We start from the raw sequence: 116165 nt of genomic DNA on the forward strand, positions 1-116165 counted from the left end.
CGACTGCTACCCCGAGGGTAAATCGAGCAGGGAACGAGATGAAGAGAAAGGGCCGGAGAGGAATATACATGTATACTAAAGTACAGAAAAATGTATACCGTGGCATAGAACTTGAGTGAGCTCAACTGCTATGCTTTAATGGAGAAACGCGGAGTTTCACAGCAGCTGAAACATCTCTTGATGGTCTATAATGCCAGCCGATGTAGCGTTATTAGGGATACTTTCGTTGTGAGGCACAATTTCAAAACAAATCGACGGATTCCGGGCTAACGTCATTGATGATCAAACCTATGAATATATTCGCTCGTTCTCACGGCTGCAAATGACCTGTTGCCTGATGCATTGATCACTATTTTTTTCGAACACTCCTCTTCGGTATCGCGAAATTCGCGGAAAAAAATCTCACGAAAGACTTGACTTTGTCCAAATATTTCAGCGTCTCTCGTCAGATTGACTCATGACAATTAAAAATTTACAACATTCAAATCTCAATTGCATACCGGGTTTAAGTTGAAACAAACTTGCTCGTGTACGCTAAATCTCTTTCGAACGAATTATGAAATAAGCTTTGGGCTACCCGCTGAAAGCTCCATCAGCGATAAAAAACGGGAGTTCGCGAACTATTCGCGCACCAAGCTTTTCACATTTATCGACTTGGGCCGCGGTGACTTAAGCACAACTGATCCCATGATTTATTCTGTAAAGCATAGTAATGCATACGTAACTTTTTTGCAGAACGATGATCAGCCGGATAGTAATTATTTCTACATCGTTGAAGTTTGTTCTAATTCAGTCGATAAATTCAGCGTAATTTGATTGGACCGAAATGCACCTGCGATCGTTGTGGCCGAAATCTCTTCCTTTGGCCGAAATATCTTTATATTTAATGCTTCGTAAAATGAGCTCCGGTTAAAAGATCTCGGAAGGCTTACTGAAACGAAATTTGTCAAGCAGATGTTGGAGGCGAGGAGACTTTCGTTATACCAAAATCACATCTCGGGTGTAAAAGTCGAGAGATACGTTGGACGAGGACAAAAAAACGGCACGCGAAGGGCAGTTGTATGCAAGGTTCTCGGGGTTTTGGAGCAGCTCCCCGTATTAAGGTGTTTTGCGAGCTCTTTGCTGAATCGGGAGACGGTTAAAGCGGATTACGCGGAGAATTGAAGGGTGGCAAAGGGGATGGGAGGAAAAGCGAGGGACGCCTTTTTACAGTTAGTTCTTCGTTAGTAGGTTGCACACGCTTCTTCCAGCCACCATTCACAGTGGCCAAAGGCCTGTATTCGTATAAAGCAGTTTATCCATATATGGGACTTTTAGTGTGTGACAGGCCGCGCGGTATTTGAATAACAGCTTTATTAATGAAAATTCTTGTTGAATCAAGATGATGGCTGGAACTACTTTTCGACAAGGAATTCCTAGTTTCATTCAATTTTTGACGGAAATTGAATTTCACTTGAGAAAATTGAGATTCTAAAACGGCCGAATAGAAGAGAGTGATCTTAGATCGATTTGAGAGTAAATTGCCCATATACATGACACGTATATTAGTATACATCGAGGCATTCAACGTCTTTCCTTCCTGAGCGCCCTCTGCGAGAGGGTAAACGTTTACTTAAAAGATATCATCGCTGGCAGTACTCGCCGGAGGTGAAAACCTCCTCCTCCTCGTCCTCCTCCTCTCTCATTCTCGGTTCTCACCGAGACGGAAACAAGCTCTTCTTTTAAAAACCCCCTCTCCTCGCTCCTATCATTTTCCTTTCCTCAAAAACCTCGAGTCTTTTCCGTCCCGTCGCTTGGAACAAGAGATCGACCTACTCTATTCCGCGCGGGAGTTAATCAAGGGAATTGCCGTATATATGTGAACGCCGATTATGCCTAATCTCCTCGCGTACATCTAATCTCGACGGGATTACTTTTTCTTTTAAATCGTTTTTCAACACAACATATATCTGCCAAAATGTCTCCATTCCTAAGGCCCGTTATTCAAATTGGATCCTCATCGGTATATAATTCAGTTTTGCGATGATTTCGTCACTTTTCGTTCTTAAATTCTTCGCTAATTCATTGATTTGCGATCATATAATCATTTTTTTAGCAACAGACAACCGGTTACTCGAATCATTAAACGAAGAATGATTCTGGAAAAAATATCTCTTGTCTTGCTTCGAGATTAAGGAGTTTCGGTACAGGCGATACAATGTTGCCATGCTAAATCATGCTAAAAACATTAAAAAATTCAAAAAGTTCAGAATTTTATAAAATTCGGTGATCATATTCTTTAGTGCCAAATTTGACAACACAAATTTTTTAAGATTTTTCTTCTACACAGTTATCGAGTAATTGATCACTAAAGTTCACGTGTATAAGCATAGCGTTTCCATATATATAGGTATACATTCCGGGTATAAGAAATCTGCTTTAATGCGTAATTACTCGATAACTAAGTAGAAGAAAATTTTGAAAAAAATTGTGTTGTCGCAGCTGATGTTGAAGAACATTATCACCAAATTTGATCAATTTCTTAATATTTAAACTTCTGTACCGAAACTCCTTAACTGCAACCTTTCGAATGTTCCAATTATGCGTTATTCGGCTGCGACTCATTTCAATCGGAAAGCCAATGAATTCATGATATTCATGAGAGAAATAATGATATTTTTTCCTCACGGTTCAGTAGCAGGCAAGCGTGGTTTAGCATTTATTGCATCGTCGTCCAAAGATTGGTCCATATGTGGGCATGTAAAGAAGCTCGGTTCTCTGCTTTGCCTCGACGACTCGCTTCCATCCTGATATTGATCGAAGAGACTCGTGCAGAGTAAAAGATGCATATTCGCCTAGTGGATTCTAAATCTTTCCATGAAAATTCAACGAACTTAATGCCCGAAATATCTTACTCCAATCACGCTAGGTAGAATCAATCGAGCAGAGTTTAATCCGTGCCTCTTATCGTGCGATAAATCCAAATCTTATTCCCTAAAATGATGTATTCACTTACAGCTTTGCCGAGAATCTCACGAAATAGTCTTTTGTAACAAAATTTATTCGCATTCCATACGAAACTCTCTGGAGATTGTGTGCTGGTTCTAGATAAAACAATATCTTCAGCAACCGTATACTATACTCGAATTTACAAACAACAATTGAAATCCATTTTTTTGAAGATTCACATCTTCCTAATTCCAGTTCGGCGTATGAATGAACTTATATTTCTATTTTATCGATCAGTGAGCATTTGATAGAACGAAATAGGAGCGACGAGACGACAACGGTGTCATAGAACTGGTTCTCATTCGTCATATACCATTCAATCTCGAGAGCGCAATTCTCCCAGCACACAATTTCATACAGTCATATCTTACGACGAGAAATATTGCGCGATGATAGATTCTTGGTGGAAAAAAATAAATAAATAAAAAATAAAAATAAAAAAAACCATTCAGGAAACACGACCTCAGAAACTGATCGGAAATATCAATCGTAGAGAATTATATAGGATAAAAATATATAAACCGATACGACTTCGTTTTTAGCGTAATATCTTCAATCTCTTTGCAACGTTTACATTTTTATGAAGCATTTGTAAATATACCGATTAGAAAACGAATGATCTATTATTGAATAATAAATAATCGAAAGGAAAGAGAGAGAGAGAGAGAGAGGAAGAGAGGATGATAGAAATTATATGGACCATTAAAAATGGAGTGGAGATAACTTCCTGTCCCGATTGGCATATAAAGAATCGAGTGTATAAGTTCATTCGACAAGACAAGAATGGAGAAAGCAAGCGGTTTGAAAGTTCGGAAAAATGAAATTCAAAATTAGCTGCCCTACTCTCATGCCGGCCATAAAAACGATAAGGGTTGGTTAATTTGACTAGCATATTAAGCGGAGATCTCGGTAGAGTCTCTCGCAATAAGTTTTTCAAAGGTTAACTTGCCTCATTTAAGTACGCTGTACGTGGAAAGAAAGAGACTAAGAGAGGAGAAGCGAGAGATCGCAACGATATAGAAGAAAAAGCAAAACTTGGAGGCAATAAAATCCGATTTAAGTTTTCCGAAAGAAGGTACAAGATACTTGAAAATGTTCCGAGCCAATTATTAGCAGTGCATGTATTAATATACATCTTGATAAACGAGAGCAAAAAGTCGGGTGACTTTGGTGTACAACTGCCAATTCACCCTTTGTGAGAAAAGTGATCTTAAGATATTATTTCCTCCACCCCTGTTTTTGCCCCGCTCGTTTTCTCTTTATCCTCTCATCTCGGAAAAAGCTTGAAGTAATTAACCCACGAGGCGGTCTTGCAATTGCAGTTCACCATTTTCATTACTTCTTTTAAACTCTGCCTCCTCTTTCTTCCCTCGTTATAATTGATTTTCTCCTAGGATTCGCCTTCAATCTTGGCATATTCGTACTCCTCCGTTATAACTATTTTATACATCGATGCCGTGCAGACGGAACAATTGAAATCAACGATCTGGAGTAATTGAATGGATGTTGAAATTGAGTTTACAATGGAGAGGTGAGTCAATTGACTCGATCGAAAAACATTTATCAACGGAATAGATAAATATTATATAAACTCGATCTTCGTTCCCTCCGAAGTACTTGTACTATTGGCCAATGGTGTGATTCAGACGTGTCGGTGCGTTCAACTTTTATCTCTGATTTTGATGAAAGCCACTTAATCCAGAGCTCCAGGATCGGCCGCAATTAAGAACGATTGAGGATAATAAAACGAATAGTAGAAATCTCGCAAATTCAAAATATAGAACTATGCTTTAGTTTTCTAATTTCTCAGCGAACGAGATTCTTCGAACTTTATTTTCTGTTATTCACATTCAAAACGACGGGGCATCGCTTCGTTATCCGTCGAAGATGCACCCAGGTGTCTTTTCGAGAAAAAATAATGTAAAGAGGGCGGCGCTGGGCCTCGCGCGTGGGAAAAAAAAGAAAAATATAATAAACTGGGGATGAAAAGATCGACGGTAACAGCAGCAAGTGTGATACGGAAGTTGGAGAAATGGATCTCAAACGATGCTCTCGAAGGAGGGTCAGAAGATTCGGAGAAGAAAAAAGATTAGAAAAAAGGTAACACCGCGTATTTATGGCTTTCATAATATCTGGCAACGCTCATATATAGGTATACGAAATAATATCGAGTCTCGGTTAACCGGCTTCGTCTTCGTATTATTAAGTAAATAAGGCATCGACGCCTATATCGAACTGGCCGAGAGCGATGCACACAAACAGACGGACTCGCACACGTGAACGTGTATCCGTATAAAAGTGAAACGAGAAAGGTTTCCATCTCATCTTCTTTCCTCACGGGCAGGTGTACTTTCGTACATACTCCGATGCGTCTGAATCTCGAGAGTTTTAGTCAGCGATTCAGAGAGAGAGAGAGAGAGAGAGAGAGAGAGAGAGAGAGAGAGAGAGAGAGAGAGAGAGAGAGAGAGAGAGAGAGAGAGAGAGAGAGAGAGAGAGAGAGAGAGAGAGAGAGAGAGAGAGAGAGAAAGAGAGAGAGCTCCCTGGCTTTCACGAAATCAGGTCTGGTCTGCTTGTGGTTTGGGCATATACGAAACCACAAAGATTCTCTCGTTGAACCTCTTCGCAGAGATAACCTGCCCACACTCCTGGATACACACCAGCACCCAAGTATTATAATGTACTCAGAGAATTACTGCGTCGGGGTTGTAACAGGGCAAGTGTACATATTTGTAATGTAAAAGCGCCATAACTCTCCAAAATTTTCTCGCCATATTTTTATGTGATTTTTTCCTCTCTCGCTCTCTCTCTCTCTCTCTCTCTCTCTCTCTCTCTCTCTCTCTCTCTCTTTCTCTCTCTCTCTCTTTAGAGCTTTGCAGTAGGAAAATTTTCGACCGGGCCGCACTCGAGATTACTATTTTCCGCACCTGGAGATTATACACGAAACGGTAGCAGTTTCCGTACAAACAACTTGTTCAATCTTTGTGGATGTAAATGCTGCGAATATTCTTCTCGCTCATTACCGCCGGAAGATGCTCTTCGACGAAAGCAAACTTCAAAAAATTTTAGTAAAATCTGCTAAGAGATTAAATTTTACTACACATTCTGGTATTTCATCGAAATTTTCGAACATATAAAAAGTCTGGATGCTGACCGTCCGAGGCTAGAGTTATAGCTGGCGTCTTCTCTCTGCCTTATAAAAACAACGTATTATAGACCGCGCGGGCACTGCAATTAGCGCTCCAAACGATCAGATAAGCCGAGATATTATTGAAATATTTAAGGACCGAGGAGAGTCGAATAATGCACCGTGAAAGTTGAAAATTACACGAGAGCTCCGATTACGGTTTTTTCCTTTAATATTTTCATAGGACCCAAAGAATTTGGGAGGCCCTGAAGTGAATGACGTCGACGGGGAGCATCAATCAGTAGATTTCTTTATACCACCTGAATAACTATTGAGATATAAAGATTAGGGTGATGCAAAAAAAATTGATATTTTTTTTCTTGGAGCTCCAACGGGAATCATTAGTACATAAAAAAAAGTAATTTTCCCAAAATTTCAGATTTTTAGAAAATTTTTTGATAGTGCTCAAGCCACTTTTCGATTTTTTCCTGTTTTTTTTTTTCACAAAAATCGCGAAGCAGAATTTTTTTTTGCTCTCATATCAGAAAATATTGGTCCTTCATGGACTCACAAATCTAATGAAATTTTGTTATTCTCAAAAAAATTTTAAGGTTACCTCGCATAATTTTTTTTTTCTGTATATTTAGCTATAAATTATGAGATTAAAAAACGCGTGGCTACAGATGGCAGTTTTTGTCGTCCTTCCAAAAGAAAAGGTGAATGTACTTTGCAAAAACATAGTTTTTCAAAATTACATGTTATAACAATGATTTTTATCGATTTTTCTGTATTTTTCATAGACATAATTATTTTTATGCACGAAAATTTGCTAGGACATCGTACCAAATGACAACGTGCCAAATAAAGTTGTGTTTTGCCAAATTCAAATTCTTTATTTCAAAGTCTCATATTTCCCCGCAGAAACCGATAAAATTTGGGAATTATGGCAAGAGTACGATTTCCGAGGCGCCAAGTTTTGACCATGCAGTTTTCATAATTAGCCCAAAATAAGATGTTTTTCAAGAGTAAAAAAAATCGAAATTTGGGAATTATCAAGTTTTCTCGTTCCTTATAGAAATTAGTAAAATTATTTAGTAATTTGGTCATTAATTAAGTTGATTAATTAGTAAAATAGTACCGAATTCTGTTAGAAAAAAATAGAGACCAACGGATGCAAACCTAAAAATATCTTTCATCAAACTTCCAAAATTGGTCTCGTAATTTTTGCAAATTAAAAAAAAAATTGAATTAACAAGATCGAAATAGGTCTATTGTACAAAGTTGCCTTCCTGTATGAACTCAAATAGTTTTTGATTGTAAACAAACAGTTGGGAACTAAATTTTTTTGCGATTTTGCATTCATAACCCTACATTTCTTTTTCTTTTTCGTTAAAATTCAGTCAAAATATTTTATTAATTTTTATAATAAATGGGCAAACTAGAAAATTCCCAAATTATAACGTCTTCTGCGGTGAAATACCAGACTTTGAAGTAGAGAATTTTAATTCGACAAAGTTTTGAAAAACTGTTTTTGCAAAATACCTTCACCCCTTCTTTTGAAAGAACGACAAGAATAGTTATTTGTAGCTACACATTTTTAATCATATAATTTATAGCTAAATATACAAAAAAGAAGAAATAAATAATTTTTGAGAAAAAAAAACAGAAAAATATCGAAAAACGCTTTGAGCACCCTCTAAAAAATTTTCTAAAAATCTGAAGTTTCGGGAAAATTACTTTTTTTTTGTGTACTAACTATTTCCGTTGGAGCTCCAAGAAAAAAAATATCGATTTTTTTGCATCACCCTAATAAAGATGTATAATGCGTTTCGATGGAACACATACGAATGAAATATAGCGAAACAAGTGAAGTGAGAGATCCACCGAGAGTTTGCTCCGATCGTATATACAGACCGATAAATACCGAGGGTCATTATTTCGTTGCGTTCGCCACTGGCACCTGTCGTGTGGGGCTTCGAGTAAACAGATACACAGCCAAGGATTGCCACACTCTTCTCTCGTTGTTTCTCCCTCCCCTCGTTCCTTCTTTCTCAGGGTGCTCGCTTAAGCTCGATTTCGTCTCGAAGTGATGGCGGTCGCGGGAGGAGTCGTCGATATAGAAAAGATCGAGATATAAGCCTACGGGCCATGTACAAGAGAGGCCTTTTCGTACGGACATAAGTGCGACGAGGATGACGATTATGTACGTGACTTAGCATGCTTCAAGTGGGGACCTGTGGTGAGAGTACCTGTAGCCGGTTCAAGAGCCAGAGAGAGAGAGAGAGAGAGCGAGAGCAAGAACGGCCGAGGGGGAGGAGGAAGAAGGACGCTGATGATGGTAGATCCAAGTGGTGCGGTCGGGAGTCCGAGTAAGAAGAAGGATGTACGGGGAGTGAAGAGTGAAAGAGAGGACGAATTAGATCGCCACCACTGTGGATGCCGCAACGGGCTCTCGTACACACCGACTGGTATACAGTGAAGGACTTGTGGACTGGCAAGTGGTGCAGGTACCAGAGAAAGAGAAAGAGAGAGGTGGGGGGAGGAGATGAGAGGAAAAAAGGTCTGAAGGAGTGAACAGAGCAGGGGAAACCGGTGGCTGCTGCCTACCTAACCGGTCCAGGAATCCGGGGCCACGCTTACGAAGCAGTGACTATCAACCCTCTCGGGTGTACCGATTCCCAACGATCTCTTGGAACAGCTTCTGTAACATGTGTTTTTCATTCGACATTTATATCCAATGCTTGTATACAGCCGTACCTTTATCGAACGATCATTCCGATCGAGGCAAATTTTCTATGAGTTTTCTATCCTCATGTTATGGGACTTTTATTGCCAGTGATAAAATACGAGTGAACTTCGATTATTCAACGTATTTATTGTGCGATTATATTACTGTATCAATAACTGGTCACGTACTTAAGTCAGAGAACGACGATCCAATCGTTTCCACGCCCATTTGTCTTCAAATCATCATTCCCGATGAGTTCTACAAAGCGAGTCAATTGAACGGAACTGCTGTCATACGTTTAGCGACTGCATCACCCGTTAATCCTCCGCCTCATTCTCACTGTTTCCCAGCATTCATCTCCGCAAGCCCGATCGATTTTAAGCGGATTTTCATCATGCTTCTTTCCATACAATCCATCGAATTTCGAAGTTTCCAGTACAAATAGTCGAGAGTACGGGTTTTTAGTCTGCTAATTCTCGTTTCCGAACTCCACCCGATCTAGTACGTTTGCGGATGTGTGCGGATTATTTAGTGGACCGAACCCACCGTGAGCCGCATAAGAGCAATGGGATTTCAATGAGCCGCAGCATCGACGTGGATACGTGCAAAAGTCTTTGTATGACTCCTCCATCTCATAGCCATATTCCGAACGAGTCGGAGAAGAACATCTGGACTCTTGAGATACGCTATCATTTATATGTCTATATACAAAGAAGTTATATTTGCCGAGATACACATGCCTATAGACGTGATGTATATACGCACCGAGGCGGTATATAGGTATAGGTTGGTATATGTGGTAGTAATGGACCGTGAGTAGGTACACTGGCAAAGACGTATGAAGCCAAGTTGCCCTCCAGACCTCGCAATTAGTTGGCTCAACGCCAATTTCGCCCTCTGTCTGCCTTTCTGCCTTTTCCTTTCGCTGTAATCTCTCTCTCTCTATCTTTCTCTCTCTCAGGTACAAACCACGTACTTCTTTAGTACGTACATTCGATTCACGCTACGAATGTATTTCTTAGTACATGTATTTATGTGAAAAGCTAGAGAAACGTCAGATTTTTAGTGGGCTTCATTATAAAAACGTTTTTTCGTACTTAACTCTCTTGACAATGACATCTAATTGGGAGAAACCGAGGCTCGTGCTTCGAATAGATTCCACTCGAGCCTCCTCTCGATACATTCTCCAGAGAGTCTTCTTTTTCGTTGGTCAATTCAACGTCCATTGCTCCTCCAATAATGATCGAACGCGAACCTCATTTAATAGTTCGATCAAGATGTTCGCTCTAGAGTGACGTATAATTCTTTAAGGAGCACTGAAAACTTGCTGGTTATAAGCCTTTCTCATTTGGAAAAGTCAGTCGAGGTACGTATTGATGCTTGTATAAACATTAACATTTTTCGTAAAAATCAGTCCATTTGCATATTGTATGATCTATCAATGCATGGTATTTGCATAAAAAGCTTCGAGATATCTGCACCATTTTGATCTCTCGTCGATTATGCAAATCGAATTGAAAAAAATAATAAAAATTGAAAAAAAACAAAAAAAAAAACAAAACAAGAATAAATGGACCATATAAAAGAAAAAACTAACGCGACGTGAGATAGCTCGTTTGTTCCCAATAGCCTATGAATACTCTCCCTATACAATATGTATTTTCCGTTGCGATAATATTCATGAAGGTTTTACTAGCAGAACCGACCGATATATCGATAACGATCATTTGTGCAGCACATATTATTCCTCTTGTACCCTTCCTTTTCTTCGTCGTGTTACAAAGTATTTCCAATAGTCAAACAAAAAACGTGTACATTTTTAATACAGTATATGCAAACGAAGCTTGTGCTTTGGAAACATTGTTTTCGACCGAAAAATTCAAAGGTCGATGAAGCGAATGAACACAGAGATGAGAAATTAGTGTTGATTTGACGTAAAAAATTTTCTTCATTTCGGCGAGGCTAAATTTTTTCAATGTTCCAGCTTTCAAATTGATTTGTTGGATCGAAATTGTCGATTAAGCCTTAAAGGGTGTATCGAATCTTACAGAATTCGAAAATAGCAAACGAAGAATTTATTTTCGATCGGAATAAACGCTCATATATAACACCTCAATAAGTCCGTTGAATAAAATTGACATGTTTGTCGACGTTGGGCAGATACGTAAACCTCGCACTCATCGGACCAGTTTCAATTCCAATTGTGATGGTTATATCGAAAGTTTGACTCGTCGAAAAAAAAAAAATAATAATCAAATAAAGTTATGACGTTCAATGTATGGTTACGAAACCGATTTTTTCACCCGAGCAGGAGATCCGTCGTAAATTTTAGCCATTTTTATGACCCTTTTCGATCGCACTATCCATGTATTGATTTCTGTTTCTGTTTCATTCCCACTAAAAACTCTCGGAATTTTTCATCGTTGACAGCACCTCGATAATCTTCTGAACGGGTCAACGATGTAAAAAGAAAGAGATAAAAAACAAAATACGAAAACGGTGCTCGAACGTGTTTTTACTGTTGATAAATTATTCGTCGACTCACGAGAATCTGATTCCCTACACAAAATTTAACGAATATCCCAGAACTGAAATGAATAACATGAAACATAAACTAATGTCGTATGGAAAACAATAACTTATTTACTATTTTATACGAATAAGTTCATTCGTTTCTATGACATCCGAAATCTCCACTCCAAAAGTTTTGAAACAAACGAAACTCCATTTTCTTCTTCTAAACAGACGAAAATCCTAGATCCGTCGTAAGAATAATTTTCTACTTCACTTGAAATGCGCTCCGAAATAATCGTACACTCCTCTCGTACGGGAAATGTTTATTGATCTGATAACCAATTTCAAAAGTCTCATTTTTTTTTTGGACTTGGAATAATTTCATACAATTCAAATGGATTTTCTAATTACTGTGATTAAAAACTTAATAAAAAAAAATGAAATAACTTCGTCTGGCTCATGCTCATTTGCAAAAAAGCGATATTTATTTTTATTTTCAGGCTTTTATGATTAATCGTTTTGTCACGTCGAACAAGTTCAAAAGGATTTCCGCTTGAATAGATTTTGGCCAAGTCGTGAGCGATATACACGTGTGTATCGTCAAATATTCATCAGTTAGAAAAACAAGCGAGTCTTCTCTTTTCCATACGACAAGGAACCTTTTTCCGGATTTCTACATGCGTACATATCCACGCGCCCGTTGGGAATTTTTCAAGGATAGAATGAGAGGTACAACTTCCACAAGTTGTTATTGCATTCCGCGGGTAAAAAGTTCTTGCTGTGAAAAAAGTTTGCTTGCAAGGGGTGGATCGCTCCGTGTTACGGTTTCCTTGAGAGGAAGTTTCATGGAACACGGATGGACAACATTGGAATGAAATAATCTATCCAAATTAATTCTCAGTAAATCACTTGCGAATAATTCAAAAAAAGATAACAATTTAGCGGAATTTTCGCCTGGAAAAGAACAGACGCGGAAATATTAATGAAATATCTTAGGAAACTTTTTCAAAAACCATTTTATTCATCTGCACTCGATAAATATTTCACATGAATGTAATGTAAAATTACTTTTAGTGAAATGTAATATGTCAAAAGTTCGTATATCAAAAGTTTCAAATTCAACGCAAGCGAATTTCCGATTGAATATTTCGACTATAATATTTGCGCGGTATCGACAAAAATACTGCAGTTATTGATATTTTCATGAGTAAAAGGCTAAAAAAACAAAATTTTGCGTTTGATATGCGAGAACAGTGCTCGAACTCGAGGTAAATTTTATTATTTGCGTTCTCCAGGCAAGCAGTGTTAGCTATAAAATAAAAACAACAAAATGATGACCCGCTCTCGACCATTGCTTTAACGTTTATTCAATTCCTTTTAGGTTATCCCCCATCAATTACTTTTCACTGAAAAGTTCGGTGTTATAGGGAAAAAGGGGAAAAAAACGTTACATAAGCTTACGCAGCGTCGCCACGTTGATGAGCCATCGAAACATCGAAAACTGTCGATAACCGATCGTTGTTGTTATATTCATTGAAAATTAAACCGTCGCAATTTTTTTTGGCTCTCCCTTAAAAATGTTTGGGGAACAGGGGCGACAAGCTAAGCTATATGCTGATCGGTTCTCAAACTGAATGCTAATTTTGAAACTAGTTTACTGGCAGAACATAATAGATAGAGTGCTACGAGATGGTTGCACTTATTATCTATCGATAGTGATAAACATTTATTTTCTACGCCTAACCGATAAAGCCATAAACTCGCATACAATACTGAAATTAAGGAAGATCACGCGTTATTTGTGATTCAAAAAAGCAACTGAACTTTTTAAATGAAATGAAAAGCTCTTTTCAAGATCAATGAAACGATTAAAATTTATTCTCGCAATTATTAAAATTATGTGTAACTTATTTGCTTAGATTGATAAATTTTTAACGTAATGATGGAGATTAAAATACTTTCGTAGTAAAATCGTCAAGCAAAATGTGACAACAGCCATTTCCTATTTATATGCGTATGCGTATCTATATTTTAAAGAGGGTGGATCACGAAATGAAAATAATCAGAATTTGATCAAATTTGGTGATAACATTCTATGGCACCAAGTATTCAAATACAATTTTTTTACCACATGGATATCGAATAATTGAGCGTTAAATCGAAATTCTCATGCACGAGATGTATAATTGTATATATGTAAACTCTATGCTTATACACGTGAACTTTAGTGTTCAACTAGGTGAGTCACAGACGCGCGCTCCGCGCCCGTCATCTTGTTGCAAAGCGTAACTTTTTATTTATTTTTACCAGAATTCATTTACGTTTAATAATTCAACTCATTAATAATATTGAATAACTATTGAAAGAATGTCCAATTCGAAGAATTTTCGAGAAATCGAGTCGAGCGAAACGATATCGACAAAATGTCAAAGATGGTTTGAATTCCAAGCTGTCATTTTGACAGGACGAGGGAATGTTGTTTTTTCCGAATTAATTTAGCCCCACAATGGTCGTGTTTCAAGAACCAATCAGAATCGCGGAAAAGCGATGACAATAATGAACAGCTAATTCACGCGTCACAACCTTAATTTATAAAAAGGGATTACTCGAGAGCTATGTGGTAGAAAAATCTAAAAAAATTTATGTTGTCTTATATATTTTTAAAGAATACATTTACCAAATTTTATTAAATTCTAATCGTTTTGAAATTCTTCATATTTTTAACATGGTTTAGCATGGCAATATTGTATCGTCGCAATCCACCCTCCTTCAGCCAAATGGCTCATATTAAAAGGGTTGATAATTGGTTCGGATCGTAATTAATAACTTTGTAAAGACCTTATATACGTACTCGGTGCCAGCAGATATAGTACACAAATATCATTTGCTTTCGTAAAATTTATTCTAAAAATATTTTTGATCTGACATCGCGAGTAAATTTTTTGACGGAACTATCCGGGCTACGCTTCAACACACAGAAAAGGTTGCCTATACAGACGACATTCGCTTGATCGCTTGCAAAATATATCGTATGCAGCCTAAACCTTCGTACTTCTTGAAATTATATCGTTCAAACTAGATGGTTAATCACCTTGATTTTTTTCACAATATCTGTGATATCCTGCTCTAGCTCCTCGTTTTTTATAAACTCCCTAATTTTAGTTCTAACGGTAGAATTAATAATGTACTGTTTGCCTATGCATGGTCCATATGTTACGTGTTAATTGAGTCAACTTCAATTACATATATCTCAGGTTCAGGATGGTGAAACTTGTTAAAATTTTATATAGGTGTTGTTCATATGTTAAACAATACGTATGCCAAATTTAAATAATTTCCTAATTTAACTGTCTCGTGGAGGAACCACCTTAACGGCACGTGTACACGCGACAGTTCTATGAGCACTATAGTATTTTAGATTATTTTTATTACTTCGTGTGTTCGTATTAAAAAGAGAACGTGTCAAAGAAAGAGCAGTTAAACTTTTATCTTTAAAAATCTCAAACGAAGCACTGATAAAGTTGATTTGTATCAAAATCGTATTCGTGGTGAATCTAATTGTAGAAGAAAATATATTGGAAAACGCTGCCCCGTAATGCGTTCTCGGGTCAGCAATGATGGGGGTTCAGATCGGATCTTGTAACGAAAATCGATGAAAGTCCGACAGTACCGGGAACAGTTCCGACGCGAATTCTCACGCTCCCGAAGATAAAATGTAAACGAAGGATTCTCGAATTTTCGTAATCTGTTAAGTCAGATTTAGGGTATCGGAGACGAAAGTTTTAGCCTGCATTGACTTGACGAAATTCTCGGGTCCGAGTATATATAAGAAAATTTTTCTCCCTCGTCTCTCTGCCTCTCTTCCGATAGAGTACGATTTAATTATGAGATAATTCGGGATTAAAGGCACATGGCAGGATAACTGTAGGGATATTTTCTCTACTATCCCAAACGTTATATCCAGTCAGCTTAAATTTGCGCGTCGTGCATGGATAAAATATGCATGAGCAGGCCTTGCCAAAAGTCTAGTTAGAGGATATCTGCATACGTTCGCTGCTGGATCCCTCTACGAAAAGCTATGAACCATTAAATCCTGGATTTCCCTACATTCTATTAAGACCCTCGGACGTTCCCAAAGTGCATGATCATAGGAAAAAAACGAATTTCATTAAAGAAATATGTCCTTAAAAAAAAAGTCAAAATTAATTCTTTCGATTGGACGAAAAAATAACACACTTGATCTGAGGCCGAGTATAATGAACATTTCGTATAATAAATTACTCTTATTCGTTAATTAATATGGTAATGTGACAAAAATTTCATACTACTATGCTTCTACTTTTGATTGGAGAGGTAACCTTAAAATTTAGATGAACGCGAAGAAACATTCGTTAAACTTATTTTATGATTTTTATAATATTTTTATAGTCATAAAAAAAAGGCTCGTAACCAATTTTTATCTACCGCAGTATACAGAGCTGTAAATAATTTGAATACAGCCCGCTGTGTGTAGAGTTTTACTGTGAAAATAAAGAGAGAGAGAGAGAGAGAGAGAGAGAGAGAGAGAGAGAGAAAGAGAGATTTCATGCCGCGCAAAAGCACAGATATGACTCGGTAAATGAATATAACAGTCGCTGGGAGCGAAGGAGCTATGCTCACCTCGACTGTTGCACACCTGTCTGAATCTTGGGTAACGAGCCAAGAAAAACACAAGCGAACCACACGAATTCTCACCCACCCTCTTGTAAGAATCAAAGAAATGAGAATGAAAGAGAGTGAAGGAGAAGGAAGAGTTACGGAAGAATAAGGAAAGGACAAAGGAAGGGATAAAGAAAAGAAACAGAAAGAGAAAGAGAAAGAGCGATTTCACAATGGGTGGGTAAAGTCAGAAAACCGGTTCATCGTACGCATTCGAACGCAGCATCTGAAGCAGCAGCGGCGGTAAGTGAGAGAGAAAAGAGACGGGGAAAGAGAAAAGTAAAAAACGCTGGAAAGAGAAGAAGAGATGAACAGAGGAAATGAGAGAGTGAGAGAGAGGAAAGATAAAAAAGAGATGGAAAAGAGTAAGAGAAAACAAAAATATAGAAACCTCCTTCTCTTCCTTTCGTATCGTATTTTCACGTACAGAAGTTCATTCTATGGTAAAGCCACGGAGCTTCTTTACTTGGTAAAACATCATTTATACTCCAAGACGTTTCATTCCTCGTACATTCGTGATATTGTCACCTAAGAAACAAAAAAGAAGCAAATGCTTTCATTTGTTGCTACAAAATAAAGTATACGATGTACGAACAAATTTCTTTCAATTACGATCACTGTCATATGGCAGAAGTGAATCATTTCACATCTTCGTGAAAAAGTTCCAGAAATATCGATCTCACAATGGTTCACAAAACGCCAATAGTAATTTGATTTGCGTGCTATTTTGATACGAGAGTTCAACCAGTTCCGACGAAGAATGAATGAAATCGAGTTCAATTTGTGAATATTTCTTTCCGCTTTTACCGTGGACAGTAAATGAGTTGACCTTTCATTTTCCTTTTTTAAAAGTTCCAGTAATTATTCGTCGGAAGTGCAGATGAATTGAAATGCAAATGAAGAACAGATTGTTAGATGAAGGATCAACGTCGTTTCCGTCATCTAAATAAAAACAAACATTTTTATTCAAAATTATACAATACTTAACTGCATTTACAAATCTCAATTGTACGCTTCTTTTTCCTCATAGAATCGTTCGTATGTACAAATAATATGGATGATTCTACAAAGCAGTCAATTCATACTACAATTAATACGTAAAAAAAAGCTTCACATATGTTCAATTTGGAGATCGTGCTCCAAGAACTCTTCGATGGAATGTTTCGATCCAAAATATTACTAATCGATGTGTAATGAGTCGAAAATAATTTGTAAAGAATATTTCTTGTCTACCGAAATGCTGCCTCTCAACCTTCGGTATCGCTTATACGCTCATAATCTGCACCAAATTCTTGTATGTATCGAGGTTCGTTTGATGGATTCGAAGATTTCGTTGATTCATCTTTTGATTTACTCGCCTCCATTAGCGATGTATCTTCCAACGAAGACGAGTCCAGCGAAACTATACATCATTTTCGATAATCAGGATCATTGTTAAAATTAATTCAAGTCCTCCATCATTCAAAATGAAAAATAACATTTTTTCAATTAATTAAAATTCATGAAACTGCAATAGAGCGATAAAATGATATATTGGAACGTTAAAAAATGGGAAAATGAATTGACAGTGCTGAAAATGATCAAATCAAAGCCTCATACTCACAATCACTGTCCGATTTAGGATCCTTCTCTATGTTGTCACCCTTCTCATATTCAAATCCCGCATCACCTGCTGTTTCCTCATAGGCGAAGTGCAAATACGAAAGTATGCATACAAGTGCTATGAAAAACAGGTTCGTACCAATGCCAACAATGGCAGATAAAATGGGCCAATGAAACATCAGATAACGAAGACCTGAGAGATGAGCGTTTATTCCTAACGTTGCGGAGTAAAACTCAATGTGCCGTGATTGAATTTCTACATGAACGACTGTCACCGGATGACTCTGATAAAAATATGAACGAGAAACGAAAACGTATAAGTTAATTTGTCAATTGAAATTGAAGTCTCTATTATAATTTCCAACGTTTTAATCTGAACTCTCATCACAAACAATTCATGTTTTATGATATAATAAATTCGTGATTTGTGCTAATTCATTTGCGGAAATAAATCATATTTTGTAGGTAAACAAACAGATTATCGAAAATAAATAAGGTTTGTACACAGAGTGCATGCTTTGTTTACAATTTTTTTATAAAAAGAAAAATTGACTTACTTGATCCTCTTCAAAGTTACCAAATAATTCAAGAGTGACATACTGTTTCTCTTCGGCAGATCCGAATATCAGCATTGGCGAAAATGTAAAAGTTGTCAGCAAGTGGAGTAAAGTGCTACGATAATGTAACATCGCTGACCTGCAGGATTTGTCCACTAGGACACCATCCCGACTTTTCAACTGGGCACATACCATGAACATTCCTATAAATACAAAAAAGTGTTGAAAAACAGTTTTTGTATTTTGTTCCTTTCTGCATAATTGTTTCTGAACATACTACTTTCGTATGAACGTACAACAAATATTTCTCAGTTGCCTTCATGTTAGGCAATGAATATTTCTTTTTTCTTTGAATTAAATTTTTCATTAGTTTACCAAGAAAAATATTCACCAAGTTCTTTGTTGGCTGGAGATTCTGGCATTTCAAGATTTAAATTAACTTTATAGGGCTGCCCAACCATTAAAATTTGTTGCTTCTTTGTTAATTGCACATGAGCCGAAGGATAACTGCAGATGCCTTTATTTTTATCACAGGCTCTGTGGAAAAAAGTTGTCAGTTCATAAAAGAAACATGCTAGTTCCTTTTATATTTATTTTTCAATTTATTATTTTTAAACCAGATGTAAATGATTGAAAACATGATTTTCGTATGGTTGTGATTAGGAAAGGTTTGCTTCGAGAGTTGTTCTTAAATCTGCTCAAATTATAATTAAATCTTCTTCTCAATGTATAGTACTGAATTATTGATGTATTTCTTAATAAATACATTTTTCAAGTTGCCATTCAGATGTAACTGAACTTCTATTTCTGTGTATTCTATAGGATTATATTTGGTACAAAGATTTGAATAATTTCAAAAATATTGGGAGGAAATATATTTTACTATGTTCAGATTACTGAAATGCATATTGTCATGTTCCAAAAATTTGCTCATTTGTGCGTCAATGTTTTTTCAATTATTTAACATTTAAGCGATAAAAGTACGATGACCAATATTTTAGGAAAAATGTGATTCGTTAAATTTTGTACATATATACAGTAAGCGACAAAAGTATTTGTGCAGAGGATATGTTAAAACAAATGCCCTCTGTAAAAATGCTTTCGTCGCTCACTGTATATCTCAATTTTCTAAATAAATTTTAGCGTCCAAAAAACGTGCCAAGTTCAAAGGTGTTCGTAATTTTGATAAAACATTGAAAAGCGATATTGGAGCTCACTTGAATTGAAGATGAACCGGTCGTACGTATGACATGCTGGGCATGTAAGCATAGTAAAATGCTGTGTAGAGAAATATTGAAATCCAGACGACAACGACAGCGCTTATTACAATAATTCCACCTCGCATAAGAGCATCACGTGCCGATTGGACACTTTGAGACGTTTGTTCTTGCATTTTGAACCATTTTTCATTAATTTGACGGATTAACCTCGAAAACATGACTGTAACTAATGTCAACAACGTACATTCGGTTACACTGTAGATAGAGAACAAACGTTGTAAGCTTAGTAATCATCGGTACGAAGCAGCGTTTCGGCGCAAATCAGTTTGATAATTTTTTTGCTTCCAATTGATAAGAGGGTTATAATCGCAAATTATATATCAACAAATTTGTTTGGCCTGATAAACTGTGCCAAAGTACAAGACATAGAATTTTGAATAAAGTAATAAGAGAATGTTGTGATTTCGACATTTACTGTAGAGGTCAGTACTAGTCAATGTGATTTTAGAGAGATAACCGAGATAACTGAAGGTGCCGTTGTTGTCGGTGTGACCACTGTGACCAGCAGACGACAGAGCTGTCATTGACTACGTTACGTTTATGGCCTCTGCACACTGCACGCGATGAGCAATGAGCGACGAGCGATAGCCAATGAGAGCTCTGCTTTTCTGGCCATCGTCCGGAACATCAGAGCTCTCATTGGCTATCGCTCGTCGCTCATCACTCATCGCGCGCAGTCTGCAGAAGCCATTACACGGCACTTTTATTCCGGTTTTGTATATACAGACGAGTATATTTATATATATCAATAAATATGTATTTTGTATATCTACATTGATATAGCAAAACTGGAATAAGGCCCGCTACACACGGTAATAAGTTTGTATGGTGTGTAGTGCGCCATAAATTTAAGATAGCTCAAACTTCTGTTCAATGATTGCGCTATGTTTCAATACTACATCTACACGTTCAATAATATTGTGCAATCACCTATATTGCGCAATATTATTGACCGTGTGTAGCAGGCCTAAGAGCGCCGTGTAAACGTATAGTCAAAATTAATGAGTGCAGCTAATTCAGGACAGCATTATATTAGATATTTTGTATTCCAAATGAGCTTCCTTTTCTTTACTTCATCGGACATCGTACTTATGATTACGCCGAGACCGTGGCCGTGTTCCGATATCGATTGTGAGTACTGTAAGTTCTATACCAAAGCACGTATTCGCAGCTCGCAGTATTCACAGTCAATATCGGAACACGGCCCGTATCGTAGCAGAGGCAAGATGGTTACGCAGTCGGTAAAAGAAATCCCTACGCTAAGCGTCTAAGGGATATAGGGATCTTCAAGTTTTTACAAATCAAAACGCTGTTTGGTTTTTTGATCTCAGATTTGTCCAATCCCCCGGAATCGTGAAGACCATAGAGAAATATATATGGGTCGTTGAAGAGTAGCTTTACACCGAATTTACCCATGATATCATAGTAAAAGAATTCTTTCACATAGTTGAAATGCCAATGAATAAACCCTTCAAATTACAAAAGTCGTTTTTTTTCCTCACCGCAAAAAAATCGCGAAAAAACCCAGAATAAATTAGGCTACCACACGGGGTGATCCCCTTATATATATTTACTATTATAAATCGTAGAATGGATCACTATTTTAGAGAATTTTTTAGAAAAAATAAAAAATGGCATTCACCTTTATAAAAGTTTTTTGTACTTTAGAAGCAACTTCAAAAAAACGTTGACATTGTCAATTTACAATTTTTTTCATATTTTTAAGTGAAAGTGCTCTTCAAAACACAAAAAAATGATATTGTGATATTTGTTGCTATCTCAGTTAGTTCACGAATTGTCCGGGTTTAAATGCTTTCAAAACTTCCAAAACCCACGTTTTTTTCGAAAATTATAACGCTCGATAGAGAAGAGATAAAAATCTAACAATTGGTGTGGATACTCCTTTCATGGAATAATATTTTATATAATAAAAATAAGAAAAATAAAAAATAATTGGAGTCACGGCCTAGGTGAAATGGCTCTTATGTATACTAAGAAATATATGTTCCCTCCGATACAAAAGTACTAAATGTATAAGAAGAGAGTAAAAGAAAGAGAAAAGGGTTAAGGGAAACACTGAGAAAATAGATAAAAAATAAAACATATGAATAGAAGACTGTAATTTAGTCTCATGGAAGATCCAAGATAAATGTTAAATAGGAATATTAATATTCCTTAATTGCTCCCAATTTTCATAATTGCTCCCCCCTAGCAATAATGCATCCAATAATACTCTGAGATTCTGGGAACTTTTACAAAATAACTTTATTAATGGTTTAATTTTTGGCTTTATTAATGGCGTCATCAGAATCATGATTGGAATTGGTGGAAATAGTTAGAGATAAGGGTCTAGGTCGATAGCAAATTAGCGGAATTTGGATGGATAAAACCATGAGGACGAGGACTTTGATTAAATTTGAGTTAAACCCGGAAAGAAGCAGCCGAAGCACTTAGCCCACTAAACTTGGGGCTTTCGTAAGTTCGAAAGCAGAGATTGTTGTTTTTATAATTTATAGGAGTTTTAGATAATTGTGAGAGGATAATTAAGTTTTTCTTTGTTCTAGTTTCTTAGAACTCAAGATGAAGTACTGGACTTCGGTTGAGGATGAGAATTAGATTTAAAAGTTGATGGATATCGAAAGTCTGGGAAGCAATATTAGCCTTTTTACTATTGTGAAACTGACGTTTAGCTTCTTTGAAAGAAAGTTTATTAACTAATTAGAAACTATTACTCTTTTTATAAGAGAAGAATGCCGGAAATGGCTTGAACAGAGGAGCGTGGTCCTGGAGACAATTTGAACAAAAATTGAGTGTTGTGATATTTTTTCTTTTATTTTCTTTAAACTTCTTTAAACTTAAAGAACAATTTTAGTCCCCTATTTTTATAGGCAATCAACCTATGATGACACCTATTTCTTCATAATTCTAATTATTTTCGTAAACGAGCTTTATAAAACAAAATTAGATCGAGAATACGCAAACAAATCTTCGGTTGGAGAAACAATCGTTTTTCAATTTTCGATGGAGATATAAACTTAATCTATATATAGGGTAATATGGGGCAAAATGGAGACATGGAGCAAAACGGACTTTCCCGAAACTGAAATTTCATAAAATGCATAAATTTTTTTTTTCGGTTCCAAATCATGTCCTGACCATAAATCATGGTAAATTGTTGAATTCCATGGTGGCATCCCTAAACAATTCAAGTTTCAGAGCAAAATAGATCCCAAACTACTTTCCCACTATGCATTCGCTTTTTTGACTTATTTTTAAAATCCACAATAGTAATCAAAGTACGAATAAGGAAAAAAGGTTTTTTATTCATTTTTTACAAAAAATCGCACTCATAGCTGACATCTTCGTCTTCAACACCTGTACACAAAGTGTGTGCCCATTTTTTGCATGTTACACAGTAAATCCAATCTTCGGAGGACGACGAATAAAATGCCTTCGCAAAAAATGCAAGACACATCTTCAGAAGACGAGGATTCGGCTGTCTTGGTGAGCTTTTTTTCTGTCTGCTAAACTGCTACATTTCGAAAAATTTCGATATTTCGATTTTTATGCCTCTTGGAGGCTGTGTCCGTTGTGCCCTAGAAAATTTTTTTGAAGAAATTCCGGAAACTAGGACCATGAATCGATGGTGGGAGTCCGATATAGTGCGAACACTAAATATACCCCAGCACGATGGACCCAAAGTTGATTTTTTGCATTCCTCAAAAACATGACAGAAATGGGATATAAGATTTGACTCATTTTTTTTCATTTACATCCAAGGAATGGAGCCTGAGTGGTCCCATTTCTTTTCCCATATTACCGAGTTGAGAATCTATTCGGGAACAGTCCCTCAGAGCGGCTGTATTTCGAAAAATGTCGGTTTTTCGATTTTTATGCCTCTGAGGGGCTGTGTTCTTTTTGCCCCGAAATTTTTTTTTACGAAATTCGGGAAACAAGGACTGGGGATCAATTTTGGGACTCAAAAATAGTTGAAAAACCATATGCTCATCAATGGAACTTGTTTAAATCCTTAAGTGTCCATTTTGCCCAATAATACCCAATAATATTTATCGATACGTATCTTTAATTCATCTCTTGATGCGTCGGAGAGTCTCTTCTTTCTTTGGAATTTCCCACCTGATGTCGTGCCTCTGGCTTTACCCGGCCGGGATTTTGTCGACGAAGAGAATAAGGACGCCAGCCGTCACGACGGTGAGGAATTCTTCGATGATTTTTGATTGATTCGTATCGACGACTCATCGACTTCTGACGGGGAAGCGGTCGATGGAGATTGCAGCGCTTGACTGAGATCCCCCCACTCTCTCACTCTTCTTCTAACGAAGAAGGCGCAAAATTGAAATGGAAAACGCTCATTACATCATCCCCCGAATTTCTTAGACGGTACATAATATTACCGGAGTAGAAATGATAAAACGTATTTTCATTCATGCTACAAAGCACACATCCCGACTCCATCCCTCGAAGGATCTCGTCCTAACAATTGATTGGACATTCACTCGGTCTCACACTCCCTTGCTCGCAAAGATTGACCTTTTTTTTTACAATGCATAACAACATAATCAATATATTAATTTATTACAAATTTCTCATCTATAACAGAGGTCACTTAAAACTAAGATTTCAACAAAATTACGTTTCGTCCAATAACAATATTAATGAGGACTAATTTGAGTCCTGCGATTGTTCTGCTGTTCGAAGACAGTCGGAGAACAGAGAGAAATGAGCAAAATGGAAAATGCGAACAAATAGGGTGATAAAATTCAATTTAAACCACCACTATCAACGGCGGCCAGGGGTTCACTGTTCTGGACATAATATTTACGTAAGCTCGTTCGATTATTAGTACCAATTATTTTTTGAGTCTCTGGATTTTCAAGAACGAAAGCGTTAGAGCCCATGACCCTCTTAATCTTATACGGGCCCTCATATAAATGGAAAAATTTATAAACTACACGATCGTTCAGACTAAAAAGGTGTAGCACTCGCAACAAGACTAAATCCCCCACATTCAATTCAACCACTTGTGATTTACCAGTCTGCTGTTCCTTTCGTGATTCAAACTTCTTTTTCAATTGCTCTTTGGCGAAAAGAATCATTCGTTCGTGCGAAATTTCGTGATCAGGTGGAAAGAAAACGAGGTCCGATATCTCATCGCGGATTTTCTTACCGTAATGCAACTCGAAGGGAATCATTCCAGTACTCGTATGGGTTGTGTAATTCAAAAGTTCTTCGATTTTATTGAGGTAACGAGCCCATCTGGTGTGTTGATCGGAACAAAATGTACGAAAGAATCTCTCTAATTCCCGCATAATCCTTTCAGTGGGGTTAGATTGGGGATGACGAATAGAGGAATGTATGACCTGAATGTTAGTCTTTTAAAATTCATTTTTCCAAAGAGCGGAGGTGAACTGGGATCCGTGGTCGGCCAAAATTCTCTTAGGCTTGCCAATGCTTGGAACATAATCTTCAAGAATTTTTTTCAAAACTATGCGAGTTGTTACTCGTTTAATTGCACACAATTTTACAAGTTTAGAAAACACATCCAGAACCACGAATATGTATTGAACTCCGTCAGACGATTTTGGTAACGGACCATAGAAGTCGATCGTTACCAAATCATTAGGGTGTTCCGATTGAACGAAACAAAATTTACCAACAACAAATCGCACCTTAAAACATACCGTTTTATATCTCTGTTCATTCCGCGCCAATAAAAGAATCATCTGAATGCTCACGCTTCACGTTCTTGAATCTCAGATATCTATCAATATCCTCAAAAAACTCGAGAGGATTATTATTTTGACAAAACTGAGGAGTTTTTATATTAATATGAAGATATTGTATGTGGTTTACCAAACCGTGAGCCAGCTGATCGCCGATGACGGGCTCCGCTTGTGTTTGAACATTGCCGGGATTTTCTGGCCTCTGTGTATTTGTAATCTGTGTAGCTTGTAATCTCTCGAATAACTGCCTCTCTTTCTCTAATTTCTTTCGCTCTAGTTTCAAGCATTCCCATTCTTCGCTGATTTCTCGCTGTTGATCGATACAATTATCCATTCTCGTTGATCTATCTTGGGAATTCAAAGGACGGTTAAATATATCGACAATATCTGTTATTTCTAAATTTTGTTTTCGTGTTACTTTTAATTTCTTATGACTAGGCGATGCTTCGTGTGTTGTGTACCGCTTGAGTGATGCTCTGGTGAGCTTCGGTTCAATAACAACTTTTTTCTTCTTGGTTGACATAAGCACGTTAATTCGTACCACTAGTTGGGCGCCATTGTAATATTTTTTCTTTTATTTTCTTTAAACTTACAAGGAAAGGTACTTTAGTGTTCCCCTCCAATTTTGATAATTTTTTTATATGTTATAGTCCATCGAAAAATAAGAGACACGTATTTTTTTTTATCGGCGGAAAAACGTTTCTAGGGGGTGAAATCATCCCTTGAAGTTGAGACCTCCGAGGGGTACTTTTCAGGTTTCACCTATTTCCACTTGAGATAATCGAATGCACCCAAATGGATAATTACCTTAATGATAAACGATGAAAAATGCAACTGGTTTCACATCGGGGGGTTGCATAAGAAAAAAGTTATAGGGGTTGAAATTCACAAAATCGTTATAACAAAAAAACTATTGCACCTATCTCGATGAATTCAATTGCATTTTGAAGAGGGTAAAAAAATAGTAGATACGGGTTTTTGCGTTTTCCTCGCAAATCAAGTTAAGGGGGTGAACTACCCCTATGTATGTTTACGCTTAATCTCAATCAAACGGCAGTAATTCTTTTTTTTCTTGTTTCCTCTCCTCGTAATACGTTTTTTCTTCAAATTTACAACATCCACATATCAACAGATGGATGGATTTTTCCTGCAATTACATTTTCCTAACTGGTGAAAGTGATAGAACCCAAAGTATGCGTCCAATCTTAATGGTTTGTTTTTTATTTGAAGGCATTTTGAGACTCTTCTAGTTATACTTAAAAGATTCTATTCAAAATTTATTTAAACAATGGATTTGATCTACTTGAGCAAGGAAAATTGGAAAAAATCGAATTTTTCCGTTGAAAATTCTACCATTTTATGAATTCTTTATTTTTTGTAACTTTTTACGGTATTCATACGAATTACATCCATAGTTTAAAAGAATTCACTTATTTATTTTTTCCGCGAAAAATTATAGATTGGATAACTTTTACGAATAACAATTTTTTTTATTAGTTAATAATGAATAAACCACAAGATAAATTTAAAAATATGTATTTCTTATACTTTTCACAAAAATTTCGTAAATACTGACGTATTTTCATAGTTATCATATCTCCCCCCTCTACTTGACGGTGTTATTTCGGAGTCACCTCTGTCCGGTCTGTGACTCGCTCCCAAAATTAGATTTGAAATACGACGCAGAAGCAGTGATAAAACTGCGATCGCGGAATGTATTCACCACAGTCGGTTATTTTTATTTTACACAAAAGAAGTGCCTTACAATTCGAGACTATTTAAAACGAAGTTGCAAGTATTAATCAAAATGAAGATAAATCCTTTGAACGTTATTAGAATGCTTCTCGCAACTTTTGAAGTTATGCGTTTACCGGATTCGCCAGTGAATAACGATGAAATACAGTTGAAAGAAAACTTTGAAAATATTTTGTTGACTGCAATGAACGAATACAGTGGTTTTGAAGTGGTAGAAGAAAATTCTTTGGATTTTGAAGAACCGTTCAAGGATTGGGAAATGGAAATTGTTGAAGATAAGGAGTGGGCAAACGCCTTGCATGAACCAGAACTTCCGCCTGATACATGCACTCGTGATGACGAAGATTTATCTTACGAATACAAATTAAGGGCCGTTCAGTATTGGCGCAGCGGGAAGAAAGGAAATTTAAGTCTGGGCAGTGTTAAATAAAAGTTCAAGAAAGTGCAATCTATACGACAGTTGCGGCGGTGGGCCCACAATTTGAACAAGGGGGGGACATACAAAGAAAAATTAGCACGAATTTGTGGATACACTTTGGAAAATTTCAAAGCTGCTGTGGATGCTGGTTTAATAGTGCACGATTCCGATTTAAAAAAATGGGCCTTGCATGCTCAAAAAGAAGTAGGGCATACTGATTTTCGTTTCAAAGCATCTCGTACGTGGATAAACTCATTCAAAGCAGCTCATCGTATCGTATCGAGAAAAATTAATAAATTCATTACATCCAAAACAATTGAAGATGGAAAAGTCTTGGAACAACAAAGTCAAAAATTTGTCTATGACGTAAAGCAAAATATGAGAACGTACGAATTGTCAAATACATTTAACGCAGATCAGAGTGGCTTCCAACTAGAAATGCATTCAGGAAGAACTTTAGCGATCGAAGGAGAAAAGCAAGTACAATGTCTTGTACAATCAGTCTCTTCTACGACTCACAGTTACACTATTCAGCCGACTATATCAGCTGAAGGCAAGCTGCTATCTCCTCTATTTTTAGTTTTAAAAGAACCAACTGGCAAGATTGGTCCATTAGTGGAGAAAACGCTTTTCAGACCCGATAATGTGTACATAGAAGTATCCAAGTCTGGGAAGCTTACTTCAGGTATAAATTACATCCACTGTTTTTGTGTAAACATTTTTTCGATTGAAAAAATAATACGTTTTTCTATTTTCAGATCATTTTAAAATTTGGTTGGAGCATGTATTTTTCCCGAAAGTTGGCCCAAAATCATTATTACTGATTGATTCTTGGACTGGACACTGTCCCCAAGCTGTACTTGATGTGAAACCTTCAAATAGAGATGTCAAAGTAATGATTATACCTAAAGGAACTACCGGAAAAATCCAACCCCTCGATGTTTTTGGATTCCGAATATGGAAAAATTTTGTTAGACATTTTTCTGATAATTGTCTTTTGATGAATTATGATATTAATTTGCATTTGAGAAACAATATCATAAAGCTGCAATCACTCGTTCATAACCAACTGTCGTCACCACGTTATATCGATCTTTTCAAATATTCTTGGTACAAAAGTGGTTACATAGAAGAAAAACCAGCCAATTTTGAAAATCCTGTAGACTTTGCATTTGGAGATTCTTGCAACTCACATTGTGAAGTTCCAGGATGTGAAAATGTTGCTATTGTTCGCTGTTCCTGGTGCAAAAAGTCGCTATGTTTTAAACACTTTTTCGATGATTATCATTACTGCAGTACTTACAACGGTTAATAGAGCACACCATTATATGTTCGCTTCTATTTATCGCTATGGTGATTATTTTGTTAGACTGTTGACATATTATTAATAAAAGATATAAGCATATTGTACACTTTTTTTTACTCGACTATGTAGTTTTTCTATACGTCATCCCAAAACTTGGTCTTATCAACCGGAACGAATATGAGTATATGTGTAAGCGCTTATCGTATGCCTATGTTATTATCTCATTGCCAAATATAAATCGGTCAGAATTATCGATAAGTCAGATATAAATACTTTTCCATCTGAAGATTCACCTATAAATAAGTTGGCATTTAGATAAAATCGTTCATTGAATGTTATATCCGCAACATTGTTGTTGTAAATTTGAAGAAAAAACGTATTACGAGGAGAGGAAACAAGAAAAAAAAGAATTACTGTCGTTTGATTGAGATTAAACGTAAACATACATAGGGGTAGTTCACCCCCTTAACTTGATTTGCGAGGAAAACGCAAAAACCCGTATCTACTATTTTTTTACCCCCTTCAAAATGCAATTGAATTCATCGAGATAGGTGCAATAGTTTTTTTGTTATAACGATTTTGTGAATTTCAACCCCTATAACTTTTTTCTTATGCAACCCCCCGATGTGAAACCAGTTGCATTTTTCATCGTTTATCATTAAGGTAATTATCCATTTGGGTGCATTCGATTATCTCAAGTGGAAATGGGTGAAACCTGAAAAGTACCCCTCGGAGGTCTCAACTTCAAGCGATGATTTCACCCCCTAGAAACATTTTTCCGCCGATAAAAAAAAATACGTGTCTCTTAGATTTTGATGTAGAATAACATATTCAAGTTTCATTAAAATCGGAGGGGGACAGCGGAAAGACTTTCCTTTGAGTGAAAAATGTAATACATCAAAATAGGCCGTCTATAAAACCAAATATCATATCAACGCATAAAAATTATCAGAGCAAGGGGAAAGAGTTGGCCGAACGCAATAATACTAGAGTCACTACACACTATTACTATAGGCCCCTCTTGCGCAGCCTTTGAAGCAACTGAGTCATACTATTATTATATTATGTATAATATTTTCAACTTCTTATGCACCCTTACTGCAGGGGGGTAAACCACCCCTGACATTCATAATTTTTTGGTATAAAAAAAATTGTCATTCGATTTCAATGGAACAAACAACATTTTGAAGAGCAAAAAATTAGAGATGACGTATCTTTGGATTTTTCCGATAATAAAAATTCTGGGGGTGAAACACCCCTTAAATCTCAAATTTCATATTGCGCGCCGCATTGCATATTGGTCTCATCATCATTACTTATCGACTTATATACTAAATAATATCTATCTCGCGTGTACATCGGCTGCCATCATAATCAGATAGAGAATTGAATATTCTGGTATGCTTCACCTTTATACAGAAGTGTTAATATCTCTTCTATTTATATAAGTTTCTATTTTGAACGCTTTACGAAGATAAAAAATCTCAAATATCAAGAGTCGCAATAGTGGATCGACGCCTATTATATTCTTGGAAAAGCCAGCTTGCTCAGGCTAATGCTTGAGGGGTATCCAAATAACAAAAAAATGCTGTTTTCGTGGTGATATCACATTAAGCCTCCCACTCAGGATAAAAAAGCAAAAACTGCCTTCATATCACTCCAGAAGTTAAGTTGCTGTTCGACTGTTGATCAGTCATTATCGTGTCCGCTATCGTGAATTTCATATCGTTATTATAATATCGATCAATCCAATGAACGTAATAAGACTGCTGTTTCTTATATTCGAAGTGATGAACATTCCTGACAATCCTGTTAATAATTATGAAGTGGAATTGAAAGAAAGTTTCGCGGCAATTCTGAAATCCTCTATGGCAGAGTTCAATCGGCTAGAAATCGTCGAAGATTGTTACCATCATGATCATGATCGACTGTTACCATCATGATCAGCACCCTTTGACTTAATAAATTTCTAAGCCCCAACGACAGTAACCTAACAATCGACGAAATAAACCAGATACAAAATAAAAGAAAATTTAATACACCAAAATAGGCCTTCCATAAAACCAAATACCATATCAAGTCATAAAAATTATCAGAGCAAGGGGAAAGAGTTGGCCTAACGCGATAACACTAGAGTCACTACACACTACTACTATAGGTCCCCCTTGCGCAGCCTTCGAAGCAACTGAGTCATACGCGCTGCGCGCATCACCAAAACCTTAGGGCAATCCTTATCACACAGTGTGGCACGTGCATAGCAAGACTAAAATTATGAACAAGAGACAAAAGGATGATTTCTGTGAAAAGTCATAAAAATGGCATTATTAAAGCCACGAGTATCTTCTTTTCAAGGCCCGCATAATAAGTCAACCTTGGAAACTCTTAGCTCACCCCTCAAGGCATAAGAAGTCACGCGAGCCGATGTAGCGAACCAATCAGAAGAACAAGTTGCAGATGGAAGAAAACTTATAAACACTCGGACGCTGGAAAGGCAGTGTCTTTGTCGAAATCTTTTACACCGTTACTATGCCCGATTAATTTGCGAAAAGAACAAAGGAAAAGGACTTAGTCAGAATTTCGATTAATTCTTTACTGAAATCGGGACATAGAAAGTTTTAAGAAATAAATTCAAGTTAATCTCACTGTATTAGACTGTTACCTCTTGATAATGCCCTCTGATCCGAAACTAAGCCGAAATAGAAGGGAAATAATAAACACAGAATAAGGCTCTATTGAACTCCGTAGAACATAAGAAGAAACGATTCTGTAAAGAAAGATTTCAGTGAAGTATGATGTAAGACAGTCAATGCGACAAATTCTATAACGTAAGAAAGGAATAAGTATGGGTTATACCACGCCAAAAAAAACGCACCGATTGACCTTATTCGCGGAACATAGCAGTACGTGTGTGTGCGCGCGCGGAATCATCTAAAGCCGCGTACACACTTGAGCGCGAATGCGAATGAGGCAGGCCGAAGCCGTAACGAACGTTTCGCGCCGAGGAATAATAATTTTGCCCGAAGACATACGCGGCAAACTGAGGCAACTGTTCGGAAACGCTCCAGTTCATTCGGGCCATTCGAAAATGGAGGACACAAACGTTGCAGTTGCTTGTGCAAGTTTTATCACAATTTATTCATTGTTGAAAAAAAATAAAAAAGTGAAAAATAAAAGACGTTGGTGGTCACTTCAGCTATATCTGAAAAGAAAAACAGAAATGACGACCTCGATGTTGAAAGATCTCCGAGTTGAAGAAAAAAGTGGTCAATTTAAAAACTTCACAAGAATGTCAAACAGTGATTTTAATTTTATTTTAAATTCCATCAAAGATAAGATATCAAAAAACGACACAGTTTTCCGTAAAGCAGTCTCACCTGAAGAAAGATTAGCTGTAACTTTACGATTTCTTGCAACAGGTGATTCCTTCACAAGTTTGCAATATCTATTTAAAATTTCCAAACAACTAATATCGAAAATAATACCAGACGTGTGCCGAGCAATAATTGATTGTCTGAAGGATTACATGAAGGTACGTGAAAATGTAACAAATATTAATAGCTGTCATGAACATTTTTATTGGTAGTATATTTATAAAATACAAGAATATCGATATAAAAATATTGTAGTGATTTCTTTATTGCGTATCATTGGATGAATCTGAAAGTTGTTGAAAATAATTACATAAAGAGGGCGAATTGTTTTTTTGGGGAGATGGATATGGTGAATTTAGCTGACTCATTGGAGTGGATGATCGAGAGCTATCAGTGTCAAATGTTTGTGGAGTAAGTGGACGTAATGTCTCCTGTTGAAAATTGGACAAATGCAGGGAGGGTTGATTATAATTTGTTGACATTGGTGCTCGATAAAATTGGTCGCTATAACCAAATTGCGCCTGACTTTGGTTATGTGGAGCAACTGATTGATAAGCATTTCTCTGAGAGGAATGGATCGGAAAAGAAGATTGCACGAGTGGAGTTTCCGGATGCTGAAATGCATTCATTTCCAATTCGAAAACAACATTGCTAATTCGATGTTGTGCAACGGCGCGACTACGGGCGTCAAACGTGCGCAATTTATCTGCAATGTATTCTCCAAAAAGACTATATTGATCTTTTTTTTGCTTCGCAGCTACAGTTGCTTCTTCGAGATACCCAAAAGCTTTTGCAATTCTTGGGTCTTCTTCATTCTTTTTCCGTTTTATTGCAAGCTTTTTTGGAGACTTGAACTCTTTTTTATCTTCTTTATCCGACATCTCGTTCTCGTTGCCTAGTGTATGTTCATCAAGTACTTCTTCAAAGTATTGATTTTGTCCAATTTCTGTTTCTTCTCTGAATGTCTCATTTCGTGATTCATTGCTAGAATCTTCTTCTTCGTTAAACGGTGTTGGTACATTCTGTGTAAAAAAAGAGTGACTGTATAAGTAAATGGATATTCTTAGTTTTCTGAAATTATTGAACATTTATGTAGAGCAAATGTGTTATAGCATGATTGGTAGTTATTTCATTATTATTTAAATATTTTTTTGCAGATGCCGTCAACTGCTGATGAATGGAAAAGCATTGCCGATACATTTGACGAAAAATGGAATTTTCCAAATTGTATGGGAGCTGTTGACGGAAAGCACATTATTTTACAAGCTCCAATAAATAGTGCAAGCGAATTCTATAACTATAAATCTCAATTCAGCATTGTTTTAATGGCGGTAGTAGATGCTGATTATAATTTTATATTCGTTAATGTTGGCGCTCAGGGACGTATTTCAGATGGAGGTGTTTTCAGAAATTGTGAATTATTCAAAGAATTAGAAAAAGGAAATTTAAATTTCCCTAAGCCTTCAGCTTTATATGGGAGAAAAATAAAAGTTCCCTGCGTCTTATTAGGAGATGCAGCCTTTCCTCTTCATGAGCATATAATGAAGCCCTACTCAGGCACTCATCCAATAGGATCTCCAAAACGAATCTTCAATTACCGTTTATCGAGAGCACGTCGTGTAGTAGAAAATGCCTTTGGCATTGCTGCTAGTGTGTTTAGAGTTTTGAGAAAACCAATGTTGTTACAGCCAGAAAAAGCGGAACTGATTGTGATGACAGTTGTCAGCTTACATAATTTTTTACGCAGAAGTCAAACCTCAAGAAATATCTATACACCCATTGGATTTACAGACATTATTCAGAATGGAGAAATAATAACTGGATGCTGGCGAAATGATCAACAGGGAATGTTATCTCTTCTTCCGATACAAAATGTACCTCGAAGAACAAAACGATTTCCACAACAAATACGAGAGGAGTTTACGGAATATTTTTGTACTTGTGGTAGTTTGCCATGGCAGAATAATTACACTTAAAATCGAATTAAATATTCGAAATTTTCTTAAACTTTTGAATTGTTTCTAACTTTACTACTTACGCTCAAAGTCTTCCGAACCTCGTCCTTATCTTCCAAAAAATGTAAATGTTCGAACCCAAACCATTTGGACATGTAAACCTCATTTCGTCCTGCAATTATAAATATACTTTACGAAATTATTCTCATTGTTTTGGAATTTCTCCTTCTTTCTTACCTTTTCCTGTTCCAACACTTTTCTTCATTCGTGTTTTCTCTCGTCTGTAGGAACCTTTCAGGCTCTCAATTTTTTTTTTCACCTCATTAATATCGTTTCCAAATTTTTCAGAAACTTCCCTCCAGGCGTCTTCTTTTCGTATTTTATTATAATGAAAAAGATTTCGAGGATTCCACAAAACTTCTCTATTTCTGTATTCGCCAATCAACTTTATACAAGTTTCTTGATCCCACTCCATTTCGAAGAAAGAAATAAGGCACTAAAAAAGTAGGTAAGTTGCACTTAAATATGGAAAGAAATGATTCAACTTTGTTACTATGTTACCCCATTATTAGTCAATTCGAAAGATTACAGTAAAACAGATTGAAATAGCCACATTTGTATACAAATAAGAATAACGCGCGATGCGAGTACAAGAAAAAAAAACTAATTAAATTTGTATGATAAAATGATTACGTACGAGTAAACGAGTAAATAAATACGTACAGTTTCTTATTGCTAAATTCCTTTTAGTATTTAGGAATTAGAAATACCGTAGTGTTTTTTGATGCTCCGTTCACGGACAATTAATGCGCGTATATAAACAAACACGTCCAGACTGAGCACGAATTTCTTTGTCCGATCCACGATGTTTGGCTCGGTCTGAGGCCCTGCGCCGCACGACTCAAGGCTGTTTGCCGCGCCTCGGATCGGCGTCTACACTTGCGCGCTCTTGCGGCCTCGGCCTGCCTCATTCGCATTCGCGCTCAAGTGTGTACGCGGCTTAAGAAGAAAGATGACATTCTCAAACCTTCTACGCCGCAAACGAATCAATTGTATATATGTAAGATCTTTAAAAGTATAAGTATGATTTTCAATAAGTATTAGCGTAAAAAAAGGAAATAACCACGCGAATCTTTGTCGGTTGCACGTGCAGATCGTCCCCCTCGTTGGGAGAAAACCGGAAATACCAAAGGACAAGTCAACTGCGCATACTGTCGGTTAGAAATACATCGAGAGGACAGTAGCCGATTGGGGCAAAACCTATTTAAACTGGGTCACAAAGAGCCCGGTGTGCCATTTATTCGCCGATCTTTGAAAAGCCGTCACTACGCCAGTTTATTTTAAACTAATTGAGAAAAGGACTTGAAGAATTTTTGTCTGAATCGGGACTTGGAAAATTTTTGGAAAGTAATCGCAAATTCAAACTCCAGTCTCAACCAAATACTTCGCGAGATCTAAAACGATTGTCTTAAATCAGAATCTAATGTTACATCATGATTAGTAACCCCTGACCTAATGAAAAACCTATTAGATACAAAGTAAGAGAAAATGTAGTACACAGAAAAATAAGTCTCCCTTTTTAAAACGAATATCATATCAATACATAAAAATTATCGAGGCAAGGAAAAAGAGGTTGCCCAACTTGATAAAATCACTGTACACCGTTAGTATACACTCATCCAGCTCATCATACTAAGACACTATGACACACGCTGACACACGCCACACAGATAGACTCATCTTTATCACATTCATAAGAGACGTGTATTGCAAGGCCAAAGAGTATGAGCAGAAACACGCGCCAGAAAAGACATAAAACTGTTGTTGAACTCATATGCAAGAGAGCCACGGGTACCCCCTCCTTTCATTATTTGCAACCATTGGCTATGGGCAAATGGGGCACATGCGCGACCCAGAAACTCCAAAGCTCATCCCTCAAGACGCAGAAATCATGCCATATTTTAGCGAACCAATCAGAAGAAAAGAAGTAGATGGGGGAAACCCTATAAAACGGGGGGGCAAGTGCCCAAAAGGAGCAGATCAAAAGATCAGATCAGTTGTCTCAAAAAGTCTTTGTTACCACGTCCACGAATAATTAAAGAAAAGGACTTAGTCAGAATTTCCATCAGCTCTTGTTCAAAATCGAACTTAGAAAATTTCAAGAAGTAATCTCACTCAATATCTCAGACTCAAACTAAACCAAAGCGGAATTCCAATAATAATTGCAATAAGATAAATATAATTATAAATATTGTAATCTATCTCGGAGCGAGCACTTGTAACTGCTCGAAACCTACGACGACGCTTCAACCCGGACCATTGTAAAGAAAATATAAGAGGGAACAACCAGTACCTTCCAATAAAGAGTAACACCAATTAACCAAGCAAGGCAAAAACCCTGTGAGTACTCTTTTATTCAAACAAACCACATCGTCACCCCCCAGACGGTTCATCTGCATGCCATCGGGGTCTAAATCAACCTAACTCGCAAAAAGGAAATATCATTCTTGCGCTCCCATACTCAATCGACGTGGCTCTCTCGTCCCCGGGTAAAGGACTTGAGTGTCCTGACCCAAAAGAAGAGTCAATACCGTGTTGCATATACCCCCTGCTAATTCAAAATCTTCTACGGGGACGTAACACAACATATAAAAATTTGGTGTCAGAAGTGGGATTTTAACGCAGTTGATATGGGAAAAATAGAATGACTCAAAGAACTCCTCTAAAAAAATCACTGGAAACTAATGTAATAGAGTCCGACACAGAAGCTGGAAGTGATAACGAAGAGAATAGTAACAAAAAAGAGATTGAACAAACAGCAAACACTCCTGATAAGGCATCAGAATCTTTCGGTGCAGCAAATCTACCAAGCTCAAGTGCTAGTAATCTCCTAAATTATTTTGACAACGACCAAAATCCTCTTGATGGGGAACAAAATCTTCTAGACGCACTAAAAATCTCTCGCAGCACTATCCGTTCCTTCGAAGAACGAGTAGAACAATTAAATCTACAACTGAGACAAGCAATTCAAGATTTAAACTCTAGCATGGCTAATATTCCTGTTTCAATCAAATATGCTCTCGAAGCCGTCCCAATTTTTGATGGGCACAATATTTCATTGGCTCATTTTATCGAAGGATGTGAAGAGGCACAGCAAATGATAACCGAAGATGCACGACCCAATCTTGCACGCGTTCTTCGTAATAAATTAAGGGGTGAAGCTAGACGCGCAGTTCACGGAGTAGAACTCGATACAATGGCTAAATTCACCACCTTTTTGAAAACCCTATATGCTCCAGCAAAAACGGTTAATCAACTCCTCGGAGACCTCGGAAGAATTTTTCAAAATGAAAACGAATCCGCCTTGTCGTACGCAAATCGCACTAAAGAACTAGGAAACAAAATTCATGAAGCATATAAAACGAAACTGGGAGTAGAATTAAATGGAGAGATGATAGCAAATTTAAACGAGGATTTAACGGAATGTTTTATTCGTGGTTTGGAAAGTAAATTGGAAGCTAGAATTAAAAAGGGACAAAATTTTGAAAAAACCATGAAAGAAGCAGTTGAACTCGAACGACAGTTGCAAGCAAAAGACGCATTGCGGAATTTTAGAATGACAAAACCCTCTAACTATTCGAAACCACAGTACCAATCAAGAGAACGTATTCATCATATTCAGTCAAATATGCCCATATGCCAATTGTGCTTACAAAAGAGACACGTCGCTAATCAATGTGCGGTATTTAAAAACCAAGAGCAATCCAACCCTTCCAACAACTATCAAAAACGTTTTTCATCGCAAAACAGAAATTTTAATAACGACCAGAGCCGTAATCAATACCAAAGAAGTTTCATGCAACCTAATACAAATTACAAGTCGAGCGATAAACCACCAGATAATCCTAAATTTGAACCAATTAACTCACACAGGACATTTGATAATAGACAAATAAATAATTCGGGATACAGTCCGTCAATTTTCTGCCGATATTGTAAAACTCCGGGACATCTAATTGAAAAATGTCGAAAAAGAGAATACGTGAGCGCCCATAAAAATCAAACACCGTTCCGTCAAAATACAGACGAAAGAAGTTTTTATCCTACGCAAAATGCTCAAAAACCCAATCTACGCAGTGAAAACGAACCGTTAAGAACTTCTTTTGTTCGAAGCATAAAACATGTAGAAACAAGCGAAGACCCAGCATGACTACAACGAGTAGCCGTCGTACTCCTAAATCGCACAAGTAACGTGCCAGTGATATCCGTTGAATCTCAAGATCTTGTGGGACCAACTTTATTAATGATAGATACGGGATCCGCATTAAATTTGATCAAAAAACGTCGAATAGCACCAGAAGTTGAAATCGACAAAAGTGATATCGTTAAAATTAGTGGAATTACGAAAAATTACGTCAATACGTTGGGAAGAGTAGAAATCCAGATTCTAAATTCAATAATCACTTTTCACTTGGTTGCGGATGATTTCCCTATCGAGGATGATGGTTTAATCGGGACTGAATTTTTTAACACGCAACACGCTGATGTTTCTTACTCCGAGAAATGTCTGAAATGGAAAAAACATAAAATCCCATTTGTTAAACTCGAAACCATAATTATTCCCGCACGAAGTAGAAAAATGTTCTACGTACGCGTGGCTAATTCAGAAGTAAAGGAGGGATACTTGCCTAAACTAAATATATCAGACGGTATATATTTAGGAAATGCGTTGGTAACTAATAACGAGGGGAAAGCACATTTATATCTAATCAACACCATGGAAGAAGAAATCGAAGTCGCAATACCCGTTTTAAAACTACAGCCGTATGAGCTCTTATCGGCCCCTTTGGAACGACAAATGAGGGAAAAAATTGATTCGTATCCGTCGGGAAATGAATCAATGCGCAACGCTAATAAATCTCAACAGCTACTACATCACGATAAGCACAAATCTGAACCTCAAGAAGGGTCATCAAACTCAACACAAATTCTTTCAATCAACACACGAATTCTCGACGAGAATCGTTCTACTATTTCAAATAAATCTACTATCTCATGTGAAGGTCGAGCACAGCAAATACTAAATCTATTACGTCTAAATGATCTGAATACGAAAGAACGGGAAAGTGTTATCAGTCATATAGAAGAATTTCAAGATCGCTATTATCTGCCAGGGGAAAAACTAATGGCTACAAATGCCATTCAACATCGCATTCCGACGGTAAATTATGTACCAATAACGACTCGACAATATCGTTATCCACCCGTCTTAAAAGAAAAAATTAATCGCCAAGTCAAGGAATTATTAGATGGAGGAATAATAGAACCATCTCAATCCCCGTACAATTCACCTGTATGGATTGTACCCAAAAAAGCAGATTCAAAAGGAAACAAACGTTGGCGCATGGTTCTGGATTATCGCGCCCTGAACGAAAAAACGATCACAGATGCATACCCATTACCACTTATCAACGAAATACTAGATCAATTGGGAGGAGCAATGTATTTCTCAACCTTTGATCTCGCTTCTGGATTCCATCAAATTCAGATGCATTCAGAAGATCAACATAAAACCGCTTTTTCAACACCCTATGGTCACTATGAGTTCGCCAGAATGCCATTTGGACTCAAAAATGCACCCGCAACATTTCAACGTCTCATGAATCAAGTTTTGACGGGAATACAGGGGTCTGATGCATTTGTATATTTAGATGATATAGTAATATACGCTTCAACTTTAGAAGAACACGAGTTAAAAATTGAACGATTAATGAAACGATTGCGAGCTGCGCAACTAAAACTCCAACCGGATAAGTGTGAATTTCTACGACCCGAAGTAGTGTACTTGGGACATATAATCAGTAAAGATGGAGTACGACCTGACCCATCAACATTAATTGCGGTCAAAGCATTTCCACAACCTAAAAATGTGAAAAACGTACGACAATTTCTTGGACTTGCTGGATATTACAGAAGGTTTATAAAAAACTTTGCTCAAATTGCGAAACCACTTACCACATTATTGAAAAAGGATGGCTCCTTCGGATGGGACGAGCCCCATCAAACAGCTTTTGAGACTTTGCGAGAATTACTCATTAAAGAACCAGTTTTACAATATCCTGACTTTACTCAACAATTCATCGTAACTACAGATGCTTCAGGATATGCAGTAGGAGGAATACTTAGTCAAGGAATATTGGGAAAGGATCGACCTATAGCATACACCTCACGCATGCTCAATGATGCTGAGCAAAAATACAGCACTTATGAGAAAGAAGCTGTCGCTATCTTACATGCAGTCACCCAATTTCGACCCTATCTATACGGTAGACTCTTTAAACTCGTAACGGACCATAAACCATTGGTTTGGTTACACACTTCAAAAGACCCTACATCGCATTTGACCCGTTGGCGTTTACGATTAGAAGAGTACGATTATGAAGTCGTATATAAGGCTGGAAAAACAAATATCAATGCTGACGCTTTATCACGAAACCCATACGTCGCTGAAGATCAAGTGCAACGAATTCATCCTATACACCGAGAGAAAGGTCAAGTTTCCGATACAGAAAAATCTCAGGGAGACACTGACGATTCCCCAATAGCTACAAGGTTAAGAAGTAAAAGAGCTCAAGAAGAAAATGAAAAGGAAAACAAAGCAAAAAGACTATTGCTCAACTAGGAAAGAGCGATGAACAACCGATAGCCAGAAGACTGAGAAGTGCAAAAGACAGCATTGGATCAAAAATCGCAGAACCAGTCAAGAGAGCTGCAAAACGAGTATTTAAATAATTAAAAAGTAAACCGACCAATAGTCAAAAGAACGAGCAAGAAGAAATAGTAAATGACGGGCAAGCTGAAACAGAAGAACCGACGGAAAATATAATATATGAAGAAGAAGACATGATTTTGTCAGGTGACGAATCCGATGAATACTATTTTGATCAAATCAACGAACCTATGGAATCAAGCTCCGACAACGATACAGAAGATGAAGATATTCAAGAAGAGCTATTACCTGTTCCCTCGGAAGGAAAAGGTTTACCGGCAGAAATAGGAGAACAATTATTCATGAGAAAGGACAATTACTTATATTTTATCTCGGAATCAGGGGAACCTCGCGACGATGGATCGACAGGACTCTTCGAGCGACGAGCATTACCAAAATTTCCAAAAGCAAAATTAGGTGAAATCAAAATACAAAAAAGTAATTCAAAACTTCATGTAGCAATCATAATCGAAGATAAAAATGGAGAAACATTAAATCAACGTTCAATGTTAAAGGTCTGTGGAAAAAATGGGAAAGATTTGAAGAAATTACGACTTTCTACAATCAGTATGGCTAAAACAAAAGAAATTAATGGCACTAGCTGGGAAAAAATGTTTAAATTTATCCGTAAAGGTATGGAACATCTCTCAACTAAGCTGACAATTTGTCGAGGAGACGTAAAATATCCGAACAAAGATATTCGTGAAGAAATAATGGAAGAAGCTCATAATTCTGCAATAGGAGGACACAAAGGAATAACTAAAACGTATAATCGAATTCGCCAACGATATTATTGGGAAAATATGAAAGAAGACGTGCAACAATTTATAAATCGATGATTAAAATGCCATTTAAAGAAATTAGTGCGCGTAAAAACAAAACAACCAATGATAATTACAGATACACCTGACTCCGCATTAGACAAAATAGCTATGGATATAGTGGGACCTTTAACTACAACAAAAAAGGGACGTGAATACATATTAACTATTCAAGATTTACTTACGAAATTTTGTCTTGCAATACCTTTGAGAAAAGCCACATCGACTAACATTGCTGATGCATTAATCAAAAATTTCATTTGCGTTTTCGGATCACCCAGGGTAATACTAACAGATCAAGGAGCAAACTTTTTGAGTAACCTAATGAAAGAAGTGGCAAAAAAATTTAAAATCAAACAATGTCGAACAACAGCATATCATCCTCAATCTAACGGGTCTCTAGAAAGATCGCATCACTCATTGGTGGAATATTTAAAACAATTCATTAATAAAGACAATGAATGGGACGAATGGCTTGAATTAGCAACATTCTCATATAACACTAGCGTCCATTAAGGAACAAAACACACCCCATACGAATTAGTATTCGGAAAATTTGCCTGACAACCATCATTTAGCCAAGAACCTGAAGAAGAACATCGAGCTTACGGAGATTATTTAACTGAACTAGCTACCAGACTACATAACGTTCAAAAAGTCGCAAAAGAAAATCTAATTGTGGCAAAAGAACGATCAAAAAAATATTATGACCGAAAATCAAAACCGCAAGAATTTAATCTAGGAGATGCGGTATTTCTACAAAAAGAGCAGAAGCAAGGAAAATTTGGAGATCATTACACTGGACCACACAAGGTTATCGAAGTGAAAAGAGATGGAAATATAAAAATTAAAGTGGGAAAAGAAACTCGAATTATACACCCGAACAGACTTCGCTTATCTCCCATAGACTTAAGTGATAGCAGCAGTGATGATTAGAATCGCTTCCTACTAAAGCACAACGTTTACTTCTCTGTTTTGTACAGAAAAAATGACTACGGGACAGCTATACGCAGTTGATGTAGGATACTACATAATCAATTCAAGGCATGTTGTTCTGAAAGAAATTGCAATAATGTCACTAACAGGGAATCATATGGATTGTTGGATGTTACAACCACCTGAAGAGTATCCACGAGCACCAGACGAATTGCGGGAATCTAACCACCCCCCATGGGTTGGGTTGGCAGGAGGGAAGTCTCACCTAGCGCCAGGGAGTCAACCAATTAAGGGTCTTAAGTAGGAGTGTCGGACGGATGTATACTTTTGGAAAAGAGCAGGGCACATTCTTACAAGGGATCGTGGAATGCCCATTGATAGATCTCAGCACAGGATTCTCCGCGCTCACTCCAAGCGTCACACCTAAGTGTTTTTGCATCCACCACGGAGTTTTCTTGAAGGAAAATTTCTCTTGCGCGTTAAACAACGTTATAAAAATAAAGAAATTTTTATGCGAGCAGTGGCAATCAGTCATAGAGCAAAAGCAGATAGAAGAGCAAATATTATTCGATATACTGACCTCTCCATCGACCTCCAACCAACTAACCATGGCGGAATCTGACTACCTGGACATATCAGGCCTATTCGGAAGCCAGACAAAAAAATTTGAGATGTCATGCTCAAAATTAACATCCACGTTAATCCCATTATACGGGGCACCACCTCCATCGGCCCCGGCACGCACTACAGCTCCGCCATCAGTAAACCTAGGAGCAGACACTGCAGACCATACTCAACCTTATAAGGACGAGTACGCGAACGAGCTTCCATAAACCTCAAAATTCAAGGTTAGAAGACTTAATTGGATTTCGAAGAAGGTAAAAAAATAGTAGATACGTGTTTTTGCGTTTTTCTCGCAAATCAAGTTAAGGGGGTGAGCTACCCCTATATATGTTTACATCAAATCTCAATAAAACGGCAGTAATTTTTTGTTTTCCTTATTTCTTCTGGTCGTGATACGTTTTCCCTTATTGATAATTCTGACTGATTTATATTTGGCAATGGGATAATAACATAGGCATACGATAAGCGCTTACACATATACTCATATTCGTTCCGGTTGATAAGACCAAGTTTTGGGATGACGCATAGAAAAATTGCGTAGTCAAGTAAAAAAAAGAGAGCGTACAATATGCTTATATCTTTTATTGATAATATGACAACAGCAATAAATAGAAGCGAACATATAATGGTGTGCTCTATTAACCGTTGTAAGTACTGCAGTAATGATAATCATCGAAAAAGTGTTTAAAACATAGCGACTTTTTGCACCAGGAACAGCGAACAATAGCAACATTTTCGCATCCTGGAACTTCACAATGTGAGTTGCAGGAATCTCCAAATGCAAAATCTACAGGATTCTCAAAATTCGCAGGTTTTTCTTCTATGTAACCACTTTTGTACCAAGAATATTTGAAAATATCGATATAACGTGGTGACGACAGTTGGTTATGAACGAGTGATTGCAGCTTTATGATATTGTTTCTCAAATGCAAATTAATATCATAATTCATCAAAAGACAATTATCAGAAAAATGTCTAACAAAATTTTTCCATATTCGGAATCCAAAAACATCGAGGGGTTGGATTTTTCCGGTAGTTCCTTTAGGTATAATCATTACTTTGACATCTCTATTTGAAGGTTTCACATCAAGTACAGCTTGGGGACAGTGTCCAGTCCAAGAATCAATCAGTAATAATGATTTTGGGCCAACTTTCGGGAAAAATACATGCTCCAACCAAATTTTAAAATGATCTGAAAATAGAAAAACGTATTATTTTTTCAATCGAAAAAATGTTTACACAAAAACAGTGGATGTAATTTATACCTGAAGTAAGCTTCCCAGACTTGGATACTTCTATGTACACATTATCGGGTCTGAAAAGCGTTTTCTCCACTAATGGACCAATCTTGCCAGTTGGTTCTTTTAAAACTAAAAATAGAGGAGATAGCAGCTTGCCGTCAGCTGATATAGTCGGCTGAATAGTGTAACTGTGAGTCGTAGAAGAGACTGATTGTACAAGACATTGTACTTGCTTTTCTCCTTCGATCGCTAAAGTTCTTCCTGAATGCATTTCTAGTTGGAAGCCAATCTGATCTGCGTTAAATGTATTTGACAATTCGTACGTTCTAATATTTTGCTTTACGTCATAGACAAATTTTTGACTTTGTTGTTCCAAGACTTTTCCATCTTCAATTGTTTTGGATGTAATGAATTTATTAATTTTTCTCGATACGATACGATGAGCTGCTTTGAATGAGTTTATCCACGTACGAGATGCTTTGAAACGAAAATCAGTATGCCCTACTTCTTTTTGAGCATGCAAGGCCCATTTTTTTAAATCGGAATCGTGCACTATTAAACCAGCATCCACAGCAGCTTTGAAATTTTCCAAAGTGTATCCACAAATTCGTGCTAATTTTTCTTTGTATGTCCCCCCCTTGTTCAAATTGTGGGCCCACCGCCGCAACTGTCGTATAGATTGCACTTTCTTGAACTTTTATTTAACACTGCCCAGACTTAAATTTCCTTTCTTCCCGCTGCGCCAATACTGAACGGCCCTTAATTTGTATTCGTAAGATAAATCTTCGTCATCACGAGTGCATGTATCAGGCGGAAGTTCTGGTTCATGCAAGGCGTTTGCCCACTCCTTATCTTCAACAATTTCCATTTCCCAATCCTTGAACGGTTCTTCAAAATCCAAAGAATTTTCTTCTACCACTTCAAAACCACTGTATTCGTTCATTGCAGTCAACAAAATATTTTCAAAGTTTTCTTTCAACTGTATTTCATCGTTATTCACTGGCGAATCCGGTAAACGCATAACTTCAAAAGTTGCGAGAAGCATTCTAATAACGTTCAAAGGATTTATCTTCATTTTGATTAATACTTGCAACTTCGTTTTAAATAGTCTCGAATTGTAAGGCACTTCTTTTGTGTAAAATAAAAATAACCGACTGTGGTGAATACATTCCGCGATCGCAGTTTTATCACTGCTTCTGCGTCGTATGTCAAATCTAATTTTGGGAGCGAGTCACAGACTGAACAGAGATGACTTCCAAATAACACCGTCAAGTAAAGGGGCGGGGGGGGGGGGGGGAGTTGATGATAACTTGAATTGATGATAACTATGGAAATGTGTCAATATTTACCGAATTTTTGTGAAAAACATAAGGAATAGATATTTTTGGAATTTGTATTGGGGGTTATTCAATATTAACTAATAAAAAAAATTGTTATCTGTAGAAGTTATCCCATCAGTAATTTTTGGCGGGAAAAAGTGAATTCTTTCATACTATGGATGTGATTCATATGAATACCATGGAAAGTTACAAAAAACGAAATGATGAAGTGGTAGAATTTTCAACCGAAAAATTTGATGTTCTCGCATTTTTCTTGCTCAATTAGGTAAAATCCATTGTTTAAATAAATTTTGAATAGAATCTTCTAAGTATAACTAGAAGAGTCAGATTGCCTTCAAATGAAATATAAACCATAAGGATTGGACGCATACTTTAGGTTCTATAACTTTCACTAGTTATGAAAATGTAATTTCGAGAAAAATCTATCCATCATTTAAGATGTAAATATTGAAAATGTGAAGGAAAAACGTACCACGACCAGAAGAAATAAGGACAACAAAAAATTACTGCCGTTTTATTGAGATTTGATGTAAACATATATAGGGGTAGTTCACCCCCTTAACTTGATTTGCGAGAAAAACGCAAAAACACGTATCTACTATTTTTTTACCTTCTTCGAAATCCAATTAAGTTCATCGAGATAGGTGCAATACTTTTTTTGTTATAACGATTTTGTGAATTTCAACCCCTATAACTTTTTTCCTATGCAACCCTCCGATATGAAACCAGTTGCATTTTTCATCGTTTATCATTAAGATAATTATCCATTTGGGTGCATTCTATTATCTCAGGTGAAAATAGGTGAAACCTGAAAAGTACCCCTCGGAGGTCTCAACTTTAAAGGGTGATTTCAACCCCTAGAAACGTATTTCCGCCGATAAAAAAAAATACGTGTCTTTTAGATTTTGATGTAGAATAACATATTTGAATTTCATCAAAATCGAAGGACGTCAGCAGAGAACCTTTCCTTGTCAGATCACATATAATTGTCGGCCGAGGCGAAGCCGAGAATAATATTCGTGACTTTCCAACTGACATATATAAAACTCTTTTTATACTATTTACAGAGAAAAAAGAATGGAAGCCATGCATATCAAGGAAAACAACGTAAACAAGAACAAAAAACTTGTAATAATGATTATATCAAACTTTTTGGCCCGACTCGAACGAGTCGGGGAAAAACCGAAATACCAAGAGTTGAAGTAGAAGAATTTATCGACACTTTAGCCCTTGCATTAGATTGTCTAGGACTCCTCATATATAACCCATTTACTTGTAGAAACAGAGGTACCTCGGAAATGTGTATCATTAACGCATCGCCTGTCATATGTCACACTGAGACTATATACAAAACACTGAACGCAGATGAAACACAGTTATCCGTATTAGTCAAAGCAGCGTACGAATTGTTGGTTAAGTATGAACAGGAAGAAAGAACTGTATACCGAAGGTTCACGGGAATCTATAAGACAACCCCATGATGATAACGAAAATGTTAACCTATCATATATATATACGCGCATCCCAAGAGAAAAGGAGAAAATTTTTAAGCAACCAACCAATTAAAAATATATGCCAGGCTCTATAATAAATACAGTCAAAACGCGAACTAAAATTTTTATGATCATAAAGTACCACATGTAACTTTCACAGCTGCGTATGGAAGACAGAAACGAACATTTAGAGTCCCAAACTACACCCCATGAAGATAATCATCTACACCTGCAAATACCTTTGGGACAAGACCCAACGGAGGAAGAACTTGACATGGCCCTGCAATGGATTAGTTCTGAAGAATTTCAAGACCCGAATTTTACACAAACTAACCCTACAGACATACAGGATCAATCACTAACAGAAGGCCTAGATCATTCTGATTCAATGAACTCCTCTCCAGAGGAGAAACATGACGAAGAACAAAAAGAAGATCTAGAGGATCTCACTCTCCGAGAAGTAACTCGAGATATTCGTAATCAATGGCACGACGAAATAAAATATGAGGGGCAAAAACGGACATTGGCTCGACCGTATAAATGTGCGAGCTGTTGGAAAAGGTATACCTACAAACGTGATGTTAGAAGACACGTCGTCCACCAGATCCTAAAAGAGCAATTTGAGGGTAAACGGACACATACAGAAGGATACAGGAAGAGAGAATTGAATCTTGCACGCAAATACAAAGATTTAGAAACGGCAATATGCGCTTTAATTGCAAATACGACACCTCAATAACTCCCTACAATATACATGAATAGAAAGAAAATATTATTTTCTTTCATTTCAAAACTTTTGTTTTTAACTTATATTTGCCACGTCATTATACCACAGGGGCCCAAGTTGAGCCCATAGGTGATCCTAGAACACAACCTCAACCAACCCTGGAAATGGACTTATAGAAAATAACCGCCGCAGCCCTAGAAGGTCGCCAGTTTCAACACTGCCAGATGACAGAAGGCTCGTCATCTTCTTACTTCATCTAGCCGAGGAACGGCCCATACATTTTCAATTGGACCATCGTAATCATCACGCTTTATTCTCTGGAACAACTAAACAAGTGGATATGTCACGTAACGTTAACTAAAAGAGTAACATATATATAACATTTAAAGTTAAGGAAACCATAATACTATATGAGTAAAATCCGCACCTTTATAATACGTAATATCGGGATTAGGATTTACCAAAGACCAGGTGCGTTTGTTGCCAGGCATAGTGGTTATATTAATCTAAAAAGAGAAATACGGTTAGAATAAAAAGGGGAGATACCTAAAACTCTTAGAGAAAAAAAAATATATATATTTTTTTTAATTTATATATATATCAAGAGATTGTAAACGACACTAAACTTTAAACGACTATTCACAATACACTTATTGCACATTGTTGTTAAAAAATACATAAATATATTTAGCTATAAGAAACCTCATAGAAGGAAATCCATAGAAACTTACCGTAAAAGCTACACCAAACACAGTTTGACGGAACATATATATTGACTAAGTGCTATACCAAAGAACACAAGTCAGAGGGAAATTAAGAAAAGGAAAAGTTCGGAAAAAAAAACAAAAACAACTTAAAACCAGAGTTAAAACACATGCGGACATGTGTGGGCATCGCTACGCATATGCCCTATTTTAAGGGGGGAGGTGTTACATCATGATCAGCACCCTTTGACTTAATAAATTTCTAAGCCCCAACGACAGTAACCTAACAATCGACGAAATAAACCAGATACAAAATAAAAGAAAATGTAATACACCAAAATAGGCCTTCCATAAAACCAAATACCATATCAAGTCATAAAAATTATCAGAGCAAGGGGAAAGAGTTGGCCTAACGCGATAACACTAGAGTCACTACACACTACTACTATAGGTCCCCCTTGCGCAGCCTTCGAAGCAACTGAGTCATACGCGCTGCGCGCATCACCAAAACCTTAGGGCAATCCTTATCACACAGTGTGGCACGTGCATAGCAAGACTAAAATTATGAACAAGAGACAAAAGAATGATTTCTGTGAAAAGTCATAAAAATGGCATTACTAAAGCCACGAATATCTTCTTTTCAAGGCCCGCATAATAAGTCAACCTTGGAAACTTTTAGCTCACCCCTCAAGGCATAGAAGTCACGCGAGCCGATGTAGCGAACCAATCAGAAGAACAAGTTGCAGATGGGAGAAAACTTATAAAATGGGACACTCGGACGCTGGAAAGGCAGTGTCTTCGTCGAAATCTTTTACACCGTTACTATGCCCGACTAATTTACGAAAAGAACAAAGGAAAAGGACTTAGTCAGAATTTCGATTAATTCTTTACTGAAATCGGGACATAGAAAGTTTTAAGAAATAAATTCAAGTTAATCTTACTGTATTAGACACAAACCAAAGCGGATTTCCAAATATTATCAAGCAATTAACCAAATAAAAAAATTATTATTTTTAATCTAACTCGGCGCGAGCATTTGTAATTGCTCTAAACCTACGACGACGCTTCGAACTCGGACCATTGTAACGGAACTCAAGAGGGAACAACCAGTACCTTCTAATAAAGAATCACAACAAGTAGCCTAGAAAGAGAAATCTAGTGAGTTTTTATTCAAACCAAATCTCTTCATTTCACCTCAAAAGGGGCTTATCTGCATGCCTTCGGGGTCTAAATCAACCTAACTCACAAAAAGAAACGTCATTCTTGCGCACCCATACTCAACAGACGTGGCTCTCGTCCCTGGGTAAAGGACTTGAGTGTCTTGACCCGAAAGAAGAGTCAATACTGTGTCGCGTACCCCCCTTACTAATCCAAAATCTTCTACGGGGACGTAACAATACGACATTAGATTTTCAAGAACCGTATAGAGATGACATAGTAGAACCTGTCGAAGATAATGACATCGAATGGGGTCTTGGAGAATCTCCATTAAGCCCTGAAACATGTACTGACGATGAAGAAGAATTGAACTACGACTACAAAAAAAGAGATTTTGAGTACTGGAGAAGTACAAAAACAAAACAAAATAGGAAAATAGAACAAGTCCAAAATCGATTTAAACTCGTTAAATCTGTGCAGCAATTAAGGCGCTGGGCTAAACAAATTAATAAAGGCGGAACTTACAAGGAAAAATTGTTGCGCATTTCTGAATATACAATTGATCATCTGAAAAGCGCCATAGAAGCAGGTCTCATCGTGCACGATATTGATCTTCGGAGATGAGCACTATAGGCCCAAAAATTAATTGGGCATGAGGATTTGCGTTTTAGGGCTTCGCTAACATGAATAAAAAAATTTTTTTAAATTCATCGAATAACAAGTAGAAAAATAAATAAATTCGTGACAAGAAAAACCCTCGAATTAAAGAACATATTACAAAACGATGCTAAAAAATTTGTCTCCGAAGTTCAATTGAAAATTAAAGAATATGGCTCGAAAAATATTTGTAATTCTGATCAAAGTGGTTTCCAATTAGAAATCCATTCAGGGCGAACGTTAACAGAAGAAGGTACAAAACAAGTAGAATGCCTTGTACAATCCGTTTCAGCGATAATTCATAGCTACACAATCCAGCCAACAGTATCAGCAGCAGGAAAATTGTTGTCACCTCTTTTGATAATTTTAAAAGAGCCATCCCGGCGGTTGGGGCCAATTGTAGAATGAACCATTTTTCGACCTCCTAATGTCGTTATAAGCGTTTCAAAATCTGGCAAGGCTACATCAGGTACGTTGGTATGTGATATTCAAATATAAAAAAAAAATGTGCCATTAACTTTCACGTATTGATTTATAGAACATTTCAAAGTATGGCTTCAAGAAGTGTTTTTCCCAAACGTCGGCGAGAAAAGTGTGCTTTTGATAGATTCATGGAGTGGACATTGTCCCAGTGTTGTCACGGAAATTACACCACGTACCAAAGAAATTGTTACAACGATCATACCAAAGGGAACGACAGGGAATATCCAGCCACTCGATGTCTTCGGATTTAGAATTTGGAAAAATTATGTCAAACATTTTTCAGACAGTGTCATATTACTTGATTATGATTTAAGTCTACATTTACGAAATAATATAATAAAGCTGCAATCTCTAGTACATAATCAATTATCATCTCCGAGGTACGAAAATTTATTTCGATATGCCTGATTCAAAAGTGGGTACATAGAAGAACGACCTGAGAATTTCGAAAATCCCGTTGAATTTGCTTTTGGTATATCATCTCAAACACGATGTGAAATTGAAGACTGCACAAATGTGGCTGTAGTAAAATGTTCGTGGTGTAAAAAATCACTTTGTTTCAAACATTTCTTCGAAGAACATCATTACTGTTCAAAATATAATCCATAAGTTCAGAAATGATCATTGAAACGAAAATCTGAATTGGAATTTATTTTTACTACATGAAGGATTTTAGCGCCTATGTATATCCTATATATATAGATATAAATATATATGTTTGTATACAGCTCATGTATTCACGAAAATAAAAAATTGTGAAGGTTGCGACCATGGAAGATGTAGGAGTACTCAATTTTTCATATAATTTAAAAAGCCGATGTATATGTAAATAACATATTATTTAGAATGTAAGTCGATACGCAATGATAATGAGACCAATTGAATTGAATTTAATCATTTCGGTGCGCAGAATGAAATTTGAGGTTTTAGGGGTGCTTTACCCCCTTGATTTTTTTCTCTTGGAAAAATTCAAAGACACGTCGACTTGAATTCTTTTCGCTCTTTGAAATGTTGTCTGTTCCATTGAAATCGAATGAAAAATTTTTTTTTATACAAAAAATTATAAATGCCAGGGGGTGAGTCATCCGCATGTAATAGGGATGCATAAGAAATTGAACATGTAATATAGGTTATTTGACGTGAAAAATATTTTGTAATTGGTTTCGTTTCGATCGGTTAAGTGCTTCTATATGAAACATCTGTTAAGATGCAAAACATACCCAAGTTTGGGGGTTGATTTCACCCCTTACAAATAATTTTGAGCTAATAAAAAAAATACGTGTCTCTTATTTTTTGACAAGCTACATTCTATAAAAAGAATACTGAAATCGGAAGGGGACAGTGCTCGAAATAAAATTTGACATTTTAAGGGTGTTTTACTACCTTCATTTTTTTTATTTGAGGAAAACCCAAAAACACGTCAATTTTATTTTCTCTTCTCTGCAAAATGGCGTTTGTTTTATTGGAATTTTTGCAGTAAGGGTGCATAAAAAGTTGAACATGTCATATAGCTTATTTGACATGCAGAACATTTTGCAATTGGTTTTGTTTCGATCGGTTGAGTGCTTCTATATGAAATAGTCTACCAGATGCAAAACATGCCCAACTTCGGGGGTCGATTTCACCCCTTGAAAAAAATTTTAAGCCGATAAAAATAAATACGTGTCTCTTATTTTTCGATGGACTATAACATATAAAAAAATTATCAAAATCGGAGGGGAACACTAAAGTACCTTTCCTTGTTAGTCAATTTCGTACCAGAACAATTTTAGTCGCCTATTTTTACAGGCAATCAACCTATGATGACACCTATTTCTTTATAATTCTAATTAATTTCGTAATCGAGTTTTATAAAACAAAATTAGATCGAGAATACGCAAACAAATGTTTGGTTGAAAAAACAATTCTTTTTCAATTTTCGATGGAGATATAAATTAAATCTATATATATATATATATATATATCGATACGTATCTTTAATTCATCTCTTGATGCGTCGGAGAGTCTCTTTCTTTGGAATTTCCCACCTGATGTCGTGCCTCTGGCTTAACCCGGCCGGGGTTTTGTCGACGAAGAGAATAAGGACGCCAGCCGTCACGACAGTGAGGAATTCTTCGATGATTTTTGGTTGATTCGTATCGACGACTCAACGACTTCTGACGGGGAAGCGGTCGATGGAGATCTCAGCGCTTGTGGCTTGACTGAGATCCCCCCACTCTCTCACTCTCCTTCTAACGAAGAAGGCGCAAAATTTAAATGGGAAACGCTCATTACAATGCATAATGTAATATTTAATTCTATCTTAAACAACATGTTGTGTTAACAAGATTGTTGAAGTAATTGTTTAAACATTATTTAATTACAGAGTATGACTCATATTGCGGAGACGGGTTCGTCGCTCGCGTCCATTTAGCTCGGAAATAGTTGAAACGTCAACGGCTGCTTGTGATTGTTCCAATATAGGGAACATGTAACGATATTTTACAATTGAAGATTTTTAATGAACAGACATTGGAAAAGCTGTTCATTCATCAAATTCGTAACTGATAAACGAGATAACGCTTTGATCAAGCTTCGGAAGCTGCATAATTACTTGCAATTTGAAAAAATCGGTTGTTACGGCATGAAATGATTTTTTTTTCATATTTTATTATTGAACAAACATTTTATCCGACAAACATTTTATGTTTCAAATTTGTGACCAACAAACGATTACGCTTCGATTGGGCGTTTAAGGATTTATGATACCTGAAAATTGAAATAAATTCGGCCAACTTTACACAGATTTTTGTTTTTGATTTTTCTAATGAACTAATTTTCGACAGACGTCAATTACTACCGCGACTTTAGATTCGACAAACCCCAACAGACGTCCGACTAACGATTATTAAAAAAAGTCAAGAATCTAAAAAATCGGCTGGCCAAGTTCACTGAGGTGTTCAAGTGCTCGTGTGCGACTACTGGAAAGCGCCGCGCACCACTTGTGGCTGACTTCAGTCATCGTTCTTACCGTCGGAGCGTGTTCGCGAATCACAAACGGCAAACGCTATGCCCCATCTAATGTAACGCATCAGCGTTAAACGTACCGAATTCAGAATTTACAATGTCAGTCCACGGACGTCACGGATCACGGACGAAAACGAAACCGCAGTAACCGCACAATGCGCAATAGCAGCGCGTCATAGGATCATAGCTCTACAATTTAGAGGTTAAGCCTGTTTCAAATTGCAACCAACTTTTAAATTGTTTATGCAACGTTTTTGGCAAAGTTCATAGGATAAATAATGACGGACGTGCGCGATATTTTGGACATTGAAGTTCCATGTGCAACAGAATTGACAAAGGAGTCTATATTGGGTAATGATAAGAAAAACAAACGTCGTTATGATTACAAAGTGCCGAAACGTCCCGAGGGTATGCACCGCGAAGTGTTTGCACTATTGTGCAAAGACAATAATGATGTGCCACCGATTTACCCAACTGACACGGGAACTGGATACAAACAAGTACGTGCCAAACTGGGCATGAAAAAAGTGCGACCCTGGAAATGGACGCCATTCACTAATCCAGCTAGAACCGATGGTGCAGTATTTCACCATTGGCGCAGAGTGACCGATGCTGGCAAAGAATATCCTTTTGCTAAATTCAATAAAAAAGTTCCGATTCCCAGTTATACCAATGCAGAATACGTACAATATTTGGTCAAAAGCAACTGGACTCGTGCAGAAACCGATCACCTTTTTGAATTGTGTAGACGGTTTGATCTTAGATTCATTATTATTAACGATCGGTGGGATCGCGCTAAATTTCCAGAAAGGTCGGTGGAAGAACTCAAAGAAAGGTAAATAAATTTTCCTTAAAATGTTTATCCTCGCTCAAAAGATATTTGAAATCAAATTCGAATCTTTGTTCAGCTTTTCGGTCAGAATTCTTTCAAGTAAAATTTGCAAGCTCATCAATTGACAAATGTAAAAAGCACATCATTGAATCCCTTAAAATAATCAATACAATTTTTTTGCAGATATTATCATGTTTGCGGAGCACTTACTAGAGCAAAATCTCACTCCGAAAAAATTTACTCATTCGACGCCGATCATGAAAAGCGTCGAAAAGAACAGCTGAAAAAGCTTTTCACCCGTACACCAGAGCAAGTAGAAGAGGAACAAACATTGCTAGCTGAGTTAAGAAAAATTGAGCAGAGAAAAAAAGAGAGAGATAGAAAAACTCAGGATCTACAAAAATTAATAACTGCTGCGGATCATCAAGCAGATCCTAGAAAGAGTGAAAGGAAATCGTCCAAAAAGAACAGTAGTTCATCCAGAAATAGACCTAATAAATCAGATTCTTCCCACGTAAGTTCAAACATTTTATCGTGGTTAACCTTTGCAGCAACAATACATACTATTTCGTTTTATTACATTATTTCAAAGTATCTTACAAATTTTTTCAAGCAAATTTACCTAAGCTCGTACTAGTTTTGGAATTGGCATAATTTTAAACTGATCTTTGAAAGTGAAATAATCAAAGAAACAAATTGGTTTTCTCTTCCTCACCTATTTTTATTCGCTCTACAGTTTTTTCTTTCTCATTTACTTCATTGCTTGCAAGCAAATAGCTTATTTTCCATTGGTCTCGTTGTTCAGACCGTAAAATTACAGGTCGTTGAGACAGCAGGGATCAAGTTTCCGGATTTGAAAAACAGTGGTGCAACACTCAGATCTCAGAGAATAAAACTACCAAGCAGTTTAGGTCAGAAAAAAATGAAGGGTATCGAGCAGATGTTGAACGAGTTACAGATTGGTACGAATAAAATGGAATACATTTTCTCAAGTTTCCCATTCGATTTATCGAAATTCTTTTGCTATATTTTTTTTCTTATGTTACAGAATTGAATCCACCACCTACGGAACAAATTTGCCAGCAATTCAATGATTTGAGAAGTGACATCGTTTTGCACTACGAACTTCGAGGTGCGCTAGCAACGTGTGATTACGAATTGCAATCGTTAAGACATCAGTACGAAGCGTTGGCACCCGGAAAGGTTCGTTTTTATATTTTGTTGGAGTTTTCAATCATCAACATGGTATTTTTGAAGTTATTGATTCAAAAAATCGAATCGAACGAGAAAAATTTTGTCTTGGTGTACTCTGCCATTGTAAACACAGAAAAAAATAATGACTAGAAGAAAAAATTTATCTAGAGCATTGAAAATTCACTATAATCTATTGATTGAATCATTTAACATCTTGAATGTTAAATAATCACTGAAAATAAGACGGATTCGAAATAATTTTCAGACACTGACAATCCCACCGGCTCTATTACCTAAAACGGATCCTGAAGTAAAGGCTGACATAATAGACGTTGTTGGGTCACCGAACACTCCCGCGATCAGCCAATAGAGTTCGTCGAATAACGTGTGAGCAATTATTCAAAATGTACAAAACCATCAAGTCTCAATGTCATGTTAATTTATGATTTGTAATAAATGTTACAGCTCGAAATCGAATGATGAAACGTTCAAATGTTGAAATTCAAATCCTTTCCCTATTATAGAAACATTTTTTTGTGTAAATCAAATATTTCCACATTTATTTTAATACCACAATTTGCCAGTTCGATGTAGTCTTCTCTTCCCATTCATAAAAAGGAAAAACGACGATTTAAAAACACTACGAACGTCGAAAATCGACGATGAATAAACAGAGAAACTATTTAATTACTTATATATTTGTGTATTTTATATTGTCGACAAAAAGTAACAATTTACGGTATACCGTATAATTTATCTACAACAATCTACAATAGATTACAATATGTTTTTGGTTGTTAGGCTGGTGGATAGATAGAAGAGGGGGGAGGAATATTAAGGGTGGATGGTCGACTCAGGCCTCCTTCGTTCATACGTTCCGTAATAACTTGTATGACATTTTTTTCCGGTTTTCGTTTTTTTTCGTTAGTTTTAACATCTACCGCGAATAAATTGATATCTACTCGTCCTCGTCGTTTTGTTATCAATTATCGTTTTTTTTTTCGTACGAAATAATGCATATATTAAGATATCGTGTATATTTATATTTATATATTGATATAAATATACATTTCTATACATTTATATCCATATACAATGAATGTGTGTTCAATGCAAGCTTTTGAGCGTGGCTTGAGTTTCTTTTTCTCGCACGAAAAACAAACTGCTTTCCATGATTTTTAGTTCGTGCAATGTTGTTTTTGTTTTAAAGCTGTGAGAGGCGAGTTCCGTTGGGGTGCATGTGCATCCTGATGACGGAGGCAAAGTTACTCTTGCGTTGTTTTCGTTATCTTTTCAACTCTTTTTGTCTCGTTTGTTTTTCATGCTTCATCCAACTTGTATCAACTTTTACTCACATCGGAAATGGCCATAGGTTACTACACTCAGGTGTGTGTGTGTGTGTGTGTGTGTGTATTGTTCTTTTTTTTCTGTTTCTCCGCCACGTAATCGAGTGAAATAGGATCGTACGTGATTTATAAACATCAAAAATATAATTCTCAAAAAATAAATGAATCAGGAACGGTTAAAATCGCGGGGGCGTCTCTGTACAACACACAAACCCAATCAACGCATCATTTGCACCCACATTGTAATATTTTTTTCCTCTTACGGATTTTTTACATATGAAAATTTCCTATTTGTTATACACACGCTATTTGTTATAAACGAACGGAAGTTCTGATGGTTGAGAAGTGCTGGAACGTCTTCATTCCTCCGACTATTTTTTTTTTTTTTTTTTTTTTTTCTCGTACTTTCCAAGAAACTATGACAATTCATTTTTTTTCTGATCGCGTATTAGTTATTATCGATTATCTTTTTCTTCATTAAATGCGCCGTTATACAGTGTTTCATTGAAAATGGAATGGCAAATTTACAACAGTTCAAGTTATTCTCAACCAATGTGTAAATTTAACTACTATTGCTGTAAGATTTTGCTTCGGTCATTTCCTTCCTTTAACCGCAAATATCATAAGCTTTTTTTACTGGTATATTCTCTCCCTAAGGTGTGGATACACATTCGCAATTTTTTAAAATTTTTAATTTTTTTCAAATTTAATTCATCATATGAAGAATTTGGAAACGTGCTCTTGAAGCCAATGTCAACACAAACGTTAGGTGGTTTTGAAAAAGTGAAGAAAATTGCTCTAACTTGGGTTCCAAATCTGCTGATCTTACAATTGTTCCTTTCGCACTTTTAGTTCTTTCACACGTTTTATTCGGGTTTTTCCCTACAATTCTAATATACCTCGCATTGCGGGTATGTGCCAATATTAAATTTTTAGTCGTTAATCTTAATACGGTTCGCGTAATTTTATTATTCATATTTATATAGATTTTTATTCTGTTTATTGATTTTTTTTTTCTTTTTTAAATTTTTTTGACATTTCCTTCTCGAGAAATTCGCACAACGTGTATCAATTCAACGAGACTCAGGATATTGTTTCAATATCCGTGAAAGAGCAATGTTCGATACAGGCGATATCGCTACAAATGTACGACGTGAGCCACAATTAATCGGGGCCTTATTTGTATTTTCAGTATCTTTGTTTTTATAAGTATGAATGGTGAGTCGTGTTAGATCCTTCGAAATTCGCAACCAGACTTTATATTTTGTTCTAATTAAGAGAGCGATTATTATTTGCGCAATTTTTCATATATATATATATTTATATGGAGCATTTCATGCCCAACTCAACCTACGGTGGAAATTCACATTGCTGATTCGGCTTAAACTCTTATCTCTTTATCTATTCTGAAATTTTCGAAATGTTCGACTATTTATTTTTACCTTACTTAGAACTTTAAGTATGATCTTGAAACGACAAGGAAGATGAAAAGCAGCATTCATTTACGAATAATAATTTCGATAAAAATGAAGATTCACTGTTTATAAAAGTCTATATTACTTTCATTCAGAATTATTTATTGATATTTCATTTAGAAAGATATGAACGTCACAACCAACGTTCTAAATCCAAAAACATAAATTCTATATTGTTGAAAATTCTAAAATAAATAGAAAGCATTGTTTCCCCACGAAATCATCAGGCTCAGAATTCATGAAATAAAAAGTAATATCTACGAGAACTATTTTTTTAAAATCGAGGGAATAACTCCATGATATTCTTTTGCATAGAATTCTTAGAGAGTTAAAAAACATTGAAAAACACACGATAAAAAAACATTCAATTTCATGTCTTTTCAAACAAGCTGTAAGCATTTGAAAAAAAAAAAAAAAAAGGATCACTACAAATTTCTAAAATCCTTACATCGTGACCGGTTCGATAAAAACGAATCGAAAACAATCATGAGTCTCTTTTTCACAATAGAGTTTAAGCCCAGTGAGAAATGTGAATTTTCACCGTAGGTCAAGTTGCATGGAATGCCCTATGTATTTAAATTCATATATACATATATATATCTATGTATAGATATACATATATATGTAGAATTTGTAATGTAATTATCATTGATATCGCGCAATAACGACAAGTACAGCAAAGACTGCTATTACTGGAAAGAAGTTTAGGGAAATGTATAAAGTCGATCTTATTGAAGATATAAGACTGAAGAACGTCAAGTGGAGAGAACCTAATTGTTTTTCTTACTTTTCCTTGTAATGTCGGCACTTTTTTTAGAATAATAACAATATTCTTTTCGATAATAGAGTAAATGCAATGTTTTTCCGGCGTTATTTATTTCTCGTTCAATAATCCGCCGTCTCTGTTTAATTGTGTGGAATAACGATCGACGTTTGAGTTGCGCTTTGAAATATTGGACCAATCTATGAGTATCGAACGATTGAAAGTGGTCAACGATTTAAACTTTTATAAAGACGCGCGGAAAGTGTATTTCGAAGTATATAGAAATTGAATAAGAGAGTGTGCGCGATGTGTGTACTCGAATATGCGAATACGGAGAGTCCGTAAAGTGTTCAATTATTTCAATTGTCATGATAAATTTATTCGTCTCCAGAGGCCAATAGATATTTTTGAATTTTCAGCGAAGCTATTGAACAATGGAATCGTTGATGAAAATCATTCGACAAATGGATCAACGACTCTTCATTTATCACCAATGTGTCAAAAATAGTGAGGTAACGACAACTCCGTTCAGAGACGTTTGTTTTTTTTTTGTTTTTTTTTTTTTTTTTTCGAATGAAACGAACGGAAATATGATGAAACGATATCGTTAACAGTCCATTCGATGCACGACCATCTCTCCTACATAATGTTGGACGTTTCGAAACTCTGTGTATATATATATAGATTAAATTTTTATAACAATAATAATGCTCGTAATCATTAACATATCAATAATAATAACAGTAATATGTTTTTCTTTATAGCGAACTCCTTATTCAGAGGCTCGATAATACATCGTATAGACACGCCCGCCATCTTTTTATTTTATATATTTCTATATACGCTTGTATAAATATATATACACATGTAAATATATATGTACGTATGTATATATATGCTGATACATATTTTAATGACGATGACGATTCAACACTGAAAAGCCAGGCGCGAATATTGGGCTACAATAACTTTAATTGGCAAGGTATCAACATAGTAAATCGTAAATTTACACTCTTTTATTTATTTTCGAGGCTTTTCATCATAATAGATTTTCATCTTTTGTCTCCGACTTCCCCTACGCACACGCGGGCGCGCGCGTGCGTGCGTGTGTGCGTGTGTCTGGTGTGTGTGTGTGTGTGTGTGTCGTGTCGTGTGTGCGCGCGTGCACGCGTGTGTGTGAACATGTCATCAACCGAATATTACAACGAAATGACAAAACCTCAAATGAATCTTTCTTCTGTTTTTTGTTTGTGACTCTTGTATCCTTTTTCGCTTTCAATGAGTTTTAAATTCGTTTTCATCTCAATTGATAATGTATATCAACATGTAACGTGATATAGACCGTGCTTAGATATAAGACATTTTCTAATCAACACGGTTACGGTATTGCGACGCCAGTAAATATGGCCCGAGCGCACATTTCAAGTGTTTAGATTTTATCAACAAAACAGGGCGTTTCGAGAGCGTGTGGCATCACTTTTTTACGCGTCTGCTCTTCGCAAACACTATTAATTCTTAACTCGACCACGCTTTTATTTATAGAATTCGTATAATAATGTCGGTTATTGGTTTTCATTTTTATCCTTTTCTCTCTTATCTTTCGCTCCGTTAAATAATCAATTAAACAATACGTATATACATATATACACATACGGATATGTACAATATAACATATGTATATGTGAACACGCACACGTACCAGACTCACACCCACGCACGCACACACAGATGTATATTTGCTTATTTATACATATATTGTTAGGATCCTCGTAATAATGACTATATCTTTAACTCTTACGATGCAAATACACTAAACCTATGTTTTTTTTTCCTTCTTTTTGTTGTTGTTGCTTTTTATTTTTTCTTTCACGTTATTGGTTTGTTTCTTGTACTCGGATTCGTACGTTTTTTTTAACTCTTTCGGTCTCGGTGTCTTTCGTTCATCCGGGATGACGACGGTTCGATTTGAAAATGTAAAATCATCATTTACACACGTAACTACGGCGGACAAGAATAATTAGCTCGAATCTTTTTTCTCTTTCCTTGCTATAACCTTTCTCTCTTCCTCATCGCCCTCCCCCCACCCCTCATCTTCGCTCCCCTTCCCACCCTCCTTCTTCGTATATTGTTACACTGCTTTTAAATAGTTCTTTCTGTTAATAATTTATTTAAATTGTTTTTAAACCACTACTATACGTCGCTATTTAAATATATCCCGTAAAAATGTTGTATATAATGATATTTAATAATTGTATCCTCTGCTCGGATCGCGCGCAGTACTTTTTTTGTAATCGCAGATGGGGCCAGTATCATCAATTACCGCGAGACTTCGATAACCGCCTGAAGATTATTTAGATATGAGAGTTCACGTTATCCACTTATAACGCTGATTTTTCCACTATTTTATTTTCTTTCCGTTCCGTATGAGCCTTATTTTTTTCTTTATTTTTCACTAAACAATTAACAATTCAATGCTTTATGTATGTGCTTCGATATTCGTATGTTTATATACGCATATCAATATATACATTTGTGTTCGTGAATAATACAGTGTTTAATTAAGGACCAGCAGTTGCAACGAATCTCCATGGCCAATACGATAATCAAAAGACGGCGTAGAAACCATTATCTAATTTTGAAATGCATCAATTGTATTGTTCCTGTATAGCGTTTCGTTTGTATATCATAATCTCTTTGTCCTTATTTCGTTTTTTATTTTATTCATTTGTATGCTCTTTTTTCTCCTTTGTTTTTGTTTCCTCACAGAACGGTGTCAGTCGTGTTATATTTATAGTTCTTTTATATCACTCTAAACGTATTTCTCGACTACCAACGATCTCGTATATTTGTCTGTGTATCATGAACGTACCTATTTTGTATATGAAGTTTTTCTGGCTTCGTAACAAGATGTTTTTACTACTTTCCGATGAGTTTTTCATTTTAGCGAATCTTCTACCTAGACAGAAATGCGGTACCCTAAAATTTCAATGCTTTCAGCACGTTTTTTAGTCATTCTGCTGTTTTTCTTTGACTCGATCACTTTTTCAAATGCTCCTCAAACTTCGATCGAGCACTCATAGCTATTTCATGAGAATTTCGAATGTCAGTTACATGAAAAATCATTTGAAAAGCCTATTTCGCATGACTGATTTAGCCAGAAATGCTTCATATACATAATTATACGCATGTTAATATCATCGTTTATTTACGAATGGCTTAGAACGCGGCCCATCGTCAGACGACGAGCGCTGCATGTGTTTGTATAATTTTTTTCAATCTTTTAAAACTTGTACGACGAACGTAAAAATAAAAATTGAAGATTCGAGTGAAGCTGACGAGGAACCCCGATTTTCTTTCATCCCTCGAAATTCTTCATTGTAAATGTATATATTTATACGGTAAAATTGAATATATTTGTTTCACTGAAGGAAAGAATAAGAAAATAATAGCGCGACACGTATTTCCAACTTCCCTGCGTGAATGTGGCTTTGTTTTGTTTCTACGAAGTTTTGTCTCTTCTTCTTTCGAACCCGATGAATTACGATCGAAGACCAGTCTTTAATTGAAGAGCGAATAACATCACTTTTATTTTATTTTTCATATTTTTGTATTTTTTTTTCTTTTCTTTTTTTCGTATTTTTAGGCTTTTTATTTTCAACTCTTTGCCTCAACGAATTCAACTACGCCGTTGTCCACGGTCACTGCGGATCAATAAGACATTTCGTCATACACTCAACACGCACCCACACACCCTATATGTGCACCCTAACGTCGGTTGCAAAATTCTCAAATCTTCGCTAATTTGATACTGACTCCGAAAGCGATCGGATTATTTGGTTATCCACGTTTTTATTTTTTTATTTTTTATCTCTTTTCACCTTTATCTCTATCTTTTTCTTTATTATTTAACAACGGCGATATTTTTGGTCACGCTGTCACGCAATTTCGTTTTCATTTCAATCAGCTTACTCGTTGCTCTCACCATTTTGTAACAGCATCTTGTTGATGTTTCATCTCAATCACCAGCCGCACCAGAGTCACCATCTTCGCCTCAGGCTACTTTATTCTCTTTTATTCTTATTTTTCTCGTCGTAATGTCGCTTATTATTTATATATATCTTCTAATCGTGCGAGATAGAAGTTTTCTACGTTAAAAGCCTATTCTGAATTTGCACGAGATTTGAGTGGTCGTTGGGACATATCGTTTTGAGAGTTAAAACGTTCTTCCGTTTCCGGTGTCGAATTGCAGCGAATCGATGCGCCGCTTTTTTCATTTTATCACAATTTGAAATATAAATATCTTTGTCTGCATGCATTCATTAGCAACGAATGTAACGACGGAAAGTGAGTGTTTCGAATCGGATGATTTTTCTTGTTGAAAAATGACGAGTGATTGCAGCTACTAAATTATCTTTTTACCTATTGAGGTTTCAAGCACGATAACTCTTCGCTTTTCCTCAATGCGCCTGGATTCGAACGCCGCAGTCGAAATTTCACTTTATCGGCAACCGAATATATTCCTTTTATTATTGCCGAATCTCTAAAATATATGTTTCTTCGTTGGTTTCTCATATTCATGCACGCGCACATGAAAATAAAACGATTTGAAATTGATCATTGAAAATGTGAGAGCAAGATAAAGTTTCGTACTCAACTCGCGATCACCGTGTGCTTTTCAGCTGGTTTCTCATTCATTTTTTTATTTTCATTTTTAATTTTGTATCATTTAAATAGATTGGAATAATTATTTGAACGAGTCCCTACAAAAAACAATTGGAGAATTCAACATCGATTTATTCCGTCAAATACTAGTTCTGCCACCAGCTCGAGTACTTTCATACACTTTTCAAATATATTTAAACAGATGTATGGAGGGCAAAGAAGGGGAAATGGAAGGAAACAGCGATGAGAAGGCAACAGAGTTGTTTAGAGACTGTGGTATAATTGAAAAATAATGGTTCAATTTTCCTACCTAATAACTACTGGTTTTTTTCTTGTATTCGGTCATTTGCGATGTGCACCGTTTCTTTGAGTCAGAATCAACATCGTTATCTTTATCAATCATTCTCCCTCGTGCGTTTGCTCTCTCTCTCTCTCTCTCTCTCATTCTCATTCTCTCCTCACTTTTTCGTTAGTCTTGTACAAACTATCAACAATCACCTAATTATTTCTTAAATCTTTTCATTTATCAACCTATATATAATTATAATACCGTTTCGCTAATGATAGCTATTTTAAATTCATTATTTAACGTTTCTATTTCTCTCTTACTCGCTCCCTGATATGTGCGTTCACGCCTTTGTAAGCCTCACGAGAATTCGGACATGTTAATCTTTCCCCCACAATTTCCTTCGTTTTCGGATGTCTTTTTTCGTCCTTTGTAAAAAGTATTTCCGCGGACCAAGTGTTTGTTATTTTTAATCGTTTCTGGTTATTTCATTGTTCATCGATCTCATACGTTCGTTCTCATGAGCATTGATGTTTCGAAAGAATTCCCTCTTTTTTATCGACTCCACTGGATCCTAATATACCAATTTGAAGCGCTTGAAATAAAATTCGCTCATACATTCTGCTTGGTGACGAATTAAAAATGAAGATCGTTCGATCGAATAAAGCTTGGTTCACGATCGATTTGTGAATTCAAGAAATTTATTTTCGTTCGTTTCGATCAATTGAGATATAGCGTCGATCGCGATCATAGTTGATCTTCTCATCGTGCGCGAGTTCGTTTTCATCTCATGCAAAACAACACCGGCAATATAATATATTTTTTTTATTTTCTATTAGTATGTCGTTCCACCGTTGAATGATCCCTGAACCGCGATAAGGGCGATTCGTTCGATGATAATTCATTGATATTTGGGTGCAATAACTGTCGAGTGCCGATTTTCACAGGACTTTGAGTAACAACGATAAAATATGAAAAGTACAGATAAAAGCAGTGTCAACGATGCCGCGATTTTAGACTTTATGCAAATTCGTGGTACTCGCTCATCGATTGTAGTCACTCCGTAAATCGAAATCGTATTTTCACGATATTTTTCTTCCCAATTCTCTCCCAGCAATCGTTTGAGCCGGAAAACATTGTACGACGACAACGAAACCGCCGGTCAATCTTCACCTCGTCCTCATTCCACACTATACATAATCAACAGTTCTTATAATAAAATTCTTTCACGACGTTTGTCTCTCTTCATAAATGTTTACGTAGTTCGATCGGTAATCCTCTTACATCGGATCTTAGAATCGACGAAATTCAATTTAAAACCGTTAAGCTCTGTCTTTCGCAATACAGAGTGGGCCGTCACTCGTAAATACTCTAATTTCTCATATATTTGCTGCTGTTTCTTTATCTTTTGTTTCTTGGTTTATATAATCGTGAATCGATATACTTCGGGAAGATCGTATTGTGCATCTCTCATCCACAAATCTCGTACTCTTTTTTCATCTCCCTCTCTCCGCTCCTCTCTCTCTCTCTCTCTCTCTTTCTTTCTCTCTCGCTCGCTCACTCGCTCAGCACAATTTCTCGCTTATGTTATCATGTAATCTATTTGTTTTACTATGTATATATAATCGTAATACCGCAATATCCGTGCCTTATTTTCTTAATGATTAAAAAACAAACAAACAAACAAAACGAATTTAACAATCTCGATAAATATCAATGCTTTTTTGCGAAAAGTACAACGCATCGAACATCTTCACGAAGACTGCACACATCCACCCTTGTAGACACCCGCGACCATCACCCGAAGAGATTTGTATTTATGTATATTGATATTAGGGTGTGCATAAAAAAAGTGATATTTTTTTCGCTTGCATCCACCTTAAAAAATAAATTTATCGTAAAAAAAGAAACCTCCTTAATGGGAATCAAATGATTTCGCGAAGCGCCGACCATATGAAGATTTTCCATAAGAAAAACACGGGGAAATCATAGAAATTCTTAACAATAAGCTACAATTGAACAATTAAAAAGGATGAAATTGCACGGTAGTGTCACTCACATACTTTCATAGAGAATCGAAACCTCTACAAAAAAAGATCCATACCCTTAATACTTTCAGAACAACTGTTCAATTGTCATGGCTGTTCGAAGATGGATAGATCGAAAAAAAAAATCTGTGAATGGGATCACTTTCTCAGTGAACTCCTTGATTCATTTTGGCAGAATAAACGATTCTCAACAACAACAAAAATCCTTTAAATGATTTCCCGCTGAGCCAAAATTCAATTGTGGTAGTTTCTTGACTAATTTCTTTCCATCTATCCGATTTTAAATAACCATAACAATTAACCGGTTGTTCTGAACGTATTGCTTATGAGGAACTCTTTTTTGAAGGGAATTCGATTCTCTACGAAAATATGCAAGTTACCCGTGCGTGTTATTTTTATGAAAAATTTTCAATCGCACCGCGCTTTGCGAAATAATTGAATTTTATTAGAGTTCTCCTCGTAGAAGGCTTATGTACTATAAATTTAGTTTCTTTTTTTTTTTTTTGATTGATGAAAGCGAACAAAAAAATCGCTTCTGTCATACACGTCCTAACGAATATATTCATATGTATATAGATGTATATAATATTTCGTCATCGTTTAAAAATCCGGCACGAGCTAGCCCACGAGCCCGGTTCTAAGGGTTACCTTTAAACTTTGTTTTAATATTTCTTCAAGTAAAAAAACGATCTCTACTCGAGAGCTAGGTATTAGCTAAGGGTGAGTTCTTTGCAAGACCTCTCCGACCCCACGATATTAAATATAGAACGTGAAATGAATAAATGAGCGGTTATTACGTTGTGATAGACACGACGTCGATGAAGATTTATTTGCACATTATTATTAATAAATATGTGTATGGTTTTCTCCGTCTCTCTCGAATAATCTCAACGGGGAATCCACTCAATCTTTTTCCAGGACATCGATCGTCCGCATGTGCTTTTCAAGACGAATTCGCCTTCGCGTCGCGTTCTTTGAATATTTAACGTTAATACCAAACTCAACGAATGATGTCAATTGGCTCTACGATCATGCTTCTTTCAATCAGATACTCATGGAACCCGTTTTCTGCGCGACCGCGTCAATATTTTTATTCATAATCATCCCAATTTTTTCAATCACAAATTTATTCTTTTCGTAACACTTCACTACAAATCCGGAGGGTCGAATTATTTAGGAAATTCGAATCGCTGGAAACGACGCTTTTTTCACTCTCTTTCCGACCAAACCTCAAGCTCTCGTGAATATTATCGCATTATTGTTAACAATCCATATCTCCAATAATATACGAACGTTTGAGTTTCAACGAAACCAAGTTTTCCGGAACAGATGACGTATTGGTAACGAAGAATCCATCGGCCACGACCGTACAATAATAACAGCATCACTCATGTATAACAATAGTGACGATCAACAGTTCGATGGTATCGTTACATTGGCAAGAGCCCGCGAAGAAAGGGAATTTCGAGTAGGTCACGAATGTCGCGAGCTTATATAAGTAAGGCTTTATCGAAACATAATTAATCCGCTACAAAAATCGTTTTTCACAAGTTTGCCTAACGATCGATTCGAAAGTTAATTCAGAAGTCGAAGATTGAAAAGTATTCGATCCAGTTTAAAAATTTCGAAATATCAATGATCCAGAAAGAGTGTTGGAAAATGTCGAGTGAATAAATGACGTTTCGTTATAAATTCATTCAAAGTCATATACAATAAGCTAAGTTTTATTATTTTTCACCGGTACGTCTTAATAATCCAGTTGATGGATGGATTTATTAAAAAAAAATGCTGACGCGATCTCCGTTACCATAATATTGTTAACGAGCTTCGTGCTCTTCATATTTCTTATGTAATTCTTCAGTTATTAAGCTAGTATTGTAGCATGAATTCCACCTGGCCTCGCTATTGTATTATTTATTTAACTTCAGCGTTTTATCGTTACCAGCTTGATGATTCAGCGTTATTGTATTACTTGTAATTCTTTTCTTACGGATCTCTTATCACTTTACGTCGACGATCGAGTTATTCTCTCGGTTTATTCTGTGTGTAAATGGACTCGATTATCTTTCTCTCTCTCGTCTGGGATATCATTGAGAAAGCTAGGCCACTATTAGGCGATTTTCATAACGAATCGACCCGTCTCGTTACATCCGCCGTTTTTATTTTCAACGCTCGTTCTCGTCGCTACTTTTCCATTTGAACACGCCAGAGTATTTTACGAATCTTTGCAGGCACGATAATTACGAACGTGTCATCGCGAATGAAGACTTGCCTCGAGGTAATTATCGCCTGCTGCGGCTCCCAATAACGATGGAAAGTAGAAAGACGAAAAACTAAACCGATTCGAAATAATCTCTTTGCCGATCGGCCTGAATATTTTCGTTTTTTCCGTTTGCGCAAAATCAGTTGACTAATTTTGTTGTTTCACGTCGATTAACCGAGTTTTTATTAGCTCACAAGATTTCATGTGGATTCCGCGTGTTCGAATAACAGCCAAAATCACTAATTTATGTGTTTCACCGAGAGCCTCCTGCAACTTTGCAACGAAAGTCCGTCACCCAATGAATTAATCGGCGCATAACAAACCCCTCGATCAACGAATAGTCAGGCGGAATTGGCGACTACTTCCCGAACGCGCATTCAGTGTTAGTGAGAGGCTTTATCCCCGAAAAGTAAAAATCGTTCATTCTCGAGACTCGTGTGTGTTTGAAAATTCAGCGAAAAATGCCACGATTTTCTTCAGTGATTTTATTGGTACGAAATAACGCTTTTTCGAAATATATTTTAAACGCATCGCAAGTTCCATTGGGGCTTTTGTTTTTATCTATGTATATTTTCATTTCCTCTAATAGGAAAGAAAAAAAAATTTATCTAAACGGCTCATTTCATTGAGTCTCCTCTAATTGCTTCGTATGTTTATATTCTCTTCGTACTTGTTAATTTGTTCGTGTGTGTGTGTATATGTTTGTGTGCGAGTGTGTGAGATTTTTTTTTTTTTTCATTTTTTTTTCTTTATTCATGATTTCGTTACAAAATTGCGAAAAACGTTGTTATCTTATGTAATATTAAATGTATGGCCGTTGCCCTAGGCACACGTTACGCTACCGAGCCGATCTAATTTTATTCGTTACAATTATTACAATTGTGCGAATTGCCCACGTCGTACGATCGCGTCGTTTTAAAAAGTTTTTTTTTCACTATCAAAGGCTCTTTCCTCTTTCCCGCTCCTTTCGAGGTCGGAATTTGCGATTATTTTCTCGCTGAATCTTCAATTTGTCTTCTTCTCTGCTCTAATTCAGTCTCACGATTTCTCAGACGATTATTGAACGGAAAAATGAACGAGAAGGAACGATTTTTTATTTTATTTTATTTTTTCTCCACCATTCATAATCTGAGTTTGAATTTGGGCGTTCATGAAAGCTGCAAAAAATCTCACACTGCCAACTTCGATAGGGTGGAAAAAACGATAACAGTCGAAAATAAATAGGTTAGTGTTGAATGAACAATAAATATTTCGCGCAAAATTATTATAGTTTTTCCCAACGAAAAAATATGAGAACGTCGAATCCCATATTTATTCACGGTGTATAATTGAAAAAAATTGGAAACTCGCCAACCTGTCGAATTGTTCTCCGATGAATTTTTAGTCGGATTTCTCGCACCTTCGACTCGCCCAATTAATAACCGACGTTATTACGACGGCCTACTTTTCCATTTACATTTTTCCCCTTGGCGTATTCTTTGCTTCGTTTTTTCGAATAATTAACTCGCGACTTTTGGGTTTATCATTTGTTTCTATGTTTATAGTCGTTTGGAACGGAACTTATGATGCATCTGTGCTTCATCGAGATATATTTCGTATCTATATATTTCGCATATATGTATATATTCGTAACTCGTCAATCAAACGAGCCAAGAGAGTAAATAACGAATTGCCCATCGGATCGACCGATGCCTCAAAAGACTTGGTTTCCGTTGCTCTTTTAACATTGTTTTTCTCCTTTCCTATAGCATTTCCTTCTTCATTCTTTCTTGGATTATTATTTATCCTTTTTTTACAATATTTACAATTAAATCGCGCTAAACAACGAGTACTCGATGAGTCTTTTCCTTATTCGATCATTCGGATGGTGTTTGGGGTGGGGGCTGAGAGAGAGGCTGGGCGGGGTGTTACAGTTGATGTCGATGACTTATTTTCGCTTTAAATATATATATATAACGCTTACATAACTTCTTTTTATTTCTTCTCCTTTAATATTCTTCTTTTTTCATATTCTTCGGAATACGGTACGATTATACTAATAAGTTTTGCGTCGGTGGCAAAAGCAAACCGCAAACGAAAGAAGAAACAAAAAACGGGATTCAATCAAAATGGCCGCACATTTCGATGATTAACTTCATTTACTTGTATGTTTCCCGTCGCGCTCAGCCGCTCGGCGCGAGTTGAAATTCTTCGTTTCTTCCTCCTTCCTTTTCTTCTTTCGAACTCTCCTCTTGATGCATTTCCGGTATTCGCTGTAATTCCTGCAGTTTCTCACCGCCCTCTTCTTCCGTTTCAATGTCCCTTTTCCCTTCCCAATTTTCTCCGAATATGTCAGACCCTTAAACCGGACATTTGAGTTTCTCGTACTCGAACATCAGCGATACCGCCACAAAGACGAAATACAAGACGAACATGGTGAATCCCAGGCCTCTGTTCATTCGCCACTTGAAACAGGCTATACTCACGATGACGAATAATAACATGCAAAAGAGTATCGCTATGCTGCATACCATGCCGGCCGAGCTAACCTCGACCGGCTTACCGTAGATCAGTCCGTAGAGAAGCCACGGCACCGGAAGCCTGTTCGAACAATAAAAATACCAATACACGTCTACGTTATCAGATAAATAAAAAAGTTCACAAAGGTACACGTTTAGCAAGTATAATTAAAAAAAAAAAGAGGAAACGACATCATGTCCGGACGAATCTCTTTTCTTTGCTCGATTAAAATTCGTTGACCCATCAGAATTTTTGATGGGTCAATGAATATTTTTCACCATAACAAAAAAACATCGATATAAAGGTTTTATTGGATCAACAAATTTTATTTTGTTCACCACGAGATGTTGATCCGACTTTTAAGTTGGACCCAAACCCAAACAATTAGGGATACAAACAATTTGTTTGTTCATCAGTCAAACGAAATGAAGAACAGACTTGACAGTGCGACGATTTAGAAGAAATGCGTGTCGAACCTCGGGAGACTTTCGTGGCAAAAAAAAATGGCAAAAGGATGAAAATAAAAACGGATTTTTCCGATCTGAAAATAGGCTTACCCAACGGTTACGTCAAATATATTGCTACCGACGGAACTCGATACGGCCATGTCACCGAAACCCTTCCGCGCGACGATGACGCTCGTGATAAGATCGGGGATACTCGTTCCGGCGGCGAGAAACGTCAGACCCATGACTTCCGGTGGTATCTGAATTGTGGCACCGGCTACATTCGCCCACCACACCATGAGGTAAGAGTACGCGGCTATCCATAATATTGAACCGATGAAAGTCACCACGAAAAACTTTTTTCCTAAAAATTTCAAAAATTCATTTTACAAAACAATGAATTTCCACATTTTCATACATAATTATATGATTGCTTTATGCATTAAGGGAAGAAAAGAGTCGAACGTTTGCATATACAATCGCCAGGCCGTGTCTGGTTCCTGGTCTCATTTTAATCTACCGCCCAACTGAAATTTTTCAGAGTAACCTGAAATTCGTTATTCCACCTTAATCCCGAGGCACTCTCTCAAAAAGGTTCAATTGGAGAGACGGCGAAATTGACCTCCTCGATCGAGAACGTGAACTCTTCGCTGGGCGCAGCGATTTTAATGAAATTTCAAAAGCTTTTACGCTCGTTCCTTTATCTCGATGGACTTGGATGATGCTCGTTAAGCAACGATTCGTTTTCTTCGGAAATTAAACTAACGAAATTCTCTTGCTGGTTCGAAATAAGCAACAAAACTTTCGAGAAAAACGAATTTCTGGGAATGTGAAATTAGGCAACTGTGATGCGTGGATACGGGAAAAAAACACGGGCGAATTTGGCTTGTTAAACCGAGTACGGGGCCGCGCGTGATAAGCGCGTTACGTGTATTCCGGTGATTGAAGATAATCGCGTTCGCGCGGGGAAGACGGCAAGAGTTTTTCTTTTTCAACATTTGCAAAAGCAACTCGGTGTGGTTCGGGATTCAGCCGATCTCACCAACGCCTCTCACCCTTCTCCCAAGTTTTCATTGATTATTAAGGCCAAGTACGTCTCGAGTACGAGCGGGTGAGCTGACTCCCGTGCCTCCCCCCTCTTTTTCGCCCACTGTTAGTGAACACTCCGAGGCGAAAATCCGCGGTCGTGTCCATGCGCGCGTTTGTGTGTTCTCCTCGTTGCACGGTAACCAGGTCGTGTTCTTTGCGAGTGTGAAATTCGTCGTGTGCTCCAACGTGGAATGGTACAGGTAGAGACGAAGAAAAAACGGAGAAAGAGAAGCCCGTCGGCGCGGAGAGGAAACGAAATAATATTAAGCAGACACGTACAGAAAACGACATGCGCGAAATCTTTCATTCGCAATTATTCCACTTTTTCGGGTCAAAGTCTCCCCCGAACTGAGCCAGTACACTTTAACGGCGTTTTTTTTTCAATGACGCGCTTTCGCTCATGCCCATAAGCTCCGAATAAATTATATATCTTGGGAAAAAAAACCGCCGTGATTTACCTCAGGATTCGAGATATGGAATAAAACGGGGAGGAGAAAAAGTTCGCCTTTGAGCCTCCCTTTTCAGCACCGTTTTTTCACCATCCAGAGTGATGGGGCGAGTAGGTTGTGATCGCAGTGACAGCTTTTATCTCATATTTAGACGTCGTTCGAATCACGCGCGGATTTCATTCTTTTTTTATTCCACCTCGTTGTGTTCTGGACGTTTTTTGAGGTCCTAACACTTCCACCTCCTTCGTCACATTCATCTCTCCTCCAATTCGCTCAGTTTTCATTTCATATTCATGAATTTCGTGCACACCGATACGCATTCGTTTGAATATCGGATACGTACCTCGAGGCGTGCGAGTGTCCGGCAGTGTCAGCCAAAGCGGAAATAGAATCGGCGCTACGAGAATGTAGGTGAGCCTTTTCTTTGGACTGCTTGGCCAGCCCATGTCAAGCGCTTCCGGCGGATCATCCTCTTCGCCCTGAAAAAAAAAAAAAAAAAAAAAAAAACAAAACAAAACATGCAACAAATCCTCGAGATTCATCAAAGTTATTGACTTTCTGTGCATGCCCATTGACGATCGAATTCATACTCGAGAATCACTGAGAAACTTAGTGAAGCAACGCACGAGAAAATATGACGCTCGTCAATCGTTTGACCGACTCGTATCAAAACTTTTACCGTTTGCTTCCCTCGCTCAACTCAATATAATTTACGAAACTTTGATGATCGCGTGATCACTGTACACGTACGTTAGTTTAAAGTTCAGGCCGCGACGTACAATGAAAACCAATGCTTATATGCATGGTTTTGTCAAAGCTTGTACACAACAATCACGCCTCTTGCGTGAATGGGTTCTCTACAAATCTAGAAAGTGGCGCTGTAATCGTGACAATTTTGTGGCACTTTCCAGTATTGATATATAGCGTCGAGCGTCAAAATGTCAATGTTTCCCGAAATCTTATTTATTCGTCACGAAATAAGTCAAAAAGTGTGGCAACTCAATCGAGATGGCGCGCTCGAACATTTGAGAAAAAAGCTTTAAGGAGGGTGGATCGCGACGATACAATGTTGCCATGCTAAACCATGTTAAAAACATGAAGAATTTCAAAATTACAAGAATTTCATAAAATTTGGTAAACGTATTCTTTCAAAATATATAAGACAATATACATTTTTTTAGATTTTTCTACCACATAACTCTCGAGTAATTGAACACTAAAGTTCACGTGTATAAGCGTAGAGTTTACATATATAAAGTTGTACATCTCGCGCATAAGAACTTCGATTTGACGCTGAAATATGAGATAACCATGTGGTAAAAAAATTTCAAAAAATTGTATTTGTACACTTGATGCCAAAGAATGTTATCATCAAATTTGATCAAATTCTGATTATTTCGATTTCGTGATACACCCTCCTTAATATTTGTCTTATATTCGGTCTATGAGTCCGCTGGACCCCGCACTATTGACGTTTCGTTACAACTGGTTATGTCTCCGTATCGCATCAAGTAAAATTGCATTGTTCATCAGTCGATATCTCCGATATTAAACGCTCAAAAATGTGAATTTTTTAGGGGCTAATATACACTCGTGATGGGCGAAAAAATCGAAAATTTTTTTATAAGATATTCCTGCAATGTCTGAAAAATATTATCACCAAATTTCACAAAGATCGGAGCGTTAGATTGGAGCTATGAGTATTTCAGCCGACCGCCCGGTGCGCACGGTCGTTTAATATTTGAATCTTTAAACGCGATTATCTTAGAATCGTCCTTTCTGAAAAACACCATTGCAGTGGACACGAATACTAAAAAACTATTAACCACTTATTTATTATAATAATAGCTGGGGTCTGGATGAAGGATTTCGTATTTTTTTGGAAAAAAAAATTGTAACAAAAAACCGGAATTTTAGCACCTCAAAAATGAATTTTTTGTTAAAACTGTCGTCATTTTCTTTTTAATCTAAATTTCTACAAGTCCTTCGTCCAGGTCCAAGCTATTGTGATAATAAATAAGTGGTATAAATTTGGTATGGATCGAATTAATAAAGTATCCTTGGGCCTTGAAATTTTGACAGGACATTTTTTTATTATTTATTACTGTATTAGATTTTTTTTTATCGAAATCTCTTTTTAATTCAATTACCAGATGAACTTTCTTAAAAGTCGTATAATCCGTTCAGTGTCCGTAATGAAAAATGTAAACAAAATCCAGTGTCGCGTGTTATAAGTATGTAGGCATCAGGGAACGCTTACAAAATGGCCGATTTTTAAGGTATTCCTTTTACGAACCCGAATATTCTACAAATAACTGATTTTAAATTACAGTAAAGTAAAAGTGCATGCGAATAGATTAGTGAAATTTCAGGCGAGGTTATCGAACATTTAATAAAGAATAAAAACTTCAAAAATCGTAAAATTTATACGGGAGCTTATGGAAATTCCATCATCACCACATATCCATTCGATAATTCGCATACTAAATATAATTCTGCATTTCTGATACAAAATGTCTCACAGATGGAAAAAATTTAAGGAATCCATAGCGACGACAAAAATAAAAGGTTACCGAATGCTTAAAAGAGATATTAACGATAGAAATTGGAAAAATTGCAGAAGCATAAGTTTATCTTCTCAGAAGTTGAGAATCAGTTCAAATTTCGAGTGCCCCAATTTGCACCACCAAAAAATACGGTTATGCGAAAGGAATACCGAAATCTCGAATATCTGAGAAACGGAATGGTCAATTGATTTGAAAATTTGACGCAGTTGGTCCATGAAGTCACACAATATTTAAATTTCAATCGATTCTTAAAATTTCAACGAAACTACAGAAGTACTCATCTTTACCATGATGAATGCGAAACGCGTTGAGTGTAACCTATATAACTTATATATGCCCTACCCTTTGGCTTTACGCTTTTCCGACTATTTTGACAATCGCTCGCATTAATTGTGAGCTGCGACTGAGCTTCCTGACTAAACCCTGAACATTTGGGTTATTATTTTCTTCCACCGCATTACCATGTTTCCAACGGGACGAAAAATGCGAAGAAAATTGATCATAAGAATGAGTAAATTTTTTATTCCTCGAATTAAAGTGGTAAATAATATTTTAAGGTATATTATACGTTACTTGTGATTCAAAAAGTCAACTAAACTTTTTTGCTCTTTATTCTCGCAATTATTAAAAAATCATGTGTAACTTATCTGTTGAGATTGATAAATTTTTCATACAACGATAGATGTTAAAATACTTCCGTAGTGAAATCATCAAGCAAAATGTGACAACAGCCATTTTCTATTTATATGCATATGCATATCTATGCTTTAAACCAGTTGGCTCATGATGTTGTCAAAACTTCCACCGTTTATGTCGTTATTACTCGTTAACCTCAATTAAGTGTTTTTCTTTTTCCATTCCCAAGTGATTTTCACCGGTAACGAGGATTTTTCAAAACATCATCATTGATATCTAAAAACATTCTATTTTCTTATTCTCCTTTTTGACTCTTTAAAGTTGGGAGGATTCTATTTCATTAAATCTAAATCGTCGCACAGGAAGTGTGCCTGCCATAAGAGCCTATGTGATTTTCGTTAATTTTTTTCTCGAAAACTAGACGATAGATCCTATAATAATTCCGAGAATAGATGCACGGTGTATATTTCTAGCATGTTTTCAAATTTCAGCTTTTAAAGTTGGAATTTTCGATTCCCATTAGATTCCCGTGAACTTCCTTAAAAACGAGTTTTCTCTTCGGATCTTAAAAAATCATAAATAAATGAAAAATGTTAAAACTTGAAAAGCGAGTATTGAAAAAATGTGGCTAACATTCGCAACGAATTTTGGGTCGTAAACTGCAACAAACAATTTCTCGAGTATCATAAAACTTTTACCCGCGAATTCAAAAAATTATTTATACCGTGTATTTCGAGATTCAGGAATTGACCCAGATTCTTGATTCTGGTTTACATTTTCGAGGATGCGAAATGAAAAAGCGCCCGTTGCCTATCTCTTTTTCAGGACAAAGCTTCTGGCCCGGATTTGCGTAGCTTTATCTCTCCATTGTCGCTCTCTGTCTCTCTCGTTTTTCCCATCTGCAGCTGCGGGGGTGCAAAAATTTGTTTCGTTGCAGAGCATGTTGAATATTTCGATAGGTATTTGTCAATCACGAGGAGACAAAAATGGGATAGAAATGGAGGCGCAATAAAGGCCGAAGTTCCGGAGCTGGAGGATTGAGCTGTAGATAAGGGGAGAACGGGAATAAGCGTGTTACGAGACCTGCGGGTACACACGAGCGTAAATATGTGTGTGGGTGTGTGTGCATGGGGATCTCAGGGGGATAATAAGACCGTAAAGTATACCTCAGCCGGCGGTGAGAGAACAATTTTGCGGTAAGCCAGCGAATGAAAGCCTCGAGATCTTTGACGAAATGCAATGATATATCTATTTGTGAATGTGCGCAATCCGGAAGTGCGGTACTGATGGGGAATACGAACGTTTTTTTTTAAATATGGAACGAAATTTTATTGGATAAGTAATAAATGAAACTGTGCAAGCTCGCAGCTGGCTCATGCCGCTCGAAAAAGTATGAAAAGGTCGGAACCGTTCGAAAGTTTTTGATCGATAATGCGATGAAATAAAACATGAAACACTCTCGTTGATTGTGAATAATCAACGTCTCTAAGCCCAAGGGAGTGAGCCATTAAAGCAGCTTGTTCTCTTTGTTAACAAAGTGGAGGATAAATATCTCGGAAAAGTTGCGTCCGTTGCCTGTCCGATTAGTAGGAAAATCGTCAAATCGTGGATATAAAGACACCGGTTAATGGATCGGACTTCCGCGTTGGGGTGAGCACTCTCCCGAAGCAGATAGTTCGACTATAAAAGCGGCCGAAGAATTTCCTGAGGGACTGGAATAACGACGATATATTATATATATACGGAGAGCTCAGAACTTTGATCCCGGAGAAAATACAAAGTTTCTTGGACAGGACGATAGTCCTTTAATGAGAAAGTTTTGATGTGTATAGATACTGAATATTCGCTAAGCGAATACATGAATAGAGCCAAGTTAATGATGTACTGGTTACATAAAAGAGGCATTTGGGTCACCCGGAGCTTCATTTTTTACCATTGAACTCCATTCACTTTTCTATTACAACACGTTGAGACTGTGGAAAAATTTTCATTCCCAATTCGATCACAAATATATTTGTTTTGAAATCCTACTTTTCCTATTCCTAAATGACTCAATCGCATTCCTAACTTCACATTTTATTCGAACAATTTTCAATAAACCCGGCTCGACGTATTCGCTATTCGGAGCTAATTGCTGTTAGTTGGCTCTTGAAAATTCACACTGCATTTCGTTTGCAATTTTTGCAATACGAAAAGAAAAAGCAAAGCAAATAAAGGGCACGAGTTAAGTTGAACTAGAAACTCTCATATATATTAAGTACTCGACGAGTAGGCGAACAGAGCCTTGAAACTGTCGAGGCTGCCTTTTGGGAAAGCTCACTGTATAAATTTCTTATATATAGCGTGTCTATATAGATCTATATAATTAATTTTATCATCATTATTGCTCACGAAACAAGCCATGGTCAAATTTCCAATGTCTGTACACATTCGCATTAATTCATGAGCATGTAAACACTTTTGAATCCATAAAGTTGTTAGTTAAACAAACTAAAAGTTCACACACGAATCTCGCTTTATTGAATAAGCAAATGCATTGTTCAATGCAACATTTTTTTTTTTTTTTTTTTTTTTAATATATAGTAATCAAGAAACAAAGCATTGAAAATAACAGAAAAAAACTTGAGTTGATTTTTTTCGTTTCTCCGTTAGCTGAGAACTATGGATAAAGCGCAATTTGGATGATATAACGACCTTTATGGAATTATACCATTTCTCGGTTACTCTCAGAGCGGAGAATATTTTACGAGCGTTAAATGAGATTTCTACGAATTTCTGGGATTCAATTGAGGCGAACTTCGAGGGCTGCCTTTAAGGGTAATGTGCAAGAGATCACATAACGTACTTCGGCACGCGTATATCTGTATTTGCATTATGTATATACGAATCTACAGAGTAAAGCTATATGCATGAAATTATTGGGGGGCTGCAAATTCCTTGCGCTATCGTGTCTCGAATTAGTATCCCAAGAGTGTCAGCCCTGTCACCCCTTTCTTGACCCTAATAACTCATCGGACGTTTGTGCGTCAAATGGAAGAGATAATAAAAAGAGGAGGCGAGGGGTGCAGCGAGAGAGAGAGAGAGAGAGAAGAGGGAGGCGCTAGGATGGATTTTCCCATGATAAATATCTGATATATACGAGCGCCCTTCATGCATGGCCATTAACGTGATTTCATTTGTCGTTCCAACCCCCTCGATTGTCGAATGACTTCCGAAGCCTAACAACAACTAAATGTTTTTTCCACCCTGAAAAAGTTTTCTTCATGAAATAACTTTTCAAGTCTATCACGAAACTTTTAAAAATCTACGACTGTTCGTTCTTCATTATAGGTTTGATAAATACCTATAATATTAATAGCGTTCATAATAGTGATATGAATTAGAAATTTTTCAAATCACAATCGTTGATTATTTATCGACATTTAATTGTATATGCTTTAAGGTTAGTTTATTTATTGGTTTCTCGTCCAGTGAATAGTCACCGCCTGAGTGTATTTATTAATTTTTTGGTCCATACGGCCGAGTTATAGTCTCAGAAATAGAATGACAACAGCCAATGACGTTTCGGTTATAAAGCAATATTGAAATCATTTCGTTGCAACGTCACATCAAAACTACCTTAAAAAATGTTTCACTCGATAGACCGTACTCCACTTTTCTTGCAATTCGAAAGTATATCTGAATGTAAATGGGCAAGTAAATGAACTCACCGACTCGAGACCGGTGTCGAAACCAGCGGAAATTCCACCGTTCGGAAGTTCTTGGATCCCGGCTGTAGTAGCGGCGGTGGTGGTCGTTGTCGTAGTCGTACCCTGTGAGCCTTGTTGCAATTGGAGCGTCGTTTCCTTGGATGCTGTACCGGAATAATGTGCGGCTGTTGACGTCGCGGCGCCGTTGTGGGGTCTCGTAGCGTCGAGCAATACTTTGAGAGACGCGATCGCGTGCAACTGGGTCGCTTTCTCGTCCACTTTTCCTGTTTATTGGTATTTGTGTTTTTTGTTTTTGTTGTTGTTCCCGAACACCAGAATGGAAGGAAAAAACAAACGTGAGAATCATCGACGCGATCTCGCAGCAATCACTCGCACTGTGTACTCGTGAGTGAGCGAGAAATAATATATTGAGAAAGGGGAAAAAAAATAATGAACAGCAATCTCTCGGAGCCCCATTGACGTTTGAGAATGTCGAACAAATTTTTCAATATATTTAACACGAATTTGTGGCTCCAATAAGTCGAGAACATTCGAGCTGCGGATTCATCGACTCTGATTGTATTCTTCCTCATTTTTTCTCTTATGAAACGTGCGTTTTTTTTTTGTGAAAACATGAACAAAAAAATTGAAAAAAAAAAAAACGACATCGAGGCACCAGCTGAAGCGGGACAGCAGATAAAGTACAGGCAGAAATGAAAAAACTGCTGCACCAGCTCTCTAATTGATGGTTTTCGAACATCAATGTTGTACCGAGCTTGTTATACGAACGATAATTTGATATCCCGGTTGTTTTATGCGTTATGAACATCCGAAACGTTGTACGTATTACATCGCGATTGTGTATTGATTTCGACCGAACCTCCGGTAATTGAGGTCCGTTTTAGCAGCAAGCACAGACCTATTTTTCTATTTTATTCAAGGGCCTGTCACTGCTGAATACAGCCTTGACAGCTCCGATCCGCTTTCGTGCATTCTCCATACGTACAGCTCGATCATCCGATAAACCGAAAATATATGTTATTTCACATTTTCATCAATCACAGACGCACCAATCACCGTTGAAAAACTTTGAAAATTTCCAATTGATCGTGATTTTTCATCGAATGAAATGCTGATTGGAAAATATATTTCATCAGCTTTTTACATAATTGATAAAATAATGTTGATAATAAGTTTATATAGGTGATGTAATTAGGCAAATAAATTTTAGTAAGCTCGAAATTGTCTGCCATACAACGATCCAACAATAGCTAATCACTCCTGTGTAGATATTCCCTGCATACATATACAGCTATGGAAAGCTTCGATACTGAATATCTTCACACGGTAACAAAACGCAATTATACGTCGCTTGTGTATGAACATGTACCTGTAATGAGCTCAGTCAAAGTACCTTTTGATTTATCAGCAATAGAAAGTACCTCGGCGTTGCCGAGGTTTGGCAATTCCTCAATTAATCGCGATCAAATCGTGCCCGTTGAAATGTTATTAATTATCATAATTAGGTTTCGGTTTTAAGCACCTCCGGAGCTTTTGAAACTGGATTTTTGAGCTGAAAGACTTTTAGCTTCATCGACACTGTGAAATTTACACCGTGAAATCAATCGATTTCGTTGGATAATTGTGAGCAAATGAGTGTTTTCAAAGTATATAACGGGTTATTGAAAATTTTGTACGTGGAGGGTTTGTAAAGGAACCGATGATGGTTGAGAACCTTCTGACGAAATTCGGAATCGAGCCGGAAATCGGTCGATCTTCTGAGAAGATTGGCCCCAAACCCCAAAACAGTCAATACAATTTTCCATTTTCACTGCATTGTCAGGTTATTCGATTCGACAAAGAACAGGCACGGCGGCGGGTGTAAGCATCCATTGGTAACGAGAAACTCAACCACCGATCGATCGACTCGCCAGCGGCCCTCAAAATACTTTTTTTGTGCAGACGCGAATCAGAAAAAGGGTCTGTGAGGCTTTACCACATATGCACTTTCGAGTTGACGCGACGTGGAAAACAAAACACGGAAGCTCCAGTGCTCGAAGATTCGCTTTTGGCTCAGTGAATTTGGGTGGGGATCAATATATGGCGAATAACCGAATTGTGGAACGGTCGATATTTCGAAATTTTTTAAGTTTCGTAATATCAGATTGAAGAAAAATAAGTAATTCTATATTCTTATTCCCGATCGACTATTTAGCAGATCACGTGTTTAACTGAATATTATTCCTTTTTTGAATTCGTATTTACTCGAAAATATATATTTCGATAGTTTTCATTTCAAATGCAACTTTAACAGACCATACGAATGTCAAAAGTTCATATTTTCGAATTCAAAATGGAGAGTCAAAATGGGAGTTGTTTTATAGACAGACTGGAATATAGAGGTGCAATAAATCGAAAGTGCACTTTTCAAGCCCATAAAACTTAAATATGCAGAATAGCGATCGCTCGAAAAGGCGAAAGTCAAAATGGCGATGATTGAAATTGCTGGGGATCACCAGTCTGACACGAGTGAGCGAATGAGTGAGGAGCGTATATTTTGAGCTCCGTTGCATCTCTTTATTTTGATCGGTCGATTTTCTAGGGTTTCGCCATTTCGGCGTTTCAGTATTTCAATCTCAGTAGTATTTAATCTTTCGTTATTACATTTTCGAAATTGCGACTACTCACAGTATTGCTGATTGTAGTAATTTATAAATCGAAAGAGTGATAATTGAATTTTCGGAAAATCGATATTTCAGTCGTCGTTCTATGGGCGATTGTTACATTCCATTTTCGATGTAAACGTGCTTCAAACTTTGAAGTTTCTACTTTATTTCCAACATTCAAAGCTCTAGTCGAATTCATCTGTCTCCATATTATAATTCGAAGTTTATAAACTCGAGATTTTAGCTGTTCGAAATTTTGGTCATCTTAACATTTTATTTTCACCCGGAACCGAGCACGAATCAGATTTTTCAACTCCGTTGACTCTCCAAACGCGGTGGTAAGCTCAAAAAACATATGCACAATAAATAATTCAGTTTCCAAATTTCCCAACGACGTAGAGAACTCGATCGACAAAGGATCGAGAATATGAGATTAGACAGTCTTCATTGAAGTATATTTTAGCGCTGCCAAGTAGTATTTAGTATTTCGGGGACTCAGTGGTACGGCGTGTATCACTCGGGAATATCCGCATTATCTGCGTTTCTATGTTCTTGTAACCCTCCTCTTGTGTTTTGTCCGAGTAGTGGTAGGTCTGATGGTACTATAACGTCTCTCGAGAGGACACACCACAAGAATATAAGAGAGAATCTCTTGTCCCGCTTCACTTCCTCGCTCAAAGCGGTTTTTCGCTAAACTATACACAAATCTCCGAGTTATATACGATAACGTTTATGTACATTCTTATGTAAATGTATCTGTACGGAATATCGATGTGTGTACATATTTATACATGTATTTATCCGAATATTTATGGCCGAATGTTTTTGAGTTCGACGGTTTTTTGTATACGTCGAACTCAACGACTTTTATAAAAAATTTTACCGTGCGGTATACGTTCATGAGCTGTACTCAAGGCTGAACATCCCCGTAGAGGCCCAAAAGGCATACTCAACTGAGATCAATCGCTAATTACTCATTTACCATTAATCGATGCAGATATTAACTACTGTTAAAATACTTTTGTTCAAAGACGTCCTCGCTAACGTTACCTGTTGTTGATTTTCGAAAGTCCATTTATTTCGTATCCTTCAGAGCTTCCGTAGTGATTGACGGGTCGGAGATTAGCTTCATTCGTAAAAAAATTGCGGGCAAATGAAATTGAAAAAAATTTAAAGAGATTCGTATATCGAGAGAAAACGTCATCGGCGTTATTTCGAATTGATAGAAAAATAGTTGGAGGGCTTTTCTTGCGAGTAGAGCTAATTTTCAACCTCATTCGTGTCTCGATGATATGGGCAGATGAAGAATAAGATTTGAAGAGTTTGCACTGTCGCAGTCTACAAATCTACGCCTGCGTTCGAAGCTATAATTATCACATAAACTTTTCTATTTTCTATCTACGTTAGTAAAAATATCATAATGTTGTTTCGAGATCGAACACTATTAATTTCATGCATAAACTGTTGTTCGGCTTTTGTTACCTTTGATCGATCGTGTCATTAATTTTTCATCTTACAACTGCAAGGTGACCGCACGTTTGACTCATGACTTTCGATCGTAGCGTTTTTTTTTCTGTTTGTTTTTGCCTCTTTGAAATATTGTCTTTTAAGAAGAGTGGATCGGGGAATCAAAATAATCAGAATTTGATAAAATTTTGTGATAACATTCTTTGGCATCAAGTATACAAATACAATTTTTTTCAAATTTTTTTACCACATGGTTATCGAATAATTGAGCGTTAAGTCCAAGTTCTTATGCACGAGATGTATAATTGTAAACTCTATGCTTATACGCGTGAACTTTAGTATTCAATTACTCGAGGGCTGTGTGGTAGAAAAATCTAAAAAAATTTGCATTGTCTTATATATTTTGAAATAATACATTTACCAAATTTTATGAAATTCTTATCATTTTGAAATTCTTCATATTTTTAACATAGTTTAGCATGGCAACATTGTATCGTCGCGATCCACCCTCCTTAATTATCTTTGAAGTGTTTCGAAAACTCCTGATTATTTTCATTATTTCTACCATGGCAACAGAGTGAGGGAAACGTAAACGCGAATTTCTTCGAAAACTAATTCAACAACTGTGATGCAAAGATTTCAATTGCCCAAAAGTCCCCGATGGCAAGACTGACACTTTCTTAGTTTTGATTATCTTTCTTATTTATTGTGCTTTTTGTCTCAACGGAGCAGAGTGTAGAGAGAGAGAGAGAGAGGGAATGAGAGATAACTAGCTAGGCTCGGGATAATAATTGAGTTCCTGTCGTACCGGAGCAGGTTGGTTGGGGAATTGTCTGACAGGCTTGATACAAACCGGACTGGGACACTTTTCCATTTCGCAATCATAAATCCCTAAGAGATATCTTGGTCGCTCCGAAACACCTAAAATCATTTAAAATCCCCGGGCCATTGCACTGTCCATGTTTCCCGTTAATATTCGGCTCTATAAAGGTTTAACATAAAGGACGATGGAGATGTAGTGGAGACCTCCGGTGATGAAAAGTGAGTTTTATTTTGGAAAATGGTCTATTTAACTGCGAATCTGGGTAAATATTCGGAAGTGGGGCTCCTGGTGTAATCGGGCTGAAATTTTTTTTTTTTACCTTCTTTATGCATAAAAAAGGTAAAAGCACACACACGCATACGCGCGTGTGTGTGTTTGTTCGTTCGTTCGTTCGTGAAATTGCGTAAAGAATATTTTGTAGAACAAATTTTTGAAAATATTGAAAATGGTTTTTTTTTTAGATTCTTTGTGGATTACATTTGTTTTGGTCATGCGCCACCACAATAATACGAGGTACAATGTTTTTTTTCTATGGGAATTCATAAAAAAAATTTTCAGCCCAATTATAGCAGGAGCCCCACTTCCGAATATTCACCCGAATCTGGACAAGAATTTCGAACCAGTAACTATCAAGAAATTTTATCAATCAATCGAGTTTGGGGAAGGAGATTATCCAGTGGAACTGTAACGATTCTGGATTATTGGAGAAAAAAATGGCTGTTAATTATTAAAATCAAATCCGTAATTAATGTGAAGGCACTACTCGAGCGCCCCGTCATTGGAGGTTGCATTAATATTGGATAAGCTTGCAGATGTATATTTAGCCCCATCCAGCTGGAAATGCCTATCTAAAAGGCCCGGAGCAATAAAACAATTAGGACTAATTAGTGGAAGACGAGAAAATGAGGCTGAAGATGGGCAAGAAAAAGAAAGAGAAAGTGGAGGAAAGACAGAATCTGTTTTAAATTACGAGATTACCGGGAGAGTCGCGACTTCGGATGGCATGAGATTTGACAATTTCAAGAAGATGCGACGCTCGCTTTTACCTTGATTTTTTTTTATACTTTTTTGTTTCTTTACCCTCGAAAAGTTGGGTCTCTGCTTCTTTTATCTGTGTAACAAAAAGCTATCAGAGACACTTCCTAATATTTTTTTTCTCTATTTCTCTCGCTCGTTCCTTATTCTTCTTCCTTCAAGCGTTCGACCCAATCTCTCTCAGACAATCCTGGGATGCGCGGTTGCTCTCTTTCTACTCGCTTCTTTATTTATTTTTGCCATTTTGCGCTTCTTCCACTGATTTGTCATTTCTGTTACGGGCCACCGATTCCAGGAACAGCCGACGTTTCCCTCCCTCCATTTATTTTTTCTTCCTTTTTTCTGCTTGACATTTCGTTCTCTTTTGTTTTTATTTTTTATTTTTGGAATTTAGGAGTCTGGTTATCTACCTGAGCGAGAAATTCAACGACGAGTTATTACGACTATTTCGGCGACCAAAGTCCAACGAAAAATCCCAAACTTTTTTCATAATTCGAACGCGTTGACATTCCTTCTCTATATACGTTTCATAAATAGATTTTTCCGCTTTTCTGAATACGAACATATTGGATATTGAGCAACCGGTGAAATCGGAGTACCGTCTAAGTTTAGACCAACGTGACGAGACCCCTCAATTACGGATAACCATTGGGGTCGATTTGGCACTCGTCCGAAAGCCACATTCGATGCTATAGTTTCCAGTTTCTATTTCGACCGACCACCGAATCTCATAGAATTCGGTCTGTGCTTGATTTTGCTCAAGAATCATAGAAAAAAAAAAAAAAAAAAAAACAAACATTTTTTTCGTTCACAGCAAAGTCGATCGAATAAAAGATTCTCGTGAATTTCCTCGCGTGCTCCGGATCACAAAATAACAAAGCAAATAGGATCTCGATCCAAAAAAAACGTTATTCCTGGAAGTTGGAGAAAACACAACGGAAATAAATAGGAATAATCGAATAAATGAACGGTGAGAGACTTTAATCGGGTAATAAGAGAACGCAAAGAACTGGATTGGAGCGAGCTCGAAGTAGTTTTTCGTGGCATTCCTTTCCCCGAGTACCTTGGCATAAAGAGAGTGAAAAAAAGTAGAGAGGAAAAAATGAAAAGAAATGGAGTGACTAAAGTGCAGGTGTACAGGAAAGAAAGGCTTGACGAGAAAGAAAAGGAGCAGAAAGAAAGAGTGGGAGAGAGAAAGAAAAGGGGAGATAGAGCCGCGAGTGTGCGGATTCTCTTGTTACGATCGATAGTGAGACTACGCCTTTCTGGGTCAAGGCCTCGATACTGACTGACTCTCTTTCCCTCTCTCTCGCGATCGACTCGACGGAATGGGGCTACGTATGTCCCGGGCAGAGGTCCGGGGGTGTGCAAAAAAAATGTCGACGTAGAGGGTAGATCGAGGATAGAAAGAGAAGAGGAGAGGAGGAGGCAGGTGGCGGCCCGGCACATAAGAGGCGAAACACTCTTGAAATACGGGTTGGAAAAAAATTCATCCCTGGTTTGGCAGCCTCTTACGGATTCTCCGCGTCACCTCTTGTGACGAAATTCCCAGAGACGCGGAAAAATACACGCGGATGTACGTGCACACGTTTGTGACGTATGCACCACTCCCTGCGTGTCTTATTGTATCCCACTTTTTCCTTCCTGCTCCGTAAATTCGCCCGAGAACCATTTCTTTTGTGTCAACCTGCATCAACATTAACACACGAATGTCAAAAGGGAATGAAACACCAACACACTTTTGCTCGAGCAAAAAACTTCCTCAATATTCCTATACAGTGCGAAAATAATCATTCCCGGTTGAATTCTTTTCAAATCTCGTTTTCTGAGTTCAGGCTGCTGGCGCATATGTTGCCAGTTACAATATCTGCATAATATCATTAGTCAAAGAACCAAGAAGAAAGATCAAATCGATAAGGAAAAAAGCAGCCTCTGTCTTTTCTCAATCGTTCGTATCTGCATATCGGCGAATTTTATTTTTGATCGGAAAATCTGTACGATCGTCTACCATTTTGTGTTGCCCTCGTTAGTTCTAGCCATTATGTGCACAAGTGGCGGTACACCAAAGAAAACTTAATTGAAATAAAAGCGAGCAAATCGGGGATTCTGATTGCACGGATGTTTATACGCTTGAGGAAGTTGAGGCTGTACAGTCATTTTTTTTACCCAAAAGTGATGACCTGTACCTTTCAAAAGTTAGGCCAGTTTACAGTTTGGCAATGTTGCATACACTTTAAAGAAAAGTTGGGGAAAAAAGACGAAAAACTGGTGAAAGCTCAGTCGAAAACACGAACAGTGACGATCCTAGCCTCAAAAAACTGCAGGGAAAACAGATTATTATTAATATAATCTCAGCAAATCTCCTAATAAATCTGAAAATTGACATTATTCAGCGAGCCTTGCTCATGTTGCCCAAAAAATTTCATATTTTTAGCATCATTTTTAACGGAGATATCACCGAATGTGTCTTGACTTCCATAAGATTACATGTTATTTGGCCCAAATTGTTATTGATTTTTCTCAGCAACGATGCTCCTAAACTGTCTGAAAATTTAACTGATTTTTTTTTACACTTCACTTTATAAGATGCAATCGGTTTAAAAGCGGTGACATCATTTCCATTCTAATGCCTCAACTTCCTTAACGCGTGATATAATTCCAATAGTGCTGCATTCATTCTTCCGCTCATAATCCATGTTCTGGCATATCTCGTTGGAGATATGAAGCAGGTGAAGGAATTCGACGGATGCACAAAGGTGTGTGAAAATCCGCTAAGGACGAGAGGCGGTCACCGCGCAATCCTTGTAGTATTCTCTCATTCGAGACGTAAACCCAATTCCAAAGTGTGCCAAATATTTCTAACCGAAATTTCCTCTCTATCCGATGCTGTGAGCTACGAATTCGAACGTATCTGCCCTCGTGCTTGTTCGCGTCAAATTCTCTGCAAACTCGAAAATTTCGAGTCTCTCTCTCTCTCTCTCTTTTTATTCATTTTTCCCTAGTGATTCTCCTCCCTCGCGCGAACTTCAATATCGCATCGGCTCGATGTTCGAGCCGTGATTGAAGCTGTTGAAAGTTTTCGCGCAGCAAAAAAATGTAGAGCGAGACGAAAAAATTCGTTCGTTCATAATGACTCGGGTGCTATCGAAATTCTATATTCAATGCATTTCCTTCAGATCCAATATCAGAAGCACGAAACACAGAATAGTTGTATCAACGATAATTACGTTTTTACGAGCGAACCATAAAAACTGATGAATATTCGATTTTTCAGTATATAATCCTATTTCACGTTATATGGTGACAGAATAAATTTCAAACTTTTTCCTTCCGGCACTTGGCTAGCGCAGTTGTCAATAATTAATAAAAGCATCGGGCAATATCGAAAAGAGAAAATAAAATTATTTTCTGAATTAAAGATTAGTGAGAATATTTCTGTATCATTCACAACAGTCAGCCAACGTGTTTCATCGCAGTGATATGGGACGTTCAATCAAAAGTTATGGAACCACTCTTTTATAACTTTTCTCCGAGATTCTTCAAGGCTTACCCCCGTGCAAAGAGCGCTAGGAGAAAGTCAATTACGTCCGTATATGTTCGGCCAGATTGAGAAGAAAAAACAAACGAAACAATCAATGTACCAGAAAAGAAACGAAATGAAAAAAAAAGCTTAATATACACGTATATATATATATATGTGTGTGTGTGTATATATATATATATATCGATAGCGTGCTGGCGAGCAGACAGGCGAGAGTGAGAGAGTGTTTGAGGGTATACCGGCGCGGGACTGACCGTCGTGGAGTGGATCGATCGTATGGATCATCAGCTGAAGCAAGCCGTGCCTGAACTTGGCGTGGCTCTCCCTCGATGTGTGGGGTTGTCCAGCGTGATGACTCGGCTGTTCGCAGCCCTGACCGCTGCTGCTACCACCACGAGAACTGCAACCAGCCTCGGTAGCCACTGGAACACCGCTACTTCCGCATGCACCAGAAGCACCTCCCACGCTCGTCTCACTACTGTTAGTCGCGTTAGGATGCTGCTGAAACACAATTGTCACACCCACAACCCGCATCATTACTTTGTTCATAATCGTATCTATTTTATTGCTTTTTATCGTAGCCCGCATTCCTACTTTCTTATCTTTCTACTCCTTCATTTTATTATTCCATTATATCTATAGAATCCTATACTTCAACAGTATCATGGTCATTCGCTTGTGAAAATTATCGTTAAATTCATACGTGTAGAATGATATTTTATTGCGATACAATTTATTAAATAAATGAGACGTGGTTATAAAGAAAGCAAGCGTAAAGATCGATAATGTAGTTCTTCGTAATCTAAAACGTCTAGTTTTGTTACTCGCGATCATTCGCAACTGTCATTAAAAAAATGATAACTCTTTATTTTACGTTACTATGACGACGCTTTTCACCTTTCTTCATACGCTCATTCAAGTATCTTTTAAAATACTACATACGTATTACTATAAAAATGACACTTGGCCGATATGTTGACGAGGAAAATCAGTATTAATTTAAAAAAAAATACATTTTCTATATGCTTTGCTACTTTCACTGAAGTAATTATCCGCATCGACACTGCTTTTTTACACGTGCACGATTCTACGAACAACTTGACACGTATGTTCTCCATAAACATTTGCACGAATTACTACTTTTTTTCTTCTTTTATCGAGTGGGCGTCGATTTCTACTTCGAAGAGCTTCGTTCCTACAATGTGAATGGAAAAAAACGTAACAACATTTTTCCAATGATTCGAGCCCGCGTAAATGGGAAAAAATAATGAAATCCACTCGACCTTTATCCATTATTCGCGTTATACAATATGGATAGACCGAAAGTATATCAGTTTTTCATTTCTTTAACCTCGATTCTCGAGCCTTCGTAATATCAAGTGGCTAACTTTCTGCAACCTCCAATGTTTAACTTGGAGAATATCTCTGCAAAGTACCCAACTATGGGTCTACATGCAGTGACCCTCAAACGAAGGAGTTCATTGTGAAATTCGCTGATTAAGTCAGTTCTCAACAATCGTATAATTGAACTGAAATTTTCAGTTTATTCATTTGGAGAACTTACCAAATGTTAGTACACGATCAACTATCACTTTTTACTTGTTAACATAAACGAATCAGTGTAAGGGTGCTTCTGTTATAGTTGATTTAGAATTTTGCTGACGTATATACTGACATATCCACGAGCCATAAAACAAAGGACGATTTATCTGACTGATCGCACCAGAGTTTCATGCAACAAGTCGTATATTTGGGAGCTGCTCAAATGAATTCACTACTGTAAAATACTCTTTCGACTTCTTGGAATCAATCATATTGTCGAAACACTAAACTTCTATAAAAGGGCACAATTACCTCTCCACAATACGGACTCTGGCTCACCCGTAATTGCTAGCCTCAACAGACACGTACACACTTTGATATATTTATAAAAAGAGGAAAGAGGAATGGAAACGATGTGGAATCATGTCCGACGCATTAACCAGACTAGGAAGCTCGATAACGCTCGGGGAATCGGATATACTTAACTCAGCGTGGAATCGTCGGATCAACTGTTGCCAATTATTGGATTAAAGTATCGACATTAGTAATCCGGTTTATCGTTGCCTAGACGAGAAGAAGAACGATGAAGCCAATGCGGAGGATCGAGAATATTTATACACATCAGCGATCACGGCTGTGCCAAATGTTTTCTTTAATTTTTAGTACCACCCACGCACCTTGATTCGCGAAGCTTTTTTCGAGCTCGTACCGGTTGAGCTGGCTGAGCGAATTCATTAAATATCTAATCAATGATTAATGGCGCAACACCAGTAGGAGCCGTGAGTTTCGTTTTACTATAATTGAGAGATTAAACGTCTTTGGAATTTCAAGCACAAGTATTTATGGTTTTCACTGCCATTCCTATTTGTTGGCCGAACGCGAGGCTGAGAAGTCCACTCTCGTTTCCTTACTTTTTCATCTCTCTACGCTCCTCGCCCCCACCTTTTTCAATATATCTTCTACCTTTAGCGATTTCCACCATGTATATGCGCCTTACTTTTTCCAGTTCAAGGCAGGCACCCAGCGAAAAGACAATGCTGAAATTCTTCGCTGTCTTAGACACATATCTATACATGTATGTACCCACGAACACTTTAAGGAGAATGAAGAGCTAATTGTATGAGTAAGAAAGAAGAAAGTCGGTCATCCCATCGCGCGACGTCTGAGCCATCTTTTCGTGACTCAGGTCGTACAGTTGAGGGCTCTTGATATACCAAATGCTACTGAGAAGTTATTTTTTCGATTTGTAACTTTTTTTCGTAGCCTAAAACTAAAGAAGACAAGATTATGTCATTTTATTGAAAATGTTAATTTTTTAATATTTTTCTCAATTTGGTCAGGATTTATGAGACAAAGATTTTGAAGCTCGATCAAAACTGCAAGTTGCATTCACAAGTCTGTTTTTTCAATACTTTTTTTTATCAAACGATTCATCGGATTGCGTCGATCGAGTCAACGAAATCCAAGTTAACGGTGATCACAAAAATGTTGAGAGCTGCCTCATGGAAAATAAGTGCAAACACAGTGCTACAGTGAAAAAAATGAGCAAAATTGGTAGACGTTCGACGTGCTGATGTCTCACTCTTGAAGCGGCCTTCCGAGTATTTCGTGCCAAAATCTTGATGTCTTGCAGCTTGGGCGCCGATCCACCCAAGGTATATTTTCATCCCTCCCCCTTAGCCATACCCGAGCCCGAACGATAGTGATGGCTTCTCAGCAGTCTGATACTGGATACTTTATGCCCTGAAGGCTTCTACCAGATATTGTCTAATAAAAAAAAGAAGTTTAGTGTATATCGATATTTTCTTCTGTGTGTCAGATGCCTGGCTCGGCGGTATCAGCCCTTAAATTCCCATATCTGCTAAACCCAGCTGTGTGTGCGTGTGTTGGAATAATATCTATATTTAGAACGAAGTGCAAGTGGATTGAATAACGAAATCCAGTATCGCACGTATTCCAGCTCTCACACATCTCATCATCGTTCGATCATCTTCTTTCTTGCCTTCGAGCCTTACAAAGCTATTGCCAAAAGCCATTCTGAGAGGTCTCCCGCCGGTTATGTGGCATTCAATTTTCTAGCTGACGCAGTTTTCCTCACTTCAATACTTGATCCACTGCACTCGTCCTCTCTCTCTCTCTCTCGCTCCTTCTCTCTTTGTTCCTCGCTTTCTCATTCTGTAGTTTTCTCTCTGTCTTTATGACTTCCTGTCTCTCTTGAATCTTGAGAATTTAGCCACCCTGCTCTCCTCGTGTATAGACCAAAAGTTACACGTATAAAGTTATTCGCAGGTTCACTTTTCACCGAAAGAGACAGAAAGGAAAAAGTCTTGTGTGAAAGTCAGCAAGGGGGTGCAGATCGTGGTGGATATAGTAGCGGTGAAGGATGTGTGAGTATATATTCTAGGTCAAGTGTTGTGCTCGTATTGCGGACGTAGGCGAGACCCGACCTATTCACGTACACCAGAAATAAGAACTCGTATAAATTGCCCTCTCTCTATGGTCAAAATTATATACGTACAAATAGCTTCTCTTTTCATTACAGCTATTCCAAGATTTTACTACTACAACTCGAAAAAATGTGTGAGTTCTGTAGCATATACTCTTTCTTGAATTTGCCTGCAAACATTCTTTTTAGGCCCGGTTACCTGCCAGTCACACGAAATTTACTTGGGTTCCACGTTTTTCCACGTTCCCAAAAGAATTTCTGAGAGTACATTATACAAACATTCTCTGAGGCATTAAAGAAGCGAATTTTAAACCCTCGTCCACATTAATTTGAAAAATGTGAAATAAAATATTCCACATTCCTTTTTATCAACAAAATGTTGAATTAATCAATGCGAGCAAGCCAACGACATTGATTTTTATTTTTATTTTCATTGTTCTTTTTTCCGATTTTTACAGGCCCATCCCATCACCTTACTTATTTTCTCACTGTGCTGTTCCTAGTCTCGTTCTTGTGAAATCCCTGGAGCATTTCCTGAAATTGAAATGAAATTTTCTGATGCACTATAAGAGAGCCTAAGAGAATTGTAGAAAAGATACAGGCAGCTTTGATTTTATAATAAGTTTCAGTTGATTAGCAATAGTTTAAAAATGTTCTTTCAGTCAGTGATCGATGTGCCAGCCTGTCCACTGTCCATGCTTGATTAAATGGTCACCGAACTAATTTCTGTCCTCGTCCAAGGCTGCTCGACTAGTGAGGTCGCCAGAGCGATACACCGACTACATACCCATCGCTGGCGGTGAGCAGACGAATAATGAAAGTGGTTGAAAAACATATTGAAGAAGAATATAAAACTGCCTGATTATTTAATCTCGGTGGACACTTGAATTGGTTCATAATGTAGGTCAATACATGTGTTCATTGAACCTAAAGGACTTGATGATGTAAAAGACCTCAACGACCCCATCTGATACGCACATTTTCCATCATATTTGTACCCAAGCTTTTTTCCTCTTGACAGAATAAGGGGTAGCTCAACCGAGCGTGTACAATAGCTAATCAGCTTATATAGCCTCTCGCATTCTCGTTTTGCACTTTTACGCTTTTAAGTATGCACTTATTTCGGTCTTGCGATTCTGTGTATCGGATGTCTCAATCAATTGAAAATTAAATTTATCAATGATTTAAGGTAGTTCATACTTGAAACGATTTTATTAAGAAAGTCATGAAATTTACACAAAGTTTAAATGGGTAGTCGACTGACACGCATATCAAAATTTAAAGAATTCGTCTTATTGGCTATTGAGATAAACATGTTTAAATATGAAGAAAAATACACAGGGGCATTGGTGCTACGGGTACGAAATCGTTTATCTTTTCATATAACGAATGAACGCTTCTTACGAAGTTTATGAAAAAGTATGCAATAACAATGAAGTATATGATGAAGGTCTGCGAAAAAATTCGTATAACCTCGTATTTGCTTATTTCGGCATTTTGTTTCTTCTTGTTTTGGGTCATTCCTGTTATAACCTTCTGTCTTTTGATTAACACATTTTTTTTTTTGCATTTCCCTTTGGGCTTTCTAATGCGATATTTTACATAAAAAATTATAGTAATTTGGTCGGGGACGAATGAAATTTCGAGTTCAGTCATTTGCTAAAAGATAAGTTAAAAAAATTCATTCGCCATTTCGAATTAATAACTCTGATATTAATTTAAAGTGATAAAATCTTTAATTAGGAAGTAAAGATCGACACAATTTAGACACCTATAAAATACGATCCTTCGGGCATGACCTACCTTAATGTATTGAAGTAACACGTGGTTTCAATTGCTCGAATATACAGCAAATTTTAAGTGGATGTTTCACCGGTATATGAATGTATATGGATGTGCCGGTATATAAATTTACAAGATAAGTTGGTCCAAAATATTTTACTACATTGTTGAAGATTTAAAAAATCTATGGGGAAGAGAGCAAGAAAAACGATCGTCTTTTGTGTGAAGGACATTTTTTCGCTCGCCAGTAATGAGGCATTAAAATGTACAGACATAAAAATGGTCAGATATATTTATACGTGTGCTCGGAATAACGAATCCAGTGAGCCAGAATTGAGAAAAGAGCAATTTGTGAAATGAAAAACGTTTGCTTTCGCGTCCTCGATCGAGCCACGACCCAACTTACGTAAACTGTGACAAAAGATGAACGCACACACCGACCCATCAGCGAGAGAGTTTTTCTCGCCAGATTTTTCAGTTCTGTGTACATCCTCTCCGGTCTTTCGAGCTTTTACCACGAAAGATCCAACAAATCTAACTTCGCTCCCCTCATTCATTCTCCGTCCCTCCATCGTTTACCATTTGTACGGAATAATTCAACTCGAGATCTGATTCAGAAAATCAACGAAAAGAGTTTTGCTCCAGTTCTGCCAGTGTTATTCCCAGAGGTATTCGTGAAGTTATCTTGTAATATTGTAGCCAAAAAATTTACGCGGAAAATGAAATGAATATTCACATTTTACTGTAATTCAGGACCCGAGATTTTTTTTTAAATCTGAGTATGAAATGTAAATGGGAGACACTTGAGCATACAATTCCTGTCTTATTTTATGCAGTATTTTTACATTTCTTCGTGCCATATGTTACGTTTTATTTGATTTTAAGGAAGTTTACACGAATCTAATGAAAATCGAAAATTCCAACTTTAACCCTGGAAATTTGGAAATATGCTAGAAAAATATACGCCGTGCTTCTATCCCCGGAATTATTATAGGATCTACCGTCTAGTTGTCGAGAAAACAATTAACGAAAATCACATTTTTTGAAGGGTTATACATAGGCTCTTATGGCAGGCACACTTCCTGTGCGACGATTTGGATTTAATGAAATAGAATCCTCCCAACTTTAAAGAGTCAATAAGGAGAATAAGGAAATAGAATGTTTTTAGATATCAATGATGATGTTTTGAAAAACCTTTGTTACCGATGAAAATGATTTGGGAATGGAAGAAAGAAAAACACTTATTTGAGGTTTACGAGTAATAACGACATAAACGGTGGAAAGTTTGACAAAACACAATGAGTCAGCTGGTTTAAGGTATAACTGAATGGATAGGCTCGACCAAAAATTATATCTGATTGGAATTTCCGTACTTCGTGATGCAATAAAAATCTGAAAAAATTCAACAACATTTGGAAAGCTATGAACAAGCTATCAATAATAATATTGCCCAAAAGTTAATCACAAATTGTTTAAACAATTAATTATTCAATAATTTCTTAAATTCGAAATTTTTTAAAATTTGAATTTTGGATATGTTTTAGAAGACATATTTACCATCAGTTTTGAAAAGTCTCAAGGTTACTGGATCAAAAATGTATAAATAGAGCCACTTAAAAAATTTAAAAAAGGGACTTTCAAAAATCCATGAAAATTCTGAAAAAAATCATGAGCGTTCAGAAAAATGCGCACATTCGATTCGTAAAAAAAAAACAATAGGTCACCGCAAAATTATTGAATAATTAATTGTTTAAACAATTTGTTATTAACTTTTGGGCAATATTTTTATTGATAATTGTTGTTCATAGCTTTCCAAATGTTGTTGAATTTTTTCAGATTTTTATTGCATCACGAAGTACGGAAATTCCGATCAAGATATAATTTTTGGTCGAGCCTATCCATCCAGTTATACCTTAAAATATAGATATGCATATGCATATAAACAGAAAATGGTTGTTATCACATTTTGCTTGATGATTTTACTACGCAAGTATTTTAACCTCTATCGTTGTATTAAAAATTTATCAATCTCAACAAATATGTTACACATAATTTGAATAATTGCGAGAATAAATTTTATTCGTTTCTTTGATCATCAAAAGAGCAAAAAAGTCCAGTTGCTCTTTTGAATCACAAATAACGCCTGATCTTCCCTAAACGATCGTTAGCAACGATTGAATCTTTCGAACATTGGAATACGCACGGTTTGTCTTTTTGAACTTGAATCGTTGTTTTTTTTTTTTTTTTTTTAATAATTCTTGCCCGACTATTGTTGCATCGTAACTCCAACACCCCGGAAATACTGGATACGTGAACGCAGGTATTGTACTTTCGAAGTACATTGTTTCCTCACGCTACGGAGGTGTATCGGTCAAAACTGAGCGTGGGCTCGCTTATTGTCGTAATAAAATAAAAAAGTTAACATGCGCATTTGCTCTATACAGCTAGCAACTCAAAGACACGTATGCCGTTTTCAATAACACATATCGCTCCTTCTACGCTCGCGTTACAAGCCCACGAACGTTTAATCTTAACTTTTTCCATCTCATTGCATCGTCGGATAAGAAAAAAATCCCGAGCACATATCTCCTGCATCCAATAAGTTTTTTCGAGCATTATCGAGTGAAACATAATGGGGGGATATGCCAAAACCTGTTTTTTCCATCTCTCCATTCTGATTCGAAAAAAAAAAAAAAAAAAAAAATTCCATTTTACGGAGAAGTTTCACCAGATCGAGTAGCGAGAAACATCGATATTTTTGAAAATTTCATCAGTCGGCAGTGTCATTTATTCTTTCATTGTTTCGTAACGTTTGAACTATAATTAGATCAGAGAAGAAAGAAAAATCGTAGCTCTGCGGTGTTTAAAATGATGGGATAACTGCGAGGGGTTAACTGAAAACACCGATTCCGGATTCGACGCTGCGTGATACTGGAAATAAAAGACCGAAAAAAATTCAAAAATCTTGCATAGTTAGCCTTTTAGTACGATCAGAAATTGGACAAATTAAAATAATAGCGAATGACGCGAGCATATGTGAAAAAAGTTATTGCCGAATTGTTCTTAGCATTCGTGCACAGCAAGCTCGGTAAATCCAAGTCAGTTTGATCGGTCAAAAAACATGGACGCAGGACGGTATATACAACCAGCGAATTTGCTGTTAATCCGGTTGAGAAACGTCATTTGCAAAAAACGATTAAGTTTGATTCCAGGATCACTCGTGCTTCGAGACCAAAAAACGAAGTTCCTGAGTCACACGGAAGCCTGCTTTCATTCATCCATCGGTTTATCACAGTGAAAATCTTCCGGAACACTTGTTGTTAGCCTTTGATCCCGGTGAAATCGCTCTAAAAATCAATGCGAATTTCCGAGTTGCTACATTCGCAGGAAGTAAGTAAATATATAACAGCTCATTATGAGGCAGGTACTTAATAACAGTTCGAGATATGGAAACTACAGATAAACAGCATCATCAGTTCCGCGAGGTCGTTTGAGACAATACCTTCAAATGTCCGTAACTGCGCGCCGGATAGCACTTTTGTTTGGTGCTGTGTCTCAATTGCCGTCGCTAGCTGAATTGCGAGATTTCGGTACCCCTGCTTGAGTTCCCTGCTGTTTAAACGTTTTCGGGTCCCTTTATTATTTCATACCGTTAGTCATTAATTTAGTGTCGCTAACTGAAAATCCAATCAATTGTGAGAGAAGAAATAAACATTCATTTATTATCCAACGAAGTTGTGAATTGAAAAATGCTTTGTGAAAAAGCATGCGGAGAAAGAAGAATGAAGAATCAAGGAGTTACGTGCAGTTTTCAGAGCCCGAATTAAAGATTATTCTTCCATCAATTTTCTTGATCAAATGATGTGCACTAGTTGTAGCAAGAAATTCTGGAATTTCGCTCATATAATTATCACTAATTCAACTTTTATATGGGCAAGAGCATAATAACGACAAATTTCTGTTGAGCAAAAATGAAGAAAATTTATATTGAATTGCCTTTTGAAAGTTGCATTGCGTAGGAATAAAATTTCTAGCAACATTGTAAAAGTGTCTTATTATAAACTCATTTCTTTTCTATATTTTTCGTCAAGACAGTCCAGAACTTTGGATCGCAATACTTTCGATTTTTTTGAACAAGAAAAATGACGCAGGTCACCTCAAATCCGCGACCTTATGTAAGTTACAGAAATGCGAAAAGGCATGACCCATATCATATAATTTAAACTTTGAAATAAGATGCTTCAAGCCTCTTTTCGAGTTGGATGAATGTCAGGTTAGGTATAAATGAGTGTGCAATAGCATTTGGCGGTAAAGCATGTGGGGAGGGGACCGAAGCGTTGGAGCAGGAGAAGGGAAAGGCAAAAGAGAAGCGCCGGTAGAATTCATCAGAGGGTTCTTTAGGCGTCGCCTGTGAACAATGCAACGGGAGATGCGATATTGTTGGTATGCACGGCCGCAGCATCTTTTTCAGCGTCACTGGGTTAGTGTACCAAGGCTGTCGAATGAGAATGAAAGAGAGCGGGAGAAGATAGAGGGAGGAAGAGGTGGAGATAAAAAAGCGAGATCTCGAGAGACTATATTTGCTTCGAATGAAAATTTCTTCTATTTCGATCCCTTTTTCTCCTCCCTTCTATTTTCCATCTCCATCCTTTTTTTCCTCACGATTTGACACAATTTCCATGCACAAAACGTCAGCCCTCCCTCCCAATTACAATTCATGATCAAAAAGCAAGAAGTCTAGACCTTCTTCTATGGTGTATCGAATTTTTTTTTCATTACCACATTTTTCTTCTTTCCTCATTCGCGCACCTATCTTTTTCACAAAACTATTTCTGTTGGGAATTATTGCAATATTGTTGCGCCGTGTAGAATTTATTCTCATCGAAAAACCTAAAAATTAGCCAGCTCAACAAAACTCTCGTTAAACACTTAAACATTATGAAGACCTTGAAATTACCCGCAATTTCCCACTTCCTGAGTGCCTTTTCTCATCCCAGCGGAGTGAACCCCGATTTACCCCACAAAAAGTGAAAGTTCTCCTCCCGTTGTAGCATCGCCTAAAAAATGTTCTAAGGTTATCAGGGACGTTGGAAACTTGGTAAAAAACGAGCTGCCGTTCAAACCGATCGATCGCTATCACACCTGCTCTGGTGGCTTTCAATCATGAAGAATAGTTTTTAACCAACACATTTCAGGACGTGATCACGCACACATATACAGGTACAAAGATAATGCTATATGTGAGACTCGATCCCCTCGAAAAATGTGTTTCCAGAGATATATGGAAAATATATGGTAAATATTCCACGTTCATTTATCATGCTTGACTTTGATAAAATATTTTGTAGCATCAATTTGACATTCCCATGAAAATACGTACGTTTCGAATCTACGTATTTTCTTGCTCGCTAGATATTTCGATACGTTAAAAAGATGGCTTATCACTTCATTTTCATCGACACCTAAAAGATTTCTCAACTTTGTTATCGAATTGTCGATAACTCTTAATAAATACACTAAACAAAAACAACTGCTACAATACTCCAACGAAATTATTTGGGAGTGATGAAACACTTTCTATACACAAGGCGATGATGATTTTTCACAACGTTTATAATAAACAATCGGATAAATGTGTCTAATTATATACAATCCGACATGAACTCTCAATCGATATACATGAATATATATGTGGTCATAAGTTCGACATTCACATCGATCATTCACAACGTTCCCATTGATCAAATGAAACATGGTTCTTCGTTAATTCTACGTCGTTTACGTAAATATGCGAAGAAAAATATGCTGCGGAGCTTCTCTACTGTTAATGTGAGTTGTGTTATATTGATACGACAAGTGAATACGAATTACGTATAGAGGCAAGTATACAAGGAATTACAAGGAGAATGTAAAAAGGGCGAATTACAAACAATCCGAAGAGGAAAATCTTGAAAAAATTTTCATGAAAAGTGAAAAAGAAAAAGAAAAAGAGAGAGTCATGCAACTCACCAATGCCTGGGCGGCGCTCTGGTGCTGCAAGCAAGAAACACCGAGTTACTATTAAAATCGCAAACGACATTGATTCGGGATTTGTTCGTGGTTATGACAGAGAATTACAAAATTTGTGCTCTTTTAATAAGAATTTAACAATCACATATTCCATTTTGTGCTTTTAGTATTTTCCAAAAAATAGCGCAGTCCGACAACTGAATGTGGGGATTCGTGGTCGCATGTTTCGTGGCCTTTTGATCGTACAAAATTTTGTTCAGTGGCTAGAAAATCTCTATGTGGAGTTACCGTTGTTGGGCTGAAATCGTTATTAAAATAAACGAAATCATGGAAAAAAATTATCCAGTTTCTAACATCTGAGAAGCGTCAAACGATTGACGCGTTTCGTGAGTATCAAGTCTCTTCATACTCTGTAATCGACGATTAATTTCCAATACCAGTTCGTATTGTTGATTTATGTATCTGCAGCATTTTTCCTGGTGGTTAGTTTATATTAGAACTGATGAGATTCTTTTCCTTCGTCAATCAACCGAAAGGATGTGACAGTAAAACTTGTACGACGAACGTGATCTTCAATTCACCCCTAAGTTACGATAATTGAGAAAAGAAAGAATAGAAAAGCCAAAAAATTGTTTCATTTGGTGGAAAATGAAAATAGAAATTGAACATTGCTGTTGTTGTGGCTCTCTTTCTCTCTCTCTCTCTCTCTCTCTCTCTCTCTCTCTCGTTGTGAGTGTGTGTTGCGTAGGCATCAAGTGGGCGAACGAAATATCTCTGGCGTCGTTCCTTTTTTCTATCATTCTCTTCGATCTGTGGATTTTGTTTGTCAGGTCTCTTGTGGTGAAAAGGATATAGGTAGACAATAGATAGCGTGAGAGAAATTTGACTATTCTAATTTCAGGTACATATGCAGCATTCCCACTGCGATAATACAATCAGTGAACTGCATATTTTTATTTTCCTCGCGTTTCGTGTATCTCATCCGCTCGGTTGCTCACTGATCACGAATCCATGTGCTCGAGAAAAGAGAGAAAGAAAGTCTCATTAATGTCGACCTCGACTGGGAACTTCGGCGACCCGGAAGAGACGGAGACTTCACCGAGATGTGAAAAGGAATGGAAGCATAAAAAAACGAGAAAATAAGTACCCTCGCATCACGATGACGAATAGCACTCGCCGACAACTCGTTATTCGCAAACCGTAACAGGTGCAAACGAGATGCGATGCAGATCGACCGTAGAAAAATGGAGTGTCTGCAATTATATTTCTCGTACGCAAATAATATTCCCAGATTCATTGAGCATTCCTCGTGATGATCTCACGAATTTTCATCCTACTTTATCGAATTTTTGTCGAGTCGCCGATTACCGCGATTACACAATGATTCCAGAAGAAAAGGCTACTTTTTTATGTGTTCACTAAAATCAAAATCAATCACTAGGAACATTTTATCTCAAAGGATTGTTCACTCTTTCAATAATTCTTCAAAATGTTGAAATAATTTCGACACTTAAAAATTGGCTCCACCTCAATGTGAAGTCAAATTACTGATCCTTTCTCAATTTCTTTTAGAAACGGAACTCGAACTTCGTCTGTAAACGAACATTCTCTGTCGATTTTCATATCCAGTAATGAACGCGATAAATTTTTACTTGAGGATCAAATTTACGAAAAAACTTAGAAACGAACGGAGTAGTGGGGGGAGAAGTAGGCATGGATGATCGAGAATTAAATGACTTGTATATTTATGAATATATGTACTCCCGGAATGTATAGGTTGTGCTTATGGAGTATATAGCGGGAGTATACGACCCTCTGGCGAATCGATTTGTACGCGCACCGCACCGAATCCCCCCAAGAAGAGCCAGCGTGCTCTGCAATGCACCAGCACACACATACACCATTTTATACATTGCCGGGATGATCAATCGACTTTTTTTTTCTTTCGATCGTCGCTCTTGTCCATCGTCTTTTCACTCCAACTGCTCTTCGTGTAACCTTTCTGTTCTCCATTGAACATTTTTTTCTTTCCAATCGTCGTCGTAAGTCAGGTGATTCGAGTCACTTGATTCATGACTTTATCAATCGTTGGTTCCATAACTCACTGCAAAAATGAAGTTTCATACTGTGCCAGAGCTCGGTAACTTTTTTTCGTAAACCGAAAATGTCTGGATATAAAAAAAAAATAGTTCTTTCGATTCGATCATTTAAAATGTTAAACTAGCTCGGCCGTTCGATAAAGTACGGCTTCCAACGAGGCAAAGTTTTGAATTACTTTATTCACAATTTTGAGTTTTTGACACGGTACCTTATGGGAGAATTCACAATACTATTAATTGTGAAAAAAATTGTACGGTGTTCAATGTTCGAAAAAGTTTCGATCGTGAAGAAAATTCATCACAGATTCCGCTTCTTAAAAAAAAAACATTATCACACGAGGCTTTTAAAAAAGAAAACATAAAAAAAACTTTGGTTTCTGGCGTGTCGAAAGCGGATGTCAACCGTTGTGTTGGACTGCTGGTGACAGCTGGATTGAACTTATTCGGACAAAATCAGGAATCACCAGAATTTCATCAAATTTATTTTTGAGACTAACTCAGGTATTTTCATTCGTCTAGTAGCTTCGCTTTTTTGAACATATTGACCGTTCTTTCTTTTCGGTGCCATTACACCGATATAAACTTTCTTCGGGACAATAAAAATGTTCCTTAGGTTATGTGTATTTAAAGTCTCGGATTCAATCATCAACTATTAGTCAAGTTGAAGTATAAATTTTATCTTTTATAATATTTTTAAAGCATTTTATTACATTCTTATGATAAAAATATTCTCAATCTAAGTGCGTTTATTAATTTTATTAATAATGTAGACTTCAATTTAATCAACATAAAGTAATTGCTAACTTGACTAGTCATAGAACGGCCAAACTACTTTAAGATCAATGAAAAAACCGTGCAGCGTGAAGCACTCAATGCCGCTGTTATCTCTTCTGTGCGAATTAACTGGGGGATTATGAAACTTCAGGCTACAATAAATTCCAGAAGAAATAAATGAGACATCGTAATTAAAATAGCGTACGACTATTATGTACGGCTTTATACGACGCCCCCTGCGAAGAGCTTTTGCAGAATATATGCAGAGGGATTTGATGCATAATTTTGAGTGTATGTACATTATATATATATATATGTGTGTGTGTGTGTGTGTGTGCATGGCTATCAAATCTAGCTGACGCATGTTGCACATAAAGCACGTGGAGCTTATCTGATAATTGTTTCCTCTTTATTTCTCCTGCTTTCATTCCATTTTTCTTTTTATGCAAACCTTCCGGCGCTGTTTTTTTCCCTGGTGCTTTTCAGAAATCCGGATTTTCTTTATATCCCAAAGTTCCAACTCTCGGATCTTCTGAACGAGATAGTCGTTCGAGAATTTTCACATTTTTCAATGACATAATCATATAACAATGACATATCTTCAAAGCCATTAGGACGGACGGATGAATAAAATTTAATTGGAGTTTTTTTCTTTCGCTTCTGTATTCAGTTGGATCAAGCTCGGATGTTACATGCACGACCGTCGGATGAAGATTTCACTAACTTCATGCTCAAGTTAGCCGATACTGAGGCCGAAATAGCTACAAATGATAACCAATCATCTCTTTCGGGGACAATGCAACGTGATAGAATGACGTTGCATATTCGTTAACGTTATCTCGGCGACTCTAGAAAACTGCTATTCACCAAATTCATATAGTCAAATTCGCATTCGAAGGCTTGGCGTCCGCGCGATTCACATTCAAAGTTTACTCGACCAATGGCTTCCTGCTGTACAGCATTGTAGCTTAAACAGCTAACATTTTGAGGTTTGTGTTAAGCTTTTTGGGAATAAAATTGAGATGTGCATGGGTAAGCGAGCGAAATTTCACTTATTTCAATTCTCCAGGAATGAAAGTATAATCTCGCGGATGCATTATTTCGTCTTTTGGCCCACTTCCTATGCCACTGAAAGCAGGCGTTAATCCACCGTAAAGGGTCAAAAGAGGGACGATAAAAAAAAATGATGCACATTTTCCCTGCCAGGATGAACTCTTTGAAAATATTTTCCGAGGCCCACGCCCAGTGTGTTGAATTGGAATGTTGAAAAAACGTTTTTTTTGCTTTTTCAAATAGGCCTGAATAACACATCGGCAGGCCTGAGGGAAGCTATCATAGCGTTGCGTTCGTTGGAGGCCCTTCGCTTGAAATTGTTCGAACTCGGAGTTTCCAGTTTCTCGTATACATTAGCCGTTCGGTAAGCCTGGAGAACAAAAACCATGTGATGGTAGAGTAGGTCAAACGGGTCGTATAAAAACAAGCGGGTTGACGCTTTTATACATCATCGTCGATGGACACTATCGCAGGCATACGTACGTTTTCACTATCCCGTTGACACGCGCACACAATCGAAAAACTAACACTTTCATGTACATAAACTAGGAGTGTTGTTTTCCCGCGCAGTTTTCCATGGGTGGAAAAGAGATGAGGGACGAGACGGATACATGGCTACCGAGTGTTTTTCTCCTGGGATCATGCTCCGATACTTTGGGGCTGATAAAAAATCTGATAGCGTTTTTTATAATGTTTCTCATGGTTTATGATGGGTCAAGGATAAAAAAAAAATAATAATAAAAACATCACAATAAAAATGTCACTTTCCCCGAAGGAGCACGTGCGCATGTTTTTTTATGATATTCCAAGTACTTTTATTGTTGCGGTTTGCATCATTCGTGGGTACGATTAAATATTACTCATTCAGTGAAATTCCATAGATGTACGATCGTGATCGTTTAATCGCGTTTACTTTGGATAAACGATGTTTATAGGGGAACATGGGGCAAAGCGGCCACCCACTTTTTTGGGGCATTTTTGAATTCTGGGGCAAAGTGGCCACTCACGGAATTCCGATTTCTGGGGCACAGGATTAGTGAGAGTTCTATGTTTTCTGAGAAATTGATAGCTATTTGGGGCAGAGGGTGATAAATGTCTATTTTATTTTGATTGACAAAAATCGCACTTATAACGACTTCATCTTCATCAACAGCTGCGCACAAGGTGTGCGCCCATTTTAGGCATGTTTCGCAGCGAATCGAGTCTTCGGAGGAATGCGAATAAAGTTGATCGTAGAAAATACAAGCAATGTCCGCCGCACACAAGAATTTTTCATTTTCGATGATCTCTTTTTTCTTATACTCACTAGATTTGCGCGATACGACGGACTCGTGATAATGGTGGTTTTCCCACGATTTGCCCGATACGAACGGGGTTTTGCCACGGGTAATAGCAAAATTTATCCAAGTACTCCGACTAATTTTTTTTTCATCCCATCGAAGGAGGCTCCCCACCACTATGCCTCGTTTCTTTTCGGTTTATCGCAGCCTTCAATGTTTCTTGCGGGAACAGTCAATTACAACGTCTATTTAACGAGAAGTGACAATTATCGATTTTCACCGCATTTGAGGGGGTGGCCACTTTGCCCCAAATTTTTTTTTTCCAAATTCGAGAAACAAGGAGGTGGAATCATTTTTGGGACATAAAAATAAGTGAATGACCAGCATGCGCTAACCGACAAAACTCGTTAAATTCCTTAAGTGGGCCACTTTGCCCCATACTCCCCTAATTAACGAAATACATTTTCAACCGAACTTGCTATCATCAGCAAAAGCTCACGCTCTCCCTTTTGGATTTCATATCAGAGCAAAAGCTTAAATCGCTCGCTCTAACCCAATATCCTCAGCAGGGAAAGGTTCTCACGAGCATTCGTGAAGGTACTGCACGATAGGTAGCGTACTATCAAAGGAGCAGGCCGACGAAATCGATTTTTCTTCTACGAACTGTTTGGCAACATTGCCCTATTCCTACTTCGCGCCCGGATCCAATACAGGCGAACCAAGTTCAACAGTAAATATTACTGTGATAAAATTAGTATTGCAAAATCATTTATGCATTTATGCGGAACTAAATTTTGATACGATAAAATTGATAACTTGTTTGGAGTTCCTTAGAAAGACTCCGAAGTATGTGCGCGCTCAAGTGCTGCCAAAAGTAGTTAAGTGTGAAAAATGTTGTTCAAGTCAACAGTGTCAATCGATTTTGAAATCGTTTTTTCTCGGTGTCGAATGTTTGGAGCCTTGTGAGTCAAGTGTACGGATCCAATCGATCGCGTTACTTTCGAACTTCGGCAGATAACCATAAAACTGTATACAAATCGATCGTAATGGTGTTTGCGATGAGAACGTAAACGAGATCAAGGTGATTCCGACATTTTCAGGGTTTTAATGGATTGGCCACAATCTATGTTCGGAAACACTTGTTCGAGCATCAGAGGAAGTGCGATATGAAGTATCACAGTGCGGCCTCTCATATCACTATCATTAAATAGCCGTCAACAAGAGCGACGTTTCTCACTTTCGATGTTCTTCCGTGTCGGATATGAAACGAAAAGCTTTTATCGCTCCGTCGATTTCGGGGAGTGCCACTCGCGGGTCAATGAGCACGAATCTCGCTGTACAGATTCCCATAGTCGAAGCGTCCATGTATTAACACGTGTACACAAATATGGATGTGTGCGGTAAATGGAAACTCTCATACAACACTGAAACTACCCATCATATTGTATTACACTGACGAACCGGCGAAAGTGTGAAAGGGAAAAAGGGTGAAGCGTGGAGGTTTGAGTCTCCACGAGATTGGGGTTAATCCACAGAGTTGTAGGTAGATGAGAAATCCACAGAATCGATACAAAGCTGTAAAAAACAAGGTTTGAACCTTCGAGGATAGCTTCTAGGGCCATCAGAGGCAAGGATCGAATGGCACAGTCTAAAAAAAGCCCCCAGTCGTCATCGGAGGGTCGAGCCAGCATGGATGTTTTTTTTCTTTCTAGTCGTTATTAGCCACAGATCGACTGTAGATTTCGTTCGCTCAAACAATCTCTGGAACAAGCTCGCGTATAAGAAACCAAAGTATTTTATTCCGTGATGATTTGAGACGCGTGTATGAGTCACGAAATGTCGTGGTAAAGTGGAAGCTCCGCCAGACGGAACAGTCGATTATTCCTAGTGGATAAAAGTCGTTCTAACATTATAAGCACGAGAACACTAAAGGAGGTCAGGTTCTATAGACTTTCGTCCTAGCAAACAAAAAAATCTGGGTTGGATCCGATGGGGGCTTTTAGATTAGGGTCTCTTGCTTCCGGTTCAAGTCCCACAGGGAATAATTCTAGTCCTGTATATCATTGCTCTCACAAGTCCCACCGACGTGTCGGTGGAGAATCTCGAAATTTTGAGGGAACACTAGCTCCTACGAGATTTCGTTTTTTTCTTTTTTTTTTTTTTTTCTTTTTTTTAAGCCTCGGAGGAGCTTGCATGTGTGTGAGATTCTAGGTCAGATCCTTAACAAAACATGCACAACAGAGAATTAATGGCTCATCGTATTTATAGATTTAAAAAATCCATTCGGGACTCGTGTACTTCCGGTGAGTCAATCAAGTGTCTACCCAAGCCAATTGTTTTGGCCAACTGAAATTTTTTTTGAAATAATTTTTCTACGGTCTACCGAGTGCCACTTTGCATATCGAATGCTTCGAGCGGGTCTTCGTCGGGGCCGTCTCATCCATGGACAATTGACGTTCGCTAGAAAATCGGCATGATCATTTGTGTTTTTATATAGAATCGTGAATGATGGTGCGACAAGATCACAAGAGACGGTAACCACATATGAAAGTTGTAGAATAATGGTGAGTTTGTAGAAGGACCGAAAAGGTATTTCACTCACCGATGGCATCAACTGATCGGTCGATCTGACCCTCGTAACCTTGTTCCTGTACAGTATCCTCTTGACGAGTTTCTCCATAGGTTGATTCCACTTCATGAAGCCGACATAACCAAGATAGAAGCCGAACAACACGAGTGCCTCATACCAGTGTATGAGATTGTCGCTAAAGAAGTATATGAGAGTCAGTAGACTTATGCTGTAGAAGGTACAATCGCGAAACAGCGGCCACCATGTGAGGGAAAGCACGGTTTTCGAAAATATGGCGCACATACCGATGACAAACAATATATTAAATACGGCGGAACCGACGATAGTGCCGATACCGACATCATCAAATGAGACGAAAACCCCAATAATTGAGGTGAATAATTCAGGCGCGGAACCACCGGCGGCCATAAACGTAGCGCCCGCAACGTCATCGGCAATCTCAAATTTTTCAATAATAACATCCAACGAGGGTACGAAAAATTCATCACAAACAATCGCCAACGCGACGAACATGTAAACAACTCCGAGTACGTGGAGTATAACCGCTCCGTGTCTACGCTCTTCGAGGGTAAAAAAGTCCCTTGGGAAAAGAGGTGGTTTTTCTTCACCATGATGATGATGATGATCGAGGGTGCCGTTCATCGAGTCGTCCACGCTGGAGCTGTTGCCCCCACCGTTCGAGATGGATATACTCGAATTGATGAAACTGCCGAAAGGCACGGTCGCCGAAAGTGGCGATGTCGTACTTAAACCCGGCATTACTGATGGATTGTTCGGCGATGGTCTATGACCTCGGGTTGAAGTTGTCGTGATTGCTAATACGACAGCCAGGCTGGTTAAGATTCCTCGGACGAGTTGTACACGATTGAAACAATTGACTCTCGTGCGTGGAACAATTTTGCAGGTTGGCCCACCGCCACCGGATTCCCTTGTACTCGTCCTTCCCGTCATTTTTCCTATTATCCGGATATCCGACACTTGACGTTGCTCGTACGAGTTGTGCCGCGATATTCCTCTTTACTTGGACCCGCGCGATGGCGTATCCTCAATCGGCTATCCCCAGGGAACGAGAAAAAAATCGTTCGCGACCAAGACTTGGACGTTTAACCCTCAAAAGGCACGTCCGAATCCCCTTCTTGTTCCCCCTCGAGAACCCTCTCTCTCCCTCGCTCTCGATCGCTCCTCTCTTTCTCCCTTTCTGCTGCGACCCTTCTTCCTCCCTGGGCCAAAGAAACCTCCGCTAGCAGCTCGAATGCCCGACGTCGAGCCTCTCGAGCCACGTATCAAGGATTTCGCCGATGATGTATGCCATGCCCTCTCCTCGCCATAACGATGTTCCTTTCTCTCATTCGCGATATTTTACGATGGTGAAATAAGAGCTCTTTATAACTCGATGTTGCTCGATAATGCAGCAATTTGAATAATTTTTATTTGGTGTTAGCTTGAACCGAGCTTTTTTCCGAGCTTTTCCCGTGCTTTTTGTAAGCTCCGGCAAATTATTCACTTGGATATTTCACGCGGGGGCTGTACGTCACATCATTTTTTTACCCCTCTTTCTGGCCACTCGACGTTTTTGCACTCGTCACAACTCCCCTGGTGCACAGACACCCACACAACACACTAGTTTTGTCGCACTATTTCGGTAATATTTTTTCCACGGATTACATTTTGAGCTCGTGCTAAATTTGCCCGCACTTCCTTGATTTGCAGTCTTTCGAGCCACAATGTCCCTCGTACATAAGGCCCGTCTATATATAAGTATTGAATCGATTAAATCGCAGTTTACGAGCTTCGCATATGAGGGAGGATCCTTTCTCTTTCCCTCCCTTAATGTATTAATAGATAGATAGATAGATAGATTTATATATATTTATATATGTGTGTGCATGTGTATGTATATATAAATGTATATATATATATATATCTTTTTTACTTGCCTCGATCCTTCATTGCCTGGATGTTTGTCGTCAACTTTAGCCAGAGCAATTTTTACGAGTCCTCTGCGTTCTGTTTTTTCTCTCTCTCTCTCTCTCTCACACTCTTCCCTCTTTTTATTCAACCTCTCGTAACAACTTGCTCCTCGAATATAAAGTCGCTCGGTTGCATGTTAAACGTCCAAAATAGATATTGTTACTTGGAAAAAACGACTTTCTCACACACACACACACATACAGAGGAGGAGCAGCAGAACGGCGCCCCCGCCGCGATGCCCGCCCGCTGCACACTGTGGTAAACCTAGCCCGTTACTACGTTATAGTCCTCCTTTTCCATCCTCGCTTCACGTCGCTCCACCCTGACCGAGACTCGGCTCCATCGGGTAATGAGAGTCGAAGAGGAACTATCAGGGGTAGAACTATCTTTTCATCCCTCTTTTCTCCATCTCTCTGCTCTTCCCTCTTCTTTTTTCTCTTCTCTCTCTCTCTCTCTCTCTCTCTCTCTCTCTCTCCGTTGCTCTTTCACTCTCCCGAGGCTCTTCCTTCTGGTATAAGACTAAAGGGGGTGTACTATTCCTTTCTCGTTTGCCGCACGCGTCCTCGCACGCGCTCATCACCCCTCTTCGTTATTTTGGGGTTGTCCTGTTTCCACCCCCACGCTCAAACTGAATCGTCTTCGTTGCACCGCCATCTGCCGTGTTACACGCGAAATACTACGTTATAAGGGGGGTTGCGAAAAATACTAAAGTGGTGGAATCAACATATATACCCATTAGATACATCTGTATATATATACACATCCATGTTTGTGTGCTCAGATACATACTACAAGAATTATGTACACGTACACACACCTTCATATATATTGTGGGAGGGAAACGAGAACGCGAATTCGCGGGTGCGCACTCCCTCGCGAGCAGCCGAGCCAAGCAAGCACCCCTCGCCGGGCCACCCGCTCGATATCGGAGACTCAACTCTACAACTCTACTCCAGAATGCCGAGGCTCCATATACCCTACCGATCCATGTACTTTCAACATATATACTCACTAATATAAGTGCTGTCACATGTATAGATGCCTATAAGTATGCATATACCCTCGTCTCTATCTATGTACAGAATACACAGACTTTTGTACACACTTGCATTTAGGTGTGTCGATCCTTTATGTTGAGACGTACTCTTGGGTGTCACCTGAATCTACGAAGCACGTTCAATTCTTGACCACAGCAAACCCCCGTTAACGTCAATTCATACGCGCCCGCGCGTCTTCAACTCCCTTGTCTTTAACACCCGTACACGCACGTACATATCATTATTTATTTGTCTTTTTATTCCACGCAGACTCGTTGTGATTTCTATATTTATTGACAATTCGTCGACATAATTAATGCTTTGTTTTACATACGCTTCTGTGCCATTATTTGACACGCTGTCAAGATTGGATAAGAAGCATTTAATTTCCTGTTGAATTTATATATTACTGTTCATGAGGAAACATATTTTTGAGAGCATCTTCAATTTAATTTAAGAAATAATTTCTTAGTCCGAAAAACCGAAGGATCCGTGATTATCGAATTGAAAGATTTTAGCATTATCGGAAATCGGAAGGAAATTATCTGCTTGAGATAATAAGAAGCGCGGAGCGTTCTACACGCAAGAACGTGATATCAGTCGCGGCGTGCGACGATCAAGGTTAAATCCCCACGCGAATAGCGTACATTTGCGAACATCGTTCAGTAGAATTTCCCTTTATTAGGTCAGCCGGGAGTAAACAAGAGACAGATTCAACTGAACTATTTGTCACTCTTTAGTGCCTTTGACAAATGGAAAATAATCTCTCTTCGTATAGTTTAATGCTTTATCAACCCCAAAAGGTCGGCTGAATCATTATCAATTAATACAAATGAAGTTTGTTGGATCAATATTTAAATCGCTCATCGCGAAAAGGAATGCTTTAGATTCCATCAACAGCGTTTGTTTGTTTATTTAACTACTTAGAACACCAGGACTTTAGATGGATTTTGATAAGCGTTTGAAAAATCGAGCGCTTATCAATGACAGGATTTAGACTTTAGAACTTTGTTGTATTGTTTAATAACCGGTCGTAAAAATTTTGCATGGAAAAATAGCAAAAAGTAATTTCAACTTGGAAGATACGGGACGCCAAACTTTAAATGGGATGACACAGAAATTTATACAACGATATGACATCGGGAGCGGAGTTTTGCTGGGGTAACGTATAAATGTGGATTATTTCAAGGAATCTTGATTCAAATACACCTGCTTATCATAATACGCTCTTTTTAGTTCGAACTCGTACTCATTCGAAATCATAAACAAAGCAAAATAGAGTTTCTTGGAATAACGAAAATAATAAACGCTAATTGATCGGGCAGAGCTCTGATATACATTCTCTCCGATGGGGTTTTCGACGGCGATATAATTTCGAATATTTGACGCCCCGCGAACGTAGAATTACCTGATGCACAATTGGTGAAACCTGAAGAGTAATGGAAGTTCAACGAGAAAAGAGTGGAGAATCGTTGAGATATAATTGACGATAATGGTGCATTGTGTCACGTGCCACGATTGTTGAGCTGACGTGGGTGCTCGATAACGAACAGATCGATTAAACACATCTGTGCAGACAATCAAACAATGTATTTCAATAAACGCTCCAACACTCCGTCTTCCGTTCTCTATTGTTCACGATAGCGATTCCCATCAAGCATACTTGCCACTCAAATGTCTCGTAATTAGCATTGAGTGCGCAAAGTTTCTGGTATCCAGAGGAAATCTTGGTGAGTAAGACAAAAATATACCGCTAGACTGCTGGAATTGTGCTGTCGAATATATATATATATTTTTTTTTACGGGTATAGGTAAGCGATCCGGAATCTTCCCTACCATGCCAAGGTCCAAAGTAACATATAGAAACTGACCGAAAGAAATATGAATGGATCATATTTGCGATTGCTTTTGGCAAAGAAGACATTTCGGTCGAGGGGAATCGCGTTCATTGCTTCCTATTAATTTTAGTCAACAGTCTCTTGATTGCATCCTCGACGGTGTCCCGCGATAGGACCGATGCATATTCACCGTAATTAGTATTTATTTTACCGATGTACGAATTTCTACCGACGTTGGAAGATCCTGCGCGGAATACAATTGTGGCCTACTTCTTATATACATACAAGAGTTAATTGGAATTCCTCGTGCGCTGGTTATTCCGCTGGTATATGTATAACCTTAGGGTGCTCAATTTTCACCAGAGCCCTTTATAAGCCGCGAACCACCTGGGCGGGCTCTGGGTCGGCTGAACAGTTATATAACACAAATACTCTTGCACACATGGACACGTGGCTTCGTCGTCGCGCGACACTAGTGGCCCAAGACCTTTATCGATAACAGCTATTGACCCAAATACGTTATTCCCATCAAATACTATTAAATCGCTTCGCTCTTGCATCCTTTTAAATTCATAACAAAGTCGGAGAAGCTGCGTTTCCTTGATTCTTTTTTTTTTTTTTTTTTTTTTTTACTTTCTTTTTTCATGGAACGGATACTGGGACTCTCGTCACACGACAAATATCGTTTGGAGGTTAATGTTCGTTTTTTCAATATTTTGACGCGAATCTAGTCAAGTGGAGCAAGAGAGTATCAATCGTCAATCCAACGCAGCGTTCGTTTTTTCTTCCCGACGTCTGCAAATTCCTTAAGCCAGAAGTTGGCCCTTTTTCCATTTAAAAGGATCAGATTTCGCCCTAATGGGTTAGTAGTTTTTTCCTCCACTTATCCTTAATCCAAGCTTCTACGAGGCGCTTCTTGGATCCGTTTCCGCTTAACAAAAACCATTATCACATCGTCACTGCGAGACTAAAGAAGATCACATTGTAGGTAAGATCCTTTGAAACTTGGAACGGTCATTTGACACCAAAGACGAACAGAATTTAGTTGTAACTCCCCTTAATGGTTTATATCAGGGAATTTTGTTGAGTATTATAAATTGTGGATATATAACTGGATCGAACAACACAGATCGAATACTATTTGAATGTTCTTCTTTTCTTCTTCACTCGATGGGAGACGTGTCACTCGAACCACACAACATTGGAATGATCAGCACCTGGAACTCGAGAAATATTGCGACGACGAATGTAAACAGTTTCAACTGCAACGTTTTCATTAGATTTTGATCGATGTTCGAATAACTTGAATGAAAAATATAAATACAACGTAACTGGAGTGTATTTTGTATGAAAGTGGACCACTGCTTGGCCATTTTGGAGGCGACGGAAAACCACATAGAAAGATTGCAGCGATGCTCGGCGTGGATCGAAGCCGGGTCAACGAGGTTTGAACTCGAGTCTTCATCTCCTAACCCATTTGACCCTACTCTCTGCTATCCAGTACCCAATTTACGATTGGCTCCTCGCTTGGCTCTCGAACGTGGTGCTGCTGCTTCACCATCCGAAGCCGCATGTGGCAACTTGATCGACGCGTCACACTCTGTTGTCACTGCGCAAAAGCTCTCCATCATCGACGGCCTCAACGCCTGAAGCGCTTGCGCTCCCCTCGCACTGCTTAACCGATCCGTCTGACCACGATTTTTCATTTTAATTTCTTTCACCCCTCATAGATGTCTCTAGGGATTTTCTACACGTGGAATCTTCAAATCTTCAATTCCAGCATTAACTCAAATATTGATCCACGTGGACCCGAATGAATTCGAAGAGCAAAAAAGCTACGGTCGATGACCTTTAATTTTTGTTGAAAATCAGTTGGATGGAGTTCAGTATATTGACGATCATCGACTGCTCGTATACAATCATTAGCACAAGATAAACAACCAACTGAGTTTACCGACGGTTGGTATAA

At 37.5% G+C, this 116165-nt stretch overlaps 5 protein-coding genes and 3 long non-coding RNA genes across 18 annotated transcripts; 4 read left to right on the forward strand and 4 right to left on the reverse strand.

Annotated features, from left to right (window-relative positions):
- Positions 1-16995: 16995 nt before the first annotated feature.
- Seipin (lipid droplet biogenesis associated protein seipin) lies at positions 16996-20034 on the reverse strand. Its single transcript, XM_043423467.1, has 5 exons — positions 19429-20034; positions 18603-18748; positions 18212-18414; positions 17656-17938; positions 16996-17454 (listed from the first exon to the last, which is right to left on the reverse strand). The coding sequence occupies exons 1-5, from the start codon at positions 19647-19649 to the stop codon at positions 17300-17302; spliced, it is 1008 nt and encodes a 335-aa protein (XP_043279402.1). The 5' UTR covers positions 19650-20034; the 3' UTR covers positions 16996-17299.
- An 11340-nt stretch (positions 20035-31374) lies between these two features.
- On the forward strand, positions 31375-34242 carry LOC122413176 (protein ANTAGONIST OF LIKE HETEROCHROMATIN PROTEIN 1). Its single transcript, XM_043423349.1, has 2 exons — positions 31375-32243; positions 33243-34242. The coding sequence occupies exons 1-2, from the start codon at positions 31671-31673 to the stop codon at positions 34059-34061; spliced, it is 1392 nt and encodes a 463-aa protein (XP_043279284.1). The 5' UTR covers positions 31375-31670; the 3' UTR covers positions 34062-34242.
- On the reverse strand, positions 32270-43978 carry LOC122413177 (uncharacterized). 3 transcript variants are annotated; one of them, XM_043423350.1, is made up of 5 exons: positions 43147-43978; positions 34764-35039; positions 34278-34536; positions 34124-34212; positions 32270-33107 (listed from the first exon to the last, which is right to left on the reverse strand). In XM_043423350.1, the coding sequence occupies exons 3-5, from the start codon at positions 34513-34515 to the stop codon at positions 32349-32351; spliced, it is 1086 nt and encodes a 361-aa protein (XP_043279285.1). In that variant the 5' UTR covers positions 34516-34536; positions 34764-35039; positions 43147-43978; the 3' UTR covers positions 32270-32348. The 3 variants fall into 3 exon arrangements, with proteins under 3 accessions (XP_043279285.1, XP_043279287.1, XP_043279286.1); XM_043423352.1 differs by lacking the exon at positions 43147-43978 and having other exon boundaries at positions 32270-32460; positions 32520-33107; positions 34764-35195; XM_043423351.1 differs by lacking the exon at positions 43147-43978 and having other exon boundaries at positions 34811-35195.
- Positions 35446-43113, forward strand: LOC122413179 (uncharacterized). Its single transcript, XR_006261520.1, has 2 exons — positions 35446-36440; positions 42614-43113. It is a non-coding gene; the product is annotated as an uncharacterized lncRNA (long non-coding RNA).
- Positions 43979-47954: 3976 nt separating the features above from the next.
- On the reverse strand, positions 47955-48539 carry LOC122413181 (uncharacterized). Its single transcript, XR_006261523.1, has 2 exons — positions 48419-48539; positions 47955-48317 (listed from the first exon to the last, which is right to left on the reverse strand). It is a non-coding gene; the product is annotated as an uncharacterized lncRNA (long non-coding RNA).
- Positions 48540-49726: 1187 nt separating this feature from the next.
- On the forward strand, positions 49727-51850 carry LOC122413180 (uncharacterized). Of its 2 annotated transcripts, none has more exons than XR_006261522.1 (3): positions 49727-49853; positions 50803-50979; positions 51049-51849. It is a non-coding gene; the product is annotated as an uncharacterized lncRNA (long non-coding RNA). The 2 variants fall into 2 exon arrangements; XR_006261521.1 differs by having other exon boundaries at positions 49736-49853; positions 50731-50979; positions 51049-51850.
- A 2169-nt stretch (positions 51851-54019) lies between these two features.
- Positions 54020-56502, forward strand: DMAP1 (DNA methyltransferase 1 associated protein 1). Of its 2 annotated transcripts, none has more exons than XM_043425179.1 (5): positions 54020-54834; positions 55015-55345; positions 55637-55793; positions 55880-56034; positions 56291-56502. In XM_043425179.1, the coding sequence occupies exons 1-5, from the start codon at positions 54278-54280 to the stop codon at positions 56393-56395; spliced, it is 1305 nt and encodes a 434-aa protein (XP_043281114.1). In that variant the 5' UTR covers positions 54020-54277; the 3' UTR covers positions 56396-56502. The 2 variants fall into 2 exon arrangements, with proteins under 2 accessions (XP_043281114.1, XP_043281115.1); XM_043425180.1 differs by having other exon boundaries at positions 55652-55793.
- Positions 56503-56707: 205 nt separating this feature from the next.
- On the reverse strand, positions 56708-115799 carry Nckx30C (solute carrier family 24 member Nckx30C). 7 transcript variants are annotated; one of them, XM_043425172.1, is made up of 8 exons: positions 112139-115799; positions 109363-111975; positions 101555-101578; positions 90015-90276; positions 80265-80527; positions 73695-73830; positions 71925-72177; positions 56708-71448 (listed from the first exon to the last, which is right to left on the reverse strand). In XM_043425172.1, exons 2-8 carry the CDS (start codon positions 110299-110301, stop codon positions 71208-71210), a joined length of 2118 nt encoding a protein of 705 aa, XP_043281107.1. In that variant the 5' UTR covers positions 110302-111975; positions 112139-115799; the 3' UTR covers positions 56708-71207. The 7 variants fall into 7 exon arrangements, with proteins under 7 accessions (XP_043281107.1, XP_043281108.1, XP_043281109.1 ...); XM_043425173.1 differs by having other exon boundaries at positions 90015-90273; positions 109363-115799; XM_043425174.1 differs by having other exon boundaries at positions 90030-90276; positions 109363-115799.
- Between the last annotated feature and the right edge of the window lie 366 nt (positions 115800-116165).

Source organism: Venturia canescens, chromosome 7, assembly GCF_019457755.1.
Source record: "Venturia canescens isolate UGA chromosome 7, ASM1945775v1, whole genome shotgun sequence".
In the NCBI taxonomy this organism is placed as follows: Eukaryota; Metazoa; Arthropoda; class Insecta; order Hymenoptera; family Ichneumonidae; genus Venturia; species Venturia canescens.

Coding starts and splice junctions, on each gene's coding strand:
- Seipin (XM_043423467.1), bottom strand. CDS start 19,649: ATGTTTTCGAGGTTAATCCGTCAAATTAATGAAAAATGGTTCAAAATG. Junction 18,749..19,428: donor CCGGTTCATCTTCAATTCAA/GTGAGCTCCAAT, acceptor TTTTTTCCACAG/AGCCTGTGATAAAAATAAAG. Junction 18,415..18,602: donor TCCAGCCAACAAAGAACTTG/GTGAATATTTTT, acceptor TTGTATTTATAG/GAATGTTCATGGTATGTGCC.
- LOC122413176 (XM_043423349.1), top strand. CDS start 31,671: ATGCGAATGAGGCAGGCCGAAGCCGTAACGAACGTTTCGCGCCGAGGA. Junction 32,244..33,242: donor GTCTGAAGGATTACATGAAG/GTACGTGAAAAT, acceptor ATTTTTTTGCAG/ATGCCGTCAACTGCTGATGA.
- LOC122413177 (XM_043423350.1), bottom strand. CDS start 34,515: ATGGAGTGGGATCAAGAAACTTGTATAAAGTTGATTGGCGAATACAGA. Junction 34,213..34,277: donor AAGTGTTGGAACAGGAAAAG/GTAAGAAAGAAG, acceptor TTATAATTGCAG/GACGAAATGAGGTTTACATG. Junction 33,108..34,123: donor AGGTTCGGAAGACTTTGAGC/GTAAGTAGTAAA, acceptor TTTTTTACACAG/AATGTACCAACACCGTTTAA.
- DMAP1 (XM_043425179.1), top strand. CDS start 54,278: ATGACGGACGTGCGCGATATTTTGGACATTGAAGTTCCATGTGCAACA. Junction 54,835..55,014: donor GTGGAAGAACTCAAAGAAAG/GTAAATAAATTT, acceptor ATTTTTTTGCAG/ATATTATCATGTTTGCGGAG. Junction 56,035..56,290: donor AAGCGTTGGCACCCGGAAAG/GTTCGTTTTTAT, acceptor AATAATTTTCAG/ACACTGACAATCCCACCGGC.
- Nckx30C (XM_043425172.1), bottom strand. CDS start 110,301: ATGACGGGAAGGACGAGTACAAGGGAATCCGGTGGCGGTGGGCCAACC. Junction 80,528..90,014: donor CGACGGTCAGTCCCGCGCCG/GTATACCCTCAA, acceptor ACCAATAAACAG/GAAAAGTGGACGAGAAAGCG. Junction 71,449..71,924: donor ATATTTGACGTAACCGTTGG/GTAAGCCTATTT, acceptor TTGTTCGAACAG/GCTTCCGGTGCCGTGGCTTC.